This window comes from Phasianus colchicus, chromosome 1, assembly GCF_987193195.1.
Source record: "Phasianus colchicus chromosome 1, bPhaCol1.hap1.1, whole genome shotgun sequence".
In the NCBI taxonomy this organism is placed as follows: Eukaryota; Metazoa; Chordata; class Aves; order Galliformes; family Phasianidae; genus Phasianus; species Phasianus colchicus.
In genome coordinates, this window is record NC_143436.1 from 56135970 (window position 1) to 56280148 (window position 144179).

Here is a 144179-nt window from a genome sequence, read left to right on the forward strand (position 1 = left end):
ACTTCCAGCTGAAGCTGTAATCTATGCCAGTTCTATTCTTTGTGCCTCATGTATAGCATAAAGAGCATGGAACCCTTTCTCCCTTCAGTGTCACTTACAATTTAGTGTCCATGGCAGGCAGTGCCAGCAAAAAAATAAAAGAAAACAGAGTAAGCTGTAGGGTGCACACTGATAACATCTCAGAGAATCAAATGTAACACGAGCAAGTAATTATTTGAATGTGAAACAATGCAGATTCAAGTACGAATGGCTGACCGCATCTCCCAAAATAGTGAAACAGGGTAGTTTCAGCTGCAAACCATACTTTTATCCAAAATTCAGGATCCAGTTGAAATGGTAATGTTTAGCAAAGGTAATTGCAACAGTATATTTCCCTAAGACAGCTGATGCTGCTTGCCTTTGGACAAAATGACCTTCAGAGTTCAAACAAACACTTAAAGCAGAGATGTATGAAGATAACCATATTTATTTCTTACAGGAAAATTAACCAAGTCTTATAAAATATAACTCTAGCTGAGGAAAAATCTTCCACAGTTCTTTATCAGTATTTTTATATTTCAATGACAGCCTTTCTAAATTCCATGAAAATAACCCTTGATTAAAACAGCAGTAGTTCATAACTAGAAGAATATAATTTAAAAGTAGTTTGGTTTCACTTTTGTTTAACTAAAGTTTTGTGCAATTTCTCATCTTGTGGCAGGGATCTTTGCAGGCCTTGATGATAACCTGTCCCGTTAATGGAATGATGCTGCACTTAACAATCCAGCACTAGTGTTTATAGACTTGTCCATAGCTTGCTGATAGCACTGGATAACATCAATCCACTCACCTGTATTGTCAATATTAAGGAAGCAGACATCTGCCAGAGTAATTTGGCTGACTACAAAAGGCCCACATTTATGGGAATTACAAGGCATGCTGGCATGGAGGCATCTAATATGTCCAGAAACTTATGTGATTTCTCCTGGACTGATTCCACTGGAATCTCCAGTGTGACTGCCTGCAGTCTGTGCAGTAACTCCTGGAAACTTTTATTGGGCTCTACTTTTGAGCATCAGTTTTAGTACAGTCTCATCTGCAGACAAAGGTAATAAGATGTAGAAACTATGTGACTGAGAGACTGTGAGACATGTTTCAATCAATGTTCACGTTTGGGATGAAAAGGGCCTGACTGTAATTGAGATAACAGAAACTGGCACAATTTAATTCAGTCTGGAGCAATTCCTAGATCATAATGTGGATCTTAGATCTTGGATAGTAGTCATTAACAATGGAATAATAACTACTGCAGTAATGAGGACATTACAAGTATTGTAAGGTTTTGGTTACAATAAAGCTAGTAGCACATGAATGGATAAGGAATAAACATTTCAATCATTAGTATACAGGACTGGAATGGAAAACAGCAGACAGAATACCAAGTGGGACCTTTGCAGGTTTTGAATTTCACTTCACAATAACAACACGAAAAGATATCTGACTCTTAATATCAGGACCCATCAGGAGACTCCCAAAAGCATGCCTTAAGTATGTGACTCAGCCTAATACATGAAAATTTTGAGTTCATTTCCGTGATCTTTTTAGGCATCACAACTTCTTGTAAACACCTCTGACCTTTGTCAGGAATTACTTACAAAATAGCACATCTCAAGAATGTACCTCGGATCCAAAGCACTGTAAAAATACTTTGTGGACTTGTAATGTTATTGCTTCACAAGCACCAAGATTCTTAAAACCTCTGCTGTTAGAAAAAAAAGTATTATTCGAAAAAACATTCAGACAAAAATGCAATTCTCTTTTACAGGGGAATAAAATTAATAAACTTACCAAAAAAATATTTTGTCAGTAATTATCACAATTGTTAAAATTTTCAGGTAACTAACAGCCAAGTGTTTGGATTTATTTATTTTTTTTAAATAAAGTGCTGATTTACTATATGCCTGGTCAGTGAAAAGGGATTGTGGCAGAACTGGTCTCACACATGTTATAGCACCCACGTGAGCAGTATGTCATCTCTCATCATGCAAACAGACTCAGAGGATTCAGCTCTCTGAAAGCATTTGTACTCACACGCATGGAACATAAATACGCCTTTAGTAAAATTTATGGATAAGTAAAAGACCTGTGAAGATATAGGTAATAAAATTCTTTTACCTTAACTGGATTGCTTTCATACAAATTTGGAAATAGAGGAACTGCTGCTGCTCTCAAATCCAAGCCATGGTCAGTCCTAGGATCACTGTATATCAATAGTACTCACCACCCTGTATAGGACCTGATCCACTAATGGTGGATCAGCATTTTCATGAGGAAAAACTTCTAAAGAAATTCTCCTGCCTCAGCGATAGTTATACAAAACAAATGACTCATCTCAGCACTGTCAATATTCCATCAATGGCGAAGAGTAGAAATTGCAGGAGTTCTAGCAGAATTAAATAGGATTGCCAGCCTCATGGCATCTCCAAGACACCATGTATTCAAAGGTAGTTCAGAATCTCACCTCTCTGTAAACATAAGGGGCCCCAGTCTTCTTTAGACTTTTTATTATGCTTATAAGGAAGCTTCTTCTGTTGGTTGATTTCAGAGAGATTAACTGTGGCTCATCCGCAATAACTTTGTGCACTAGGGACTTCTATCAGAAATATGGATACTTACCATCAAAAAAACCACTATTGATCCTTGGTGTACCCCAGTCACTACTGGCCTCCTACTGGGAGACTTTGCACCACCCCTAACCCTAACCTTCTCATTTTCTTGATCAATTTCCTATTAGTCTGCTTTACTTAGGATGATATTTGGTTCTATGCCCTACCCTAAAGGTTAAAATAAGCATGAATTTATGGGATGGCACACAGTCATTGAACAGACCTTTACTGTCATTGACATTAAGATCCACATTTGCTTTCAAGATGAAGTAAAAAATATTATACACAAATTCCTGCCTTTTTTTCCACAGAATAGCAGGCAGACCTCAAATATATATATATTTTAATTTAAAAATGAAATTTCACTGTCTTTCTACTTTTCTAGCAAGTGTATCTGATTATTTTGTATTTGTTTGGGAAATGTTCATATTCAAAAAGAAAATGCAGAAAATCACTTAAGTATTAAAAAATATTTCTTACCTGAGCTCTTTAAATGATTAAAGATAATGGACAAATTAGTTACTTCAACCTGAACACAGTAGGATTCTAAGATATTGTTAAATGCCAAGTTTTTTCAACTCTTTTGTAAGTCACTCTTGATTAAAGACTATGATAAGTCACACCTTTACAAAAGCCCTACTTACGTAAATTAGTTCCTTTTCTTAAGTTGCCTTAAATGAATGTGAAGCTTATTAAACATCACAAATGGACATCACTGTTTTATTTGAGCTTTGCTATAATGATGCTTCAAAGGAGCTATCTTGCTGTTCTAAAAAGATCGAAAGAAAAAAATTATCCATGCTAAAGAAATGTTTAAGTAGTTCTAAACAATAGATGGGATTAGAAGGCTTATACAAAGCTTTATCCTTAATGTGACTCATTTAAAAGACTGAACTCATCACTCACTGAAGTAGTTTCCATTCAGTCTGTAAAATATATAAAGTGGGCACAGATGGAGAACATGTTAATTTACACCTGAAAAGCTTAGAGTTTGAAAACTGCTTACCTTATATGAAAGCGTTAAGTAAGTAAGAATGTGTATTTCATCATATATGTTAATACTCTCTCTTTTTTCTCAAGGTTTTCTAATCTCAGTTTCAAAATCTCTGCAAAAAGCAGAAGATGAAGATATGTTGCTAACTGCATTCAATCTAGGAAAAACCCTTCGAAATGGAGATAGAACTGAAAAGAGAGGAGCAATGCCTTTGCTGAAACGTTATAAGATTGAGGAAAGCTTCTTGGATGAAGACAATGACAGAAAATTAAAGTTTTTTGTGAGTTTTCAGTTTTGCATTTTTTTAATCGCTTAAGTGTTAAATTGAAATTCTTTTTTATAGCCCTTTAGAAGACAAGTAATTTAAAGTAATGACTTGTTGGGTACAGGAAAAAAATCAGTTTAGGATTGAATGAAATTTTCTACCGTAATTCTCTCTTTGAATTTTCTAATTTTCAGTTTTTAAATGTTTAATCTGGGCAGTTAAATTAAATAATAATAATAATAATAATAATAATAATAATAATAATAATAATAATAATTTAAATAGAAGCTAAAATTTGGGGGAAAGAGCCTATGTTTCAGCATGTCATTTTGGTTTTTTTTTGTTTTTTTTTTTAAATAAACTGATAGTCCTGTTTTTCTTCTTAAAACAGGACACTGATTCCAGACATGATTTCTTAAATCATGGTGTACCAATCAGTGCAGGCAGAAAGCAACTACCTTATCTTGCACTGAAGGGAGCCATTGCTTTTCCAGCTGACACTGAAATTCAGAATATTGAATCACTACAGGAAAGAGAGACAGAGGAAGAAGAAAATTCAGCCAAATTCCCCATAGGAAGGAGAGATTTTCACAGTAAGTACATTTTATTTTTTTCTCTCTTCTTTTTTTCAGATTAATTATGGTACAGTATACTTCAGTGTCTCTGAAACCATTTCTTAAAAGCACAGTTAGAAACTCCATTTAATATCTGGGATTTGTTAGTGCTATTTAAATCCTGCATTTCCAACTTGCCTCTATTGTAAATAGTCTGGGTGATGGGGATGTAAGCATTTGTAGGCCATACAGAATTCTAGTTCTTTGCTTTTTTTAAACTTTTTCTTTATATTCCTGTAGTGCTCAGATGCATGCTGGGAAGAGTCTATCGACCTTGTTGGCAAGTCTGAAAACTACTGACTCAAAGCACCTTCTTTGAAAAAGATTAAACATTTTATTATGAGTTTAACATGATTGGAAGATATTTATGTCTTAATATTGCTATACATATGCATCTAACATTATTTTCACATTGCAATGTTGAGAGAAGCATAATTCATTACCAAAACAGAGCATAGTTGTAAATACTGATGTATTCTTATCAAAAATAAAAGATATCTGCATAATCAGACTTGTAAGTATTTGTCTAATTATACACACAAGCTATTTTCACTGATTTGAGTATGAAGAAAAGCAAATCATGAATTTCACCTTTTTCTCACAAAATCTTACATCTGAAGTGCTCAACAGACAATGCAGGTAAAAATAAAAAGTTACAGTCTAAAAAATTGAGTTAATTTTGCCTGCCCAACAATCAATTTATTCTTGCTTGCAGTTCTGTTGTTCTTTCTTTTTCCATCAATTTTGCTGTCCAATTCCTTCTGAGGGTTGTTTGAAGTCTTACGTTTCTTAGCATTTTTTGGCAAAGATGTTTCACTTTCCTCATCATAGATAACTTTGTCATTATTCAAATCCATCTGTTCATTCTTGGAGTTCTTGTTTCTTGGCTGACAACTCAATTTCCCCATTTCTCTATAATTTCTAGTCTGATGATCATTTTCAGAAATAGTTCCAGGCACTGGTATGTCAAGACATGAATTCATACCTTCTGTCATGTGAGAATATCAAAAACATATGTGAAGAAATAGAAGTTACCTGAGTTTATTCATCTGTTTTCTATCAGGACTATCATGTGATTTTTAATCAAAACAATTGCTTTATAAAGCAGAACAAAACTATTCTGGTCATAGCACTTACATTTGCTACGTGTTAAGTACGCTGATGCTTCAAAATTGCTCAAAAATAAGCTAAGAAAACTAAATTAGGAAAATGAATTTAAAGCTTTGAAATATTAGGAAATATGCATAAAGGATTTAGAATATATAGATATAGATATAGATATAGATATAGATATAGATGATATGGCTTATAAAGGAATAACCGAAATGATTATTTTCTTAATAATAAAGATATAAATTTCAGTTAGCTTGCTTATTTCAAATAAGAAGTAACATTACACAAAATACATCACTTTTTTTTACCTTAAGATAGCATCAATACATGTGTTTCAAACAAATTTGAATTTTTAAAATATTAGCATTAAAATTTCAATGCAAAGGCATATAACTCGTCACAGTATATATAAAGTAATGAGACATCTATTTTTTTCTTGAAAACATATTTATACATGAATTTTACTGAAACTTTCTTTGATAACACTTGAAATATTAGATATCACATTCACATATCCAGTTCTATTATGGCTTACCTGTGAAATATTTACCTTGTAAACATTGCTTTGGTGCAGGATGTATGCAGGCTGGCATTTTGCTACTGCTGAGGAAGTGCTGATCCCTTATTTTACTCAGCTCATTTTTGTATGTACATGCAAACTGAGATTTGATTGAAGATTGCTCCATCTACCAATAATAATTTGTGTTAACTTTACTTACAGAAGTAAAATACAACACCTGCAAGACTAGTAAAATACTGTTTCCATTCTGTCGTCTCAAAAGTTTTACTAAAAATGAGAATACTCACATAAAAAAAAAAAATAATAATTATATGAAGTATTCAAAATATACAAAAGTATACAAAATATAGAAGTTTTCAAGAATACTTACAGCAATAATGGCGAAACACTGAAAAAGTAATATAAATTAGCCTTCAACATATTTATGTCTAAAACTTCTATATAAGATATTATTTCAGATCAATGTTAACCTTCAGATTTTGCAATTAATCTCAAAATAAAGGCATACTGAACAATGATGTCAAATGCCACATTTGTCAAAACATGCATAGCCTACAATTGCAAAAAAGCTACAGTGGTGAAGAACACTACTGTATCTGGTTCTCTATGTTCATCACCCTCTCCTAATTTTGGAAAGAGACAATCTAGTCTTACAGCACAGGCAAATCAAAATATGTAGTTCAACTACAAAAATTATGTGAAAATTTTAATATAGTCAATATAATTATATTTACTGGAGTTGGTGATTCCAGGTCAAGATTCCTCAGTTTACACTTAGGCTACAGTTTCTTTGACTATCTCTTATTCTAATTCCAGGGCTGAACTTCATATTTGCTGGCCAATTCATCAGAAATGTCTGCAAGACAATAACAGTGCCCTCGCTTCCTTTTGAAAGTCTATTAAATTATTTAAAATACATTGAAAGATATAGCAAGGATTAGGATTTCTAGCTAATAAATCTGTTAAAATGTCACAGGTGAATTCTAATAAATATGAGCTGAATGAGAAATGCTGCTCAAACATCAGCAAAAAGAAAATACAATAAGCATTGTCACAAAATAAATACTGTTTTGATTTTTTTTTTTCAGTTGGTTTTGTTGAGTAGGAGGTTTGCAGACACTTTTAGGATTGAAAAGTTTGCATTATACTTTCCTTCTATGCACAAGCATGTTTAAATACTCTATTTCCAGGGTTTCACTTCTATAGATTATTTTGTTCCAATTCAAACTTTCAAATTCAAACAGAATAACAGAAAAGAATACATGGCTGGAAACCTCATCTCACAGGGGTCGCAAAATTCAGTCACAGCTTATGCCACTTTCATCACACACTGCTTTTATCCACATAAACTAATATACTCTAGCTTTTAGACGTAGCCTAAGTATCTGCATGATATTGCAGTTAATCAGGTGAATATATTTGCTATCTTTTACTTACATAAACATGGATAAGTCTTACCCATATCCATATAGTCTCACTTAGAGATTCATTATAGTCTTCTCCATGTGCTACAGGGGAATTTCTGCTCCTGCATCCAGAGCACCTCATACCCCTCTTCACTGACTTTGGTGTTTGCAGAGATGGTGGGTCTCTTTTAGAACTGACTCTGCCCAGCACATGGGCAGCTCCTGATCTCTTCTCATAGAGGTTACCTGTAGCCCTGCTACTACACAAAACTTGCCATACAAACCCAGTAGAGAAGGATGAAACTATACCCAAAGACTCAGAATAAGTATTTGAAACTGCACAAAATGCATGACTAATCTTGTTTAACTAAATATAACATCCTATTTTTTATAATGTTCAGAACATACATGGCTTATTTTTTTTTAGTTTAGTATCACTGTATTATTATGCTTCCTGGTTTTGCTGTTTCTCCAATGCTTCATCATAATCATTTAAAATTCACTCGATCCTCAACTTTTTATTAAATGATGCACATTATGCAACAATAATCTGCACACAAAATACTATCACATTCATATTGCAAGAGGCGTATAAGATGGATTTTGTACTGAGCTAATGAAGATATAATAAACACAGCACCAAAAAAGCCCATCAAGCAGTCAAGAAAGCTTGATAGTTAACATTCTGTAAACAATGAATTATTTTTTGGACATTAGAGTTTGTTTGTTTTTTTACCACACCCACAAGACATTTAACAAACTAATTTTCAGGGAACAGAATATGTGAAATCAAAGGACCAAATACTGAAAAAAGTTCACAAACTCATCTGTCTGTATTTCAACTGCACTGAAGCCTAAAATATGCCTCAAAATTTTGTGCCACATCGCATGCTACTTAGCCATTTAAAAGCAGTACATAAAACTCTACCAAATAGAACTGTTTCAGTTGATCCTAGTACTAAGCTAGAAGGTATATATGAATCAAGATTGCAAAACTAGACTTCTTGAAGCAAACTTCCCAGCTGGTGTAGGAATATAAACTTGCTAGTACAACAACTGTATTACATTGAGTTAGCAAGAAGGAAGTTTTAATAGCCCGAAGGCAGAACAAAACAGTGTGAGTCTACAGCTAAATCAAAAAGAAAAGGTCTTCCGGAATGTTCCTTAAAAAAAAAAAAAAAAAAAGACTAAATTCAAATTTGATTCAGTAACACATAATCAAGGCTTTCAACAACTTGGAATACTCTTAGAAATGAGTGGTTTTGTACATTAAATTCCCCAAACTCCACTGCTTCAAGGGAATCCACATCACCAATCCAATAACCAACCGCTCTGTGAAAATGAAAAGATGTTGGGAATTCAACTTCCTAAGCAAGTAGCTGCACGTAAGTAGTGTGAAATGAACTGAGGCTTGTTGTCTCTGTTCCTCTTCACAAGCAAGAGAGATATTACACCTATACATAGGAAGAAATTCTGCTGAATTCCAGATATAGGGTTTACTGTTACTATTGTTTAGCTGGAAGAAACTACAACAGAATATAAGACATCCTATGTTTAGCACATGTAGGTCAGATAGTAGTCCTAACAAACAGAATATATAGAATATTCTCCCACCTTAACTTCTGTACCTAAAGATTTTCAGTTCATTGAGATGCCAATAGAAAACATTCACAGTTATGCAAAAAATTAATGGTGCATGGTCTATTTATTTCTAAAAGTTAGTTGATAATCTATTCCAGACCTCCTTCCACCATCTGCATACAGTCAGAACTGCCAATACTTAGTCAGTAAGAATGTTGAGATTTGGGTTTTATATGCTGGAATAGCATAATAGAATTTGAAAACCTACATCAGTAACAACAAACACATGTTTTTATTTTCCAGCCAAACAATTAGAATACTATTTGGAAGAGAAAGAGAGAGATAAAAAGTAGAGAAAAATGTATTCTCTCATCTTTACTTGTTTTCTTTCAGAAAATATAGTAAAGGTAAGTTGAAAGAAGGAAAGGAAGTGCTAGGGAAAGAGAAAAAAAAATAATACAACAGTAAACACCATCATCAAAATAAGGCATCATGTTATTCAACCACAAAAAAAAATCATCTTCACTAATAGCTCAGGTAATAGCAAGCTTTTATTTTACCAAATCTGACCATTTTTTTTTAGCATGACATTGTACCAATCTTTGCTATACTAAATTAACTTACTACTATTTTGAAAGTATTCAGCCACAAATTGTCACAGAACAATTTCAAGAGTGCCCATAATTCACAGCTAGGGATCCTTAGAAAGTTTTTCAGGGGTCTTGTAGTAATAATAATGGTATTTCCCCCAGAAGTATAGTTTATCAAGTACCTGATTAAGAAAAATAACCTGTCTTTAAATCCTTTATTGAACCTAATCTATACCTCCCCTTCCTCTTCCTCCTTCAGATATTCATTTTTTAGCACATTTCATAACCATGAAAACTCCTAATCAATTTACATTCCATAATTACATTCCAGTCAGAAATTGTATCTTTACAATAGACAATATATCTGCCTCAGGTGGATTATTTTCTTTATTGCTATGCCTTTTCTACCCATAGTTACAATGGGCATGCAGAAAACTCTTGATAACTTCCTGTTGACAGTTTTCCAAGTTACAATTTATAAGTACTCGAATCACAAACAGGCAAAACAATTTTCTCAAGTAACAGCATTTAGGGAATTAAGCAATGAAAAATAACATCAGTGCTTGAATCTAGAAATTAAATCACTTTGCATAGGCATGAACAAGTCACATGAGAAAGGCAGACTGGAATTGTTTGCTTTGTGGATTTTTTTTTCCTTGGGAGGATTTCTATACACAGTAAAATTACAATGAATATCAAACATGCCAACATTTGTTAGACTTTTCTTCAGCCACAGATTGCTTTAAAACTCAACTACAGTTCCGTTCCCAATTGGAGGAAAACAGTGTTTCAGATAGGAAAGGTTGTCTCCTGCTGCATTAAGAAAAAAAATTAACATGCCAAACTACTGAAAGTTCTTGCAGCTGTCATGCAGTTAATGTATTAACAATGTAGCAGGATTTTTAACAAAATGCATTAAAGGCTGAAATAATCTTTACCTTCCAAAATCATACAAAAATATGCTACTCTTTCACATGTTGCATGCTTATGGCCTAATAGCTTTTGTTTCTTCCTTTGTAGTTGCTAATGTTCACACCCAAAGTCATTAGTTCCATCCAGCACAATGTTTTACCTACAACTTGAAAAATCAGTTTGACGTGCATAGGAAAGATTAAATCTTCATTTTTCAATCAGTTTTTTGCCCTAAGTTGATCTTTAACCTAACCAAAGGAGGTGATTATTACAATCATTCCATTCCTCTCACACACAAGTAATTACTACTTAAATAATCCTATTGCATTCAACAAAATAAATTGTTAAATAGTGGGGTTTAAAATTAATATAAGTATAATTCAAAGTACCAGACCAACCATAAGGTTGGAATAACTAATTTTAGATAAAGTAGCTCTCTCTTGTCTAGTTAAATGGTCTGTTTTCTTTTATGAAGCAGAAACTGAATGCAAGAAAAACTAGCTGCAAGAGACGTAAGTGAATACATTCTGTGAGCCTTTCTGAATTAAAAATTTTTTCCATAAAATACCACTCGCCATTAAGACACTTCCATTTAACAGTGGATAGAAAATTTGAAACACAACTCATTTCTTAATCACCTCTCACTGGAAGATGAAATTGAATTTCTCATTATTATTCTGACTTGTTTCTGCTGGAGGGAATGAAAAGGTGCAACATACTAGTTCTCCAAACTTCTTTCTCTTCAAGGAACTGAGCACTAGCATTGCCTTCTAACAAATGCCTTTATAGTTAGGGAATATTTTTGCATCTATTCCAGTATCTAATGAGGATTGCAAGAGGAAATATTTCTTCTTCACTGTTGCCAGGAACTGGTTTTGGGAAAATGGAAATATTCATAGAGTTACCTTATTTTTAAACGTATTGCAATTCATAGCTACCAGCTTACTTTTCCCACTTTCTATATTCTTAGATACAAAACACGTGTGCACTACGTTGTGCTCCAGGTTTAAATACTGATCTGTCGTTCTTTGCAATTCTGCAGATGTGAAAAGTCAGTTCCTATTATGGAAGGAGGGGATATCATTTTTATTTTTATTATTGCTACATTTAATTTAGTGAAGTGTCCCTTTTTCCCATCGCTTACTGGATTTTCCCATTTTCCCTTATTCAACATACAATTCATGATGTGGCTCAGCATATAACTAAGCTAATTGTCACTTTCCCTCTCAAATATTACATTAAAGAAAACTTTTCTTGCAAATTATTACAAATCCAAATGGCTGATGGTGAGTTAGCACTGCAGGTTAACAATCTAACCATGTCAAAAGAGGCAGCGTGAAGAAGAGCCCTCATGACAATTTTATGGAACTAATGCTATCATCACATAAGAAATTTCTCAGAAGAATCAGTGACATTGAAAAGGAACATCATATTTCTACTGTATAATTCAGAATACATTTATATTATCTCTTGTGAGTCAATTTTGAAATCTGTGCATTAAGCACAGTAAAATTTACAAGTGCAAATTTTAGAGGCAACCTGTAAATTATTATTTTGTACAACAATTTTGGAATTTGAAAACTGATACTCAGCATAAGGTGATAAACACTAATACAGTTCTTGAGATCTATGGTCAGGGACAAGGAATTCATTGTACTATGTGCTGCACAGTCAAGACAGAACAAAAAATATTTCTATCAAGGGACATTACAATCTAAGACAAGAAATATATGGATTCATAGGGAAAGGAACCAAAATTAGTCATTGTAATGGGCATCCACTTCAATACATAAAACTGCTAAATTTTGAGGAGAGGTTGATTTAAAGGTACTGAAAAAGCTTTTAAAAGAGGATAATGAGTTCTGCAGATACCCATAGGAAATCTCTTCAGCTATAAGAAATAGTATAAAGCAAAAAAATTGAAAGAACCAGACTGAAAATTAACAAAACAACAATGAAAACTGGTGTTGTAGGCTGAACGTAAGTAAGAACATGTATCTCAGAGCAGCAAATTAGAAATAATCAATTTGGCTAAAGATAGGTTAAAACAAGTAGTTTGTATCTACTACAACTTAGAGGAGTAGATTGATATGCAAACAGAAGAATGTATTTACCTTCTAAATGCTTTGCTGTTCAATAGCTGTCAGTCTCGGTGAAGATATGCTAAATCTGCATATATCATCTACCAAGTCCAAGAAAAATATACCGCTGTGATCAAAAAGCAAGCTGAATCTTTAATGATTTATAGTCAAGTTGACATATGGATAAAGGAGAATATAGTCTACAGTTGCTATGATGCAAAAAAGTAGCAGATAGGGTACTATCCTCAAAGTTAAATGTATTAAGACAGACAGGCATATATTTAAAAGAAGTTTCTTATAGAAGAAGTTACAAAAATTGCTAGTTTTGACAAAAGAGATACCTAGGTTACATATAGATTTATGAATTATTCATACATGGCTGATAGCTGAACTTGTTTGTAGATGTATTTCTCCACAAAGAAGGTACAGAAAAAGAAGGACAGGTATAATCCCAATGTCTTCTAAGTAAGAAAAGAAAGGGGGAAAAATATGCAAAAGAAACCCTGCAGAAACTGTGAGAATGGCTACCAGGAATAGACAAAAGAAGAATAAAAATCTAGATCTTCTGTAAGAGAATGGAGATCAAAGATGAAAGTTGGAGAATTATCTCTGAGTTTCAGCTGGAAAAGTCATTAGCTGTTTTGGTAACAGCAATTTCGGTTAACTGAAGGAAAAGCAAGACTAAAGTGAGCATAGGAATATCAAAAGAACAATCTCAGACTTTACAAGTATATAATATAGTTCGGATGGTAAATGTTTAAATGTTTGGCTAATACACAGAAAACAGAATTGCAAGCAATGTGAAACATTCAGGCAATGTAAAATAATCTGAGTAAGAAGATTCTGATACATATTTGCAGCTCATTTACATTTTGAACACTATTATTTTTTGTTTATGCTTTGTCAATATGGAAAAACATCTTGAGATAGTTGGCCTCAGTTCCATGCAGTGCTTTTTTATTGCTGATATGATAGGATACACTGGAAGAAAACCATGAAGAAGACTGTTTTTGATTACAAAAGACAGTTTAGCAGCCCCAGTGTTCCTTTAAGACATGAGTTGCATAGTTCCAAGTGGCCTTTTAGTTAAAAATTAATCACATTCACCTTAGCATCCATTCTGCTGAAGTAGAAGTGAGTCAAATTTTACAGGTTTAATTTACAAAACACTATAAGTAATCTTTACAATTGAATGTTGTACTAAGGAACATGGTGGGTAACTATTGATGGTTGATGGATGGTTGGACCTGATGATCTCGGAGATCTTTTCTAACCTTGGTGATTCTGTGATTGTTCTATGATTGTTCTAGGGATAAAGCACAGACTTTATACCTGTTGCTTGTTCCCCTTGTATTTTGATTTTCTTAAGATAAAAGGTAATTTACATTTCAACATAGTCATCCTCATTTATAATGAGGGCACATTGTGAGTGTCAATACCACTTTTAGAAGTAGACTGAAAGACATCAACAAAGACTGGCTAAAAATAATAGATATTTCATTCTACTTTGCTACAGACACATTTTGTGTCATCAATCACAGTGAAAACAAGGCTGAGACAAAAGTCACGGAGAAAAAGTCACTCCTTGTACTGCATTAACAAGGGATATAGGAATCACAATATCCTTCTTAGGCAATAAAGAATCAACTCAGGAGGCTGTCATGATCAGATACCTTTGGTGATAACTACAATTGACATAAAAATTCTCTATAGTAGCTAATCTCATGTTTTTGATTAGCAAAAAAACTATTTAAAAAAAAAAAAAAAAGAATGATTTCATAACAGGAATCAATCTCAGGTTTCATATTTTTGATAGTTTCTGTGAGGAACTTTGCATGTTCCTGGTAAAGATCCAAAATTTGACAGGCAATTAATTTTAGAATTTCTTTTGTACTTTAACACTGAACATAATTTCATGAACCCAATTACAAAACATCGGTTTAGACAGAAAAAACTGTCTATTTCAATGTATTAGATAAACTGTATATTACATTTTTGCTATTTGATTAATAAAGCTGCGATTTAAATACATTATTTATAGTAAAATTATCATGAAGACAATTTATCAGCTCCAATCTTTTCAAATGTTTTCCCATAAGTTTCAAGGTAGATTTCACCTTAATTAGTGCATGCATCTAAAACAACACCCTCACTCCTCTAGTTCTCTAAAGAGCATACTCTGTGTGGAATCAAAGTATATTTAAAACACTTGTTGGAAATACTGACAGTAATTTTCATTCTAATTCCTTTCAATCACTTTCTATTTCTCATACATGTAATATGTGAAAATTCCCTTCATCTTCACTGGCAGAGATATATTTTCCATTGTGGTCTACTAAAACTAATTCTGATGGCCTATAAAACTTCTGTTTCCTTTTTTACATACTAATTATATTTATGTTTTCATCTGTTGTCATAACTAAGTTTGTAAAAAATAGTCAGTACTTTCATTTAATTCTCTGTTGAAATGCCATGGAGTATACATAGTCTGTGTCTGTCCATAGTCCCAGCATTAAAATTTGATAATTTTGAGAAAAAGAGATGATGTAAAATACAATTTTACAAAGGCTGTAATTTTCAGAAACACTGAAGTTGTTCTATTAAATAGAGCTGCTTACAATACCAGTATATCGTAATGTTTGATTTCCTCTACAAAATAGCAAGTATTACTGCACTTTATTGTATACATTTTAGTGTACACAATAAGGGAAATGTCAATGAAATGTTACAAATAAAAAGCACTCTGAAAAAAAAAAACAACAACTAATCATTATTATTTTAGAAATGAAATCTGGTCCTTCTCTTCAATGTTATTTTTGCTTTCACACAACTTCAAATTTAATCCTATAGTCCTGAAATGCACAGAGAGCTAAATTAGGAGACACAGATTTATGCAATACATTGTCATTATGAGATCTTCACTAGTATTCAAATGTACTTTTAGTAAGCTTCAAGACTTTTCTGGAGTGTTGCATGTTCTCATTCAACACGGTTTGAGTTAGGCCATTAAACACAAGGTAACTGATTATTTAACTATCCAATACCTTTCAGACAAATATTTGAAAATTTTATCACTATTATTTTCATATTAGCATTACTATTTCAATGCATCCATATGTGTATAGAACATCCTGTACAGTACCTTACTTATTTTTGCATCCACAGATTTCTGAATACGCTGTCTAAGAGGTTTTGGAGAAGATTCTTTGGACTGTGCTGGAGATCTATGTTCAAAAGAGATATGAACAAATAAATTCAATCAGTTAAGAAAAATAATTATCATATACCTCGAAACAGGAAACCAAACATTTTCTCTTTCCAAATCTTACTTTGTTTCTTCCCTTCTTAAGTATCTACATATCTACTGATATGTATATCTTATGTATCTACTGTGACTACTGAAGGTGCCATAATGAAATCAGATTTAAAGTTTCAATTTCTACTCTTCTTTTGCAGTGTATTTACAGTATTGTAGTTCTGTATTTCTACCTCTTTGAATATGTGATTGACATCCAGAAAAATTTTTCTCCTCCTTATATACTTTTCATTAGAAGAACTCAGACAAATGCTTCCACTATATGAATAGTTACATAAATGAATGACAAATTTAGATCTTTAAAATGCATAAATAAATAAATAAACAAATTCTCTGTATCAAAGAGAGGTATTTTTGCTCTATTTTACCCTATAACAGGATGCATAGGTAGGCATCCTAACACGTCTTGAATATCTCTGTAGAAGGAGACTCCTCAACCTCTTTGGGCAACCAGTGCTCTGTCACACATACTTTAAAGAAAGACTTGTGTTAGCAGTAATGTGATAGGAAGATGACAGGCATTATATGAAAAACAACAGCAAATATAAAATTGCCTTTAACACTACAGACTTGGTGAACCAGCAGAACCAGAAAAAAACAAACAAAAAAAAAAACCCACAAACCTTTATTGTGAAGAGTTATGAAAATACTAAATTCATATTTACGCAAAATTCAATTTTAAATGTAAACAATATATTAAATTGCATCAGAATCACCTCATTTCGATTTCAATATGATCACTACATACTTGTTTAATTACAAATTTTAGTAATAATGAGAGGAAATCAGCACGCTTGCATTGTATAAAGGTTCAAAATAAAATTTAAAAGTGAAGAAAATTAAAAAGAAGTACGGGAACTTTATTCACGTTTCTATAATGCATATTCAAAAGAAAACTAAGATGAGGTTCTTACGGATGGAAAATATTTGAGGTGTATACTGAAGGTTCCATTAAACTGCAAAAAACTTCAGCTTGTTTTGGATGTTCAAAAATAATGAGGCTATATCATCACTGTTTACATTCTCCATTTGAAAATATGTAGGCATTTTACAAATTACAGAAATATAATTTTAAATTAAAGAAAACTGATGAAAATTTGAACAACACACAATAACTGCTTTTCAGCAGCAGCTTTCTTACAGGATTTCAAAGGTGACAGATAAATATATCCAATTAATTTTATCTCAAAGTTTATTAAAACACGAGTAAATCAAAGAAAGTAAAATTCCAAGAATGCTGAAATTATGGAAAGGGGATGCTTTCATTTATCTTCAGCATTCAACTGAACAGTAACAGTGCTCTTTCAACTTTTGTAGACAAATACACCCAAAAACTTTAAAAATATTTTGGGATTCTTCAGTAGTAAAATCACTAGAGATAACAAAAAAATATTGTGAAAATCCTCAAAATAAAAACTACCTTTTGATCTAAAACCATAAAGCTACCATATGAGGTGACAACCTGTTACACAGAATCAGATTAGCAAAAATAATTTTCGCTACAGTGAAGTTTACTGTCAAACCTACTGCCATTTATCCTGTAAATTATTTCAGACTTACTTTAAACTATATGGACCAGCAAAAGACTGTAGACACTGTTGATCAAATGTTTGAGAAGTATTAACAAAAAAGGGTTGTATTGTAGGTGCCTGTATGTTGATGAAATACAGATACCTTAGTTACTATCCTAGGTGATATTAAAATGTTTAGCATTTGCAGAGCAATTGGAGGATTACAGTATAAACTGTTACAGAAAGGTGGAACACAAAGATTTAAATAAAAATTGAGAACAGGTGCTGTTTGTAAGTTCACGTATTTCTTCTTAGGCTTTGCAAAGTTTTGTACTCCTGAAACAACAATTTAATATTAATTCAATAAATTCAATATTTTGTGTGCTTCCACAATTATTTCTACTTAGATGTTATGTAAACAAATAGCATTTAAAATTTGATATAATGAAAAATAAAATCTAAAACAAGAGCATCAACAGAAAATATTAAAGAAAACAAGAATTTTGTGTAGATTACCATATACATTTCTACATAGCAGCACCTCCTTGCACCTACAAGGAGAAGATTTCAAGTCAAATGAATGCTTTGCATCTTTACTCGGTGGACACTCTTATTCAGAAATAAGAGGTTTTTATTCCATTTTAAAGAGTTGCTTAAGAAAGCAAATTTCTAGCTGTGAATAACAGCAATGTTTAATTCAGAAAACTTCAGTTGAGCTTTGATGTTCCTATTCATTTTGATAAAACACATCGTGACTGAGGTTTATTAATTTAACAAAAACAATTTTAAAAGCAACATGTATTAATTTTCCTAAATCAAAAATAATGGAAAAATATTTTTTTTCTGAACTTTATTGGAATGTGATAGTTTGGTTGATTTCATAAAAGAGGTTGAACTATAAATCTGGAAGAACCACCAAATTCTCCTTAATTTAGGATCCTCTGTCTTTCAGTTTAGGACTCAAAGAAGGTGACAAAGTTCTTACATTAAAAATCAATAAATAAAATCAGTAACCAACAGCTTCACGGTATTATAGATGCCTTTGTCTCCTGTATTGCTATGGAACACGTATCCGGAACTGAGATTTCTACTCACATCCCTGCATCCTTTTGCCCAGATTTTTATCTTGTTCTTTTCCTATTCTATTAATCTTGCACTGACACACTCTGACAGTGTTGTACTGGTGGGTTCTCACGTAAAGCAACTGCCAACAGCATAAGAAACATCTCTAATTACCCACTTTTCACAGTCTTTCATTGTAGTTCTCCTTTTGTATTTGGGAACCCAAAAATGGGCATGCAAAAACCTTAAGAAACAACTAGCCATGCAGTCCAGGCCTTAATGAACAGATGTTGAAATCACCTGTATTGGCATAAAAAAGCAGGGATAATCAGCAGTGGGTTTTAGCAGGTCCTTATGAAAACAGTATAGTTATCATGGGTAATATTATTGTGGAACTGACTGCTGTACCGCAGACAGTGCTTGTCTGGAAACCCAGGCTGCTTTACTTCCCAGCTGATCACTGAGAAATTTTTCTATTTCCTTTCCTCTCCTTCTTTCTCTCAATTTGACCATCAGTCAATGTATGCCATGAACTACACTACCAATAAATATTCATGCACATGAATTTGTTTCAACATCCTTTGTATAATACTGATTGGTGTATCACAATATGAAAATCTATTTAACCATTTAGAAAAGTCTCTACCAAATAATTACTATGTAGGAAGAAAACAGATTGTCATCCCAAAATATCTTGTACTAAAGTTAGATGAAGGAGGAATTTTCAATCTGAATATAAATACAGTCAGCTACTGAACACGCGTTATCTGAACTAAGAATATAGATGAGTATTTGGAAGACTAGTTGCAAAGAATACTCCATTCACAGGTCTTGTGCAGCCCAGAAACATACTAGCCCAGAAAATCTGCCTTCCAAAAGCATGTTGAAAATAACAGTAAATGAAGATGAGGAGGTAGAATACTTTTGAGATCTTGACGCTGTCCTAAGAATGCTTTCCTTTTACATCTATGCTCCCAACAGGCTGCAAATTTAGTGTACGAAATATCAGTGCTTTAAATCAGTTAGTAAAAATCTTTATAAACGAACAAAAAGTTTTCTAGTACTCACCTGAAGAGTGTCAAAATAGAGGTGCTTCCAAACATAATTAAGTTTACATCATCATATAATAATTCCGCTTTGTTCTGGGTAGGAGTGCTGACTGCTTCTTCATCAAGAAGAACTAGTAAGATTTTTATGGTGTCTCTACCACAGTATGCAGTGCCATGGTTTATGGAATGCAATTTTGGCTGAAAGTAAATAAAATTAAAGAGAACATACTTCAGGAAAGGTCAAAAAGTGAAATCAGTAGCTCAATTCCAAAGGCAACTAATAACAGCAGAGGATGCAAGAACCCTCTCCTCCCCTTTCCCAGTAAGAATCTATCAAATAACATGACTACACGGAAGATTCTTTTTCATCCCAAGGAATGAGTAGAATTTAGATCATTGCCAACTAGAGGCATACACTGAAAAGCAAATCAAACAAATATTCAAATCTGTGATGAAACCATGCTGCTGAAACTAACATATTATTTCCTTACAACCAGCTTGAGTGCCACACAAACATTCTAATGAAGTCCAACTCCTGTAACCGAATCTGCAAAAGCATCTTGTTAAGAGTGATTTTTCCACCAAGATATGGCAAGAAGTACAATCCCCTCTTGTTTGTAACACGATAAATTCCTCAGTTTTCCACAAGAATTAAAAAGTACTTAAAGAAAATAACAATTCACATCTGGAAGAGTTCAATGCTATAGCCAGCAGATGCAGAATTTCATAGGATTGCTAGAGTTGCAAGTTTATAACATTTCTCTGTAAAGTTCTAGGGGTTTTCTAAACAAATGTAGTGCTAAATACACAGTATTAAGGTTTAAAAACCACAGTCTTTCTTATTTACCAATTCAGAGAAACATACAGTAGCCTAACTTTGTTTAGAACAGGACAGGCAACAAACTGCATTTCTTTAATCAGTTAACTGCTTTCAACACAGCCTTGAAAAGATCAAAAATTCTATTTCTCTCCCTATTTGATTATATCAATTACTGTATGTAGCTTTCAAGAAGCTTTAGCAACACGTCAGTCAGTTACTATAAATTATAATCAATAGCTAGAAATAGCAATTACAGAAATGGTCGTTATACTTGATTTTACAAAATTGGTCTATTTCAGTAACATCTAATTTCCTCAAAATTTATTCTGGACCTCTTCAGTCATTACATCACCACATCATCCACATCATGGAATTTTATAAAACGCCATGTGGGTCACGTTAAATTTATCTTAATGAAAAAAGTACGAGTTTGACAACAGCTTGACTGATTATATACAAAGAAAATGTAATAATAATAATGTGTAGAATATAGCATAACTTCCTAACTGCCAAAAGATGACCTTCAGAAATCTCACGTACTGCTACAACAGTAGCTTGGTGTACTAAATACTATTGTCCAAAAAACAATAGGAACTTCAGGCAAGATAAAAATCCCTGCCACAAAAATCTTGTTCATTATTAAGATAATGACTCTAAATATTTTTTCAAGTAAACTATTTATTAATCTTTCAAGGGAAGTAACCATTAACTACTCCAGACTATTCGAGCCAGTTCCAGAAATGCCAACTGTATTCAATTTACAGCAGTAAATTTCTAAGGAAGAAATTAATCACAATTGCTATTAGTCACTCATGAAGTCTTCAGTGAAAAGTAATGCTTCCTTCTGCACAAAATACTGATTTTTTTATACAGCTTTAGCCTTTAATAAAACAGATATTTACAGAAAAACTGAGCAACGAAGTAAGAAAACTAATAGGAGAAAAAGCAAATATTTTTTCAACAAAATGTCTCTTTTCAGGTATATTTTATACGACCTGAAGAGAAACCAAAGTATATTTTATGTAGTGCCAGTCTTTCTAAGAGCTGCTGGAGGCATCCTTTTCAGATCTACAGTTAAGTTCAGATTTACAAGTACAATTTCTGTACTTAAAGTAACAAGTCAATTACTTCCATATGAAAAACCATACCATCCCATCAAAGGCAGAACTTACTCTGAATACAGATATTTTTTTTTCTGAAAAATTACAGCATTATTAAAAAAAAAATACAACATTCTTTTTAAAGAAAACAAAACAAAATGAGATATATATGACACTCAGCAGAGATTTAACCTTTGCTGTCCTAAAATCTTAATGGAGCAATACAGACACTCCAATTTTTCTTCACGGTTCAAATTCATTTGGAAAATGCATGGAAATCTTTTATTATCAAAATCCATAATCAAAACCTGCCTGTCTATGCGTGTTTAGTATAATGTCTTTCTACTGAAAGCTCCACCGAAACCTGCAGTTTGATATCACTGCTTAACATTTGCCCATGCTTTCTTAGTGAGCACTAAATTTCTCAAGCCAACCAGCATATCAGCCACATTCAGACCACAGTCATCCCTCACAGTCATCCCTATAGCTGTTAGCTATATTGTTAGCTATATCTGTACGTACATACTATGCATATGGATGTACTGTGGTGCATATGGTGAAAAGGATTAGCTTAAAGCCCATCATTCTCTGGATATGTACTCAAGTTTTCTCACAAAGAACTATAATAGAATCTTCCCACTCAAAAGCAGATTGGTACTTCCAACAGAGAGATTAAATTCAAAAACGTAATTGGGAAAACCTTCAACATAGGACCACTGACTCATAGTAATATAGTTAAGTAGATAAGCTGCCCACAGATGCCCATTTTAACAAAACTTCATGCTGTTCTTAACAGAATTAAGTACTTCCATGTTTCTTGACAACCATCCCACTATCTTCTGCCTCAACAAGGAAACTAGGAAACATTTCTACAGACTGTTAGACTACAGTCTCAACCTATAGAAAACAATAAGAAACATAAGCTATGTTGGAAAAGCATTGAATCTTACCTAGCTGATAAAAAATCTAAGGCTTTAAATTTTTTTTTTTAGGAATCCAGGAAGCCAGATAAAGAGAAAGACAGAAATAATAGGGCTGCTAACTTTTCAGATGGAGCAGAGAAAGAAAAAGACAAAGACAAGAAAGGGAAACGGAAATACAAAGTAATGGAAGCTTCAGGTGATGAAGTAAAATGAGGATGCTAATCCATGAAAACACATATTTAGATCAGTTTAACTGACCACTAAGATCTAGAGGCTCCTACTTCTTATTGAAAAGCGAAAGGATATTGGCAGTTCTATAAAAATCTGATGGAAGTCTTGTTACTATGGGGTAATTCCAGTGATTTGGCAATACTAAGCACTCTAAGAATAGACACAAAAAGTGTTCAGCAGTTTTTAAAAGTTTCCTAAACAAAAACACACGATATGAGACATTGTATTATATATATTAACAATGTAAAATAAAGTTTGTTGATGTTTTCATTAGAAAAACATCATAATAGAAAACTGTGTAGATTCAAAGTATCTATAGTATATTCAAAGAAATCACAAATAAAAACATGTATTCGGGTGTACTCTCCACACCTATCTTTTAAAATGTTAAATGTTTTGATTCCCTCCAAGAAAAAAAACACACAAACACACAAACACACACACACACACACACACACACAAAAAAAAAAAAAAAAAAAGAAAAAAAAAACCCATTAGTAACTGTGTTAGTGTCTTGAAATACTGAAAGAGAAAAACATACACAGAGTATTTGGGTTTTTTCATTCGTCATCCCTGCCAAGGTTTCACCATATTCTGGATTTCTTTCCTATTCAACCATATTTTGAGCTTCTTACCCTTAATAATGCTTGATTCAGAGCTAATTAAAATTTGTGTTCTTTAATCCAAATGCAGATACATGTTCTCAAATCTTAACTGCACTTCCAAGAAGACTTTTTTCTGCTTGGAAATGTTATAGGTCTACTGCTTTGAAATTACTGGCAAATCTAACAGTTACAAGTATTTACATTTAGAACTGCTGCAAGAACAAAATAAATTTTGAAGAGCATTTAATTTACTTTTTCAATGTAAGAAGTTTAAATAAAACATCTTTTTGAAATCCACACTGTAATCCTAACGTATAAGTCTTTCAGCAAGTTTAAAACCACAGTGTAGAGGAAATGACACTGCTCTATTAGTAGGAAATGATAATACTCTATATAAAAGTCTTTAAAAAAACCAAAACCACAGAACAACAAAACCAGGAGGACATTTGCTTTCTTGTAAAGCTAAATAGTAAAAAGAACAAAAGAAGTCCCATTACCCGTGTTGGACTGACTCCAGTGGTGCTAGCAGTCAAGACTTCATGTTGTGAATCGATAATATTTTTAATCCTCAAATCCAAATCTTGTACAACTTCCTCTACTGCCTGATAGAAAGGATCCCCATTGCTTCGGCCTTTCATCAAATGCATCTTCACTGTTGACAGAATTTGCCCCCCTGCGACTCTGAAAATAGGCAGAGGGTCATCTCCACATTAATCTTGGCAGCACTTTAGTATACCTATTAGTGTTGAACATAGCTAGTCTTCACAGTTAATCAAAACTCTTCAGAGAACAGCTTTGATCTTTCAAATCAAAGAGCAGTGTGGAAGCATTGTCCAACATAATAGCCTGCTTAAGAAAAACAGAGATTATAAGAAAAGGTAATGAATTCAGCATTTAGTACTACTCTGACCTGCAACACAAAACTAACTTTTCCATAAAGTTCAAAGAAAAGCACTTTCTTTAAACCAATAGTTACTGTTTTGCTCATAAGCTGTCAAGTGAACAAATATGGATCCTATTTTAACATCCGATTCAGATTTTGAGCATTATGTGTTTCATGAAGGTTCTTTAAAATATCAGTCTGCTTTCAATTTTGTTTCAGTAGTTAGTAATTAGACTAAATGAACGTTATTTTTTTTACATAAAGGTACACAGTACCAATCTTCTTTATCATCAAGAGAAAACATAGAGTATATTTATGCTAAGTCCAGAAACATCCATGAAGTCAGACATAAAAAATATAATAATTGAATGCCAAAATATTTGTTTTGCCATAGCCAAGAGCAAGGCCAACTTTTCAACTTCCTCCACACTTAGTAGGTCCTACCTAATTTTCCTAAAAGGATACCTTGCAAATACAGAGACAGTCATATTTTGCACACATTAAACCCTAAAGAGAAATCTCAGAATTCCTGCTAGGACCACCTCCATCAAGTAAAATTCTACCTGTCTAGATTCATAATCCAAAATATAAAATAACTGTGTGGGGCTAAGGATGAACAAGGACTGAGCCAGAGAAAAACAAGTTTGTTTATATTGTTTTCTGTTAAAATACATGGAAGGAATGGGGCCAGGCATCTTGCTGTTTTGGATTATTCTGGCTGAACAAAACTCCTGGTAAATAACTTAGAAGCCCTGAAGTTAATATGAAACATTTTTGGCTTTTTTCCAGGTCAGAAACAACTATTTCCATGCAGTTCTCAGCTTTAACTTTTACAGATTAAAGATTATTCAATTCACATTAGAATTCGCAGGCTTGTTTAAACAGATAAACGTTAGCTTTCCAGAAGCTTAAGCACAATGCATGAACTCAGCCAAAAGGAAAGTCACCAGGTGAAGTCCCTCAGCACAAAGCTCAAGAACCATACCAGATCTTAAAGAGAGGAAAAAACCGATGCTTGAGTACCTCTGCTCCAAAAAACACAGTTCAATCTAACCACAAGAGAATGAAAAGTTCAAGGGGAGAAAAAAATAAAAATCATTCAGTGCAAGTTGTCAAGAGGTAAGAGAGTACTGTTGAAGAAAATTCTGTCTCAGAGATACGTATAGGAACTCTAGCCAAGCCTCCTGATACTTCTTGCCAAACTGTTTTATTTCCTCAGGACTAAAGTGCTATTTTCCAAAACAATACCCTCAAATGAGAAAAGCACTGTATTAACTGAGTAGTATCTGCTCCATAAATACCGTATGGAATCTACAACTCTAGAACAAACAAGCAGGTGAAGTGATTGGCTGAAGCTGTGTTTCAAAGTATAGACCTTCTCTATATGCCTAGGGATATATATATTCATAATGTGTGTACATGCTGGAAGAAGAATGATTACTCTCTATATAACACTGGACACACAGTAAAAAGATAATTGTGTCCTTAATTAAGATGCTATGTGCTGTCTGTAATTCTTGATTACCTTACAGTTTTTCTCCAAGGAAGAAAAAATATGATACAAATATTTTCTATTTATTCATTTGGTTGTTTTTTTTTTTGCTTCTACTACTCAATGCCAACTAAGGATCTTAGCTGTTATAAGTTAATTTAATCTATTTTTCTCCCCATATTCCCTCTTCTTTTCCAGGAAAGAGTTCCAGTTCCCAATCTGATATATGCAGTACTAATTGGAGCAAAGAAAAGTTTATTCATACTTTAATCAGATATTATATAAACAAGACATAAAATATTCATCTAATGTGTGTGGATTAGTTACTTAAACACTGTGCCACAGCTTATGCATTTTACAACAGGAAATGATATTGAATAAAGTTATGCTGTGAATTTTATTTTACTGAAGTATTGAATAAATTTATGAAATGCTGTATACACCTCTTCTTGGTGCTATTCATAAACTTACTTACAACAAAAGGCCCTAACTGACCAAGTCTTATAGTTTCATAATGTACAATCAGACTAGTGTGAGTTGGAAAAGCAAGTAAGGCATTCTTTCGGCAATCAATTATGTTATCTATAGCATCAATTGAGATGGTTAGGCCACTGTTCAAATTTAAGCAGTCCATTTTGTAGTAGAAGATCATCATCTGTCCATCAGAAAAGACAACTCACTGGATCAAAAATGTTTCAAAAAGCAATAACCTTGAAGGTGGATTTACAAATTAAATAGCAAATGTAATACTTCAAATTCAAGAAATAAAATAAGTGACCTGAGAATCTCTAGATCCTCTAGGAAGATTTCACTGCTACTGACATTCAAGCAAAGTTTACCTAAAAGCATGAAAATAGAAGGAAAATGCTGTAAAAATGCAGCTTTTGGGGGTTGTGCTGGTGGTTTTTGTTTTGTTTATTGGAAAAGGAGTCTGAATGCCAGATTACTCTCATTCATATTTCCTAGAAAAACCATTTGAATGTAAATGGAGTGTAAAATATCTGGCATAGTACTTGATAGTAAATGTTTATATGAATTAAATGAGGTAGAAAACTGCTACCCACCTTGCAATTCCTAACAGCTAGAGTGCCAGTAAAAGTTTGTTTTCAATATGGAATTATATCAACCAAGTTATCTGTCTTAAAATCATTTTTTGCATCAGCAGATGTTAAGAATTTTAATTCTTCTTAATGCTGAAAGAGAAGGGCAAAATCCAAGTGAATTCAAGAATAAACATTAAACCAAGTAATACCATTTGTCTAAGGTAATACTGAACTTGGGAAACCTTGTCCTTTCCAGTCAGGGTGCCTGCTAACAATTCTCAGATCTCAGGCTGCTGACATGAAATATTCTAAAACAAGTTGCGTAAGTCTCACAACCTTGGTCTTTTAAGTCATATTATGTGAGGACTCTGTTCAAATCCAATTAACAGCAAGTATCTCTCAGTTACCACTGTGATTGATATTCTCAGATAGCAATTTCTTTTAAAATCTCTAATAATATGATTTTCTCATCAGAGTCACATGCAACAAGATTTCTTTATTCTATATAGAGAGAACAGACCTGGTGGTTTTGGTTGATGCTCGGCTGAACATGAGCCAGCAGAATGCCCAGGTGGCCAAGAAGACCAATGGCATTCTAGCTTGTATCAGAAATAGTGCTGCCAGCAGAAGCAGAGAAGTGATTACCCCTCTGTACTCAGCACTGGTGAGGCTACACCTCTAGTGCCACATTCAGTTTCTGGCCCCTCACTACAAGAAAGACACTGAGGCACTGGAGCGTGTTCAGAGAAGGGCAACGAAGCCGTGAAGGATCTGGAGCATAAGTCTTAGGAGGACCAGCTGAGAAAACTGGGATTACTTAGTCTGGAGGAGGCTCAGGGGAGATGTTATCACTCTCTACAACAACATGAAAGGAGGTAGTGGTGAGGTGGTGGTCGGCCTCTTCTCCCATGTAGCTAGCAATAGGACAAGAGGGAATGGACTCAAGTTGTGCCAGCGAAGATTCCTTGATGGGCTGCATCATCCTAACTGCTGAAACATGAAGTAAGGTCTCACAAATACCGCCATCTTTCATACCACAGTCCCAATTAATTCTTTTATTTTCTGCCCAAAACAGTTTAGACTGCTGTGCAAGTGAGTGAGGAAAAGCATGCAATCACACAACTCAGGGCTATGTTAATAAGAGGGAATCCTGAAAGTAACATCTCCTATTTTATTACGTTGGTCCGTAACATCAGAGGCAGATCGTGTTGGTATGGCAGTAGAGTTTGAACCTTCCCACCAATATTTCATTACATTTTTCTGTTGTGTGTCATATGGCAGCAGAGGAGCAGTCTGATAAAATGGCATCTGATATGGAATTGCATATAAAGAAAAGGCATGAAATTAAATTCTTTCATGTGGAAGAAATGGCATCCATTGACATTCATTGATGCTTGCTGAATGTTCATGAAGATCAAGCAGTGGATATGAGTACAGTGAGGTGCTGGGTGATGCATTTCAGCAATGGTGACAGCAACATAAAAGACAGGCCACATTCCAGATGGCCACACACAGCTATCACACCACAAAGTGAAGGGTATCTCCATCAGCTCATCTGTGCAAATTGGTGGATTGTGACCAGTGAACTGTGTACAGAGCTGAATATTGGCTTCATGCATTGGAAACAGTTGCGGCAACATTGGACTGTAGCAAAATGTGTGCCACAAGGGATAAACAAATGCTCACATAGGAACAGAAAGAACACTGTAAGCAAGTTTGTCAGGACCCATTGAACAAATACAAGGCTGAAGGTGACTGTTTGCATCATCACTGGAGACAAGCCATGGTGTCACCACTATGAGACAGAGTCAAAACAGCAGTCCATGGAGGGGCAACATGTGACTTTTCCACAGAAGAAAGAGTTCAAAGAAAGAGTTCAGGACACAGCCTTCAACAGGTAAAGTGCACTGTTTTTTTGGGGATAGGTAAGGGATGATCCTTCTGGATTTTATGAACATGGGCAAACCATCAACTCTGATTGCTACATCAAGACACCAACTAAGCAGACGGATTAAACTTCTGTGGTCAGGCCCAAGAAGAAGATAATCTTTATTTTGCAACACAGTAATGCCAGGTGCCATACCAGTTTGAAGACCATGAAACACATTACCAATTTTGGCTGGACTGTCCTACCACACCCCCTGTATTGCCCAGATTTGGCACCTTCTGAAACCTTCTGAATTCCATCCATTTGCACCACTGAAAGATGGACTGCGTGGGTAACATTTTCTAGCAATGATGCCATCATAGCAGCTGTGAAGCACTGGGTCACCTTCGCTGGTGCAGATTTTCATGCACATGGCCTGCAGACTCTTGTTTATCACCAACAAAAATGCATAGCTAATGGAGGAGCCTATGTTGAAAAATACTGTTTTGTAGCTGAGAATTGGCTCTATGAAACCGTGTTATTGTGCTCTTTCAGTCTGTTGTAATGTCCATGGAAATAAATAGGAGGTATTACTTTTAGAGAGATCCATATGCATCTCAGGTGACTGAACTTAAGACTTCACAGGCAGACTCTGTTTAATTTTAGAATTAGTGCCTTGTTAATGCTTTTTTTAAATGAACAAGTCCCAGATATTTTAGATCAGTTGATCACTGTCACCTATTGGCCACTTTTCACCTTTGATTATCCATACCATCAAATGTCTAACAAGAAAGACAATCTAAGAAATAAATTTGGTATGTTATCACGAACAGCTCAAGATCATAATTTCAGAAATAATAAATTAACACCCTTCTATAATTTCTGACAGCAGTGAGTAAAACATAGACCAGAAACATAGTATTCCCTAGTCTTCCTTCTTAGAGTGGTTCTCTATGAGTTCCCTCAGTCTAGGAGACAGCCATCCCACTACAATTCTATCATGCCGAGATGAGTATTTGGTAAATCTGCTTAGGAAAAACTACCCAAGAAGTGAACAAGGCTCTGAAATAACACCATTCTTACCTTCTAAATTCTATCTTCTAGAAGATTTCAGGTTGGAACTCTGGAGAAGGCTGAGAGGGGATCTCATCACTGTTAACAAACATCTAAATGTTGATGAGGGTGGACTCTTTCTAGTGGTGAGCAACAGTAGAACAAGGGGCAATGGGCAGAAACTGGCACAAGGATGTTCCATACTAAGACAAGGAATAACTTCTTCACTGTCAGAGTGATGGAGCACTGAAACAAGCTGCCCGGAGAGGCTGTGGAGTCTCCTTCTCTGGTAATATTTAAGACCTGCCTGGACGCTTTCCTGTGCAATATACTGTACAGAACCAGGGGGGTTGGGCTCAATGATCCCTAGAAGTCCCCTCCAAGACCCTACAATTCTGTGGTTCTGTGTGATCTTTATTCAGTATCCTGCTTTTCAGCTAAGTTTAATACAAAAGACGTATGACATTTAAGATTTGATAAGAATTGACAGAAGAAACAGCTTACTATCGTCAGCATGAACCAGCACTAAAAGAAGAGTATACTATTCACGTAGGATTTCTCTCATTTGCCCTAGCCATAAAGAAAAAAACAGATGTCTAAATTCAGATAAGAATGCCTGACTGAGGAAAAAAGAGATGACAAACGTAATTTATGTACTCAGACAAAACATACTTCAATAGGTTACAAAGACACAGTCATGCATCAAGAGCTAGAAATCACAACCTTATTGACTGCTACAAATTTAGGAATATATTTCAGAATTTAAGAAATGAACAGATATCCATTCTTAAAATTTGAAAATAGGCAAAGAGGGTAGCAATTTAGTTCTATTCTCAAATGCAAAAAACAAACAAACAAAAAAACAGGAGTTCAAGTAGTTTCATCCTATGAGAGGAGAAAAACTAGAGAAAATAGAAGAAACAATACAAAGTAAAATTGCTCCTAACAGAGTAGTAACTGTAAACCTACTTTTGGTAGCCAAGTTATTTGCATAAAAATGAAAAAAACAGCTGTTCATATTCAATTAAATTTCAACAATAAAATTCTATAAGTGGATTTATCCATATTTTAAAAAAATCTGGGAAAGAAATAATTATATCAAAAACTTCACCCCAAACAATGAACTTAAGCATTTGTCCCTTATCGCCAACTTTTTTAAAATCACACAGAACAAGATATATGGTGAAGACACTACTTTGAACCCTTTGGCGTTCTGCAGTTCAGTAGATCCACAACAGAAGCACAGCAAAAAATAATCATAATAATCCCATTTTAAAGTATTTTTCCACATTCCTACCAACACTTATGCTGAACTGTCAAAAATGTTTACCTCTGCTTTCTTCCACTAAGCTAAAAATGACCCTCCCTCAGGAGATGCCACCATCTAAAACATCTGAAATCTTCTCAAGAACTCACTACCAGAAACATAGTTGGTGTTCTGTTAGTGTGTTCATGCACCAACATTAATATGTGTTATTCTCCATACCAAACAACACTCCTCAAATCCTGCAATGAAGCTATAAGACTAAATAAAGATTCTAGAAGAGCATGCATGCTTTTCCAGGGAAGGCAACTGATGTTATTTACCTGGACTTGTGCAAGGCCTTTGACGTGGTCTCCCACCACATCCTTATCTCCAAATTGGAGAGATGTGGATTTGATGTGTGAACCACCCCATGGATAAGGAATTGGTTGAAAGGCCATGGACAAAGAGTGATGATTAACGACTCTATGTTTAGGTGGAGGCCAAGCGGTGCTCCCCAAGAGTCTGCCTTGGGACTGGTGCTCTTTAACATTTTTATCAACGACATTGACGACAGAATCGAGTGCACCCTCAGCAAGTTTGCTGATGACACCAAGCTGAGTGGTGCAGATGACACAGTGGTAGGAAGGGATGCCATTCAGAGGGACTTCAACAGGCTTGAAAGGTGGGCCTGGGAAAATCTAATGAGGTTCAACACAGCAAAGTGCAAGGTTTTGCACTTGGACTGAAGTAATCCCCAGCACATATACAGACTAGAAGGAGCAGCACTTGAGAGCAGCCCTGCAGAGAAGGACCTGGGGGTCCTGGTGGATGAAAAACTTAACATGAACCAGCAGTGTGCTCTTGCAGCTTAGAAAGCAAATGGTATCCTGAGCTTCATCAGAAGAGAGGTGGCCAGCAGGGACAGGGAGGTGATTGCCCCCCCCCTACTCTGCTCTTATGAGGCCCCATCTGGAGTACTGCATCCAGGTCTGGGGCCCCCAGTACAAGAAAGACAGGGAGCTGTTAGAAAGGGTCCAGAGGAGAGCCACAAAGATTATTAGAGGGGTGGAGCACCTCACCTATGGAGACAGGCTGAGGGAACTAGGCTTGTTCAGCCTGGAAAAGAGAAGGCTGAGAGGTGACCTCATTGCAGCCTTTCAGTACCTATAAACAGCCTATAAACAGGAGGGGAGTCAACTCTTTACAAGGATAAGTAACAGCAGGACAAGAGGAAATGGTTTTCAGTTAAAGGAGGGAAGATTTAGGTAGGATATCAGGGGGAAGTTCTTTACCAAGGGAGTGATGAAGTGCTGGAACAGGATGTCCAGAGAGGTTGTGGATGTCCCATCGTTGGAGGTGTTCAAGGCCATGTTGGATGGGGCCCTGGGAAGCCTCGTCTAGTATCCAAGGCGGAGGTTGGTGGCCCTGCCTGTGGCAGAGGGGGTGGAGCTTGATGATCCTTGAGGTTCCTTCCAATCCAAGCCATTCTATGATTCTATGTGTATGTATGTATACCTTTGTTGGTGAACTAGAAGCAGTGACAAAATATATGCTTATCACATTTGCAGATGACACAAAACTGGGTAGAACAGTCAATACATTGTAGGGAAGTGCTGCCATGCAGTATGGTACCTAGACAGACCAGAGAAAAGGGCTGAGAGGGACCATAAAAAATTCAACAGGAAATGCTAATTCTTGGAAAGAGACATGCCCTTGCAATGTTACTGACTGGGCAGAAACTCTGTGGAAAAAAAACTTGGGAGTCTTGGTGCATGTTCAGCAAGCTAAACAAGCCAGGAGTGTGCCTTGGCAACAAAGAAGGTCAACAGTATCTTTGGCTGCATCTACAGTAGCGTAGCCAGTAGTCTAAGGAATGTGATTATCCTTTTCTAATCAGCACTTGTTGGACTGAATTTAGAATGCTGCATCCAGCTTTCGGCCCCCCAGTCCAGAATGGACACTGATAAGTTGAAGCAAGTTTAGTAAAGGAATGGCAAGATGACCAGGGAGACACGTCATCTGAGAAGTTAAAGGAACAGATTGTTCAAACTGGAGAAGAGAAGGCTTCTGGGGGATCCACTAGCAGCCTTCTGATACCCACAAGGAAGTGATCAAGAAGAGGAAGACAGGCTGTTGGCATTTAGTGGACAGAAGAGAGAAAAGAGGCATAAACTGAAATAAGATAGGTCCTAACTGGATAAGAAAAAAGCTTATTGTCACGAGGAGACTCAAGCAGTGGAACAAATTGCCAAAAAAGATGCTGCAGTCTCCATTCTTGAAGGTTTTCAAAACTTCACTGGACAAAGCCCTAACTATCCTAGGCTGACCTCATAATTGACCTGCTTTGAGTAGGACGTTAAATCAAATGCTTCCTGAAGCTACTTTCACAGAATTATTTCATGATCTTAAGTTCAATGTGCCCAAAAACAAGCAACAAAGCTGAGAAAGGGTCTGGAGAACAAGACTCATGAGAAGCGACTGAGGGAACTGATTCTTCAGTCTGGAGAAGAGGAGGGCCAGGAAAGACTTTATCACTCTTTAAAGTGACCTGAAAGGAGATTGCAGCAAGGTAGGGGTCAGCCTTTTCTCCCAGGTAACTATTGGGAGAACAAGTAGTAATGTCCTTAAGCTGCACCAGGGAAGGTTCAGGTTGGACATTAGGAAAAAATTCTTAGAGTGGTACTGCATTGGCACAGGCTGCCCAAGATGATGTTTGAATCACTGTCCCCAGAGGTGTTCAAGAAATGTGTGGATGTGGCACTGAAGGACATGGTTAGTAGAGACAGGTTGACCATTGGACTAGATGATCTTAGAGCTCTTTCCCAACCATAATGATTCTACAATTCCTAAGACAGTGCTTTGCACATGCTTGCACAACTTTCCCACAAGTTTAGAACACAAAACTCCAGAGCTGTGTGAAAGCTATCCAAACATTCAGGACAAGATCAAATAAAGCTTCATATGCATTCTATCCTAAATACTACTGTATTTTAAGATGCAATCACAGCTTTACAATGGCAACATGAGAAGCAGTATTTTCCCTACCCTCTGAAAGCTCAATACACTAATACACATGCGTGATCAAGTCAAATTGTAAATCAAATGTAGAAGACTGCTCATGGACTTGATATGAAGATCCAGTCCAAAGCATCACACTGGCTCAAAGGTGATGAACAGAACACCTACTACAGCTATTCGGTTTAAACTGTGAGCTGTGCAATAGTGTCACCTAGTGGACAGTAGTTACAACAAAGTGAGGGCCAATTCAAGAAGAAAAATCTGCCATCTACCAACTTTGCTACCTTATCAAACCAGTTGGGACTTTAAATTTTATATATACGTATACATATGCACGAAGCAAAAATTGCAGCAATGAATAATACAAATACTTTTCCATCACTCAATTTTGAGTCATACAAAGCTTTCATAAAGTTGAAAAATGTCATTGGAGAAATAGAAGAACTGTTCTATCTGGATGCAAGAAGTATTTTACAGTTTGGTCTAAATGAGGAGGATTTCAAAAATAATAGATGAGTACTGCAGGCTTTAATTTATATCATAAAAGAGCCTCCAGTTCACCAGGTCTATAATAATCATCCACTTCACTCGCAAATGCAACACTAACATTTTTCTGTCACTTGACAAGAAACAAGTAGATAATGCAAGTTCTCCATTTACTTCATAAGCACTGTCCAAGACGTACAGAATTCGTAAATAGTTTGAGGGTTATAAGCTTTACAGCATCCCCAAATTTTAAGGAACGTTCATGCTACTACTGATTCTTGAAAGTTCAGCGATATCTTCTACTGTTGCACAGCTAGAGAATGAGAAGAAAATTTCAGAGATTTGTAAGAATGTTTATTCTGCTCAGCGAACTCTCCTTGAAAATACTGTTTTGGGGTTTTGTTTGTTTGTTTTACTATCTCCTGCTATCAAATCTCCTTAAAGTTTGTGTCTCACTTGAATCAAACCATCATACATCCATTAAGATTTTGCTGTTCTACTCATCTCATCTACTTGTTCAGTTTCTTCCTTAACAGAAAGGCTTGAGGATGAGAAAAACATCTTGTGCGCCTTGTAGCACAGAAAATACTGAGAGCTTTACAGCAGTGAAAGAGCAATGCCACAGATAGATTGCTAATTATCCTCCCAGATTTCTGAGAAGGTTCTTAAGGAGTAAGCAACTAAAAACTTTTGCTGCACTGTTGCTCAGTTCTTCATTTTGTTTATTTTTTTCCTGTTCTTCATTCTGCAGTAGTAACAGAATTAGGGAAATTTCTTTTGTTAAACTGCTTCTTTTGGAATTCATAATAAATGTAAAATCATTTTGCATGTCCGCATATTTTACATGCAGACTGTTCCCACTCACATGGCTTACTAAACACTTGCAAAAGGAAAATGGAATAGTTTTCTTTTTGTTCACAAATCTTGCAATCCTTAAGTTTGAGAACTTCAGCATTCCTTTGAAGACAGTCAACAAATTGGTATATAATTGTATAAGTTGTCCTACAAATATTTAGCTACTAGATATAGAAACATAAACACAATGCAAGATATATAAAAAAATACTGCTAGTTATAAAACCCGTTCAGAGTGCAAGAGATAACAGGAAAAAAAAAATACAGCACAGATATATTTTGTTCTTGACAAGTGATACAAACAATGACAACTACATACATACTTGTAATCTACTGAACATGCCAGAATCTGATATTAATGAGATTTATATCCTAAAATAGTATAAATTCTCATACCATCTATACAGAATTATAATAGGAAGTAGAATGCTGAAAAGGGCAACAGCTACAGCAACAGGAAAAAAGAGAAAGCAGTAAAATAAACAGATGAATGTTGAAAATGATTTCCAGGCTCAAGATAATTCTCCCAATTAGAAATTCCAATTTCCAAAGCAATTACTGATTTTTCTCACATTTTAAACAGAAAGGTAATTAACAAGACACAGCATTTTATGTTACAATTTGCTGAATCACACAATCAGAAAGTAGTCTTTCCACCCTAAAAGATGTTGGTACACAAGTGTTTTTTTTCTTTCCTCATTTTTACGAATGTATAATGCCAGACATAACTTAAATAAGGAAAAAAGCATATGTTAGAAGTTGAGTCAGAAGTTTTCTTTAACGATTACAGATATAGACAGATTGTCTCTGGTATCTAGAATGTTCAAATGAAAGAACCAAGAAGCAGCATTAAGAAATAAAACAAAAACCGCATGTAAAAAAAAAACTTCAGAAATACTTCCAACTTCAATGAAATATGAATGGAATTTAAATAAGGCTTATTGTTGTCCTATAACATTTTCTTTTCACAACAACATAAATTAGATTATTTAAACTAAAACAGATTTTAGAGCATAGAACTATGATAGGCAACTGGCTAAAATTCTGTACAAAAAAATTGCTGATTATAAATGAAAAATGTTGCTAACTTATATTATTTAAAAAGAATGCTCCACCCTAATGCCAGTACTTGTCCTAATACTAGCACCTACTAATATGAATAACTGTTATACTGATGCTTGTCTGTAATTCATCTTACATTTATAACCCTCCCCAAAAATTAACTTCAAGTCTTCAGAAACATCCAAACCCAAAAACTTCACAAGAGCCTTCCCAAGAAATAACTAATACAACTAGCTTCTCTTGTTAAAAATAAGAGAGCAGAAAGGCTAAATAACCTGTCATTATTTATCAGTTTTTAATACGAAAGAAATGAGTGACAATGGTGTCCTTTATAGAAAAGTAAATAAAGTGCTACAACGTAATAGGAGTAATAAATGAGGAAGAAAAAGTAAAAGATCTTTATGTCTCCATCAGACCCATGTGATTTGGAAATCCATTTACAATTAAGGAACTAACCAAATATACATACATGCACAAATCTAGTAAAAATTTAATACAAATATTAGCCTCTCAAAACCAAAAAGCTGTTTTCCAAACATTTGTATTCTTCTAGCTAAAACTTAAAGATTTAGACATTTACTACGAAATAAGTGATTAGAACTTCTTTTGTTCCCCCCTCCTGAAGCCAGACAAACAAGAAAAATAAGAAGTTGCTCAAAAGACACAGAAATACAATAAAAATTCTATTACCTTGGATCTGGGATTTCACCAACAATTTCTCCCAGCTTGTCAATAAAATCAATGAAGTTAGAAAGCCCCTTTACGTGGACTCTTAGTGGATCAAATAATGAAGCTGCACAGCCTTTTCCTCCATGTTCTACTGTTCGGATCAAAGATGTTGCCATCTATTAGGAGAAATATTTAGAAAATGAACATATTTTGAAGTGACTTCGTACAGATATGTAAAACGCATAGCAGCTGGATAATAATAGAAATCTAATGGAAATCAACAGAATACCTTTTAATTGCAAGCTGTTTACATCTCTCTGTATATATTTGCAAGCCCAATACTTAAAGTTGGGCTTTAAAGTACTTACAAATTAAATGAAAATGACCCAACTGATTTGATATTTACATTGATACCTCGGAAAAAAACTTCTACTTTATTAAAATTGCATAGTTTTGTTGTTGTTGTTGCTGCTCTTTAAATGCTTGTACTTACATAACAAAAACAAATCTTGCATTTAGAGGGTTATTTATAACCTAGGAACATTTAATACAAGCACATGAAGATTGACTTGAGAATTGTATTTATTTTTAGGGGCAGAAATAAATACTATGAATATTCAAAGTTTCTAAAAAAAAATATATATATATATATATATCATATATATATATATATGATAGCTAAAGGTTCTAGCATCACAGATACTCCATTCTGAAAGTTTCCCTATATTTTATATACAGTAAAGACACTGAAACAAGAGATGTTCCATCAGCAGTTGTCCTGGTTTCAGTTGGGATGGAGCTGATTTTCTTTGTAGCATCTAGTAGATGCATGCAACATCAAACCACCCTCTTGTCCTGAAGGATTGTTATAATAGATGGAGCCCAAAGTCACATATTATGTGAACTCCACAGAAAATATAGTGAAATGGCCTAAAGACTATGGGAACAATATCTGCGTGTATATATCAGAAGGCACCAAAGGTGGTGGTAATTAATTGGGATGTATTGGAAAGTGTGGGACTTGAGTATTATGTAAACAATACAGAATAAGAAGTGGATATTGACCTATTTTCAACTGAGACAGAATAGATTTTCTTCATATTGTCTGCTATGATTCTATGTTTTAGCTTTAGCAGAAAAACAACATTGATAACATATTGATGTTTAAGTTCCTGCTCAGCAGTGCTGCAAAGCATCAAGGACATTTCAGTTTCTCATGCTGTCCTGCCAGTGAGAGGGTGGGGGTGCACAAGAAGCTGGGAAGGGACAGAACCACAACAGCTGACTTAAACTGGCCAAAGGGATATTCCATACCATGTGACATCATGCAAATATAAAACTGGGGGAATCTGGGGTGGGAGAGCTGCTGCTGCTCAGGGTCTGGCTGAGCATTAGTCAGTGGGTAGTAAACAATTCCACTGTGCATCACTTGCATACATAAATGTTTCTATCATTACTATTATTTCTCTCATCCTTTTCCATCTTAGTAATATTTATAATCTCAACCTATGAGATCTTTTTTTTTTTTTTTTTTTTTTAATTCTCTCCTCCATCCTACCGGAATGCAAAGAGAGTGAGCAAACAGCTGTGTGGTGCTGAGCTGTCTGCCAGGTTAAACCACAACACTTCAGAGTGTAACCCCTCACATTTTAAGCCAATAGGTAAATAAAATAAATTTCTCCATAAAAGTTAAAGATAAGAACCTAAAACACTTGACAGATACAGTAATATTAATTCTACCTATACAATTTAATTTCATACTACACAGTTTAAATCATAAAGCTCTTGGGACTGTAAAGAACACAACTGGAATTACTCTAGCAAAGAGAATAAACCTGTCAGTATTCCTGCTTTTGCACTAAAGATTTCTTCTGGATAAATATGGTTCATAGGACCTTGCCTTCCAATGGAAAGTATTCTGGCTTTGCAGGACTTCTACAAGACACAGATGCCAGAAAAGACAACTTCTTTACACAGTAGAGAAGTTTCCCCTCTGGCAGCTGGGAGGAAGAAGCAATAAACCAGTCCAAACACAACTTTTTTTTTCATATACAATTTTAACAGAGCGTTAGAAGCTCAAATAATTAATCCTGGAACTGAGATTTCACAAATTTTCCATATTTTTGAACCATAAAATCTGAAGCAATAGTGTAGCTGCTTCAGTGACTTTTATATACCCATACTATTTTTTCTTGGTCTACTGTTGACTGCACAGATCCCAAATGCAAAATTTGATTATTTGAATATGAGGGACCACAGTGATTCTCTGGAGAAAGAAATCTTACTCATCTATTTTTGAGATGGCTCTGTGCTGACTATAACTGCTCTAATTATAAATATAAATTCACCTCACATACAAAACTAGATTCTTTAGCTCCAAGCCTTTCTGAGTACTATATACTGATACTGTAATTTTTTCTTGTTCCTGTATAAGAGAGGACACCATCCTTTGTTGTTTTTTTTTTTTTTCTCTCCAGCTCTGTGCCTTTGAGAATAACATGATCAAGAATATCCCATATCAATCACATCTTGAAGAATGTTTCAAGACTGATCAAGCTGTAAATGAATGGCAAGTATTACATTCCAAAAATTCTGAGTCAGAACCGAAAAAACAGCAATACCATTCCTCCAGATTTTGGTCTTTTATCTACATATCAAGCACTGGATTTTTTTCTTCAGATTGCTCTACAAAAGGCATTTTGTGAAAAGATATGTTAGGTTACAGTTTAACAAATGCACAGAAAAAATGTGTTTTTCCCATTTAACCAAAGTATGTACTTGCAACACTCTAAATATATTATTAATAGATTCGTTTTGTCAAGAGATTCCTGTTTTTACCAGATCATATTTTAGCATTCTAGAGGTTCACAGGCAGAAATCATTTTTTTGGGTATCTTTAGATCTCATGACCAATCACCTATTTTATCAGATGAAATCTGTTGTGCTGGTTTTCTTTGTTTTGAAGCCTTGAAACTCTCTTTATGATGGTGTTTGACTTGGCTTGCAAATGTTAGTCTTTAATGCTTTAGTTAGAGACTAAAGCAACATTTCATGTTTATAAATCTATTTCATTATCTCTGATCTACAGCAAGTTTCATTGGATTCACATACCAGGAAAATTGACATTTTTCTCTCCTGCGAAGCATGTTTTAGTTTAGTGAAGGCTTCTCTACCAAGTCCTCTGTCAGGAACATTTAGAATACGAGCCAATGCCAGATCATCCTTAGAATTCACCAACAGGCTTAAATATGAATAAAAACACTTCTTGGCAAAGAGCATCACCTGCATAAGAAAGCATCAACATTAATTGGTCACCCTGTTGCTAAATTACATGTGTGCTAGCAATAAGACTTCTGCAAAGTGAGACACTTTTTTAAAATTTCAAATTATTACTTCATGTATGAGAATTCTGGAAGTTTTGACAAAAGCAAGCATGATTAATATGCGTTAAAATTATGTGTATTATACTTGAATAATCACACTGAGACAGGATGCCCAGAAAAGCTGTGGATGCTCCATCACTGAAGGCATTCAAGGTCAGGTTGGATGGGGTCCTGGGCAGTCTGATGTGGTGGGTGGTAGCCCTGCCCATGGAAGGGGTTGGAACTAGATGATCTCTAATGTTCTTTCCAAATTAAGACATTCTATGATTCTATGACATCTAGCTATTACAATTGGGTATCTATTTCTGCTTAGAGATCTCCTAACAGATATTCCTTTTATATCCCAAAGTAAAATTCTAATACCGTGAAACCACATAAAGGATTTACATTAATTTCAAGTAGGCTAAAATTTTCATCACTTTACCAGCTCCACCTCAGATTCACTAATTTTCCCCTTGACTCCCAGGGATATCAATCATAGAAGTTTCACTGATTGAAGAATTAAAATTTTATATCCAACTCCACCCACATAACCAAATTATATCAATGTAATTACTTCTATTGCAGCACTGTTCAGGATCCTGTAAGAACAACAGTTCCAGAACTGAAAAATTTGCCTTTATCATAAGAAAAAAAAAAAGACCAAAAAAGACCACTGATGAAAAGAAAGCTAATGAGAAAAGCTTTATTTGCTACATATTTTTTTCTTATTCAATAGGAATTCAAAAATTATATTATTATTATATCCTCTTAAGCAGCTTAAGAGGAAAGATTCAAGAGAAAGAAAAAAAGGCAAGAAATCTTTTTTTCTACACATGCCAATGTCAAGCATGCCATTAGCTTAGTGGTAGAAGTGCTATCTAGGGAAGAACTGTAGTGAAAAAACAGAAAAGCACCAAACTGCATTTCACTGAAGCATTTTTTCAGCCTGATATCATATTTCTGGGACAATGTTTGCTCACATGTTGAGAATTATTTTTTAAGTTGTATCTACACACTGCATTGAAATTGCTACTTCTGATGAGGAAAGTAAGCCTGGGAATGGCAAAAACTCTAGCATTTCAAGTACTGCAATACAGTATTCTCAGATTCTTATTTGAGGGGGTTGAATCAAGTGTTCCCAAAAAGTCTCCAGTCATCTACTGGGATAAACAAGACTTGCTTGCTTTGCTACAGCTACCGCTACAGTTGCTATCCAGATTTCTTCCACAAGGAAGTAAATATGAGCTAATGAAAACAAGGTGATGAAACCTAATAAGTCTACACCACTTAGCACTTCACTTGGCAACATCAAGCAAATAATTTAACCCTCAGTTGATAAGACTATGTTTCAATTATAATATATTTGAAGAACAATGTTTAAAGGCACTTAAAAGCAGATTATATCTACATATCAAGTGCCTGTCATAAGAGGACTGTCTTTCAGAGTATAAATTCATGTATTTACCCCATACACACACACTGATGAGATGCAGTTTGAAAACACTTGTTTATTATTTTCAGACTAGCAATATTTTAATAACAATAATTGCAAAAAGGAAACAATGTAACATATCATGTTGAGTTAAATTTCCCGTGTCTGCAGAACATCACAAAAAAATATAGAAATAAGTTTTACCTTCACACTGTTCTGATCCTGTTTGTAGACTGGTGTAGAAGGAAGAACAGAACCATTACTTCCTGATACATTCATTCCACCAGAAATAAATTGTAATAGTTGATCCTTCAATAAAAAGAATTGAATCAGTTAAAATATAAAGGTGACTAAAAAGCAGAAATACTATTAAAACCAAGTGAAACCATGATTTCTTACAGTTTGCTAGTTTTCTGAGACTCAAAACTTACTTTTTCTTCAGTCTTCAGAAGTACAAATGTTAAGGGAAAAATCAGGTGTAAAGATTCAAATTAACTTACAGATCTTGTACATTTCTATAAGACACTTGCACTAAAAGCAGCTTCTCGTCTTTCAGAAAAAAAGATAACATTGTGCCATGGATATGAAAAGCGCCTTAATCTTCTCAAGTTTTTTACATTGAAAAAATAAATTAGAAAATGAAAGCTTCCTGAACTTCAATCCTCCTTGTAACTTCTTTTGTATCCGGTAATTGGAATATTTGAGCGGAGGTTCTCTCAGTTTAAGGAAGCAGGTGAACTTGTTACAAGCATACCTGTCACTGAATCTTATAACAGTATTTCTATATTTCAATAATTCTGAAGATGAGATTCCCATCTTCTCTCAGGAGCCTGTTCTGGTATTTGACTACTTTTTCCACAGACACAGCTTTATTCCTGACTCAATAGGAAGAGTTCCCAAAGCAACTGAATATTTTATTTTTTATTTTCTAGTTTTTATCTAATAATTCAGTTTACTTTCCTGCAAGCAGACAGTTGGCTTTTCTCTGTAACTTTTCTTACAAGCCAGAAATAGTTGAATCTAAATCCAAAGTTTATTTTATTTTATTTTTATTTTTTATCAAAATCCTTTGTCTTTGATTTTTCCATGCTCTAGAGAGCACAAAAATCAAACTCATATGGCATGCTTATATTTCAAAGTTTTTTAGTTGCTACTAACACAACCCAATCATCAGCCCAGCACACAAGGGCTCAAGAGAAGGAAGCCTTATCTCACTAATGTGATATCCTTCTATGATAAGATCTCCCTGTGGACAAAAGGAAGACAATAGAAGTAGTTTTCCTGTATTTTAGCAATGCTTTTGATACTGTTCCTCACAGTCTTTCTGGATAAACTGTCCAGGTTTCAGACAAAGAGGCACATCGTATGCTGGGTGAAAAACTGGCTGAACAGTAGGGCTTGAAGTGTTGTAGTAAAGACAAGACTACATCTGGTTGGTGACCTGTCACTAGCAGCATCTTCCAAGGCTCAATCTTGACACCAGTTCTATTTAACATTTTCATCAATGCTTTCTCTGGAGTTAAATGAATCTTTCCAAAACTTACTGCTGATACTAAACTGGTAGGTGTTGTTGACTCTCTGAAGATACAAAAGGCTTTTAGAAAAGGGACCTACATTGATCAGAACCATTAGGCCATTAGCAACAGTATGAAATTTATCAAGAACAAATGTTGGATTCTGCTTTTGGAATTGAGTAATGTCAGACATACATACAGCCTGGGACAAAAGTGGCTGGAGAGGAGTCCTCCAGAAAGGGATCTGGGGACTCTGGTTGACAGCTGGCTCAACATGAGTCAGCAACATACCCTGGCAGCCAGGAAGGAAAGCAGCATTTTGGAGTACATTAAACACAGCACAGCCAAACAATCAGAAGAGGTCATTCTCCAACTATATTTAGCATTGGTGCTGTCTGAACTCAAATATTCTGTTCTGGACTCCACGTTCTAAAAAGGACATTAAGATACTTGACTGTGTGCAGATAAGGCAACAAAATTGGTTAAAAGAGCTGCAAGGCATATCCTATGAGGAACAATTGTGAACATTGTGTTCGTTAAACTTGGTGGAAAGGAGGTTGAGGAATGATGTGATTACTCCTTCCTGAGGAGGGGAAGTGGAGAGGGAGTTGCTCATCTTTTCTCTCTGGTATCTAGTGACAGGACACACGAGAGCAGTTCAAAGCTGTATCAGTCAGAAACTGACTAGACACTGTGAAAAATTTAATTACTGAGAGATTAGTTAGACATTGGAACAGGAATCCTAAAGAGGTGGCTGACATTACATGCCTGTTTGTGTTTAGGAGGCATTTAGATAACGTTCATAATGACATGTTTTAACTTTGGATCAGTCCTAAAATAGACTAACAGTTGGACTCAATTTTTTTTTTTTTTGTACCTTCCAGCAGCTAATATATTATTCAATATATTTTGATCTGGTAAAGATTAATCAAATTTGTGCTATTTTCATAGTCAGATTGGACTACACACTGCAACTTCTCTAGCTTACAGCATGGTCTTATGTGCAGAGTTACAATAACTGAATTGCAATAAACCGCAACAGATGCTTGACGGAGTAGCTGAGGAATCTGTTCTGGTTTCCCAAAAAACATCAAATGAAGCTACGTGTAGAATACGGAGGATTTTGTGTTTAAAAATGTGTTATTTTTATAACAACAACAAAAAATATTTGGACTGCATAGCAACATATATCCAAAATTCTGTAGCACGTTAATCATTAAAATTCGATCCAGTCATATCAAATCTCTACAGTTCGACTTTTCTTTTTCTGGCAGAAAAACTTCTGGAGAAGAGATCTACACATCCAGCAGGATGACAGAAAGAAGTAATTTTTGAATAGTCTTATGAGTCTTTAAAAGATTTAATAATTTAAACACATCTGTTTCCCACACAGAAAAAGCAAGTAATTTGTGAATAAGTCAGGATTTCTGCACATACTTTAGAAGCACTGTGAACCCATAATCATTATCAGAAGTGTCAAAATAATATCAGAGATTAATCAAACAAAATACTTACGGGGGCAATGCTTTCATCTTCAGAGACAAGTGCAAGAGCACAGCACTTTTGATATATGTCTATTATATCTAACATATTGCTGCTTGCTAAGAAGGCATGATAGGCCTTTTTAAAGTCAGCATAATTTTCAGGTTCTTCCATGTTCTCATATGATAATCCTAGTTTGTCATGTAACAAATATTTCCAAGTTTCCATCACATCACTGAGCGATACTGAGAAATCTCCATGGTGCTAACAGAACAACAATAAAAAAAAAATTAATATTTTATATTTAGTAGTTTTAAAAATTACTTTAAAACAAGTTGCATATATGTCTTCAAAGAAAAACTATTATAATCTAAATATTTGCATTTGTAATGAATGAAGTGTTACTTATAACTGAAGTTCTTTCAATGCTTTTGCCTTACAGTTGACTTTCTGGAATCTGCAGTTCTTGTTCCTGATCTTTAAAATACCAGACATATATTTTGAACTTTGCTGACAGAAACAGACATTGACTTTCACAGGACTATTACATGCAAAATCAATTCCCCCCTCCCCCCCAATGCTAATACACTTCTACTCTTAAATAATGTTGATAATGTTGCCACAGACCTAATGAATGCATGAAAGCAAGACACACCTAAGCACACAGGCAGGTCCAAAAGTAATGCCTCCTATTTTATTTTGTTGGCCCACAACATCATAGGCAGATGTCAGTGGTATGGCAGTAGAGGCTGAACCTTCCTGCCTGTATCCCATTACATTTTGTTGCTGTGTGACATGGCAGCAGAGGGACAGTCTGAGAAATTTGCATCTGACATGGAAGTGCAGATGAAGCAGAGGTCTGTAATTGAATTATTCCATGTGGAGAAAATTGCACTCTTTGACTTTCAATGGATGTGAGCACAGTGAGGCAATAGGAGACGTGTTTCAGTATTGGCAACAGTCGGTCACCTCAGCTTGTGAAGATTTTTACCAGCACAGCATGCAGGCCCTTGTACTTGCTGCATGTAAGTGAAATTACACAGCAGCAGAGACATTTGCTACTAGTTAGACTGAGCTATGGTAACAGAAACAAAAGATAAGGGTTGGGATGTGGGACTATGTATACACTTCTAACAGTTCAGAAATTGGCCCTATAGCCATCTTTAAATTTGCACGTGGTTTTTAGCATAATTCAGTATTATGAACATGCCTGCTATTTCAGAGATTACAAGAAAATTAATGTCATTCATTTTCTACAGAGCATGTTTTCCACTCCAACTTCTCCAAAAACTAAATTTCTAACCATATTGTAATCACCTTCAAGAAAATGAAAACAATAGTAGGTTGGAAGAAAAAAAAAAAAGTTGTCTCACTATTTTGTTACTTCTGAAAGAATTTTCCAAGCTAAATGACAGTACAGTTTAAATATGGTACCTAGTAAATCAAAACCTTTCCTTGCAAGACCAAGGACCTGCAGAGATTAGCAAAGTTTATATTAGCACTGGAAGAATATTTGAAATTCAAGTAGAATTTCACTCCAGGTGCTAACTTACACCATCAGGCACTCACTGTGACAGTGCACTCTATTTCTTACACAGTCAGCTGTCAAGAATATCTGGTTTTAAAGGGAATGTTAATAAAAATATGATGTTCTGCAATAAGCATATGCCAGCTGACTAATACCCAAAGGAAGTTCAAAAAGTTCTGGACCATCACTGCATGATAGACATTGCAGTGTTATGTTTCATCGTGTCTTAGTTTCAGCTGGGACATAGTTGTTTTCTTCAGAATGTCTGCTATGAGACTATTTTTTGGTTCTAAGAGAAAAACAATGTTGATAACACATCAATGTTGCTGCTAATCAGTGCTGTTCAGAGCCAAAGACATTCTCAGCAAAGGGCAGGGTGGGTGGCTCAAGTAGCTGGGAAAGAACAAATCAGGACAGCTCTTTGCAATCTATCAATTTCTTAACACAAAGGGCAACACCCACTACCCTCATTTCCTGCTTATCTCTTCTACAAAGTTTGCACTCCCTGACTACAGTATTCCAATTGCATAGTACTTCCCACCATGTTTCTGTGATAACAATTAAGTCATAGTTTTTTAATTGCTCCATCGTTTCTAATTCCTCTTATTTATTTCCCACGCTATGTGCATTGGTATAGAGGCATTTCAGCTGGGCTATCAAAAGTGTTATCTTTTTAGAAAAGCCTTCCTCAGTTCCTTTAGAGCAATTCTGAGGTTTTTTCCTGCTGCTTCATAAAGTGACAGCGTCTCCTGGCTTTTCTGCTCAGGGAGATGGTGGAGTCATCGATCCTGGAGGTGTTCAAGAAATGTTTCTATATTGTACTGAGGGATATAGTTTAGTGGGAAATATTGGTGATAGGTGGATGGTTGTACTGGATAATCTTAGATGTCTTTTCCACCCTTGGTAATTCTATGATTCTCTGTCATTCAAAACACCTCTCCTTCCTCCATCAAATCTAGCTTAAAGCTCTGCTAATCAGTCCAGCTAGCATGCTGGACAAAACAGTCTTGCTCCATCTGATCAACTGTGTTCCATCTAGCATCAGTATACTCATTCTCTTGAAGGTGCAACTGAGACCACAACACAAAACCCTGAAAGTGGCACCATGCAAAAGCCAATGATTCACCTGATCCCTTCACCCCTTTCTTCCTGTGTCCCACCCTCCAACTGGGAGGATAAAGGAGAACATTATCTGCAGTCCTAGACCCTGCAACATCTTTCTGAGCGATAAAGTCACTGTTGAGATTTTGTTGTTTTCTTATTTCAGCCTCATGCAACCAGTCTCAAAAGAGCAGGACAATAGCACTCCAGCTTTACTGTGCACAGTAAAGTTTCTTCTTGGTATCACAAATGAAGACCCCTAGGCAGGTGGGAAACCTCCCTAGAGATGTTATCCAAATAGCAAATGGGTAATTCCTCATCAAGGAATCCCCACTCACTAACACCCTTCTCCTTGCTTTGGTGGCACTTGTTCTAATAGAGGTGGTTGGTTCGACCAACTTTATGGGGTAGTCCCTTCCTGAGTCTGAATCATTACCCACACCCTCTCCTTTTTCCAGACCATAAAGCTAGCTTAGCTTCCTCACCTTGCAGGGATTTAGGTCAGGGCAGTCTTTCAGCCTGTGTCAGAACAAAACACCATACATAACTCTCCAATTCCAGGATTCAGTGCTGCCTGGCAATTTCCTATTTCAACCTGGCCATTTGCTGGAAAAGTATGTTGAGATGGGCGCACTTGTATCTATGACATCCACTTCTGCCCTCAGCCCCTGTGTGGACTTGCAGATTCTGGAGAACCCCGCAATAAAAGGTCAGGGCAGCAATTTCACTCCTCAGGCAGCCTGTTTAGGTGCATGCATCTGCATGTGAAGATTGTGGCTACCCTGCCTAGGTTACAACCTCAGCTCAGCCATTGCAGCATACTGTCACCAAGCTTCTTTCAATAGAGGACTGCTCCCAGAAGAGAGAGAGCAGGCACCCTCCAGCCTCAAACCAGCTTTTCTGTTTGCTCTCACTCCCTGTGGTTGCATCTGTGCATAAATGGGTGGCTGCTGCTGCTCCTGGCCCACCTATGTCTCTTCAGCCACTCCCACAAGGGCTGGAGATTCCTAGCAGCTTTCCCCTCACCCTGGGGACTCCTTGACTGTAGGACAACCCCTCACCCCAAACATCTCAACCCCAACTCTGCAGCAGAATTGAAGTTATGCAATCAGACAAAATACTCTAGTGTTTACTATTACAGATGAGGATTTACATTAAAAAAACTTAAAACACTTCTCCCATCTTTCTGTAAAAAATCTTTCTCTGATTTGACAAAGTACTTAATCATTATTTTACAACATCTTGCTGCATCTAACCCTCAGATCAAAAACAACACTGAAATGACCAAAACAACTGTTTTAAATAGATAAACTGAAAGTTTAGTAAGCAAACCAAGTTTAAGTCACACTAAGCCCCAAGAGTGTACAGAAAGAATGCTAACCTGCTTATTGACTTCAGCCATGGACAGTTGTAATGCTGTCAGCATGCAGTCGGCTCCACATACTGTAGTCCTTTCAGAGTTTGAAAATAAGGGCCATTGTCTTCTGAAATATTTGATTAAGTTTAAAATCTTTTCCTGGAAAGAAATCATTGCCTAGAGCAGAACACAGAATTAAGAGAAATAATTGTAAATAAAAATACATGAGAGGCCTATGCACATCTTCACCTTAAACTGTGTGTATGCTATCATTTCTTCTCCCATATCAAGTCCACAAAATAAACTCATCCCACAAATCCATAGCCTTGCAAGACTTACCTCACTAACAATGAGATAACTACCAGGAGAAGGGGTAGAAAGTGCTTATGAATGACATGTTCATGAAGACCTCTTGTCCTCCTTGCATATTTACTAACTTGAAAGAATATCACAGGGCTGGAGCACCTCTGCTATGAAGAAAGGTTGAGGGAACTGGACTTGTTTAGCTTGGAGAAAAGAAGGCTCTGGGGAGACCTCACTGTGATCTTCCAATATCTGATAGGAGTATTGAACAGGAGGGGGTACAACTTTTTATGAGGGTTGATAGTGATAGGACAAGGAAGAATGGCCTTAAACTGAGACAAGAGAGCTTTAGGCTAGATACTAGGAGGAAGTTTTTCACTCAGAGGGTGGTGACACACTGGAACAGGTTGCCCAAGGAGGCTGTGGATGCCCCATCCCTGCAGGCATTCAAGGCCACGCTGGATGTGGCTCTGGGCAGCCTGGTCTGGTGGTTGGCAACCCTGCACATAGCAGGGGGGTTGAAACTTGATGCTCATTCTGGTCTTTTTCAACCAAGGCCATTCTATGATAATATCAGTAATTTGATAAGACAGTTTTTTGCCTCTACAGAGACAGCCTGAATGCCCCCAGAAAGCATCTTTCATATGCACCACATCATATTCAGACCAGCATCTATCAGTACAGAATCTCTTAAACAAGTGATTCACTATTGCTTCCACAACTTATTATCGAAGACACCTCTGAATGTTTTTGTTGCCTACACACAAAGCCTTTTTAATGCTCCTTTCCTTAAGTCATCATATTTGCTATTCCCTTTGGCAGTGAGTTTCTGTACCAGTTTCAGTTGCCACCCAGCGGCTCAGGCTGCCCAGAGCCCCATTCAATCCAGCCTTGAGCACCTGAAGGTCTGGGGCACCCACAGCTTCTCTGGGCTGTGTCTCAGCACCCTCTGAGTGAAAAATTTCCCTCTACCATCTAACCCAAACCTCCCCTCTCTCGGTTTAAAATCACTCCATTGCTACACTTCGCTAGTAGTCCCTCCCCTTTTAAGTAAGTTAAGCTGTTTACTCCCCACCCAAGCCCCTCTCAGCCAGCTGAGGCGCTCCCGCTCGCCTATAGCCACTACCTGCACAACCAGGAGAACGAGAGCAAGCACTCCACCAGCCGCTCAGAAGACCCAGCAGCCTCTATCGGCGGTTTATCATTTAAACCTTCGGCAGATGCCCAATAGAAAGCGTGAGCCCTAACCCGGAAGCACACGGCGGTTTGTGGGCGGGAGGCGCTGGCGGGCGGGAGTCGCGCGTGTACGGCCGGCTGGGGCTGCGGAGGTGTGTGTGGGGCGGCGCGGGCTGGGGGAAAGGGGCGGTTTGCTGCGGGAGTTGGGGGAAAAGCGCAATGCCCTGACCGGCCCTGAGGATGAGCGGGTCGTGGGGTGGAGATTGGGCCGTCTCCTGAGCACGTGTGGAGTTGTGAGGCCACGCGTTCTCAGTGAGACATGCTGAGCCCTGAAGGGAAAAGCAGGGAGATGCGAGTGCGCGTGTGTGTGTGTGTGTGTGTGTGAGTGAGGGGGTGGTTAACGAGCACCTGCGCGGCGCAGTTGTCCGTGTGGTGATTCCTTAAACAATGCAGCTAGCAGTATTTTTTTTACCAATTTTTTTTTTTTTTAGTTAAAGTTAGCCTAAAGTTGGTTTTCACTGAGGCTGAGGGAGCTGGAGCTGTGCAGCCTGCAGAATACGAGGCTCTGGGGAGACCTGGCAGTGGTCTCTCTCTGTCTGGAGGGGGCTGTAGGAAAAGGGGACAGACTCATTAGCAGGGTCTGTTGTGACAGGATAAGGGGAAATGGTTTCAGCCTAAAAGAGAGGAGACCAAGGTTGGATGTAAGGGAAGTTTTTTTCTCAGCAAGGGCAATGAGGCAGTGGCACAGGTTGCCCAGGGAGGCTGTGGATGCCCCATCCCTGAAGATGCTCCAGATCAGGCTGGAGTGGCTCTGAGCACCCTGGTGTAGCTGTGAGTGTCCCTGTTCATTGCAGGAGAGTTCATCTAGATGGCCTTTAAATGCCCCTTCAACTCACACCATTCTATTATTTTATGCTGTTGGGAAGGCTTTAAGGAAGACTATTACAGATTGGGTTAAAAGTTGTGTCTGGCCTTAGGAGCATATCTCTGCAAGTTGTGACCTAATCTAGGTGTTCCTGCTCAGGCAGGAGAATTAGACTAGATTATCTCTTGAGATCCTTTCCAATCCCTGACATTCTGTGATTCTGTGGCTGAAGTATGTATATTAATAGGGTAGCATATAATGCTAATTAATAAACAAATATTGCAGATAAAGGGGGCCATTTTGTGTCTCTGTGATGTCCACATCAAACCGTGGTAGCACCTAAGCAAAATGTTCTGACTTGGATTCTGAGACCATCAGGTCATTAACACAGCAAAATACATTGAGAAATTTAAAGCTATTTTTCCATGTTGCATGCAGAAAAAAAATGTGTTTTTCCAAAAGGCATAAGCTAGTATAAAATCTGCACTGGGATTAAGGGAGATGGTTCCAGAATCAATTGTGTATCTAAGCTGCTTTGGTGCCAGCACAGGAGCCTGATTGCCTTGCAAGGCACTTGAATACAGTAAAGCACTAGTTCTGAGGTATACTTTAGTTCCAGATGAAAGCTAACTACTTTTGTTCAAATACAGAGGCATAGGGGCTCTGCTCTGTATGCAGATGGGTTGACTTCAGTCATGAAACCACGCTTAAGTATTCTACAGACAATGTTCTCATTTGCAGTTTTTCAGCCTTAATTCTGCTTTTAATTGGATACCTACTGTCCTTTAAAAGTGGTACAACAGAGTAGAGAATTTGAAGGTAACAATACATCATTTTTTTGTCATTTGGTTGAAAACTTAAGCATTCTGAATAACTTTTCTGGTGTGTATAGTTAATCTTGGTTTTAGGTTGCCAGCATTAGCACAAAATCTGTAGTTATTAAGTCTCTAGAAACAGTTTTGAATGTATGCTAGTTATTTAGGTTAATTGGTTTAGTTAATTCCTTGATAGTTGCAATTATGTGCTAAATCTATAAATAGTGAGCTTAATTTGACCTTTTGTGTCCATTAATACAGCATTATAGGAGATTTTGATTTGTTGTGCCACAAATGCCTTTTTTCTTAAGTGAATGTGTAATGCATGTTCTTTAATACTTTCTATATAGGAATGTAGACCTTCATACTGGAAAAGACATCACTTCTGTGATACCTTGATATAGTTCCCTGAAAATGAAGCAAGATTCTCTTAGAAATGCTGCTTACACTGTGGACTGTGAAGATTATGTGCATGTGATAAAATTCAATCCATTTGATAGTGGAGATGCATGCTCTCTCATTGCATATGGTGGCAACAATTATGTGGTTGTTGGAACATGCAGATTCCAGGTTGGTTTGTGTTAGTTTGTTGGTTTTATTAATTTTCTTTGTGAAACTCTACCAGCATTTCTGCTGGTAAAGTCCAAGGCTGACTAAAGTTGCTTTCCTGTCTTTTCTTTTTTTTTTTTTTTTTACCAGGCAGCACTGTATTTGTTTACTAGATTAATTAATTACTATATTAATGAATCTGGGATATTTCCCAAGAAATACAAATTAGTATAAAATACTGTCCTGCTGGTATGCTTTCTAAATTGACTGCAATGAAAGCAGGAGTGCTCTTCTGGAAGAAAACCTAGTTTTAGCAGTGCTGACATTTGCAAGTGATACTACCTGGGAACTTAAGCAGTAACTTCGTATTTGTAGCACAAATCTCTGGTTTTTGTGCTCAGTATTGGTCTCTGACTTGAGACTGCAATTACTTCATGGATTTTTTCATGTATTTCTAGTAAATTCCTTATTGCAGCAGGGTACATCAAACTTTGAAAGCCTTTCTGTTTCATATAAATCCAAATTGTTTGAAGATGTTATTCTGCATTAGCTAACTGTTGTATTTCTGTAGGAAGAAGATGCAGAAGTGGAGGGCATTCAGTATAAAACGCTAAGAACATTTCATCATGGAATCCGAGTTGATGCCATAGCATGGAGTCCAGAAACTAGACTTGATGCTTTACCTCCCCAGATAAGGTATGTAGAATAATTAAGTACAGCAAATCTTTGTCACTTTTCTGTTTTCCCTAAGTACTTAATGTTGAACCAAGTTAAAAGTGTGTAAGTAAAATCTAACTCTGAAGAAATTGCTAGTAAAGTTTCTGAACATCGTTAAAACAGTAGTTTCATTCTTACTTATCCTTGATTTGTTCTGCTTTGGAAGCTCCTTTCCTAAGCAACTTGCCCTTCTCTCCCTGCAGTGGATCATTGGTAAATAGTACAATTTTTCCCTTATTCATCAACCTAATGGACCTAAAATGTAGTTTGTCCTTTTGTTGTATGTCTTTGAAGAAAGAATTTTAAGAATACCTTGTAAGAATGAGATTATTATGATGGCCTACATTATAAAATTACGTGTAGTATTCCCTATGGAACTGTGTTTAGGCATAAGTCAGATGCTGTTTGTGAGACTTGGCATGCCATAAGTCTAGGAAGATGGCTGATTAAATACATGCTCAACAAGAGCTAAAAAGTTCCCAGTAGATTGTAAGTCGTTGTGAAACTATGATGATTGCCTGGTGCTGCATGTATTTACAGTCTTTTGTTTAAAATAAGTTGGAAACTGGTTAATAATTGAATGCCTATATATTTAAAACACTGGTAATAAGTTTTATTTTTTTTTACCATCAGCCCCTTAATTGACCTTGGAGGAAATAATAAGAGAGATTTCAGGTAATTCACAGTTGATTTAGATTTAGATTTGTAAAATATCTTGTATTTCTTTGCAATAAAAAAATATTCTTTGTACTTGATATGCTTTTTTTTTTTTACAGGTAATTTCCAATTATATCTCTCCGGATTTCCTTTTGCATGTTGTTTTACAGGTTTAAACTGGAGTGAAACATTCATTTGTTTGAAGTCAACTATTGGGGATGTGTTGATTGACCTAAGGGCTTTTTTTTTGTCTGTTGGGTGTAGGTTTTGTACAGCAGCTTCTGATAGGAAGCTAAGACTATTTACGTCAGACCTGCAGGACAAGAATGAATATAAGGTAAGGGCAACACAGTTCATTTTAAATATTTCTTTATTCTCTAGTGGAGTCTAAGCTTTAATTATCCTTCTGTCTCACTTTGTTTTATGTCCTGTATGAAGTAGAGCACTAAACTGTGGCAGATCTATTATCTTTAAGGGGCTTATGTGTAGTCCAAAATATACTTGTGATCACAGTATTGTACAGGTGAATTTCAAGTACTGTGTTAGAAAAGATTCTTTTAGATAGAGACCTGTAAAATATTACATTGTTTTGGTTATTGTACTCCTCTATTACAGAAAGTGACTTTACTGATCTCTCTCTTTTATTGGGAACTGGAAAATTGTAATGATACTATTTAATACAATAGAAAACTTGAAGAATACTGAATGAAGTACATTACTGCAGATACTTCACAAAACATGCTTGTGGACCATCATTTGCTTTAACTAAAATAAAGGAAATGTCTACTTCACATATATTTTCACTTCCTGTTCTTAAATCAGTTTTGTAAGAGATGTCAGATCTAGATACTGAGATTTCTCTTATTTGTAAGGCATCTATAGACATAAATGACTGAGTGACTCCTACATCACTTGGATGTCTACTTTAAAATTTTGCACTTGAAAAATGAGTAAAGAATTTCACCTTAACATCTACGCTAAATCTTCCCTCTTTCAGTTTAAAACCTTTGTCCCTTGTCCTATCACTGTCAGAGTGTGTAAAGAGTCATTCTGCATCTTGTTTATAAATTCCCTTTAAATGCTGGAAGGCTGCAATGAAAGCTCCCTGAAACCTAAACTTCTTCACGCTGAACAAACCCAACTCCTGCAGCCTTTCTTGGTAGGAGCAGTGCTCCAGCCCTATCATCTTTGTGGCCCTTCTCTGGACCCTCTCCAACAGCTCCATGTCTTTCACATGCTGGGGATGTCATGTGGGGCCTCATGAGGACAGAGTAAAGGGAGACATCCACCTCGCTTGCCCTGCTGGCCACCCCTCTTGATGCAACGGAGGACACAGTTCTGGCCTTTCAGGCTGCAAACACACACTGCTGGCTCATGTCCAGCTTTTCATTCACCAGAACCTTTGAGTCCTTCTCTGCAGGGCTGCTCTGAATGTTGAATATCATTCATCTCAGCCGTTATGTATTATCTGGTCTTTAGCAAAAGGATCTTCCAGACCAGACTTCATGACTCTACTAGCTTTCAGTTTGCAACAGTCTAACCCAAGCCAACACTAGGAATTCTTAGTCAGATACGCTGTTTTGCTGAGTAGGAGCACATTGCTTCCAGAGAAATAATCAGAAATGTATCTTCACATAAACACACCTTTGGCAATTCATTAGTTTAAGCTTCTAAACTACAAGTTCAAAGAAGCAAGTTTATTCTAAAGAAGAATTCTATTAAGCTATTCATTATTGATTAGAATGAGATTATAAACAGCCCGCTTCTAAAATAATTATTTTGAATATGCTTGACACAATTACTTTCTAGCTTACTATCAATATTGAAACCAGAGAAGCAAAGAGTACAACTCAGTAGCACAGTCTGATGAATGCTGGGTGGTTTTTTTCAGAATAGAATTTCTGTGATGGGTTACAGTTTTCCTAATTCTGACAAGACTTTTTCTGGTGGCTGACCAACACAAATGAAACTTTAAAACATGCTCTTCTGATTTAGGGAAATTTGTTACACAGTAGCTTTGACTAGGTGCCTACAAATAAATCAAATTGCCATGCTTATGTTTCTATTAAGGCAACAATTATTTTTTTATACAAAAAGATTATTTCAGAATCTCTCATCCTTAGGACTACTTTCTAATACAAACTGCACAAATTGCAGTTACAAGCTTTTGCTGCAAAAATATGTCCATTCCTTCACACAGAATATTTTTTATGGCATAGTGAGTGTTGAGAACACAGAGAATGTATTATACAACGGGAGTTTGGTATAAAATATAGTATAAAGACCAAAAGACCCACCTATAAATTTTAGAATTATAGAGCTTATTTTTACCCAAAAAAACCCAGTCATAGTAATTTAACTAAACTCCAGTTGATATAAATAAGCTCCTCCAGTGTCCAGTGCAGACAGAGTAATCATAAAGTTTGATATATTTTTTTTATTCTTATTTTTTTGACCCAACATAATACTTGAGACCTTTTGGAGCTTACGCAATACAAATAAATTCTGTTGACTAGAATTTAGCAATAAAGCTATTCGTTCTGTTTATGACAATTTCATCACTTGAACTTAGTACTTCCTTAGTGAAGCTTTTAGTCTAAGGCTGAAGAAGTAAAAATCTGTGCTGTTACTGAATCGGGCTTGATTTAATGTTTAAAGAAATTAGCAAACAGTTAAAGGTTCTTACCTAGACAGTTAGGATCTCATTAGTGAAAAAGAAAAATTCACTGTATTGTGTTTGTACAGGTAAAAATGAGAGTATGTTCTGGTTTTTTTGTTTGTTGGTTTGATTGGTTAAAAAGTGGGGAAAATACTTTCTCTGCATAATCATCTTAATTTGTTTAACCTGGATGACCACTGAACTGTATACTTTATGTTAAGAAGTAACCCTTAAATCCCTATGTACAGTATTCTCAAATTTCAGATGTTCACAAATATTCTGTGAGCTGTGCTGAGTTAATTCTAAATGGTTTGATTCAATTATTTCTTTGTATTAGTCAATTGAAACTTCAGAAAAGCTAGTTCATAAGCCTGAGGTTGAGTGCTTTATGAACACCTGCAAGACTTTGATCTATTGTACGATGCACACTTTACTCAAGAGATTTTCAAGACAGGTACAGAATGTGCACAAAAGCTGAAGGAATTAACAGTTGCAGTCAAAATGTAATCTCTGAACATTTTGTCTTCTATAGTAAACAATTAGTATGTGTTGCTTCTGGAGGGATAGACAGGGTAATCTTACTCTTTTTGCCCAGTGGAAAAACTGTCTTGATGTAATTATCAACAAAGAACTTCAAGCATACTGAGTTTTCCATTACTTTGTCAACACTACTAATCCAAAATCTGTGGGTTGGGTCAGTCCCAGAACAACAAACAAAAGGTAAAATACGACTGATGGATCTTTGTGAAATCTTTTCTTGTTCTGAGGTTTTCATTTGGAAATGAATTGTGGCTTCCTTCTGCTTCAAATTTTGTTTAATAAAAAGCATATTTCATCAGAACTGTGGATGTAAAATGAGGTAGGAATATTTGAATTTGGAATGCTGAAATTTTTAGAAGACTTGCATATCTGTCTAAATAGTTTAGCATCATCTAAGGATATATTCTTCTAAAATTCACAAGGTTTTATTAAAATTATGGCCTATTGGGGAATAAGAAAAGTTGACTGCTGAAAATGGATTATGCATTCATAAATTTTTAGAGGGGGAGCTCAGTTACTGTGCATGGTTTACAGATGTTTATTTTCTTTTTTTATTGATCAGTTGTGTAGCTCATTCTGAATAACAAACACATATAAGAGACTGTATTTTTTCCCTTTAGAAAACTGTGGAGATGATTGTTTTCATTTGACATTGTTTTTCTTTGGAACCTCTTCATGACATGCCATTATGTAGTGGATATTTGTCTCTTTTTATGATACTTTTCTGGGTAAAACAAAAGCAGCCATGCCTAGTGATATGTACTCATTGAGAGTGAAGAGGATGGAACAGGCTCACATGTAAGCAAGACCATAATGAGAGAAAGTATATATAAGTCCTCACGCTGACCAAACTGATCTTTATTAGCTACAGGTTTTTTTTAGTCAGACCAGAGATGAATTGTTATACCGAGCAATGATGTGAATGAATTTAAAAGTACTTCAAATTTTGACTAATCCCTGGGTGTGATGAGTTTTGTATGTTTACTGCTACATGTTCTTTAATATATGTTTTAAAGATACTGTAAAACTTAAAAGATTTCTGATGTCTATAGATAAATACAAAATGATTAATAAAATGGATTAGGAAAAGGCATCTTGGTATTATGGGAAAACACTGGAAAGCTGAAAACCCTTTGAAGTATATTTAAAAAAAAAATATTAGCAACTTTTACTAGAAACTGACATTCTGCTTTTCATTCAGAGAAGTTATATTGCTATGCTGGTTTTCATTTAAGCTAAACAATTCTTGGTACTTTGAAATAAATACATCGTGATTAAGAATTTCATCTGAGAACAATTACACAGCAGTAGTTCCCTTTGAAATGGCTTTGTTTTTTTTTGATATAACTATAAATGTTTGGTTTTGAGTGACGGTTTACCTTTACATTCACATCATGGATACTTATATCCCATTAATTTGAGAATGGCTGATCTATTAGTTTTACAGTAAGACTGCACTATACCTGGTTTTCCTTATCAGCACAAGAGTAGAAAGCAAAGAGCACCAGGCACTATGTCTGTTCCTCTCAAATGTTTAAAAGAAACTGTGATTAATTACTGCAGTGTTGCGTGGCTTGCTTATTTTTCATGTGTTGTTCCTCATTTTGGTTTTATTAAAGCCTTCAGCATGCTTTATCCTCTGTTATATGTTCTTTTATTGAGACTTTTTCATGTTGTTATTCCTTTACCTTTCATCCTTTGATCCTTTGCCATCTGCTCTTTTTGTGCTAACTGCTTGGGAAATGGAATATACTGAACAAATGATTGGTTTATTGCTCCCTCAGGATAAAGAAACCTCTCGTTACTTGCAGGACTTTGTATTAAGAACCCTTATTCAGAGATGAGAGTTATCTACAAGTAGAGTTCTTCAAGATACACGTTCATGTGTATGTTTACTTCTTGCATATTTTCCTCTTTCTATCTGAGATTATCTTCTGCCTTCAAAATTCAGTGGTTGAAAGAGGAAAAACAGTTCTGGTGCAGTACACTTACCTCTGTCAAACAAGAGCATCAAGCTGACCTTTGTAATAACTTAATGATTAAGTAGTAGTAGTCTGCCCACCTACAGTGTGATTGCACAAGAGTTAGAGCTTTTAAAAATCTCCAGTTCTTCTAATGAGTATTTTTGTTCCTTCCATGTACAGTGATATCTGTATTTTACACTCACGCATTTTCCTTTTGGAACTGTGTGTCTATTTAATGCATGGTTGATAGATGGAACAGTCAGCTCTAAAGTAAAAATTTATTTATTTTTTCTGATTGACAGACATTTGATGGCCACTCAGATTATGTTAATGACCTGGTGTTTGCTCCGAAAGAAGGTCAAGAAGTTGCAAGTGTAAGTGATGATCACACCTGCAGGTATGTATTTTGTTCAAGATATCACTGAAATAGTAGCATTGGCTTTTTATGTGTGTATTTACATGCTTGCTTGATTTTTTTTTTTTTTTATTACATGCTTTTTACACTCATTTAATTTTTATTGAGCCTTCATTTCGAAGGGGAAAATTAGTCTTGTTAATTAGTCTTGTAAAAACTGCATTATGGGGGTTTTTGTTTGATTTTTATGTTTTGGTTTCTTTTTTACTTGTTTCTTTTCAAAGCAGTATTTTGAACTTAATGGATGAATGAGGAGAAAACTGTTCTGTTTTGGAATTACGGAGCAAATTATTTTGAGGGTTATTGAAAAACACCTGAAAGACAATGCAGTCATTGATCACAGCCAGCATGGGTTCATGAGGGGAAAAGTTTTGTTTAACTCACTTAATTTCGTGACAAAGTTATCCACCTAACTTACCAGGGGAAGCTGATTGCCCTAATCATTTTGGATTCCTGCAAAGTGTTGGCAACTGTTTCTCACAGTATCCTTCTGAACAAAATATCCAGTGTGCAGCTACACAAGAATGTAATGCAGTTGATGAAAAATTGGCTGAGGGATTAAACTCAAAGGTTTAAGGTAAATGGGGTTACATTTTGTGGGTTACAGTAAGTGGCCGGTTTTGCATGGCTCCGCTTTTTAATGTTCTTTTTAATGTTATCATAAGTGATATGAATGCAAGACTTAGCGTACATGATATTTGGAAATAATACTAAATTGGAAGGAGCTGTTGACTCAGTAGTAGAGAGGCATTGCAGAGAAATGTTGATGAATTGCAGGGCTGGGCAATCACCAACCACAGACAGTTTAACAAGAGCAAGTGCTGAACTCATTAGCTGGGATAGGGAAATCCTAGGTATGGGGATGAGAGACTGGAGAGCAGCCCCATGAAGATGAATCTGGGGTTTCTGATTGACAACAAGTTGAACGTGAGCCAGCAGTGTGTCCTGGCAGCCAAGAAGTCCAAGCTGGGTGCCCCAGGCCCAGCACTGCCAGCTGTGTGAGGGAAGGGCTTGCTATGCACTGTGCAGCCTCACCTCGAGCACTGGATGAAGTTTGGGCACCACAATATGAGAATGTCACATAACTATTAGAAAGGGCTATTTGGAGGAGCGCTTCATAGATGGAAAGAGATCTAGAGGGCGAGATAAATGAGGAGCAGCTGAGGTCTCTTGGATTGTTTAGGCTGGAGAAAAGGAGGTGGAGGGGAGACCTCATGGTGGCCTGCAGCTCCTCATAGGGAGCACAGGGGCAGGCTGAGCTCTACTCTCTGGTGACAGCGACAGGGCCTGAGGAATGGCGTGGAGCTGTGTCAGGGGAGGGGCAGGTTTGGTAGCTGGGAAAAGATTCTTCACCAGAAGATGGTGGTCCCACAACAGGCTCCCAAAGGTGGTGGTCACAGCACCACACTGCCAGAGTTCAAGAAACATTTGGACACCACTCTCAGGCGTACTGTTTAATTTTGAAGTTGTCCTGTGTGGAGCCAGGAGTTGGGCTTGATGATCTATGTGGGTGTCTTCCAGTGTGTGTTATTCTGTGATTATGTGTGCTGTCAAATTTCAACTGTTGGGACAGGAACAAAGAAGTCTGAACAGAAGAAGTAAGGTATGTGTAGCTCAGCAGTGACTATGCAGACTCTATCCATCCATTCTGTCATCTGCTAAGTCAAATTTAAAACCAGTATACCCGTGTGAACTTGTCCACATACACAAACCTATTAGCCTTACTGGGAGTTGCAAATAAGTGACCTAAGGGCAGTGTCCTACTAGTACAGTGATACAAGCAGCTTACAGTACAGTGATTATAGTTATTCCAAACCCACTGATTTCCAATTGCAAATAATGAAAGGCAAGGGAAACCTGATTAAATACTCTGAAAAATACTGGTTAAGGTTTTGTAGTAGAAGTTTTTCCTGGTTGAAAAATCCCTCGTCCTGCATTTCTGGTGGTGCTCATGAATCTATAATGCTGCTACTCTACAACCATACAATTCAGCTCAGATTTCAAGAGAGTAGGTTGGCAGCTGTGCAGGCTTAACAAGTCATTGCAGTAGTGGAAGAGGCTTAAGCATCATCATCTTTGACTTTTCTTGATATAGCTGTGAGAATATGAAAGTTGTCTCAATTAAGGAACTGTTTTAGTTTTTCTCTGATTATGTGAAGTTATCGCCATATTGATTGCTATGGAAATAACCATTTAAGACTTGGGGGGGGGAACAAAAGGCCATTTATTAGTTGAACTTTTTAAAAAAAAAAAAAAAAAGAAAAAAAAAAGGAAGGAAAGGTCTTGTATCTGAAGCAACCTGCTACCTGCTAAGAGAAAAGGCCATAGCTGCTGGGATTATTCTGTGTACAAGATTTGGTAAGGGGCAAATCATCAGCTGGTATAAATCACGGTCTATTAGCTTTAGTTGAGTTACTCTGTTCTCAAATTTAAAATCTAAAAGGCTTGTGAGTTTTAGATGCCCCTAGAGAATTCAGAAATAGTAGTCAAACCAGTGAGTGGATTTTTAAGAGCTTTTCTGTCCATATTTCCAAGAAAATCATTAGGAATGAATAGTAGAAATGTGTATGACTTTATATTCTTAGCTTGTTTTGATTTATTCTCTATTCTTCATTTCTTTGCTGAATCAAAACTAGTGTTGGGTTTATTCAGCGAAGAGCTATTTGAAAATGTGGCATGTTTTGTTTGTTTTATGAAATGATCAGTGTTCCTGGTATGACAGAGAATTGTTTTAAAACCAACAGGCTAATTGATACTAAGTATAAAAGGAAATAGACTGATTTAATTAACATATACTGTCAGGAGTTGAGCTTGGTAACCTTGAAAGACAGTTATGCAGTAAGTCAAAGTCTATGGTTAAAAGCCATGGGAAGTATGTAAGATTTTTGTTTTTTTTTCTGGATACTTGAGTTCTTATTTTTTTTCCATTCATACATGTGGAGCATGAAGACATTTTTTATTGAATTTAAAGGTTACACTTTCAAAACTAATGGAAAATGCATTCCCTCAGACTTACCAAAATCATTCCTTACTTACTGTGTAATCTGCTTCAGCAGTAGTGTAAGATGACAAATAGTTTTTTCTGTCTGTGTTTAGTTTCTACCCTGAAATTTTTCTCAGGATACATCATCTGTTAATACCTTTGGAATGAAGTACTAGAACAATTAGCACAAGAACATGGAGTTTCAAGTATTTCAGTATTACTGTGTCAGAGTTCCCCTTGAAATAATAAGACTTGTGTCTTGAAATAATTAACACTACATTTCAGTATGAACATTATGTAGAGGGACTCGTTTAGATTTTCCCTCATTTTTACTCAGTAGTAAGTTTAACAATTTGTAGTGGATATGAGTTTTCATGTGTTAAACCATCTTGCCACAAGCTACTGCAACCGTGTTGTCTTGCAGCTGGGTTTGATTTTATTTTCTTTTTTTCTTTCTTGTAGTTGGAGAACAATAAGTCAGATGCCTGTTGAAAAGAGGGTGTGGTATTATATTCAGGGTTTTTACCTTTTCATTGATAACACACCATTCAGGGATTCTTTTTGCTTCTTTTATGTCATTTTGTTGGTCTTGTAACACAAGACCAGCTGCAATGTAGAACTAATTATGAAAGAGTACTGAAAATACTGTTGCATACAAATAATTGCAGTAGCCATCTGTGCTACCAGATTGTGAATAGAAGTGCATTCAGACAAAAGAAGAGGGATCAGTTTGTAAACTCAAGGTTAAAAAAAATAATAATAACTATCTCATTTCTCTACACTGGCAATCTCAAAACTAATACAGAGTTAGAAAATATTTCTTTTCTGAAAACAGACACTATGAAAGATTCATAAACCCCCACCATGTTGTGGGTACTCACAACTGTATTTGTATTAGAGATCAAAATTTCGTAGCTGCAAAAATTGCACATGCAACATTGCTTGAACAATTAAGACTCCAAGTTCTATATGTTGTTACCTTCTTGATTGTGTCCCGAGGGTGGCTGTATTCCAGTAAATATGAAGCTGTACACAAGGGTATACTTACGATATATTTTTGGCAAAATAGTGTAATTTCAAATTTTGCTTGTATTGAATGTAAACTAACATTGAAGAATTTGCAGGATACTTTCCTCTCTTTCACTTTTTTAAGCATTTCATAATTGTTTTTCCCTTCCATTAAGAATAGAAAAAAAATATTTTTGAAGTGTGACTGCAAAGTTTTAATTTGAATACCACTGGTAGAGAAAATATCTAAAATAACTATTGTTAAATTATCAATTTAGTATTAAGCAAAATTATAAGTCAAATTTGGAAGTCACATGTTTTAACATTGAGCACAGTTAAAGTAAAATTAAGTAAATATGTGTAAATAAATGTCTTACATTTGCATTTTTTTATACATTTCTTTTGAAAGCCATGTGCCTGGTAATCTCATTATTTTTCTTTAAATCTTGTTGATTTCTTGGTGTCATAAGAGCTTGGGAATAAGAAAAGAAATCTTTTATGGTAGCTTTAGGGAATTTAATGCCTTAGAATTTGAAAGCATTATACAGTGCTATACACTGAATATTTGCGTTAAGCATGGGAGCACCTGCATCCCCCCTTTGCTAGTAAGGACTAGGTGAGCAGAGCTCTCTGTTCACCATTTAAAAAAAAAAAAAATCTATCTATCTGTAGGAACTCGAATATTTTCACAGTTATAGTTCTGCATAGATTCATATGTGCAAATCATTTTTTTCTGATAATTAATAAAGCTCCTGTAACATGTACACAGGATATGTTTGGGAAACACAAAGAGCTTGACACCACTTAGCTGTTGGTTAGTAGTTCATGACCCTATCTAATATTTCTTGAATTATTTCATGTCAAATGTCATCCTGTTAAAAATCACTAGTCTGATCTGCATCCTGACAATGAACACAAATGTTAAGCTGCCAGGCCAGACTGCAGAGGTAGGTCTTGAATCTAATTGGTAACTACCTCACACTCCTTCCTCACTGAGCGGGAAGATTTACTGTTGGTATCAGGACTTCAATAATGACAGCATGGCAATTTCTCATGGTCACTTTGCATGGAAAGGATCATAGCCCCATGCCTGCTGGAGTTCAAAAACAGTGCTCTCAGAAATATGGTTTGAATTTTGGCTGCTCCTGTGTGGAGCCCGGAATTGGACTCAATGATCCATGTGGGTCCCTTCTAAAGGGATGTTCTGTGGTTGGGAAGTTAGACTTAGGTCCTATGTAGACATTCATGGGGGAAGGTTTGGTACCACTGAAAAGTAAATTAACTATAGAATCACAAAACATATTGTGGTTCTTTATGTGTTGGGTTTTGGTTGTTCTTTGGTGGGTTTTTTTGGACCTGTAGTGTGTTTGCTTATACCGTACTCTTATGTCTTAGTTATATTGCGTGGGTAATTCACTAGACAGTAGTCAGAAAAAACAGTGATAACTCTTCTTTGTTTTTTGTTGTGTGATGGTTTTTTTCAATATGTTGTCAGTGCTTGTTGCACCTATCTTACCTTATTTCAGTCAGTTGCCATTCTCACTTAATTCTTTCACCAAATTGTTATTTGTATCTCCCTATTCTTAGTGAACTCAGTTAGGGGTTACAAAAAAACAAGAGTATTTTATTCCATGTTATTCTATCTTAATGTATTTGTTGTGGCAGAGTTCCCCAGTGTCCCTTCATATTATAAATGTCATACCAAAACATTAATCTTTTTTGATGTATGCTGATGATGTTTATCAAGCTAGTTATGCATTATAATGGATGAAAATAAGTGAAGGTCTTGGATTATTTTTAGTCTTTTGCTTTGCATGCTTTTCGTATGTATCCCTGTATGTTCCCTATTTGAAGTCTTTCATGATTTCTTTTATACTTTACAGTCCTGACCCAACTACTAACCAACAATTTTGGTTGTACTTACCAACCAGTCTCCTACTATTGTATCCAGTCAGCATAAAAAAAGAAAAGAAAAAGAATTCACTTTCCAAATCAAATGTTTGGAATGTTATTTCAGTCTGATCTTAAGTATGGATGAATAAGTCTTTAGTTACAAAGTCTTAAAAATATTCAGAGAAATTTTATGACATGGTAGCAATTTCCTTTGTGACATGTTTTGACTTATGTTAAGAGTCACACAGTTCTAGAATGTAATATAGCATATAAATTGTTTTAAATATAAATCATTGCATTTGATTTGTTTGGCAGTTACTTTATGTTCTAGAAACTCACTGGCAAAATTATAGTTGAATTTCCAGTAATGGTCAGCCCTCAGAAGCATTTAGTTTTAGGTGGTCTACATTTACAACTCAGTAAACGTAGATCAGAACAGCTAGTTTTTTTAGTTGAAAAAATACACCTGAAGTTTTATATTAATGCAAAGATAGTGCTTAGTCTCTGTGCTTTTGCTTTAGGTAAATGTAAGGGTATTCCAGGAGTAATGCTGGTGTGTTTTAGTTTCTCTTAATCTGAGCATGCATATTAGTGAAGAACAGTAGGCCAAGATGGCTGAGATGGTGCACGTGCAGTTCCCATAGCTCTCACACTTCTCACAGCACTGCAGAGTGTAATCAAGATTCCATCCCACAGTTAGCAGTGGAAAAACTGATCAATGCTTGCATAACCAAGTAAATACTACAAGAAGCTAGAGAAACCATAGGTTGTAATGCTGAATTTGAATCTAAAAGATTCAGATATCTACTTCTTTAATAACACTGATGGTTCCTTTGGCCATTGAAAGAAAACCACGAACATGAGTTGGCTTTCTCATAAACTGTTTACACATTTATTTCATAGATCAAAAATAATTGAAATGCCCTACTAGGACCTTGCGTGCTGAGTCAGGAGATGGTTCGGACAGTTCTGCCTAGAAGACTAGTGTTAAGCAGATGAATTCCCTGTTAACTCAGATGCATTTCCTCTTCTCCCAGTGCAACCATTTTTGTGGCATATTTGGCACTATTTCCTAAGTAGGTTGTTCTGCTACCTAATTCTCTACAGATCCTCTTAGTTGGGCAGTGCATTATTTCATCGATAGAAACTTTATCAGTAAGACAAAATGAATTTGTCTTACTTGAAGCTACCTATTACACCTTTGTCTTACGAACAGCGAGTGGGATTTTTTATGGTTCCTCTTGAGCCTTCTCTTCTTTCATGTCCTACCCAGAATTTTCTTTCAATCATTGGTAACCACCTTCCATACAGAGTTGACAAGAGACCTGAGGCAAGGCCATCGTTGGCTGTATTCCCCACAGTGTTAGCCAATTTCTGCACTTCCATTTTCCTTTGCCGAGGTCTTCTCACTCCTGCTGCACAATGAGGAATGACTTGGCTCTCTTTACCTTTTCTGTGTGATCTCTGGAAGAGGAATCTTCCCTCTTCCTCGTTCTCTAGGCTGTTCAGTAGTGACAAGACTTGGCTCACACATGGAATATGTCTGCTGGAGATGCAAAGAAACTTCAGCAAAGGATTTCTAAGATAGAGGTTATAAAACAAAAAAGTTAAAACTTCTTGTTAGTCATTTTTAAGAGTAGGTTAGGAAGTAATCACTGAGTTCAAGGACAGCTGATGCAGCTTGGAGGCAAGGAGTCACTGAATGATACTAGATATTCTATGGCTCCTCCTTGTTCACTGAGATTGTAGGAAACTTTATGTTGAAAGAAATTGGGTGGGTGTTTTTTCTTATCTTTAACTTCCATCTTCTGTGGATTTTTGAAATGCCTTAAAGTTACAAAGTTACAGTATGTTTTTGCTCTTATGCTATTCCTTATGATGACTTTTATCCACTTAGAACTTGGTTTTGCTCTCTAATTAGAATTATTCTGTATTTGGAAATTAAAATATGGAATAAGGGGAATATTCAGTGCCATGAAGCAGGTTTTCAGATCAGATGCTCTGATGAATACCTTCCTAACTTTAAAAAAAAAAAAACTTTTGTGGTAAAATTGCCACACATATGCAGCTTGTCTATTATCTACATTCATTCATACTACATCAAATAGTGTCATTTCAAAGTAGTTTGAATAGCTCCATGCTTTGAGATAACTGCAGTTATCATCTGTTTACCCATAGAATGTAAGTGATAAGAGAAATATGGCAGTGTTCCAAGAGTTCTCTTGAATGGTATCAGTAGCTATCTCTAATTTTGTATTAGTTTAAAACTCCATACGCTACAGAATATAATTTCTCAATTCTTACTTGTTTAAAAATAAATGAATTTACTGTACAGATGTATAGGTAATTTTTGAGGCTTTCCATTATTTTAGCTTTGGCCTTTATTTAAACTGTGGTTATTCAGATTTTTCTTCTTTAAGATATCGTGTCTTTTTTTTTTTTTTAACTATTAAGTTAAACCAATAAGTCTGTTCAGTAATACTGAATGGAGGGAGTAGGATCAATACAAGGATGATGTAATGCAGAGGTACAAAAAATAAAAATATTTGGGGGAAAAGTAGACAGTAGTTTGTTTTAGTATAAAACAAGGTAATATTAGTAATGTAAACCAAGAGGTTCAGTCTTTACAGATTGGTTTATGTGATAGGAATGTGGAGAAAACTGGAGGGTTTTTATAGCATCTGTAGCTGATTTGGTTATTACCAAGCAACCAAAATCACAGTTTGGCTAACATTTTGATCTTTGCACATTTGTAACTTGTGTTAGTCACTAGGAAATATTTTGAGGTGTTAATTAAATGTATTTGTAATTGTAATTTTCCGTAACAACATGGACTTGATGCATTCAGTCAAGGATCTATTTGGATGTGTACTGTCTGTTTCTTTCCAAAACTAAATGATATCATATTTTTTTAGCAATAAATAAAGAAGGAAATGTATGTGGGGCATTTATCCTGTTCTCCTTTCTTTCTCTAGTGTTTGTTACTAACAATCTCAACATTCTGACAAAAAGAGATACTAGTTTAATGTTTTGTAAATAACAAAGTTACAGAGGTAGAAAGCATAAATTTCTGTCTTAGCACCTAATAACCTCAATCACTTCAGGGAAGGAAACATGATGGCATTCTCCTTTGGCCAAAATGATTCACCATCTTCTGTTATATCATAATTTTCTCCCTGCACAGTAAATACACACACAAAGTGTTGATTTGACTTGGACAAATCTACTAGGCAAAATTTCTGGCAATAGAAGAAAGTATTGTATGTTTCTAAATTACCTAATCAAGTAGATATTTCATTTTTTTAAACAGTTGTCAGGTTTTTGTTTTGACTTTTTTTAGTAAGGATACTGATCCTTCAAGATTACAGACTGTATTTTCTACAGAGAAAACAAATATTTGATCTGTTGTGGTTTGGCATAAAAAAACAACATCATTCACTAAACATACTTACTTTGTTCCCATATATTTTGTCTAGACTTATGATGTATTATGTAAGTTTTGGTTTTTTTTTGTAATCTCTAAAATATAGTGCTCTGAGCACCCTGGTGAGATATAAACTGAAAAAGTCTGGAGGAAGTCAGCAAAAATCCCCTAGAATCAACAATCATAGTGCACAGCCACTCATCTTACTGTGAAGACTGAGCAGGACACTGTGCTTAAAAATCAGATGGTTTCTATGGTCTGTGTGTTAGTGAGGAAGGATAGATGTATGTATTTGCGTGTGAAAATGCATTTAATGGTGTACAGCCCTGTGCTTGAAATTGATTTATGCTACTGTATGCTGATTTAATAGGAAAAGAGGCAGTTGAACAGTAGCTGTGAGTCTGTTTTGTTACATTTTATAAACTCAGTAGCTTCATGGCTCAGTGACGCTCATATGGAATGTATCCAAAGAAAATCCAATCATCTTCTAACTTAGCTTTGGTGTTTCAACATACACTTTCCTGTCAATCCATATTACTGCTGTCTGTTTTTATTTCTCTTAATATTTTATATTTCTGCCTGACACATACTGTAGGTACTTCTGAAGAAAAAGGCTAAACTGACTTGCACAATTTATTTTTTGAAAGCTTGCCAAGAAACTTGGTAGGCTACTGTACGTCTGCCACAAATCCTTTTGCTTGCCTTAGCTTCATTTTTAGTTTCTTGTATTTCCATTAGTCAGTCTTGTCCTACCAGGAAAGAAATGAAAATATAATATATGAATATATCTATGTATAATATATATATAACATATGAAAATATCTATATAAGCAAAATACTTCAGTGAATCATCTTATGTTTTTCATGATAACGTGGATGATTCAAGTTGCTTGGTACTTAATTCTAGATTATTTGTATCAGTTAGACCAACATTGATCTTCCCACTTTGTGGTGCTGTCTGTTAATTGTGCCATAGTACAAAAGCTGCAATATTGAATTATGAATAAAGAAAGAAAGTACATCTGGATTACATGCCTAGACAACTAAGCTTATCAAATTATTTGAATGTTGCCTTTTCATGTGGAGTGTGTGTGTCCTGTTCAACATTTTCAGAATACATTATCTTCAGCACTGGCAGCTTTTACTGACTTCTATGCACAATTATTAAGCATCTGCACTTTTCATTCTACATTTCTATCTGTTTTCTTCTTGAAACGATTAAGCACGAACTGTTTTTCTTTTGGTCGCTTCTTTTGTTGAATGTTTTGAAGCACGAATTTTAATGTATTAGCAGTCTAATACGTAGTTTCATTCTTTTTTTTTTTTTTTCTTTAGGGTCTGGGATTTGGAAGGAAATGAGAAGGCCCGTTTTGTTTTACGTTCTCCTGGAATGAGCGTTTGCTGGCATCCTGAAGAGGCTTTTAAGGTTGTGCTTTGCGGTTCTTCATCACTGACACCTTTAAAATAGCAGGAAGATGTACTCCTCTAAACTATGGATTTTGATGCTATGCTAAGGCTTAAGTTTGCAGAGCCTGTGCACGTTATAACTGGGTATTGGTAGAATCCGCTACAGTGAAGTCGCTGTAAATAACTGTCATGCTTATTCTTCTCTTCTTACTCTGAGTCCCTTATTCTTCCTATCAGAAATGCTCTTTCTTGATTATGTACATCATTTGTTATTGATCATTATTCTGCTGTTTACATGTTAATGTACAGTTATAAGAGAAAAGTTTCCATTAATCATGGTAACAAGACTCACCAATAACAGACTCCTGTAAGGCAAGCCAAATATCTGTTTGAAATTACCAAGAGATTTTTGGATTTGTTTTTCTTGCTTGGAATATATGAAACATACTGAAAAATCAAATAAAAAATTATGATTTTGTACTTATGCATTTATTGTACCAGATAAGCATTAGTCTGTTGATATATACCAAATTATTCATCTTCATTAATGTTCTAGTCCTTGCAATTTAGGATTTATTATTTCTTTTGTGTTAATAACTGCCTTAAGTAGCTACACACGGTTTTTGAGACTATCACAAAAATGCACACTTCTAACAAAAAAAGCAGTCAAATCGGGTATCAAAATAGTTAAATAGCAGCAGGGAACAAGTTGGTCTCTTCTCACTGTTGACAGGATGAGGGGAAGTGGCCTCAAGTTGTGCCAGGGTAAGTTTAGGTTGGATATCAGGAAACACTTCTTTACAGAAAGGGTTGTTAAGTGCTGGAATAGGCTCCCCAGGGAGGTGGTTGACTCACCATCCCTGGATGTGTTTAAAAACCATTTGGATGTGGTGCTCAGGGACATGATTTAGTGGAGCGTTGTTAAAGTTAGGGTAGTATGGTTAGGTTGTGGTTGGACTCAATGATCTTCAAGATCTTTTCCAACCTGAGCAATTCTATCATTCTATGATTCTATGATCTGAATTCTCCTTATGCTTCTCACCAATATATGGTCCTTACTAAGAAAACCAGGAGATCTGTTGATTCAGGTGGCATCAAAATTGAATGTCTGCTGTTGTTTGCTACTAGCCAGTTTTGGTATACAAAATCAGTAAGTGTGAATGCAGATATTACGGTTACATTGATCAATATCATTGTTTCCTGAACAGCTCAGTTAGTCAGTTCCTTGTGCTCAAAACAATAAGTTGTTGAGAACTCGTGCTGCTAAGTACCAAAACATACATGCATATATGTATGTATGCATATGTATATATAGATGAAATATATAATCACTATGTACAGCGTGATTGGAGTATAATTAAAAGTCCAAATATTACTGTATTCTTGAAAGGACTCTAGGTTTACTTTAGAGTAGAAAAGCTTTAAAAGATTCTCTACATGCTAAGTTTACAAGGTTTTATTATTTCCTCTTCCAGCTGATGGTAGCAGAGAAAAATGGAACAATACGATTCTATGATCTAATTACACACCAGGCCATTCTCTCCCTGGAGTGTGAACAAACACCGCTGATGTCAGCAGACTGGTGTTTAAAGAATACTCTCAGAATTGGAGCAGTTGCTGGAAGTGATTGGCTAATCTGGGATATCACTCGTTCCAGGTATGTTTTATGTGTAGGAGAGTATTTGCTCCTTAAACAGCACATGAAGTCACGTGGCTACTTTGCTAATACAGCATTTAATTGCAGTGTGTATTGCATCACCTATTCAGTTAATAGTAAATATTCATCAGAAATTATAAAATAAGTACAGGTCATTTCCCACCATACTTTTTCATGCCTACTTCTATCTGTTAAAATAACATGATGTTTCTTTTTGTCCATTTGAGAGAAAGCATCTCTCCTGTTCGTGAAGCTTGTTTATTATCATGTCATTCTATGTCAAAAATACGTAACTGTTGAAACATGATAAAGTCACTAATTACTTCATTTTTCCTATTCTAAAATGAGATGTAGGCTGCAGGGAAGCTCATGCTTTCTGTCAGCTGCTTCACAAAAAGTAGACAATATTTCCCATTTGGTGTTTAAAATAATTGTTTTGATACTTACAGTATGATCTGTAGTTGTTTGCAGAAAGGTTTTTTACATGGAATGTCTGTTTTAGTTATCCACAGGATAAGAGACCCGTCCACGTTGATCGAGCCAGATTATTCAGGTATAAGTGTTGTCTCTATTGTGTGATTTTCTTTCTAATATAAATCTATGTACTATCAAGTTGTTTCCTAAATCATTTTTTATGGGGATCTGGTCTATAAGCTTTGTGAAATTTGTGAATGACCATGATTTTTCTCTGTTACACAATAACGTGCACAGGGGCTTTGACAGTAAATAATTTACAAGCCATTTATCTGAATTTGGTGGCAGTGGAATATCTGCTGGCTTCACACAATTATTCGCAAGTGAGAAATCTCCAGTTTGTGTGTGCTTCTGATAGCCTGATAGGGATATTTGAAAGGTACATTCATTTTATTCATAGGTGGTCCCGAGTGAATGAAAATCTGTTTGCAACCATTGGATATCCAGGAAAGGCAACTACTCAATTGCTTGTTCATCACTTAGGACATCCCCAGGTAAACTTTTGAATTCAGCTTTTGGATGGGATTGCATCTATCCCTTTCAAATCAAACTCATAAGCAGCTAAAAGCTAGAACTGAAAAATAGCCAAAGCCATCCAGAAATGCTGCTTGGCTTATTTGTTTTATTTATTGTTTAATCCTTGCTATAGAAAAATCACACACAATACTTAGCCTGTTACTTAAAAGACTGCTTGATCTACCCATTTGCTATGTCTCATTTATGCAAAAAGGAGGAAAAAAGCTATGGTTTAGTGGCTTGTGGTAGCAAGGGTAGTGGGAGGACGGTTGGAATAGATGATCTTGTAGGTCCTTTCCAAACTTGTGATTCTATGAGTCTATGAAAAAAACATTTAGCCTGATATTTAATAAATTTTTCAGTATTTTTATTTCTAAAGATACAAAAATCAGATCGTTGTGTATTTTTTCAGCTTTGAATTAACTATATTATGAACAGGAATGTATCAAGACAGTGCATGCCAAGTACAAGGAGTATTTTTGGTTTTGCTCAAGTTAATATACATTTGCAGAGCTTACAGTAACAGGTATCTCCAAACATACTAGTTAGTTGTGATTATGCTTAAATAGCAGGAAGTAATTTCATTTAAAAGATTTCATCATGAAAGATGTTGCTGCATCTTACTTAAATACAGTAAGCTGTTGCTGGAACACATGAAAAGATAATCAGTTTTTTCAGTTTCATTTCTGATGTATTTTAACTGTGCTTTTTTTTTTTTTTTAAGGAGTATTACATAAGTGAGAATTTGTTCATGCAACTTGGTATATGTGGTGTACATGGTAAGCTGTACTAATATTTCTCTTTTTTTTCTCTCTCTTTTAAGCCCATTCTTACTGGTACTGCAGCTGTAGGATCTGGATTGACATGGCACAGAACCCTTCCATTATGTGCAGTTGGAGGAGACCATAAAATTTTCTTTTGGGTAACAGAAATGTAAAAATTGCCATTTGTCTTCAGTATTGAACTTCACAATATGACATCTTTTTCATAGCAAAGCAAAGAATTTACTCTTTGATTGGTATTTATTCATTTGCAGGACATAACAAAAAGTAAAATAAGAAACCTTTTGTGTTTCATTTTCAGCTTGCAAATGCAATAACTGTGATAAAATCAGATACCATAAATCTGACCCTGTGCTATTTCCCTTAAAATATATACATTTTTCAACATGTTGTTTGGTGTGGCATTTGTTTTTTTAATGGTAACTTTGATTTGCTTATTTGAAGAGGTTATGTATCTAGCAATCTCAGTTGTCTTTCAGTTAACACAGCACAAATACTTTGAAATTCTCACAGAGTGCCTACAGCATGAACACCTGTCTTTGTCTTAACTTTCCTGATTCATTTCTATCTTTTAAGAAAGAAATACAGTAACGTACTGTCATAAAATGTTGTCTGAGTGTGTTTGCTGATTGAAGTTACCACAGTGAAAAAGCCGATGGTGTAATCACAATAATTTTAATACCTGTAGATAAAAAATCAAATTGAACAAAAAATGTGTGTGTTTGTACATTTATTTGGATTGCCAGCAAACTGAGAGCTATCTACTACCTATTCCAAGATACTCTAATTATTGATTTATATTAATCAGTGTAAAATGTTTTTTTAGAAAAAATATTCAGTAACTAAATTGATACTGTTGTAATTTGTAAGGTCTTTTTAACATTTTAGGGTTGTCATATGTACTCTAAATGAATTTGTTTGCCATCTTCTAAACAAGATAGATATGTTATCACCATTCTCTTCTGTATGCTACAAAACAAGCAAAAACCAATAATTAACATACACCAAGAACTTCATTTGTGTAGTTGGCTCTGTCTCCACATGCTGTTATATAATTGGACAATTCCAAATGATCTGGAAGACCTTTAATTTTTTTATTTTTTTTTAATCCTTACTAACGAAACAAAACCTGCAATTCTAACAGACTTAACGTCAGCTGATTTTGGTGGAACTTTACTCCAGGTCTCAAATTTAAGCAGCTTCTGTAGATAGAAGGATAGAGGAGTCCAAAATAGTGAAATCTGAAAGACTTCACTTTTCTAGGCTTTCTATGAAAGAGGTGGTTATTAAAACAATATTTATGATTCTTAAACAGAAGGCAAGAAAATTCTAAAATCCAACATTTGGATGCCACCAATGAAGGGCTGATAAAATTAGTGAGAGGGTATCTGACAGATTTAAATATGGGTAAATATTTTGGTGTTACTGTGGTATCCAGTTAGAATCAGCTGCATGCAACATTTTGGCCCCTTTCTTTTGTTCCAAGTCATTCACTCAACTACATGCAATACAACCAAAACAGATTCATTAATAAAAATAAATATTCAGATAAACTTATAAAGCCATTTTGGGTATCTTAGTTCTTTGTGAGAAAACACTAAAAGTTTAGAACAAGCAAAGTAGCATTAAGAAGTGGAAATGGATCTGAGAAGCATTTAGCTATTTAGCATGCAACCAAGAAAATCTTATAGCAGTGTTCTCAAAGAATTTGACCTCTACTCTTTGGACAGCCTTTGATCATACAGGATCAGACTGAGTGGTTTACGTTTGTTTATTCCATTTCACTGAGCATCTCACTGCTTGTCTTTATGTTGGAGTTGGCCAGATCCTGTTGGCTTTGAGTTGTGGTAGTTTATGAGAGATAAGGTAGGTAATGGAGCTAAACCTAAGAGCTGCATATTCACGAGTAGCATCATCATGCCTTTGGCATTACCTTCTCAAGTCCCCTTGAGCCATGTTCCAACATACAGCATTTCTCCCTCTTTATCTTCTGTTTTTCCTTCTATCTGTATCTAGTTGTTCTTTTAATTTCTAACCACGCTGCAGTTTATCTGGGTTCTTCAAATGATGCATCAGAATATAGATGGAATTTTTAGAGATACGAGGACTTTCACCATTTTCCCTTGTAATGTAGCAAATGGACTTAATGCATCTAATATACTTCCTGCAGTGAGTAGCACTCTGATTCATCCCCTCCTTTGTCGTGATCCAGATGATCTTTTCTAGGAAAGTGCAAGTAGCTGATGCTACTATAAGACTTGAGTCCCTGGAGTCCATAGAATATAGAGCTCTTTTGTGTTCATTTTGCCAGAGACACACAGTTTTCCATTTGGGCTCCACTGACTAACAGCCATAAAAAAAATTATCCTTTTTTATTTTGGAGCAAAAATTTTATTTTTTTCAGCAACTGGCTGAAAAAGAAAAAAAAAAAAAGTAATCAAAAGAAAATCTCCATGCATAAGAAACTAGAAAATGCTGGACTAGAATTTACACAATTTGTTACCATTAGCCTAGTTTTGGAAGACTGTCCAATCTTGACTGGTGCTTGCTTAATTTGCAAAGTAAGCAGAGGATGTTTCAAGATACGGCACTTAATCTACCTCTTAGCCCCAGCTTTTGATCAGAGATTGAAAGGTAAGGTAAAGTAAAAACAGGAGATGTAGTTGGCTCATAAGCAGCTAAAATTTTTGTGGGTCTTAAAGAAAATTTGGAATTTAGCCGTATCTCTACTATAGTGAAAGTGAAACAGCTTTTTTTTTTTTTTTTTTTTTGTCCTTCAGAGCAAAATTTAATATAGCATCTTGGTATGCCAGATATACAGTGTACACAGTACATATTAACAAAGGCAGTTTGCATTAGATATATACAAGTACACTTTGAGTCAGCTGTTTTGTTTGTTTATTATTTGGAACTGCTCAAACTGCGAGGAGACAAGAGGCAGAAATTCTTTTATTGTGTAATTAAGAAGCCAAGATCCATGGTTTTCAGTACTCTTGTTTTTAAGGACTACTTATTTACCAAGAACTAGAATGATGTTGCCAAGCTCAGGGCTTTTCTTATCATTTCTTACCTGTGTAAGAGAGTATTAAAAAACAACAACAAAAAAACCCAATCAGTTAATGTTTTTAGCATGCTCCCCAAGTTCTTCCCTGCAGAACAAATAAATTAGTTAAGTCTCTGCTGTTGCCTTAGCATTGTACCAGGAAAACTGAAAATCAAAGAGTTGCTTTCAGAGAATTGTAACCCATATATCACTTCATTTTCATTTTGTTTTTTAAACTGAACCTACAGAACCTGACCTTTACATTACTCAGTCTGCCTAACAATCATGTGGTTGGTAATTCTCTGACCCTTCTTTTGGCTTGCTGCATACGTATTCTGACATACCTAAAATGTTATTGAGATAGATATTTTTTTTTCCTATTGCTTCAGTTGGGGGAAAATCACTGAGGCTATACAAGTTTTGTATGGAAAGTTTTGCCAGAATTCCATTTGTAAGCATGGATTTAGAAGACTCCATGGGAAATCAAAAAAATGTTAATCTACACTTCGACCTTTTCAGCTGTTCATTGGACCACCTTAGTAAAAACAACTATTGCCCCTATGGAGGATCAGGTGACACCATGTCTGGAAATTTTTTTGGACCAACTTTTTGTATCTGTTTAACTTACCTCTCAATTGTATAGCTATTAGAGTTCGATGCTGATTCTAAGAGAATTTTATGTCCTGGGACCTGTAACAGTATATAAGCATATAAAATGCATATGAACATTATAAGGTATAGTAGCACTTGCCAGTTTTTTCAGCCTGTGCAGTTCTGTTTTGCAATTGACTAAAGGCTCTGATTTGGGGTAATATAAAAATATACGTAGCAAATCACTTTCAGTGCTTTGAAGCTTGTGCTGTTCTCCTTACTTTCAAGTGCATGCTATATGTCAAAATATTTTAGTAGCTGTTAATCAGTCTTTAATCTTTCCTTCATGACTCCACCTTTAAGCACGTATATGCATGTACATATATGCAAATAGGGTATGAACTGCCAGCAGTTACGCACTGTGCAGTATGTATTCCTTAATGTGGTATTTATCATCCAGTATAGGTACTGATACAGAATAAGTGTTTGAGTAATATCCATAAATTAGAGTATTATTGCACAATTATATATATGTGGTCAATGCCCCACCTCTGAAGACTTTCAAGGTGAGGCTGGATCAGGCCCTGGGCAACCTGATCTAGCTGTGGTGTCCCTGTTTATTGCAAGAGAGTTGGACTAGATGGCCTTTAAAGGTCCCTTCCAACTCTAAGAATTCTAAGATTCTATGATATTTCTTTTTATAAATACTCCCACTGTGGGTTCAAGTATTAATAGTTCTGGTTTAACAGATCAATTAAAACATTTCCAGGAGGTTCTGGAAAAAAAAAAAAAAAAAAAGAAGAAGAAAAAAAGATCATTTTCCTGTACTCTGTTTTTCACTTTTCATATCCTGCACTTCCTAATTCCAGCTGGGAAAAAAAAGTGCTGTGTTGCAGTTTTTTCTATGCAGTATTTTTTTGCCAAATTAAAAGCAGGAAGTACCAGAAAGTTCACAGAAGATCATATTCTTGTGAGATTTTTTTTGTCCAACTTATCTGAATCTCTTTGTCTGTAAAAATTTAACTAAGCATTTACATTATTAAATTGCTCTAACATTCCCTGGAAAACATTACAGACATTTTATGGTAAATGAGATTAATACTTCTTGCATATAACTAAGGGATTTTTTGAGGTAATTAAAGTAGAAGCAGTCACTTGGATCATTTAGGAGCTCCTTTCCCCAAAAATAATTCACACAATTCCTATAAGTAGATTAAACCTATTGAATTTTACAGACTAACCCCTGCCCTGCCTTTGGGAGATTAAGAAGTTGCCAACTACATGCCCTTACCCCACAACGTAATAGGAAATACAGTTTGTTCAATTCAAACAGGGTGAGCGGACTCTGTTATGTAATGTTTTACTAAAAGGTAACAAGGCTGTGAGTGTGACAGCAGGTTACTTAAAGAAAGTGATGAAATAAAAAACAAAATAAAAGCTGTTTCCTACATGAATTAGGGTTTTATGTAAGCTTGGAGTAACAGATCTAGGTGCTCTATCTGCAGCTTTCTAGCTTTCACAGATTCTGAATGTGGGGTTTGTAAAATGCTTGGCAAAATGAAATCATTTGGAAGTAAACTGATTTTTCTTTTTAATATTTTAAAATTAGCAGGGCAGTTATGGGTTATAATCTTCAGAGTATTAAATAGTGTAATTTTGTTTCTTCATCACATGAAAAGCTTCCTACTGACAGCTTCCAACTATGGTACATTCTTAACTGCTCTAAATTTAGATAGCTTTTTATTAGATTTAGCAGTATTCAGATGTAGCCAGGAAGAATTTTCACCAAGAATTTCCTCTTCTACATGCTAGTTGAATTAACTGCTATAAACAAGGGCTCCATATCACCCTGATTTTTTTTTTTTTTTTTTTGCCTTCCTATAGTACACAATCTTAGAATTGAAATGAAGCTTTACTTAGTGAGTTGGGCTGCTGCTTGTTCCACTGGAAGAAAGATTACCAACGTAGCACATACCATCACTCTAGGACCTTTAGTTGCTTAGTCTAGATTCTCCAAAACAGACCCCTGATATGAAGACTAGGAATTCAGTGTTCCCATCCCTTTTCCAAAGGATAGATTATTTTCTGAACTGATTATTCCTGGCTAACATAAGTTCTAAGTCTCGTAGGGTTTTCATAGAATTTGCCAGTGGATGCAGTTTGCATATAGTGTTCAAGCTGAGGTTTACTTACAAATGCAAGTGTGCCTAATGTTCTGTCTGGAGCCATGTCTTTGGGGATTTAAAACTAATTTCTCATCTGTCATTTGTAGTTAATCAGCCTAGGGATTAGGTACATGATGTATTGGCAGTTGATGACTTTTAATAGAGACAACATGTTCTCTTGTTTCATGACTTGTTCTTTTACGACTTTGGTCTCAAACAGTTGTCTGGCAGATGAGTTCCAGAGAACAGATGGCTTAAACCAGAAAGAACCTGGTAAGATGCAGAAATTAGTTATTTAGTATTGAACAACACAGAGCCAAATATACTTTCAGTTTAGCTTTCATTTATAACTCTCTAACTGTAGGTAGCATATTCAAAATGTTATTAGCATGAATAGCAGATAAGGGTGGCAGTGCCAGGAGATCAGATCCCTTTTTGAAGCTTTTACAGGGACCATCATTTTGAGTCAGGCATGACATAGCTGTGCTGCAAAGTAACAATCTTGGTCTTTGTTCACAGTTCATAATATGTCATCTGCAACAGCTGACTGACCTACAGGAGTCTGTCAAAAGACTGTGTACTATCAGGGAGGCAGAAATAGCTAGATTCACATGCAGCCTGTATTGAATCAACAGTTTGGGGCCAAGCAGTCCCAAATTCCACTTGCACACACATTTGGAGAGAAAGACAACAGTGATGAGAAATGGCAAATAGCCATGAGAAGGACTAACAAGAAGAAAAAGCCTGCCCCAAAGCCTGATGTGTTTCTGTGGAACCACTTCGAGTTTCTGCAGACTGAGAAGGATAGAGAAACACTAAGAGGTAAGTTGTCTGAACTGAATAAGGCAGCCAGACCTGTTGCAGAACAACTACAGCAACTAAGAAAAATTGACAGGTGATTGTGGTAGGTGATTCTTTTCTGAGGGGTACAGAGGCATCCATTTGTCATTCTGACCTGCTATCTCAAGAGGTCTGCTGCTTGCCAGGAGCCCACATCAGGTACATGACTCAGAGGTGGCCAGACCTTGTACATCCCATAGACTACAACCTGCTGCCACTGTTTCACACGGGCCCCAACAACACAGGTGTTAGCAACCTGAAGAATATCAAGAGAGTCTACAAGGAGCTGGGAGCATAGGTAGTCTTCTCATCAATCCTCCAGCTTAGGGAAATGGGGAGGGAAAGGGCTGATAGAATTAAGAAAATCAATAATTAAGGGAGCAGTGTCATGAACAGGGTTTTGGCTACTTATGTGATGGAACTTGTTTTGAGAAATCTGGTCTTCTGAGGGAGGATGGGGTTCATCTGTCAGAGAAGGGAAAGACCATCTTTGGCAGCAAGCTTTCCAATTTAATTTTTAAACTAGGGTTGCTGAGGTAGGTGATCCACAAAGCATCCCATTTAGAGGCTGATGATGGTAATGGATACTCTGGGCCTGGAGTTGGATCACAAGCAAGTAAGACAGCACTTAAGGTGCAGGATAAGAGAACTCCAACTGGCCTCAATGAGAGCCCAACTCAAATGCCTGTGCACCAATGCACGGAGCATGGGGAACAAGGAGCACCTTCATGTCTTCATGGAGGACTTCAACGGCTTTAAACTGGAAGAGGGCAGATTTAGACTAGATAACAGGAATAGATTCTTTACTGTGAGGATGGTGAGACACTGGAACAGGTTTCTCAGAAAGGTTGTGGATGCTCCATCTATGGAAGCATTCAAGGCCAGGCTGGATCGGGGTTTGAGCAGCCCGGTCTAGAGGGAGGAGACACCTATAGCTGGGGGGTTGGACCTACATCATCTTAAAGGTCCCTTCCAACCCAACCCATTCTATAATTGTCGTATTTCATTCCGTGATCTCAGTGGCCTTTTCCGTCCTTAATGATTCTCTGGTTAAGCCGCTGAAACGCGAGCAGCGTAATGTTAACCCTCCAGCAGCGCCTGGCCGCGGTGCTGCAGAGCAGCGGGAAGGGCCGCGCCGACACTCCCTTCCCCCTCCTGCACTACACTTCCTATGGTGCACCGCGAGGGCAGCGCACAAGCGCAGACCGGTCAGCCCAGTCCTGGAGGGCGGGCAGGGGGGTTTTGTTTCCGGGCCGAGGACGCTTGAGAACGCGGGGGGTTTCCGGGGTGCGGGCAGTCTACCGGCCCGCGGGTATGGATGAGGACGGGCTGCCCATCGTGGGCTCCGGCATCGACCTCACTAAGGTACGGCCGCGCCTCGCCTCACCTGGCGCCTCATCCCTCGGCCCCAGCGGAGCTGCTTCACGTGCAGCGCTTTTGGTTGTGAAAGTTTCTCTCTAGCAAACATAATATTCAGCCTTTTGGTTTGAAAAAGCATGCGCGGGTCAGTTCTGACGTGGAGGATTTGTTTTCCTTCTTCTGCGTCAGAAGGAACAGCTCTGCTTTGCCCTCTTTATGTTTTATTTCTTAATGCTAACTTTGGGGAGAGTTCGCTATTCCATCTAAAAGCTTCTGAAATAAGATAACATTCCTTCATTTGGATACTATTCTTTTTTTCCGTGCATCCTGCCACTTTTCAAGTACGTTTGCAGTACGCTGGTGGCGAAAAAGGATTTTTACTTAGGTTGCTTTGAAAGTAGTGCCTCCTATTTATTTCCATGGAAACTACAGCAAAGAGCAGAATAACGCTGTTTGGTAAATTCTCAGCTACAGAGCACGATTTTTCAACAGGCGCCGCCGTTAGCTGAGTCTTTTCACCAGCAGCGAGCAACAGCCTGCATGCTGTGCTCATAACAATCTGCACCAGCAGAGGTGACCCACCATTGCTGTCAGCGCTGCTGAAACGCACCACCACAGCCTCGCTGTGCTCACATCCACTGTTTGGTCTCCAGAAACATTCAGCAAGCCTCCATGAATATCAACAGGTGGTATTTTTTCCTCGTGGAAACAACATCGCACACAGTGTGACAGAATATCAGTGGGAAGGTTCAGCCTCTGCTGCCGTACCGCCGACATCCGCCTCTGATGTCATGGGTCAACATCATAACATGGGAGGCATTACTTCTGGAACAATCCTCATATATGTTATAGTAAATTTGGTTCTTATGCATCCATAGCAAACACACCTAAGGCTGATCTCTTTTTCCTGCATTTTTGCATTCTGTAATACATATTTCAGTCCAAACGTGAGGATTAACACCTACAAATTGTCTCATTTTCTGCAGGTTCCTGCTATTCAGCAGAAAAGAACTGTAGCATTTCTAAACCAATTTGTGGTTCACACAGTGCAGTTTCTGAACCGCTTTTCTACTGTTTGTGAAGAGGTATGTTTGCTATTTTCCATCCCTCGCTTTATTCCATGAGAAAGATTCCTAGAAATGAGAACCATTCACATCACTATTTTTGCTGCATTTGTATCAGTAGCTTTAGAATTTAGTCTGCTTTCTGCTCATCTTGAATGCATTGCTAAGACAGATTTTTTTTCCTCCAATATATCTCTCTGATTATGCCTCGCTTAACCTTGTTTTGTTGAACTTGCGTATTTGGCATAGCTTTTGAACTTTGATTCTTTTTCTGAGAGCCTCCTACTGTGAATATTGTCTTGTTCTGGAAAGAGGCTGCACTGTTGGTGCTGACACCATTTTGTCAGTCCCTGTCCCCCTCGTCTGTGTCAGAGGGCACTGCATCAAGACTTGCTTTCACATTTCTCTGCCTTTACTTTAAAAGGGTGATATACAAATATCTGGAGGCAAACAATTTTTGATGTGAAAAAGGGATATTTTTGGCAAGTGATTACTCTGGAACATGAAGCAATTAATGTTTATGATTTGTGAAGGAAAAAAAAAATTCTTAAAAATCAGTGGTAAGTTTTTTTGTCTTGAATTTAATGTCATTGGAAGTTTACTAGGACTAAAATTCTCCACAGGACAGGGAAAGAATGCTTATTCCCTTGTAGAAGTGATGTTTTCTGATGTGGCTCTAAGCTTTACCTTTCTGTCATTAGTGGAGTTTTTCTGTAGCTGTGTACTAGGTTATTCAGCTAAAGCCACTGGCTAACAGCGATTGTCAGATCCAGTTAGAGTAAGCAATGTAACCTGAGAAATTCTTGTATTAGTAAAGGTTAGAGCCAGACTCTTGGCAAGTATAAATTTTGACTGCTATATCAACATATAGGTTTCAAAATTAAAAAAAAATCAAAAATTCTGGATTTTCTTGACTTGGTATATGGGATACTGTCACTGCCCAGTGTTGTTATCAGTTGTCCAGAACTGGATTTTCATCTGATCTCAATATTACTTATTATATAAGGCACTACAGAAATCAAGGTGTATATACATAAAGCCGTCTTGAGCACAGACCAACACTATGAAGTCTAATTAATAAAAGTTATTAATTAATCTAAATGTGTTGTTGCTGAACAGACTTAGTAGTTACTGTACAAACTTGAAAAGCTTTTGCATTTATGAAGTACAGGTGTGTTTTTAATGTAAATGGTCCCAGTGTAAATCAGTGGAAGCCAGGAAATTCAAAATTAAGGCTGCCACCAGCCTACCTCTAAATTCTTGTCAAGCTGATATGTCTTTAGAACTGTCTTTTGTGCATCTTTCTTCCCCTTTCATCCACTGCTTGCAGAGTGGGTAGTTCCTTTCAAGAGAGCTGACTTCTCTTTGTGAACAAAGAGTCATCTGTAAACAAGTCAGCGTACTATCCAGAAAGACTAACTTTTGTCACTCTCTTTTTACTTTTTCAGCATATTGGCAGAACTGCCATTTTCTTAGGGTGTTAAAGCTCTGCTTAAGAGCCAGGCAGAATCTTGCCCATGTGCCAGAGAGCTGTCAGAGTGGTACATATCTGCCAGCCTGCGTGCTAAGCCAACTTCACTTGGACAGGTCTGGTGGAGTATGGTAATGATTAGTTAACAGAGCAACTGTGCTTATAGAGTAATTTAGAAAAACTTAAGTTGTTTGTAAGAAAAATATATCAAAATCTTATTGAGGTACACTTGGAAAATACAAACCTTATGGTTAGTTCAGATTTGCTGTGACTATCTAAGACTTTCATTCACCTGCTGTAGTCTTTATCAAATATTTCTATTTCTACGTGCTTAGTTATATGTGCACACATCACATCTTTTCTCCCTTCACATTTGGAAAAAGCTTTGAAGAAAGTTATTTTGGTCAACTGTGAGAGTACGGTGTGTCTGCCATTAGTCTGTCATTTGTTTGCCCAAAGTAATACCCTATTTACTTTGGCTGCCATTTGTGCATAATCTGTCTTCATTTCTGTCTGTCAAATAATGCATAGTAAAATTAGTTACAATCTGAACCACTCTAGCTACTGTACTAAAAAGGGGTGATGGCATTGCTTCGTTTATTTCATGTACGTTCATCTCATTTATATTCTACTGTCTTTTGCAGATTGAAACCAAAAGAGATTTTGTTTAACTAGATGTGAATGCTTTTGTGTAAACTAGTGGCCCAGGAGAGTGTTTTCACATCTTAATTGTTTTCTATTCTAGAAATTGTCAGCACTCTCTCTCCGTATCCAGCAAATTGAAACAACACTCAATATATTGGATGCAAAGGTTTGTATGTGTACAGACTGTAACTTTGAGCAGTGACAGATGTGTCTGATGTATGTTCTTTAGGTAAGGTGACGTAAGGATATAACCAGGAGTCATGAATTATCATTTAATTAGCTGCAAAAAAAAAAAATAGCCAAAACTTTAAACAGTTCTTTTGTTAATGACAGAAGCAATTTCTCTTGGCATTAGCAAAATGCCAGGAAGGTGTTGAAACCTTTCCTGCCCTGCAGCTCGGTGTAACCAGTAAAGGCTTCAACTGAGCATTTTGGGATTTGGGATTTTCGTATAGAAACCACCTGAACAGGGAAGTCCCCCTTTTTTTTTTTTGGGGGGGGGGGAAGGAGAGGGGAAGGAGAGTGAAGGAGTGTGGGATGAGAGGCAATTGGAATACCAAAACTAGTGATAAAATATTACAGTTTCGTTAATGTGAAACTCACCTGTGAAATATTTAGCAAGTGACATCCCACAGACTTTCTTCTATGTATAGACTTAGAATATGCTCACTGCTAATTTGGTCATGTTTTGTCCGATCAGTTATCCTCTATTCCTGGCTTAGAGGATGTCAAATTTGAAGTGTCCAGTGCAAATCTGAATAATGTTACAAGCAGTCCCATGGCACCAGCTACTACGGATCAACAGGCAGCTGTGTCACCTCAGTCTGGAGTAAGTAATAAAGATAAATAGTGTACTGAAGGAATATAGTTCTCCATATCAAATTTCTAATCTCAATTAAAGCAAATGGAAGAAGTAAGTTTACTTAAACAGGGCAGTCACACCAGCTGTAAAGATCTAAAGTTACATTTTTCATTAATGAAACTAAACAACTGACTTCTAAAACAAGGCGATACCCTTTCATAAATATGTGGATTAAGTAACTAGAACTAACTCAAATCAAATAGTAAATGATTTCATCCTCTTTGGTCAGTCACACTAAAATATAAACATGAATTACGTCAGAGATTGGAAAGGTCATGAATGAAAGGAGCAGCTCAACTCACATAATTCCAGTTCTTTTCTTGTGTTTTAGAATGTGAGCTTCTAGGTCAACTTGAAGTTTCTAGCATACTTTTTTAATAGAGGTTATTACAGTGAGTCCAAAATGCATTGGACCACCTGGGGAGAGAGCTATACATATAAACATATTAAACATAAATAAACATAATAAATATGATCTTAACAAAATCGTTCATATAAAGAACGCATTTAAATTGGTTCTGTTTTATTTATTAAATACAGTTGATGGCTGCTCTTGGCTACATGGATGTGTTGTGGTATTGACTGTTGAATTTTTTTTCCATGTGTTGTACAATAAATTGTTGCTAAAAGTATTTGGGGGTTGGATTCAAGGATCTCTTATGGACCCTTCCAATCCCTGTGATTCTATGATTCTGTGAGTATAGATCAGAATAATCATGATGTAAGAAGAGTTGTACTTTACTCTTCAGGTTCAAACTTCATAGATTGAAGTCTCTGAATGCTTCTCATCTGTGTACCTAACCTAACCTCTGAAGTCTTATCTTCTTTGTATACAGCAGAACAATAAACATGAAGAAGCACTACAGAAGACGGAGATAGTAACAGAGAATATGAGAACTGTGGCCAAAGACCCAAGATATGCCAGATATCTCAAAATGGTACAAGTGGTAAGTCAGTTGTCATATCATTCTTTCGGTAGTCAGTTATTCCTAGATGAAACTTCACACACAACTGTGAGTGAACGTGGAAGGCATACACTGTGTTAGTAATCTTTTAGCTAGAGTAACGTTAGCATGCAAGGATTGCTCTGAAAGTAATGCCTCCTATTTTATAGTGTTGTCGGACAGCATCACAAGCAGATATTGGTGGTATGGCAATAGAGTTTGAACCTTCCCACCAATATTCTGTTACATTTTATTGTGCAACAGATGGCAGCAGAGGGGCAGTCTGACAAAATGGTGTCTGATACAAGAGTGTGTATGAAGCAAAGGTGTGTAACTGAATTCCTCTGTGTGGAAAAATGGTACCCATTTATATTTATCAACACTAGCTAAACGTTTATGAAGACCAAACAGTGGATGTGAGCACAGTGAGGCAGTGAGTGGAGCATTTCAACAGAGGTAACAGTGATGTGAAGGACAAGTCATGTTCTGGACAGCCTTGTGAATTTTTATGAGCACAGCATGCAGACTCTTGTTCATTGCTGGTAAAAAAAAAAAAAAAAAAAAAGAAAAAGAAAAATGCACAGCTAATGGTGTTGAAAAGTAGTGTTTTGTAGCCGAGAATTTGCTCAATAAAATTAGTGTTATTGTGTTCTTTGTACTTATTGATTTCATGGAAATAAATAGGAGGCATTACTTTTGGAGCCAATTGCATACTTGTAGCATGCAAGCTACAAGTCTTCTCTAAGAAATGGTTAGATGTAATGTATTACTGCAGACAGCCTCAGGTGAGTTCTTTCTACAAAATTCTGCCAATATAGTTGTGAACTGAGGGTATGAAGATGTGTAAAACGAGAGTGATATTAGTTGGAGTTATAGAAGATTACACTGGAAGTGTAGTTACTCGGGCAGAATTGGTGTCATTCCCTGCATACAGACATGCTTGCAGCTTTTATTTGCTGCAGAGTACAAAACAAAGCTTTGCCAATATACTCCAGAGCAGGAGAGTTTATTATTCCCATAGGGCTCAAAGTAGAGGTAGAAGAATTGTTTAACTAATTACTTCCACTTCAGTTCCCTGCTATTCATGATGCACATTTAGTTTCCCTCTTCATCTTTCTTCTTTTCTATACGTAAATAGAAAATGAGTATAATCTCAATACTTACATTTGTGAAAATGAAGGAGTGAAAACATTGGTAGGAGATTCTTCGTGACCTTTTTTTTTTTCCTAAGAGCTCTTTTTTTCACATCCACAAAACTAAAAACAGCATTGGAAACAAAGAAAAAAGATCTGTCTTTATTTTCCAGCAATCATTGGAAATTTTTCTCTAAAATATATATGATAATCCTGGAAAACATTACTAACTCACAGTATAGTAAAATGTTGCTTATGTGAAAACTGACTGCATGGGGTTTTTTTCCCTCTTCAGAGCAATTATTACAGTTGGTGAGCTTAGTGCTTTGGATGATGTTCCAGAGCTTAGTTTTCATTTGAATCACAAATTGGCTTATTACAAATCATGTGGAAAGCCAAGCGGTGGGATAGTGGCAAAGGGCGGAATACTTTGTTAGTGTATTGATTTGATGCCAGATTTCAAAGTGGATGTGAAAGTGCTGGATGGTCTAATTACTTTGAATATATTTTTTTTTTGGTGGCTGCTGGAGGAGTAAGATCTCACTTTCCACATTTATCCTTTGTACTGGCAGTTCCTGATGACTCTTTTGCCAGTTGTAAACAGTGTGGTAGGAAAGTCAAGCTAACATACTACATATTAATGTGTGTTTTTCTATTTGCCAACCTAGTCTTCTCGCCCAGTCAAGTAGTTCAGTTAGTGTCATTAATTTGCTGAAATTAAGTTTCTAGGTGAAGATTTATTGGAACTGATCACTTATTTATGGCCCACAATATTTCTAGTATTGGAGAATTAGCGCTGGAAGTGATATTTCTTTTACGCTGAGGATAGCTGTTCTGTGGAACTGTAACAAACTCATTTTGATGGAGTGCCGTTGAACAAAAATTCTTTTTTTTTCTTAAATGCACAGCAGTAGTATTCAAGCAAACATTACAAAAGCAGTATCATGTTTGCTACAGTAAATGTTCAGAATTCTTGTAATTGACAGAGTGAGAGGAGTACTGCAGGGCTTCAGATACACGGTATGTGTAAAGCAAATGTACTTCTGGTGGATTCTAAACACCAGATGTGACTGTGTAGAGGCCAAGATACTGATTGGCCTAACATAGATTGATTCTTGCTTTAAAGAACTCAAATAAAAGTGAAATTTGATTGCTCCAGTGATCTCCTAAGTAGTTGCCAGCAGTAATGATATTTAACCTCTTTCTGAACTGAGGAGGACCAAAACCTCTTTTACAGTGAGACTGCCTTTTGCAGTGTAGGTTCTCTAGGATCTGCGTACTTCTTAAGCCACAGGACCAGCCTGGATATAGACTGGGGTACAGTGTGTTGAATTTAGACTATGTCAAACTTCAATTGGACAGACACAGGGATGGGGCTTCAGTGTTGGCTCGTGTTAAAAAAACTACACATGCCGTTTACGTTGACCTGTATGCTCAGTGTAATTATAGCTTATAGTTAATATTTAGATTTAAAATAATTGTTTTATTTCAGCATGCAGCACTATTAGACTCTTGATTTTCCAGTTTAAACTTAAGAAAATATGAAGGATAAAGTATTTGTAGTACCCTAATTGTATTATAAACAGTTATAGACATAAACTTATTTGTTCTCCCTTGATGGAAAAGGTGTACAGCGTTCAGGGGAATTTTGATTAAACTTATATTAAATTTGGTAAATCTGATACATGAAGGTACTGAAATCTTTTTTCCAGTCTTCAGATGTATTGTCTTTCAGATTAAATTTAATTTTTATTTGGACTGGGACTACACATGTTAAAATAACTTAAGAGGGCAGAATTTATCGGTAGGGAAAAATGTTATTTGAGGAACATACAGTTTCTGTTTATAAGCAGAAGATACCTAAAAGGTGTCTTAAAAGAAGTTAGCTTGTGCTTGCGTATGAATGATCACAGTGTTTCTGATGCTACAACAGTGAGAAGGTTAGTTAATATTGCATGAATTCCTCTATTTTATAATTGGTACAAAATCTATTTCTGCTAACAACTGTTGAAGAGAATGTGTTCCACAAAGTCTCTGAGTTACGAGTCTGCAAGTATTGAAGAGACTTCTCCGGTAGCTGTGACCTTAAATGTCTTCCACTAGCTATAAAGCAAACTTGTTAGTTTATGAATCTAGTGGTTGGCATACTGATTTAAAAAGAAAAATCTTTATTAGATAATAGATTCTGTCTTTTAAAATGATTCTTGCATATGTTGATGCATACAGTTTTGGAATAAAACGTTCTCCAAGTGAGAACATAACGATATAACAGTCTCAGCTCCACTGTTACTAGTTCATATACTAAGCTCCCTTTCATTGAAAGCAAATAAGAGTATCTTGTTTTCAGTTGGCTTGAACTGATGTGTAAACAATTCAATGCCGATGGAGGACCCTATGGGTGTCCAATCTTGGGAAAAAAGCATTTACTAATACAGTATTTTGTGTGGTGTCCAAATCCCTGGTGTCCAAGAATAAATGAATGCATTAAACAGTCATAAAATACTCAACTGTTTCCCCTTTGTGATGTGCATGAAATGTTATTTACTGAGAAATTCTGTTTCGTAGTCTAATACCTCACAACTGTTTGAGTCAGATTTTTGTCTAGTCCTAGTAGACTGCTAACTGTATGCAACTGGTTTAGCTCTCAATTTGCAGTTAGCTACTGCAGTTGTCACTAGTACTGTGTGCTTCTCTGGAACATTAGTCATCACTGTTCATTATTTTATCACTATTTTACTTTCTTTAGACAAAAGTTATTTGCCCTGTGCCAAAAGAATCCTGTAGTACTGTTCATTTAGTTTTCTAGGTTTCTCCTGCCTTTCCTAGACCGCTAGTACCTTTGTCCCTTGGGATCAGAGACTTAAAGTAAAAAGAATTATTTCTTAACTGACTGAAATCTGTCTGCACATCATTGAAGATTCAACCCTGACTTTACAAGCACTTGTATTCGGAGGATTCACTTTTAAATTGTCATTCTGTTCTCAAGTCTAGTTTGCCTTTTTCCTGCATGCTTTACATAGACTTTTCCAGTTTTTAGCAGTACCATGAGATACCTCTTCAGAGCAAAGGAGATGCATTTCCCTCTGAAGCTGCACTTTGAGTGTCTTGAGTTCTTTTGTCTTTCCAGCGCAGCTGCTCTCTGCTGTCTTGGTGCTACTTTGTGCTTTCTTCGTATTCTCATCCAGAGATATAACTTCATCATACTGGGTTTATCTGCATGAATTGCAAATAAATCTGTCCGTTGCTGATTCCCTTCCCTCAAGTTTTTTGAGACATTTTGCCATAAAGATAAGAAGGATTAAAAAGGGCTTTCATCTCAGACATTACTTTCTTCTAGGTTCATACTGATGGCAAGTGAGATTATCAATCTATGTTCTTGTACATTGTGTGATTATGTGTATTTTTTTCTGAAAATGAGTTCAAAAGAACTGGTATAGTTCCCTAATTTGTGTCCAGCAGTTTTATATTATACTTCTCCTCCTACACAGGGTGTTCCTGTTATGGCCATACGAAACAAAATGATTTCGGAGGGGCTAAATCCAGATCTTCTTGAGTAAGTAATGTTTCCTTTCCAAATTGTAACTTTCAGTAGGGCTGGAATGCAACCATTTGTTGAAAAAAGATGGTCTGAGAAGGGCATCATAGGATGAAGGATGCAATCTCAAGTATGGGATGCCTTTTCAATGTTGTTGAGGCATAGTCCAAGAAATGCTGAGCTTGGAATGTAGGGGAACATATATTGCACCCTCCCAAACAGAAAGCTGCAGAACATTACCTACCAAACTTGAGAGGAAGTGGAATCACTTCTTCCAAGCCTAGCACGGGTTCAGTTAAGAGGATATAGCAGTGACAAGGTGACATCTGTCAATGTGCATCTAGCAATAGGGAAACAAATAATAATCAGTTGCCATCTTGACTGTACTGTTTTCAATATGAGATATGTCCCAGAAATTTTCTTCCAATGCTTTGGTAGCCAGATGTCATTGTTGTAGAGTAATAAAAACAAGCTCTATTTTATTTTGCTTTATGTATGAGGAGTAACAGGCTTATTATCAGATTCCCTCAGTAGAGTGTTCTGATGCAGTATACCTGCTCAACATAGATGGAGTAAGCTGAAGTCAACATTTCAATGTTGTAATTGGATTGAGCCAACCTAATGTAAGGACTACTAAGAACAGATAATCGTTTTCAGTACTGACTTATCTAAAGCACAGATCTTAGAATCTTACATTTTGAGGTGTAGTTTAGTTTTATTGCACTGTTTTACAAAATGTATTAACCTGAGAATGATGAAATAATGAACAGTAAGTTTCGTTCTTATGCTGTTTATCACCAAACCATTTGAAATACTTGTATCCTCTGCAGAAACTGCTGATGTATGATGATAGAAAGTCCTCTTTTCCTTTTGGTGAAGCCTTTTTACAGTATGTTTACTAAAATGAAAATACTGGGAAACTGAGTTACTGTCATATGTTGAGTCATTTTATCTCCCAGCTGCTTCCTGGTATCTGAATAAGCCTGAAGTAGTTATTCCTCATTTGATATTTTTACTGATCAAACAAGAAATAAGAATGCAAGTAAGAATCTATAGGTAAGGTCTGAGAAAGGATTATCAAACATGCGTTTACTATATGTTTGTTAAATCTGTTCTGTTTCTTACTCTATATTCCTGGTACACACTTTTGTGTAAATGCTATTCGCTCACATTTTGATGGATTTTTTATTGCAAATTAAAAAAAAAAAAAAAAAGGAAAAAGAAAAAAATAATGATCTGTGTTTTTAAGTATCTGCTTTTGGATTTCCTGATTTGAGTTAAGATGGAGTTAAGAAATGTTATTACTGTTACTTGAGGCTCACGGAATATGACTGGGGTTTGGTCTCAGTCCATCTTCAAGGATTCTTTGAAACACTGAAGTTCAGGCAGATTGTCTTTAAGTTGTTACCAATTTGAAAATTTTACTGCCTATCTGCCTAGTTAAAGAAAGCTAATTATTTTTGGCAAGGTGACTTACACTTCCTCTGTGTGTGTGTGTGTGTGTAAACAAGCAGTATTACTGAGGTTTGTTTTTTTTTTTCAAGTATATCTTAAAAAACTAAGGCAAACTTTATTTTTTTTTTAATCTACTTGCTTTCTTGTCCCACTATCATACAGACTTTTTTTATATGCATCTTGCCATTTGCACAACATTTTGTGGGCCTTCAGGTGGCTCAGGCCTGTTAGCTCAGTCCCAGTGAAATTTAGGAACATTTACATATTGCTGTATGCTGAGTCACTTGCTACAGACTGTCCCAGCTGCCTGTTGGTGACTGTGTGTTTTTTCTGTGGCCTCAGGGAGACTGACTAATAATGAGATGTTTATGGTCTCTTCCTTTGGCTGTTTTACCTCTACTTCTGTTATCACTGCTTTCTCAGCTTTCTACAAGGTTTCTTTGGAAAACTGCCTATTTTATTAAGCTAGTTTATCTAATTTTTAACTTTTGTTTCTTATCCTTTTTTCTCTTGCCTGTCTATAATTCCAGGAGATTTTGTCCTGCTCTCCTGAAGTAAGGGAATTCATTGCCATCTTCTCCTTACTAAAGGAGTTTTTGCACTGCTCTCTCCAGATCACATGTCTTTGCACAGCTTTTCTGTTTTGTCATTACCGTGGCAACAAGGAATAATATTGTGAAGTGGTATTTGCATGAGAAAGAAAACCCTTTCTTAATTTATTTTGGAGGTGTGCAGGGGGGGTGGGAGAAGGCTCTCTTACAGTTCTTTAATGCACTTCTTACTTTTGTCCCAGAATGCTTATAAACACTTTAAATGTACCTTAGGGATTTCCAGCAGAGACATTATAATAAACAATTGAAGTTGGGTAAGAAATACTCTGGCATGACACAGAGTGGTAACCCAAAGACAAATAACAACAGGAAAAAAAAAGGACAATTATCACCTTACTTTAAATTTGATGTTTTATCAAAAAGGGCATTTAACTATAAGAAGCTGTTTTCATTCTTTCCCTTTTGCCAACTGTAATTGCATGTATACTTTGTACCCTGGTTTCAGAATTTAGCAGGAGCAATCTTGCTTGTATTGTCAAACTCATTACATAGAAGGGAGTCTCAAAGGAGAACCAGCATCTGTGGTCAGTAGTGCTGGTTGTTCTGTAGATGACTTGCTTCTCTGTCCTCCATTCCCAGTAGATTTCTCCAAGCAAATGTTTTGACACGATGTTGAGGTCCATCTTAAATATTCTTCTCAAAACTAAATACTAGAAGTCTGATCATTTATAGTCAATAAAAATCCCATGGCTGCTCTTGCATGTCAAATTTAACCCAGTGTTCTAGCCAAATTCCACTCTGAGTAATTCTTCTTTGCTTCTCTAAATTATCCCTGCAGTTTTAGTTGGATACAATATTGTTCATTTCCTGTCTTATTTTTTTTTCATGTACTATTTACACTGCTTAATGGTGTACAGCATGTTCCTTTCAGCCCTATAACCTCTGATTAAAAAAAAAAATGAATTAATCAGTATTGCCTGCTTTCAACTCTCTTCAAGTGTTTGCTGCTTCTTAGTGAACTATCATAATTTCCAATAGTCTTGAAGGTGTGCATTCAAACTGATGTCTACAGAATTTTGATGTCAAATGAGTTACAGTTTCTAGTATTGATCTTTCAGTTCTACATGAAGCAACACCGATAAGGTGTGCATTTCTAAAGCTAACAATTAATGTGTTAAGTGCTGTGGATATAAATTGCATGTAAATATAGTAAAAGGCATGGCCTGCTGAGTTACTCAACCACCTTCTAGGATTTACAATATAAACACTTCTTCTTGCCTGCAGGACTCCAGATGCCCCTGTGCCTGCTTGGGGAGATGATGGGAATGCAGAAGACAGTTCTGATAGTGAATCTTCCTTTAGTGACTAAAGAGACCGATTTCAGCCTTTGGAAACCTCCATTAAGTGCTAATGTGTTTGGAGCTTTTGCAAATAATGATTTTGTGTGCATCACATGGGTGACATGATTTATCTGACAGCTTTTCTTAGTACTGAGATCTGTGTTCTCTCCCAAAAAGTCTGGGCAGGCAATGTGTTTGACCTGAACCTTTCCATCATGAAAATTGATTGCAATATCCTTGTGATGTTTATCCTTTGTTAGTTCAGATTCTTTCTGATTCTTCTGGAGTTACCTAAAAAAACCTCATTTGTTCCTTTAAACTTCCAGATCTGTAAGACTGCATTTTGTTCATTCCTGGGTTTCTGTGTGAGACTTCTAAGTTGCCTTCTGTCCCACAACATTCAGCTAAAGTAACTTATCAAAATTTATTTGTAAACTTATAAACTGCCTTTTTTTTTTTCTCAAATATAGTATATTTTTGAAGTGCTATAACAAGACTTACACTGAAGCCACCTATCTTAACAGTGTTTACATATCAGTGACACTGTTTTGAAAGAACCTAGACTACATATTTAAAATACCTATTTTTAAAGTATATACTGCTATTTGATTTCATGCTGACGTTATACAAAGCTGTTAAATTCTTGCTCTTCAGTGTAATTATTTATCAAATTCAGGCTACAGTGGTGAAGGAAACTACAGATACTGCAAGGTGTTTTTTTAAAGTACACTGAGAGAAGCAGGTGACTGGGACATTGTTCACAGAATACCAGATTCTCACTTTTTACTCTCACATGGGTCAATAGAAACCATTTTATAAGCGCTTTTGGCTTGTTGGAAAGGAGTTGTTGCTGTGCAGTTCACATAGGATAAAAAAATCACCTCCACATTGGTGCCCTGGCTGATATTTTCAGCAAAGTAGTTAAAATTCAGTTTATGTAATGGTGAAACTACCTTGCTACCTTTTAAAGATGCATTGGGTAACAATATGAAGAAATCAACTTGGAGCCAGGCTGGCCCTGAAGACTTCCCTCCAAAGTAGTTAATCTGCTGCGTGAGTCAAAAGTGACATTTCATTAAAGAATCTTCTTTAATATAATTTGTTCCACATTAAATTCTTCAAAATCTATTTGAATTCCCCAGACTATTGTGATTATACCAGAATAGAGTGGCCAGGCAATCAATCACTTTTTGGTATTTCACATTCTTCCCAAGACCAAGAAAATACTAAAACTGAATCTCTGAGTGTGTAAATTTGTTAGCCTTTATGGCTGAGTCACTATCTCCTCTCTTAGTTATTTATGTCACTTCAATAGGCTAGCTGATCTTTTTTTCCTGTTACTTAAGCATGGCTCCCATTTGAGTCAAGTGATGCATTCAAGCTCTTCATAAATCAGAATATAATCTGAATCCCTTGGAGGAAGGTATATAGGCACCAGAAAATGTCTGGTGGTGGCATTTCAATGATGAGTTAATTGTTACTGAACACAGACAAAAACACTCAAGAGCTAACACTTGGCAAAACTTGAGAAATATTAACATATTAGCAATAAATATTTCAGAAGTAAATGTTATAATGTTATTTCAGAAACATATTAAAACTTCTTGAAATCTATATTTGAAAGCTTATTTAAGTGATCTGTATAATAAAAGCGATGTTTTGTAAACCAGTGTGGCAGTGCCATTTTAATCCTTTGTGTTTTAAACAAAATTGGGAAAGTTCTTCTGAAGTCTCTTTCATTCATGTTTCTTTATAATCAGCTATACTGAAGTTGTGACAGTCTGCTAGCTGAAGGAGGGAGTTTTGAGAGTAGCATTTTGGAGTACCACCTAAGCTATGTTAGAACTAGATTAGAGCAAAACTGAACCTGACTTAACATTTTGTTTATCATTTTGAAGAAGCTTTTTCTGTGAAGTAATTTCAGTCTGAAGAAAATAAAATATGTTGTCTTTTACAACTCTGTTACGTTTTAAATGGAGTGTAAGATGCCCCTAACCTACAGTCTATTTTTATGTGAGAGAGAATTAATCAGTTGCATATGCGTAATATGCATATATTTGGCATTATTGCATATGCATAAATATGCATATATTTGTCATTAAACAGTAATTTAATTGCTTAAGATATTTTTTGCAGGATAACTGTATTGTTTGGCACAATTTGATCATGTTAGGCTTTTGGGAACCTAAAGAAAAATGTTGCCACTTTGTTTTCTCTGCTGTGTAGGTGATGGTACGCATTACAGTAAAAATCCAAATGATTGAACTATGGGAAACAAAGAGAAGAAGATAGAACCTTCCCTTTTACCCTCAGTTCATCAGCAGCCATGCTTCTTCCACTGCCTTTGGACCCTCTGAACACATTGAACTCCTCTCTTTCCATTAGCCTCATCTGCTAAACTCATCCCTGTGCTCTTAGGTTGGAGCCAAGTTCAGTCTGAGATGTTTCAGCATAGGACGCATGCTGACACGAGAATCTGTTCAGTATGGGAAGGTTGGTTTGAGACTGTATTATGTCAGCTGTGTTAGTCCCTCTTGATCTACAGCAGTTTTCTAGTGAGCTGGTACTAACCCAGAAAGTTGGAAAATCCTTAACCACAAGCTAAATACTATAAGCAGGGAATATTCCAATTTGCTCATTATTTGCCGTCTATTTTGGAATAGGAGGTGGATGGAGTATTTCAGCTTGGCTGCGTAGTGATCAGATATACATAGTATGTTCAAGGGAAGAAGTCTTTTTAAGTTATTTTAATTGTCAGAAACCTTTCAACAGCAATGATCTGTTAAAAATACTGTGTACAACAAAATGTAGCAGTCATATACATCTCATGTACCCAAAATTTACATGGATTTACAGTCATCATGAAGGGCAATACTGCAATTTGCAGGCATGAGAACTGCTTCAGCTTGTAGCTGGAATAATTGTTGAACGCACCTGTTAAGTACAGACCGTGTACTGCAATTGCACTGCTAGTAAATTATGTAATTCGTTGTTAAACAAATTATCACATTGCTGTCTTTCTCAGTTTGCAGGTAATGCAGAGTATGCAGAGGTTAGTTTTTAAAGACAGGCTTTTAAATGCACATAGATGCTTAAAGGCTTGATACATACCTGCATTTATGTTATGGTTAAACCTCAAACAAATGTCAAAGGCAAAAGCAGCATTTGGGCATGATAATTTTATCCTGAAGCCCCAGTTTAGCAACTTAATTGTTGATCTGTTTCATCTCAGTTGTCCTGCTGCATTTGAAAAGAAAGTAGATTGTCTTCTTTGAAAGTGGGTCTTGTCCTCCTGCTTGTTTTTCTTTCTGGTGCATCTTGTTTACACCAGTGATAAAGTCTAGAGTTTGATGTTTTGTGAAAAAAATACCATAAGAAGCTATGGGCTGTATTTTGATAAAGAGAACATCACCAAGATCATCAGTTTGAGTCACATGTGCTTGCCATGATGATATTTAGCAAGAAACTGAAGTTCATCATTGTCTTAATTTTGGAAGAAATACAGCTTTATCCCTGAATAACCGATAAGAGGATTGTAGAATATCCCATGTTGGAAGAGACTCATAAGGGTCATCAAGTCCAGTGTTGCAGTGCATTTGCCTGCAAAACAGAACATGTATTTTTATGCTCCCCAGAAAATTTGGCAACTTCTTGTCTGACAATTGCAAATCAAATGTTGGCACTACTGCCTGAAATGTTATCCTCACAATACTTCATGTTATGTTGTCTCCTTTTGGACGCTTTGTAGGTGAGATAGGAGCTACCACACAGCTCAGGCCTGTGACTCACTTTGCCTTGCAGTTCTGTCTCTTGTAAAAGTCAATACTGAGTGCTTTAACGGAAGATGTGAGAAGTACCACAGTGCTCCTGTAGTCCTGTTGTCTGCCACCAGCTGTGAGCAGAGATTGATGCTTGGTGCTAGATTACAAGTTTGTTAGTGCTTCCAAAAACATTTGCATTAGTGCTGGAAGCTCTGGATATTCCTGCCTTGTGTTCGGCTGTCTAGCTTTGCTAATGTTTTAAGGCAGTATCAAGGATTGGTTCATTATGAAGGAAACGAAACAGAATGTTAGAATTGTGTACTCCTTGCCATACTGAAAATGAGTGACAGAAACAAGCTTAGCATTGGATAACCCCCATACTCTTATTTTGGGGTAAGTTGAGTTGAGGACAGATATACCATGACACACTTACCTATCTCTCTTTGGTACAAACAGATTATTTTGGGGGAAGAAGAGGCTGAGGGAAGATGCTATTGCTCAAATACCTGAAAGGTGATTGCAGTGAGAGTAGGGCTGATCTCTTCTCACTAGTGACAGGTGACAGGACAAGAGGAAATGGCCTCAAGTTGCACCTGGGGAGGTTTGGGTTGGATATCAGGAAAAACTTATTTACAGAAAGGGTTGTTAAGCACTGGAATAGGCTCCCCAGGGAGGTGGTTGAGTCAACATCCCTGGATGTGTTTAAAAACCGTTTGGATGTGGTGCTCAGGGACATGATTTAGTGGTAGTTGTTAGAGTTAGGGTAGTACTGTTAGGTCATTGTTGGACGTCATGATCTTTAAGGTCTTTTCCAACCTGAGCAATTCTATGATTCTATGATTCCTTTTCAGTGTATTTCTCATTTTCAGGAAGTTTTGCTAATCAAGCTCTTGTATGATCCATTGTCTGAGATTGCATTTGAATGCTGGCTGCTGTGTCTAAGGATATGTTGTTCTCTGTGAACTAGAAATCCCTTTCTGTACTTCATTATCATTTTCTGTCCCAATCTGTGGGATCAGAAGCTGTAGTAAAGTGGATGCTAGGCTTGGGACCAAAATATACTGGAAAGAGCATGTATCTGAGTGCTGAAAAGGGTTTATCAAAAAAGAAAGGGATGTGGGAGTAGTTTTTACATGTACTGTGCTTTATGTGCCATCAACTGTTTAACAAACCTTACCCTTTATGTTACTTGTAGATGTGAAAATTATTTCAGTTACCCTGCTGTTATGAGTTCAATATCAGAAAAGGCCTGTTATGATTGATAAATCTACCAATTGGGGTTTATTATTTTTGCTTTCAAGTTATCTCTAATATTCAGTTGATTTTACTCTCCCAGCAGAGTTCATAACCTGTGTTTGATTTCTTGTATCACAGTTTACATAATTTTTCAGGGACATAGAGAATCTTCCCCAGTGAGGGCTAAACTGTTCACAATTAATGTGTTGAAGTGTTGATTTCTCCATATTGATTTCCAACAGCCCTTTGAAAACAAATAGTTTTGCGTGCTCAGATGATCCTTTGATTTTCTGGGCCAGTTTTAGGGTAGAGTAGAAGTAGGAAGGAGGATGGGCAGTGAAAATGGGTGTCTGTTTGTCTGAGTGTTATCATTTGCTGTTTTCCGCAGTACAGTGTTATTAGTGACTGCCAAATAGTAACAATGGAGACTTTTTCCGAGAAACCTTGAACAACGTTGTATCGTTTACCCAGCATGGTGCCTGGCATCATCGAATGCAAAAAGAGAAATAGGCGGCAGCCAATGTTTTTGTAATAATTGATTAAGTGAAAAATGGTTCATAGTGCTTTATGATGTGTTTGGTGAATTTTAGAGAGCTGGTGTTAAAAGCTTGCCTATCCGCACAAAAGCATCTGGTATATCACAAAGTTCATAGCAACTGAATGCAGTTAAAATGTCTTCCTTGGGGGCTGATTATTAACACTTTTCTTACGGTGACTTCTCTTGGCCTCTGACTTGGCTTTCACGTCTACTTCCTTTTCTGTTGTAAATGTTAAGGTTTGTTATTATTCTTCCAGCCTCCTGCCATCCTTGCTCTTCAAATGTTGAGTTGGCTTGTTGTCGTAGGGGAGAGAGCAAGAATTCTCAAAATTGATGCGTCTGAGGACTTGATGTAATAAGTAACTGAGTAGGAGAGAGTGAAAGTGTATTGGCGTTTGAGCTGAGGAAGTCTGCATCCCTAGCTGAAGTCTTCTTAGACCCCATGGAATCACAGAATTATAGAATGAATCATAGAATGGCTGGAGTTGAAAGGGACCTCAAAGATAATCTAGTTCCAGCCCCCCTGCCATGGGCAGGCTTGCCAACCACTAGACCAAGCCTAGCCTTGAATACCACCAGGGAGGAGCATTCACAACCTCTTCGGGCAGCCTGTGCCAGTGCCTCACTACCCTCAGAGTGAAGAATTTCTTCATAACATCTAACCTCTTTCCTCCTCTCTTTCACTTTAAATCCTTTCCTCTTGTTTTGTCACAATATGTGTGTGTAAAAATTTGGTCCCCGTCCTGCTTGTAAACTCCTCTCAAGCATTAGAAGTTCGCAGTGAGGTCTCATCTGAGTCTTCCCTTCCCTAAGCTAAACAATCCCAACTCTCTCAGGCTGTCTTCATAGGTGAGTTGCGCCAACCCTCTGATCATCTTTGTGGCCATCCTCTGGACTCGCTTCAACAACTCATCCTTCTTGTGCTGGGGGCCCCAGGCCTGAATGCAGTACTCCCAATGGAGCCTCACAAGGGCAGAGTGGAGAGAGACAATCTCCCTATCCCTGCTGGCCACCCTTCTGCTGATGCAGCCCAGGATACCATTGACATTGCACACTGCTGGCTCATGTCCAGCTTTTCATCCATCAGGACCCCCAAGTCCTTCCCAGCAGGGCTGCTCTCTACGAGTTCATCTCTCGGTCAGTACTCCTATCTAGGATTGCTACAGTCCAAGTGCAACACACTTGACTTGGCCTTATTGAATCTGGTTAGGTTTTTGTGGGCTCACTTTTCATGCCTTTTCCAGATTTCTCTGGATGGCATCCCTTCTTTCTATTGTATTGACTGCACCACTCAGCTTAATGTCATCAGCAGACTTGCTGTGAGGGTACACCAAATCCCACATTCTAAGTTATTGATAAAGATGTTGAAGAGCATCAGTCCCAAAACAGACCCCCAGAGAGCACCACTCATGACTGACCTCCACCTGGATGTAGAGCCATTGCCAAAAACCATCTGGCCATGACCATCCAGCCAATTCTTTATCCACTGAACAGCCCAGTTTTCAAATCCATCTCTCTCCAATTTAGAGATGAGGCTGTGGTGTGAGACCATGTCAAAAACCTTGCACAAGTCCAGGTAGATGACATCACTTGCCCTTCCTTGATCACCGATGCAGTCACTCTATCCCAGAAGGCCTCACTTCATTTTAGAAGGCCAGTCAATGTCAGAAAGAGGTGTTACAAAGTACCATGTATGCTCTTCCTCTAAGGCCAGACTCTCTTATCAGCCAGAAGCCTTTAGGTCTCTTTAGGTATATAGCAGTAATTCAATTCTAGGGTTGCCTTATGCATTTGCTTTATTCTGTCCATATCGATTAGCAGAACCTCAGAGCACTGAACCATCTCAAGGGAGATTATGACCAGTGGCAGCCAATCTATCTCACTGCTAGAATCTGAGGTTTTCTAAGCTGGGTTTCCATGAGTGTAGGACCATGATTTGTTACTCTGCTATAAGAAATATACCCTTAAAGAGTTTGCATCTTAGAAATCAAAACCAGTTGGGCATGTATTAGAGTTCCCTAGGAAGTCAAACTGTGTTAATTTCCCTTAGTGCTCACTGTTAGTGTTCAGTTACCAGAAAACATTTCAAAATGTGACCAGTTTGGATGAGGAGATATTGCCATGGTTTTGTGGAGACTGAAGCTTTGGCAGAGAGGTCAGAAACAATAGGACGGTTCTCTTTGGGAATTATTTATACTGCAGGCCACAGTGTGCTAGTATTGTGTAAGGCAGTCCTCAGTAAATCAGGTGGGAGTAAAAACTTATTTTGCCATGTAAACAGAGTGGGTTGCATAACACAACTTGTCTCTCTCCTATTCTGGATGTTTTTTTTTTCCATCTGAATAATGTGTCTATATCATCATACATACCAGCACACATTGCTCTAGCTGTTTTTTCCAGGACCTGCCCTCCTGGGCATCTGTCTCTTTGCTCCATGACGTGCTGTTGCCCTCCACAGGATTTTCAGGCATTACAAGGAACATCAGCACCAACAACAGAAAGTACAGCTACCCATTGTCAGGCCCCAGCTGGCAACTGCACACTGTGTTTCTAATCTCACCTCTCCCAGGGACTGAATTGCTCAATCTTGCCCAAGTGTTTGTCTCTGGATTCTTTCATCAGATGCCTTCACAAGGACAGTGTGATAAGTAATGGATGCACTGTCAGTCTAGTGGGATTTCCTGTGTTATATATAATGGGGTTCTGCTGACCCAATAACCTAACTCCAGGATCCTCAAGCCCCACCTTCCCTCAGAGGACTTCCCTTTTCCTTTCTTTAAATACGTTCTGACACATTCTTGGCCATTATCTTCTAGTATGTCTCTATTGGGCATCTTAACTACCATTTTATTTACATACTGAGCACACAATCAGGCTGTATCAATTAATATCACACAATCAGCCATACAGTTTTGAATGCCACGTTTCCATTTCTCGATATGCATCGTCACTGTGTAAGATTCCTTATCACAGAGAAGTCACCTGCCAGGATTATCATGTTTAGCACTGGCCATCACTTTGTTCATCCCTGTCAGGTTCCACATCTACTGCTTGCAAGCAATTGTTTCCCCGTGTAGTCTGTGTCCTTTCCCTGATAACACATGTGCTTTTTACGGCTAGGAGACAGATAGGATTTCGCATTTTAAGTCTACATAGCAGATTCACTTCAGTGTCAGTCTTCATTTAATAGCCTGGCTTGATCTTTTTCTCTAGCCTGTATGTGAAAACACAGTGAGAGAAAAGAGCACTCATGGATAATTTATTTGATTATGGACAGTCTTTTTCCTTAGGTTTCAGTAGTTTTTTATTATATAAATTCTTTCACTTCACAAAAATGCATCTCAATGTACACTCTTCTCACATGCACACTTCTGCCTTCCCAACATGTTTACATACTTTATTCCCATTTGCAACACTTCATCTGTTCCTGAGCAGTGTGTGCTTTTTTTATGTCCAAGATCCAAGCAAACAAAAATCCTTCAAACATCTTTCTGAATTAGTGGAGAGATGACAGTGAAAAAAAAAAAAAAAAAAAAAAAAAAAAAGGCAAAACAATTAAATTATCTCCCACTTAAATGAGAATTTTACTGAGGCTTGTTTTGTTACATCGTGTTATAGTGAAAACAGATGATATTTGAAACTTGGCTTTGAAGCAGTCCTCCCTTCGGCCTCCACAGGCAGCCCGACGTATCCCCTCTGCACATCACTTCCAACAGCTCTTCAATGCAGCGTATTTCCATGTTTATCCTCCAGACAAATTATAATTGCTGATCTTAAGTCAGTTGTATACAGAGAAAATGATGCGCTGTCAACCCCAAATCCCATTACTCTCTATAAATTCCTTCTTTCATAAAGAATTAAATGAAATGAAGGGAGAATTTGTTGCATTTCTCCCTTTCCTTTTAAAATACAAGGATGACTTTGGTGGAATCAGCTCCTCAGTGCATCAGTGAGCAGCATACCTAGTCAGCCCAGTTGGGTTCACCCCAGAGGGCTGAGCAGTGCTGCTGACACTGAGAGAGCAGATGTGGGATATACTTCCCCTAATCTGCGTTCTGTACGAAACGACTGTGAAACATTCATCAAAATGTTTAGCTTGTTTTGATAGCTGGACTAAATTGTAAACAAATGGTAACCACATGTTATTTACGGCAGAATAAGTTTGATTTGTTTGGTTTTATGACAGCATTTACACAGTATTTTGTGCAACCCTAGTGACCTACATAAGGTTTTGGCCTACAAGTTATACTCTTTTTCTGAAAAATGAAAGAATTAGTAAAATAGATTATGGCAGGGCTTGTTTTTAACCATAGCAGCTGGTAACGGTGGGAAAAAAAGAACTTAAAAGATTTCCTCGGTGTTTTCAGAGATCATAAATTCTCTTTTCTGCTGTCTCAATCACCTTTAAAAATAACCAAGCTTCTCGTTGAAGTTCATTAAGTCATGAGCTGATAGTATTATGCATTACAGTTCCTAACATCAAGTAAGTGCCCCTACTTCCCACCATCACAAACCACTTCCTGGCTTCAATGCACCTAGGTCTGAAATGGTTTTTCTTTCTTTTTTGTTTGTTTGTTTCTCAAGATTTGGGAAGGAGGGGGAATCTTGTGATGAAACCTCCTTCTGCAGAATCTTTGAAACTGTTACACCATGGTTATTACACCATGGTCTATTGGTCTTCAGCTGCAAGCCAAGATCAGACGGGTCTAGATCAGAAAAAAAACAGGGAAGGGAAAAGCCACAAAAGTTTTTCTCTTCCCTCACACTTCCATTCAAAGGTCCTGGAGGGAATTCACAAATATATTGACTCACCCTTCCAAAAATTCTTCCATAACAAAACAAATGTGGAAGAAAAAACAAAAATCTCAAAGTGAAACAGTAGGACATGTAATACCTGAATTATTTCATAGTCATGTTGGAAAAGTTGTAGCTGAATAGATTTGTGGCTCAGTGATTATTTTCAAGACTGTTCCGTGAAGTTGCATGAGACAGAACAGAAACCTCTTGAATGGGATTTGTAAATGGAAGACATACTGAGGCTTCTGCCTCTCTGCTCTTCTGGATGATGGCACTCAGGAAGCCACTTGTAATTCCCTATGTAAATGATGAGTGCTGCATATGAAAGAAGGAAAAAGAAAGGGAAAAAAAAAAAAACAATAATAACAAACCCAATAACAGCAGAACGGAGCACAAAAGATAAGTTTTTTAAGTGTTTAATTTTTCAGGGAGGAGGGCTCCAGGTTTTGGTTCTCTGGTATATGAGAAGGGACAGTTACTGCTGCTTTGAGCTCTGTCAGCTCCATTTTTTCTTACCAGGATGACGTACTTATACATGAACTGGAAATAAAATCACTCTGTGATTTTTCTGTGTTGTATGCACAGGGGTTTTCAATGAAAGGCAAATGATTAAATCTCTGAAAAAAGCCTTTTCCCCATCGTTAAATCTCTCACTCAGCTTAAACAAGGACTGAGCTTTGGAGCCCATCATAGAAGTGTCCTTTTCATTCCAGCTGCCTAGTTTATTTTCTTGATTCACAAGCTGTCACAGTCTTCCTTTCTTCCAAGCCTCTTCTGTTTGTGATTCATTTACACAAACAGTCCCATGGTGATTGTAGTAATGATGTTCAGCTCTTTCAGCTGAGGCATACAGCTCTATTTCTCAGATGTACATCAGCTTTGTAATTAACCACATGCCACTTGAAGCTTCTGCCTCTTCTGTTACTCTGTGATGGTGAACCTGTGTTTGTTGCAGCAACTTGAGTCAGTTTTCAGCTCATGTTTCTCTGACAGGAATGTCTGGATCTCCCAGGGAAGGAAAGCCTGATCAGCTGACTTCTTTTGCTTCTTCACTTTCTTTTGCTTCATCACTTTGCGATGCCTCGCTGCCTTTCCCAGTTGCCTCTTTTCTTCTTCTCTTTGTTCTGTGGTTCCATTTCCTGCAAAATGGCACTAAAGCATTTATAAAAATTTCAGAGCTGCTCAACCTAATCTGGTGCCAGATGGTGAGGTAGTGAAATGGTGATGCACTGATGATGGTGAGCACTGGAATGGGCTGCCCAGGCTGGTGGTGGAGTCACCGACCCTGGAGGTATTCAAGGAACGTTTGGATTTTGTGTTGAGGGACATGGTCTAGTGAGTACTATTGGTGATAGGTGGATGGTTAGACTGGATGATCTGAAGGTCTTTTCCAACCTCTGTGATTCTGTGATTCTGTGAGGTATTGGAACAGACTGCCCAGGGAGGTGGTGGAGTCACCATCCCTGGAGGAGTTGAAGAACTGTGTGGATGTGGCACTGAGGGATGTGGTCACTGGGCATGGGGAAGATGGGCTGGAGGTTGGACTGGATGTAGACTAGTCTTTTCCAACATGAATGATCCTGTGATCTAGAGGGAGGCAAACCTGACCAATGCAAGGGGTTGGAACAAGATGAACTTTGAGGTCCCGTCCAACCCAAACCATTCTATGATTCTATGATTAAAGCAGAGTTTTAGAGCTATCACATTTCAGCTGCTGGGGTGAAATATTCTTGGGATCATTTTTTTCTGACAACCTTTATTCAAAATGGATTCTTTGGAAAGATAGAGAGAAAAGATCAGTTGGTTTGGACTGTATTTTTAAAAAATATATGTTTTGGAGAAGATTGAGTCTTCACTTTTAGGTCAGGGAAGAAACCTCTGTCAGGGAGCAGCAGAATGTTTCCTTCCCAAGAGGGAATGATGGGGAGCAGAGGCGGGGGGCAAAACAGGAGCAAAGCATGGAGCTGATCACACAGTAGCAGCAACTGATATTGACCGAGAATCTAAAACAGCCAACAAGTCCATGGAGACAAGACAGGTCTGAAGCCAAACTGAACCTGCAGGTCAGGACCACCTCTCCTCAGCTGAAAAGCATCATAGTGCCAAGTACAAAAACCACAAAGCAGTGGCTGCCCATGCTAGTGTCCACGATGGAGAATGAATTTCTATGGAGTGCAGGCTTCCAGTGGAAATACAGGGTGTAAGTATAAAATTCAGACCCAAATCTCAGTGTCTTTGCAGAGGAGTTTCAGACTGTATTCTCATACAGGTAGCTTTAAAACTGGCAAATTGCAACTTGACGTTTATGGGAAAAAATGCACGATGGTTGCAAAGCCCAGTTTTGGCATGAAATTTTAATACGTATGAGCAGTGGAGACCAAGAGAAAAGGATTGACTAATTCTTCTTGTGTGGGGAAGGATAGTGTGGAAAAGATACCAAATAACACCTAATAAAAAATAGGCAGCAGTGCATATAAATTAGATGTTGGGAAGAGGGCTGGTAAAGTTTTATTTTTTGGCAGTGATAGCTTACATCGAAAGGCTCTCTGAATACTGGAGGGGTTTCTTAAAAGAAAACTGAAAACTTCAATTGAAATAAATAGTTTTCTGACAGAGCCATAAAAAGGGTGCAACAACAAATGCCCTGATAAACATACTTAGTTGCCACAGGCACCTATAATGCATCCTCTAAACACATTTGGGCTGACGAAGTGGAAAAAAAAGCAAATCTAGGATTGAAGAATATTGCATCCCACTTTGCGTGTCTGGAGGATCCCTGAACGGTATAAATTGTGTATCTTGGCCATCCCCAAGTGTATAGGCAGGCACTTGAGGAAATGAGTTAGAGCTGCATTTCCTCATCGTCAAAACTCAGTTGTAGTCTTCAGTAAACTTGTATTTTTCCATCTAGCACAGTTAGTGACTTGCATTCCTAATGAAAAAAAAAAAAAGATATTAGCAAGTAATGGAAGACAGAAGTGGTGACGTCCAACCCATACGGCTGCAGTTTTTCTGTAATTACTTAGGTAGAACCACAGATATATTAAAGTTAGTTTTTCCCTAAAAACACTGCATAAAAACAAACAAACAAGCAACCTAGTAAAACAGCAGCCAGCACAATACTGTGTCATTCATTTGAGCTTGATGGAGACAGTGGCTTAAGTTCCACAAATGTGAAACTCTTAGCCTTTGTGTGGAAGTTTTGTGTTCATCAAGTGAGTTCAGTTTATCTGACAAAGTGGATGTTTTAAAGATTTAATGGAAAGATCTGCAAATAACATTTTTGTAACCAATTTTCTAGTTTTGAGAGGCTTTGAAATACTTGGGAGGAGGTGTAATTGATTCGTATGAAACATTACAAGAGTAATTATTGACACATTTCCTTTGGAATATAATGGATTTTTATGGTCAGTAAGAAATAGTTGTGTAAAGATTGTTTTAATGAGGATATGATTATTTTATTCTTTTTATATTTACACTGTGAGATCTTTTGGCTTTCTTCTTCACCCCACCTGTCTTAAATTAAAAATAGGAGTCCAGAGACCTGTATTTATTTTACATATGTCACATTTTAGATGAATTCATACTTAATCCAGAAGCAGTTTATTACTGAAGCGGATTGAATGGTGGAGAGCCTACACTGTATTTAAAACATGCAAAAAGAAAATACCGTGTTACATAGTTTGGCCTATTCAAAAAACAGTAATTCTTTCTAGTCTTTGTTATCATCAACACAACATTTGCAACATCTGCTTATTAACTTCCCTAGCATCCATGCAGTGAAAGAACTACTACTTGCGAAAGGATGGATTGGTTTGCACCAGAGAAACCATTTCTGACATATATAGTGGTACAGGTTCATCTCATTCTTTCCTTTTCTCGTAGAGGATGATTTGCACATCTCTGAGAAAGATTCAAGGGAAAAGCATGACTGTGTAACAGTGTGGTGCAAGTATGAGTCCTTTGGTTTTTTGACATCTCTTGCTCTGCCCATACATTCACCATGTCCAGACAGAGAGAGAGGGAGCAATGTAGGCCAGCATGGTAAATGTTTTTCAGGGAAGTGTGGGGCTCCTGCTTAGAAAACCTTTGTCCCACATCAGCACATGTGTACATGTGGCTAGAGGTTGACTCCTCCAGAAACGTGCTTGGCATCGCTTGGTTTAAATCAGCGAGCATTGTAAAAGCACAGTCGTGCTACCTAAATGGAAATGGTCACATCCAACTGCTTCAATACAGCAAGGTACACAAATGACAAAATGTGAAATTCCAAATGTCTGGAGAGATGGGAGCTTTTCTGCTGTCGGATCGCTGTAAGGATCTCTAAAAAGATTTAATGTTAAATTTTCAGTTGTGTTTTTATTACATGTCCTGACTTGGCGGCGTTTGGTTCCAAAAGTGCCTGGTTTTGGTACAAATGACTCATAAATAAAATCTTACTGTAGAAGCTTAAGAGTTGGCACATAGTTTTCCACAAAGCAAAATCATAAGGAACTTATTCTCAAAATGGTAATACAAACACTGGAGTAAAAGCACAGGGTGGTTGGGGGTGGGACAGAGGAGAGCTAACTGCCTTTACTGCAGAAATCTAAAATTCCTTTTTGCTTCTTTACTGCCTCTTTTGATGGCAATCAGCCCCAAAGTGCTCAAAAGTCACATTCAAACAAAACTAATTCAGTATTTTAAATTTTTGTTTTCCTTTGTTACGAATTACTGACACAGACCTCAGGTCAAGGACTCCTGTGGTAAAAGGTGCCAGACCAGTTGTATAGCAGACCAGTCAGTGGGAAAGGATTGATGGGATTGGAATCATTTTTTGTTGCTTTGTGACAATAAATGAGGACTAAAACCAAACTTTTATAGAAGTTCTGATTTTCCATATCTCGGATCTTTCCAGCCAGTTTACGGTTCCTGCACTCAAAACAGCATTGATTGCCTTCCACTTGTGTAGGTCCACCAGGGGCAGAAGGAGTTCTCATGGACAGAAGGCCTCAGGGCTGCCAGAGCTTTAGCTGCCATCTGCTCCCATGTATGTAAGCACAGGTCTGCAGCTGCAATTTGTCAAAGAGTTGTGCTGCTCAGACACACCTCAGGTTGTCACAGAATCACAGAATTGTAGGTGCTGGAAGGGACCTGTGGAGATTGCCTAGGCCAACCCTGTGTCAAAGCACAATTCCCACAGTAGGGTCCATAGGAAAGCATCCAGACAGGTTTTGTTGTCCACCTAAGCAAGGAGGAACAGGAATGGGAGATAACGGAGAAATACTCTCTTGAGTATCACGTCTATAAGCAGTGAAAAATGCAAGTTAGGATGAGGACATGGTGAAGACTGGCTTTTCTTCACAGTCTACCACAATGACACCTACTCTGGATTTTGTCCTGATCTCACCAATGGCACAGATCCTTCTGCCTGACGGGAGCCCCGGCAGCACCAAACAGGAGCACGGAGCAGATAGACACACGCAGTTTCCAGCTCCCACACTGGGTTGCCCTCTCCTCCAGGCACTGCTGGCTCCAAGCTGTGCTCTTTCTTCAGAACTACAGCCCAAGCCGCGTTTGGAAGAATTAAGATGAACTAAATGTAGCGTGGTTCCATCCTTCCTGCTACTTACACTGGGCAGATGTGGGAACACCTCTTCTCGTTCATGTGCCTGCTCAACTTTGAAAAACAGCCCCATCAGCCTCAGAGCTAAAAAGGTGACTATTCAATGTAAATTCTTTTTCTAGTAAAATGGAGACCATTACTCAAACTGTATTTTGAGTTCAGTTTTCTTTATTTACTGTAGTTTTATTTACAGCATAGTGACACTTTGGAAATACATTATGTAAATTTTCACCTATTATTTTAAAGAAATTATACAGACGGTAAAAAATAAAGGCTGTATTCTCCAGGTAATGCATTCTTCTCCCTGGAAGAACACATTTCCTGTAGCTGATTACATAGCAGAGAGAAAAATACGCTTCCTGAACTACATGCTGCAAACCAGAGCATGATCCTGAAAGCACTGCAAAACGAACTTAGCTTCTCTGAAAAACAATTGAAAGAAAAAATATTCCAAATCAGTGATAATCTAAAAAGTTAAAGCACTGAACTACTGTCAAGTTCCCAATTACGTTCTTGCCTGCCAAGAGCTTGGAGTATCGGTCCTTTCGAGGATGGTTGCAGAAGACTACTGACCTGCAAATTCTGCTTGGGAATCACTTTTCCAAACTGCAACTGAAATTTTAGCAACTAATAACTCAATTTTGGTGTCCATATGAGTGGCAGAAATACAATATTAGGAGAAATTTCTTCTCAGAAAGAGTGACAGTGTGCTGGCACAGGCTGCCCAGGAAGGTGGTGAAGTCACCATCCGTGGAGGTGTTCCAGAACCGTGCGGATGTGGCACTGAGGGACGTGGTCAGTAATGGATTGTCAGTTGGACAAGATGATCTCAGTGGTCTTTTCCAACTGTAATGACTGTGATTCTATGATATCGCCATGCAGCTATTCATGTGTTATTGTTTGCACAAGGACGACTGCCATTCTGATGACTTCGCTGATGAACAGCTGTGAATGAATGCAGCGTCTGCAGGTACAACCGGTGATCGATTTACATGGACGTGGAAACACTGATGCGACTTGAGTTTCCTTTGAAACATGAAGAATGCAAAGTCAGCATTGTGACAGCTGTGCCACTGCTCACATTTTGAATAAACTTTGTCTTGGATTCCTTGGGCCTGACTGCTTCTTAGCTATGTATTTGTTTTACACTTCAAAGTTCATGTTACAAGATAGGTGCTCCTGCCTCTTTTTTCCTCCAGTTTGTTATAAATAAACAAATCTCAGCATCATACAAAGTTCATGGAGTTTACAGTTTGATTTTCTTCATTTGTTTGGCCTGCCTACGGAAAAGGACTAAATACTTTCTTTGAAGTTTGTGATTTTAGGTGTATTCTTTCAGAATGAATGGGCTTTGCTGCCCACAGTGTTGCCATTTGTTCCTGAATAAAACAGTAATTCCTGGAATTTTTCATCTGCTGGGGTGTAACCTGTCATACAGTTAGTTAAGGATAGAAGGTTAGTACCCCAAATTCCTTCATTCTCAGGGAAGACTTTTCTTGGCTTGAGTAAGCTTAGTGGGCATGGTGGTCATTGGACTTGATTTTAGAGGTAATTTCCAACCTTAATGATTCTATCATTGTGTGATTGTAAACTTGTCTAACACTTTTCTGATCTAATCTAATTGAATTCTGTTGACCAGGAGTATAGATTTTCATGAGGAGAAATTTTCATCTGTCTCTGCTTGTTACTTTGTAAACTGGAAGAACAACAGGTTGAGTATTCAACAGTATTGGATTACAGATAACATAACCAGAGGGGATTTCTTCACTGTTACCTCCACCTCCATGCATTTGTAGTAAGACTGGAAGATCTGTCATCTGAATGACAGTGTTGCTTAGTCCATTCACAGGTGACACCCTGATCCCTATTATCCTGCACAGCAAATGCACTCTATTCTAAGAGTGAGTGCCATCACGAAGCACATCCAGGTGATCTGACCCAGTCAGCACAGGTTTGTGAAAGGCAGGATCTGCCTGACTAACCCTACCACACTGCATGGGTAACAGAGAGAGGGTGCATGTTGTTTACTTGGAGTCCAGCAGAGCATTGGATGCTGCTTCCCACAGCCTTCTGGATAAACTGGCTGCTCATGGATCAGATGGATGTGCTGTTTGCTGGGTGAAAACTGCCTGGATGGCTGTGCCCAAAGTGCCAGTGTGAATGGAGCTAAATCTGATCAGTGGTCAGTCATGAGAGGCGTTTCCCAGGGCTCCATTGTGTTTTTGTTTAATGCTTGTATCAACAATATGGATGAAGGAATTAAGTGCATCCTCAGGAGGCTGGCAAATAACACCAAGTGGGTCAGGAGTGTTGTCTGTGTGACTGAGGAGGCTCTGCAGGGGGTGTAACTGGGTTGATGGGCCTGGGACCTGGGGGAGACTGGCTGGAAAGCACCTAGCAGAAAAGGACCTGGATGTGCTGACAGCCAGCTGAACATGGGCCAGCAGAGTCCAGATGACCAAAAAAGCCAATGATATCCCGGCCTACATCAGAAATAATGTGGCCAGTAGGACCAAGGAAGTGATTGCCCCTTTTTACACAGTAGTGGTGTGACAACACCTCAAGTATGTGTTCAGTTTGAGGCTCCTTGCTGGAAGAAAGGCATTAAGTTGCTTGAATATGTACAGAGAAGACAGATAAAATTGCTGAAGGGACAAGAAAAGCGTTATGAGGTGTGGCTGAGGGAACTGGGGCTGCTTAGTCTGGAGAAAAGGAGGCTGAGAGGAGACCTCATTGCTCTTTACAGGTATCTGAAAGGGGGCTGCAGCAAGATAGGGATTGGTCTCTTTTCTCAGGTGACGAGCCATAGGACATGAAGAAACAGCCTCAGGTTGTACCAGTGAAGGTTTAGAATTTACATCTGGAAGAATTTCTTCATGAAAAGGGTGGTGCTGCAGTGGCACAGGCTGCCCAGGGAGGTGATAGAGTCACCATCCCTGGAGGTGATCCAGAGCCGTGCGGATGTGGCACTGAGGGATGTGGTCAGCAGGCAGTATTGGTGCTAACTGGACAGTTGAACTAGTGGTCTTTTCCAACCTTAATGATTCTGTGGTTCTATGATTGTGTCAAAAAAGACATCTGTAACCACTGCTGTTTACCTGCCTCATAAGTAAGTAACTATCAACCAGAAATAATGAGCGGGGTTTTTTTTTCTGCAGATGGCTCTCTTGAAGGTCTTTTCAAGGTAATTAACATTGAGCAGATAAGCGTGACAGGAACAGAATGTGATTTAAATCTGAGTGGAGTGGAAAGATTCCACAGGATTTCAGTGTTTTTGAGTAAGTTCTCAAGTAAACATCCTTCTTAACACCGTCATTACCAGTCAGTGGTTATGAGATCTCCTTGTTCTCCCAGCACCAGAGGTAAGGACCCTCATCTCTTAATGAATCTGAACAGGGTGGCTACTGGGCTCGGTCTGATTCTGTGTCGTAATTGCACCATTATCACCCGTAAGGAACCCATTAATGTGGACAAGGCTTTGAAACCAAAGTCTCCCTTTTCAGACCCCTGATCTAGGAATGTTTTAAGGGTATATGCCAGCTCAGGAATCAGATTCATTTTGGTTCTGGGAATCAAACCACAGCCTCTGAAAAACAATGGAATTCATGGCTTGTTCCAGCAAGTTAAGCAACAACCTCAGCTTTTTGCTAAAAGAGGGCTAATAAGGTTTGATGTAACATCAGAGGAGCTAATTCAGATCTAATAACAATAGTTGTTTTTTGAACAATTTAGCCTTTACACAAACAATTTCTCACTCCATTATTTTTCTTCCTAGGGCCTTCTTTTGGAATATTGTGCACGCAGATGTCCTACTTAACAGGAGACCCCTTGTCTTCTGCCAGTTTCCAGATATGTTGAAGTATTTACTGATTGAGAACATTTAAACCATTAGGCAGAGAAGCCCTATCCAACTGTGTGGGATGCCAGATGTCAGCTGCTGTACTGTCTGCAGAGAGAGAAGCTATCTCAAGTCTACCTGGATAGTAGTATGGTGGGATTTGTCATTTCTGCCCTATTTGAAACAGCACTGTTCCTATCTAGGAGTAGATGTTAGGAAGTAACGAGTTATGAGTGACAAACTACAGTTTGCACTGCATCTGCAGAAGTGTTGCTATGAACAATATGGAGAATAGAATGCAGCAGCAAGCATGAAATGATAGCAAGGGAATGGGTGTTTCAGAAAGCAATTGGATCTGTGTCTCAGTTAGAGGACTTACTACAGAAATGTTTGCTGCCCTCTTTGTAACTGCAGGTGCAAGCAATAGCCAGCTCTTATGAACTTTATAAGCAGCCAGGAAATAATGTAAGTTTATTTCATCTCAGTATGTTCTAAAATTGCATTTCTGATAAGGAGTGGAAGGAAAGTCAGTTGGAGGAAGATAAGAGTAATTTGTATGCTTTAAAATGAGGTGGGTTAGAGACAAAATTTTAAAAAAATACTGGGAAGAAAATAAGTGAAAAAGATGGCTAGGCTTCCTGAAAGGAAGTTTCACTGGAATTTGTGTCCTGTTTACAATATCTGCTGTAAACTTCAGCCTCTGTATCTTCTTGTTTGCGTTCTGCACAGTTCTGATGTAGCTGTATGGAACTGAACAAAGAAAGCTCTGTGCGCGTGTTTATGCACAGCACTGAAAGGAGGATCACAAGCTGCAAATGAAGTGGGTTTCAGAGCAGGCTTTATGATTATGCTTTAGTTACCAGTGAACCAGCTGACCGCTGTTCAAATCTGTGCAAAGCTGAGATAAGCTGGTTAAAAAATGTGTGAAAATACGAGGAAGTTTTAGGCACTAAAGTGGCCATAAATAAAAGCTAAAGAAAACTAAAACTAGATGCTGAAATACAGACTCCCCAGATATGTTGGACAGGAGCCTACAAAAGCCTTCAGAAGAATTTTCTTCAAAACACTGTGAAAGTTAACAGGAAACTCTATAGGAGACTTCATGATAATTATGAAGATGTTGTCTGCTGCTTTCTGAATAATATGTTCCCTTGTTTAAAGAAAACAATACCAACAATTCACAATATCCCAAAAATAAACAACTGAGACAAAAGACAAATACAAACGAAGGAGTGAGCTCAGATTAGCAATATTTTGTGTTAAATAGTGGAGTAGCAGCAGGCTGACAGAGCTCCTGCCTGTGCAGAGTATGCAGGAGATGAGAATTCCGTAGGCTTGCTTGGATGAAGTATGGCAGCACATTTGATGGATGGAAACAGATCACCCCAGACACCTCTATGTAACTGAATTTTCTGTTTTTCATTTCAAAAGCTCCTCCTCTTCTACTTTTGCCATTTTGCGGGCCAAAAAATATCTTTCATTTTCCCTACAGAACTGCCAGACTAGTTGGTGTCTTCCCACCAGAAGAAAGGGGAGCCTACAAACAGGAGTGGAATCAACTCTTTGAAAGGGTAGATAACTGCAGGATGAGGGGAAATGGTTTTAAGTTGAGGGAGGTGAGATTTAGGTTGGACGTCAGGGGGAAATTCATTACAGAGAGAGTGGTGAGGTGCTGGAACAGGCTGCCGACAGAGGTTGTGGATGCCCCGTCCCTGGAGGTGTTCAAGGCCAGGCTGGATGGGGCCCTGGGCAGCCTGGTCTAGCATTAATGAGGAGGTTGGGGGCCCTGCATGTGGCAGGGGGGTTGGAGATTCATGATCCTTGAGGTCCCTTCCAACCGTGGCCATTCTGTGATACAAAGGGACCTTTACAAGTATGCATAATCTACCATTGTCCCACATTCTTTACTGAAACCCACAGGCAGATGAAATCTTCCTGGCTCTGACCTATCACACTGTGAGTGGGCACCTCTTCTCGAGGTCCTGTGACTGCAGTTGTAGGATGACTTAACTCCTATGAACCTACTAAGCTGTTAATCTAGGCAAACTGAAGAACAAGTGCTTCCTGCATCCTATGTGTAATTTGCTGCCATTTAATACCATTGATTGTATATTCTTTATGAGATAATATGGAGTTCTCTATTTTTCTACTTATTTCCAGTGAGGTCAGTCCCCTTCCCCTCCTCTTTATCTAGTGAGGATGTGTCAAGCTGTAGCCCAATATGTAGTATGAATTTCCAACAGCTCTGAGTCAAACTCTACTAGTCCTTTTCTTTCCTTCATTTTCTTATGTGAGGACTCTATCTTAGCTGTTCTCTTAGCTTCTAAACTATGGATCTGTTCTTAGTCTGCATGTTCTAAGAGCAAGTGACAAAAATGCATGAGAACTGCTGGTTCTGTCATAAAGTGACATCACTTATAAGAGATAGTGACCCACCTCCAGCTCCCTTTGAGGAAAATCAAAAGATCACTAATTCTCATTTTGCCAGACCATTTAACTGTACAGTAATCTATGGCATACTTTCAATTCAATAACCCAACCATAGTTGGGTATTTGTATTTTTCTAGTATAGCTAGAATTTTGGTTTCTGAGACTTCTGCTCTTCCAGAACCCAAAGGCACACTTAGAGACAGTGTGTCTATTTTTTCTAGAAAGCAGGGAGAGACATATCTTTCACCAGTCCCGGTGAAACGCTTTCTGCACAATGCTTTCTGCTCACCAAGTTTAATGGGGTGGTTTGAGAGTCATTCCTTTTTCATCTTCTCCCCATACTCAGGAAGACTCAGCACTCTGCAGGGCTGCATTTTTATTCCACAAATTGTTCTCCATGTTGAATTTTATCTGACAATGCAATGAACAATTTCCAATCCTGCCTTTGTTTCCTTTCCTCTCACTCCTCTTTTGGCCTAACATTGTTAAATATTTTTGCAACCAGAAGGTATTTTTGGAGTGCATATACTGCCATGACTCTCTGTTTTCAATGGCAACGCTCAGTTCTGGCTGCCATGAGCAAACACAAAATGCCATGTAAAACTGCAAGTTGATTTTTAAAAAATCTGATTATATAATATGTCATACCATTCCTTTTGGTTGAAATTCCAGGAAAGTAGCAAAGGGGGTTTTGTATTGCCTACCCTAAATGGTAAGCATGTTTAAAATTCAGTTCAAGAATAAAAAGTTACACTAATACAATAGCAGTGTTCACATTTTAAAGCTCTTTGGCAAGGAGAGATACTGAAAAAATGTCAGCTTCACCCTTTGACAGCACTGGCAATCACCCTCTCAACTCTGCTGTAATACTATAATTGCCCCAAATATTTGGTTAAACACTTTTAACCTAAGTAACTATGCCAGCTCTAGGTAATATCTTGGTTCAAAGTTGATCTTGGTGGAGAGTCAGCTCAGAGAGCACCCATGACTTACTACCTGCATAGGTTCAAATTCCCCAGGCATTGCATGGAGACCACAAAATGGAGGAAAGTAAGGCTAATTTGTTGACTGTCACGAAGAAAGATGAGTTCTGGAGCAGAATCATAGAAACCACATCCTAATACTAACATACTCAGAGAACTGTTTGCCAATACAATTTGTGTGAATTGAGTATTATGTAACACAGAATGACAGAGGACAAAGGGAGAAATAAGAAATGGCGCCATCTCTGTGCCCCCAAAACCAACAAGAACCCGTGCCAATGGAAAGCTTCCACACTCCTGAGAAAATGATTGCTTTCTGAACCCATTTCCTCAGTTGCTTCAAAGACTGTTACAGCTACTTGGGGACTTCTCAGATCTTGCCACACTGTGATCATCTCTACACACAATAGCTTTTGCACTTGAATTAAATTTTATTAGAAATTAGTCAAAACAGCATCCTTTTGCAATCTGTGGGATTGGTATACTTCAGGTTTAAACACTTGACTTTGAACACTCCGTTTCCATTTTTTCAATAGGAAAACTAGTCGGGCCTAAGGATCAAGAGCAGGGCAAGCAGAGAGTCTTAGAGTTTGACATCTCCTTCAAATTCCTCACAGATAGATAGTTATTTTCCAGATCCATTCCAGAGGTTCTTCTACAGACTCAAGAAGCTATCCAGAAAAAAAACCCAGGTCCTATGAACAGTGTATGCACTTGCAGAGCAGTAGATGCATTAAAGCCAGTAAAAGACTTGAAATCTGATTTTGGCTGATTAAAAACACAATTGCTTTTCCTTGACATGAAGGCTAGACTCTTCTCTCTTGCTGAATTTTAATCTGCAAAGAATGCCTATCTCTCTGTAGAAAACAGTGATGTTTCATCAGAAGGAATATTTGAACTTGAGAGCTATGGTAAGCAGTGAAGACTATGAGATTTTACATGTAAGCATAATGCAAGTCCAGATCTGTATAATATTCCACTTACAACATATACTATGAAAAACAGTCCTGGGTAAAAGAACAACAAATTTTTGAAGCAATAACAAGCTTTCTCAGGTTTTTAAATTAAGCCCAGCACAGATTACTAGAAAAAGCACAGGCAGCCTGGAAATGTTGGGATGACAAATCCTGGCAGTGTAAGACCTTGTTTCAGATCATTTGATTGGAGCATTGACAAGGTTTTTGAAATGTCTATACTTTGGAAGTTTAGGGGGAAATCAGTTTGGTTTGAACAAAAATGATACCTCTAAATTGTATTACTTGAGAACTGCTTTACACAGTCACCCGTAGACAAATAGAAAATAAATATTTCCAGATTCCAGCTTCTATCTAACATGAACAAATATCTAAAAGAGCTTCTATGCACAAAGACGAAAGCTAAGGAATGCTACATCTCATTACCAGTATTATTTCCTTTTTTCCTGGTTAGAATTTCCTTTGCCTTCTACAAGACCTTTGAAGTCGTCTCTACAGACATTGATGTGGTTTCTGCCTTTACCAAGTGAAACAACACAAACCAAAACCCTTGTTGCAGAGATGTTCTTCTCATACCTACCCAACCCACTGTGCATTTGAGTGACTGTGGCCATTTTATCCATGCTACCACCATCCTCATACTTCCCATTGCCACAACAAACTTGAAAATCATCTAATTTGTGTAAACTATTTGATGTACTGTAAGAGGAAGGGAAGCGATCTCTTCACATGGAGATCTGCCAACTGCTAATATCTCTACTAAAAGTAGGCTGATGGAGATACTATTCCCTTGACTAGAACTCATGATGGAAAACGAGACATTCATCAGAGAAGCCTTGTTAAATGTAGCTTCCACTTAGCAGAGAATTTTATGAGCGTGTCTATGGAGAGAACATGTTGTGAAGTAAGAAGGTCCCACTGTGTTAAAGATGTCTAGCAACAATAAAGTACCCATCCTCTGTTAAAGCATTTTCTATATTTGTTTAAAACAAACAAACAAAACAAAAGAAACAACAACAACAAAAAAAAACAGGCAACACTGTTGATGATTGTCTTTAGAAGTATATCTATGCTCAGTATTTGGGACTGAGAACACTGAATTTGTGTAATTCCATGTAAAATGGTTGGTGCTTGGAGGCCTCGGTTACTGCTACACCCCACAGAAAACATGCAAAAAATGCCATTCAGCTGTTTAGTCAGGCAATGAAATAACTGAAAACAGACTTACTATGCATAAACAAAAGTAGTTTTTAAGTAAATACAGCAGCTGTCTTCAATTTGTTTTTTTTTTGCTCATTTTTTTTTACAATCAACCTGGTATGTTACTGCTTCTGGGTACAGGTAACTTTAATTTTGAAATGTTGAAAGCTTCTCTTTTCCATATTGCTGACACATGAATATAAAGTCTATCTTATGTTCCAGTGCTCCAGTTAGAAACTGATAGATAAACTATTGAGTAAAATGTACCTACTATGCAATGAGATAGGAAAAAATTCCGAAGGCAGGTGGCTTAAAAACAAAAGCTGAATTGCAACTCATGCCATTGAGTTGAGAGCTCATGCCATGGCTCTTTTGATTCAGGTAAATTACTTTGATTATTGAAGTTGCTGTGAAACTCAATGCTGCAGTTACTAAATATATTTACTTAGATTATGGTAGAAAGAGAGAGGAAGAAAATTACACCTGATTTTTTATTTTTTCCACAAAGGGATAATAAAATATCAATTAAGCATCTCCGCACTGACCATTAAAACCAGCTAGAGCTACCTATAAAACTACTGTACTTGTTAGCAGGAGTCATAATTTCTCCCTGAACATGGAAACTAGACTTCGATCATGTGGTCTCCTACCGCCATCTACTGTGTACAAGGAGCCGTACAGGTGCCAATGGTGAAAGCTGCCTATTTTCCCCTATTTTCCCTTTTAATGCGACATGCCCTTTCTGCATCACAGTACTTGTTGGAAAACATAGTGGTTTGTATTTTTTTTTTTTTTTTTTTTACAAAATATAGAAATTGCATTCATTTATGTACACTGCAGCAGCACTTTAATGATTGCCAGGCTTCATCAAGCCATTGCTATCTCAGTAGGCATTTATGTACCACATGGGCACATACACGCACACACACTCATACACACACACAGAGAGTGTAAGGCAGGCCCAGCTGTGTTAGTCTTAGTCTCAACCGTAGAAACCTTATAAATGAAAACCCATTACTGATGGCTTACTCTATGTCCAAGAAGCTGCTGAGTGTTTTTCCCTCCTGGCATGACTGTAGAATCACAGAATCATCTACGCTTGAAAAGACCTTCAGAATCAGCAAGTCCAACCATAAACCTAACTTACCAAGTCCAACCACTAAATCATATCCCTTAGTACCAGATCCACTCAACTCTTAGATACCTTCAGGGATGGGGATTTTACCACTTCCCTGGGCAGCTTATGCCAATGCTTGACCACCCACTACATGTAGAAATTCTCCCTAATATCTAATTTTATCCTCCTCTGATCTACTTTGAGACCATTTCTTCATATCCTATCATTTGTTAGCATGATGTGTCTGCAAAACAAAGGCCAGTAAATTCTGATGCTACAAAGCGATAGTGAGCACAGTAATTTGCTTCTGCAAGCCAGGTGAGAAAGCACTACTCAAGGAAAGTCCCCATCTTCCTTTTCCAATGCTAAGATCTGGATTCCACCTTTCTTTTGTGGGGCTAAGTTTCTTAGCTAAACTGCACTCAATTCATCATTGAGTGGTGGCATAATTTTGACTACTCCTTCCTCCTGCTGTATTTGCCCTTCATACAGATTTATTGCACCTAGGTAACACGTGCTGTATAACATAGAGTATTCAAGAGAGCAAATACTTAATCTTTCTGATCATTCTGTACATAGAACAAGTGTTCCTTCCACTGACCTTGCTATCTGCCTCTATGGCTCAAATTTCACTATCTGAGCTCTGGGTATGAGATTGTCTCTGTTCACTCTCTGCTTTTCTGTGTTTTCTGGGAGAGCTCAGGTAATCAATTCTGCAGTCAGAACTTTCACATACTAGCATAAGTTCTCTTCATCAGCTCTTTTAGGTCAATTAATGCTTTTTCCAAGTGAGCTTCAGGTTGGGTGTTAGGAGAGATTCTTCAGCAGTGGGTGATGGGCACCAAACAGGCTCCCCAGTGCAATGATCATTGTCCTGAGCTGCTGGAGTTCAAGGAGTGTTTTGGCAATGCTCTCAGACGTATAGCTTACAGTTTAGGTGGTCCTCTGTGGAGCAGCAAGTTGGACTAAATGATCTGTGTGGGTCCTTTCCAACTTGGAATATTCTGTTTCTTCTTCCTCCATATGCCTTCTCACATTCAAAATCTCTCTTTTTGCCTGTGGCAGGACTCTGGAGTTTGCCTCACAGATTCCTGTTGGCCAGATCCCAGCACAGTGATTCAATCTTCCAAATGAATTTTTTGCTCTTCCCTGCTATGATCTTGGGTGCTGGATCATTTCTTACAGTTTTCAACTGAGAGCCAGTCTGAAGTCCATATTGGAGGTTGCTTTTCTTTAGTCCTCTTGCTCCTGCATTCCTTAAAATAGTGCAATATACTGTGATCTCTGGCTCAGCACACATGGGAGACGAGCAGAAAGTAAAGGTGTCCTATGATGAAGTGTTATTTAAGTAGTTTAAGTTGATTGGGTTTCATTTCCTTGTGATTTCTGACTGTGATAGAGAGTGGTAGTGTTTCATCATTAAAGCCAGCTGCACAGCCTAGAAAAATGAGCCTGTGCACTTTAGGAAGGGGTGGAGACAGGATTTAGTGTAACCATTAAAAAGAACAACTCTCATATGATTTACTATAGTTTATACAAAAGTTTCTCATTGACTCATAATGAACTGACAGGTAGAAAACATCATGCAAATGGAGTAGATTAGAAAAATGTTTTTAGCATAGTTCCTAAGAAAAGAAGATCTCTATTTCTTGTTGCTAGGAAATATGAAGGCAACAGAAATAAAGTAACAGAAGTATGCTATGACATTATCTGTATGAACCTCTAGAGATCATTTGTAACAAATTAAACAGCATTACTCAACAAGAGTCATGATGCAACTTGATAGAAGAAAATTCTTTGAATTGCTTGTAACATGTGAACTCACACTGCAACTAAAACATACATGGGATCTGGGATAAAAACATGCCTGGACTCAGAGAATAATCAAAGTATTTTCAGTAGTTGTGCACTGTGCAGATGAAAAGGTAATTATCCATTGTCTGCACCTGCATGTTGACACCTCTGGCCTAAGGAATTAAATAAAGAGCAAATTCTTGTTGATGTATTCTTTTGGGCATGGCTGTAACTCATGTAAGGTAGCATGATAAGGCTCAGAAAAACTGGAAGGATTTTATTAAACTACATTAGTACATTTGGTTTTTGGTGATTTTTTTGTTTGTTTTTGTTTGTTTGTTTGTTTGTTTTGTTTTTTTTTCCTTCTCAGGAGACTGTAAGCACTGTAAAAGTTGACAGATTGGTTAAAATTACTTTGAGGAGGATGGGGTATAAGAGATTAAGTAAGCATGAACTCATTTCACAAGCCTTGTATTGGGAATTATTGAAAGTTTTCAGTTTTCTTCAATGTTTGCTGCCTCTGTGCCTTAAAACTTGTATAACACTGTAGTGATTCTTACTTGAGTCAATGAAGTCCAAAGAATTATTTTCTTGTATAAGTGAATTCACTGTAAAAACACATTAAACTTTACTAAAGGCTGAACTTCAAGTTAGCATGATTTCTTTTGTCCACTTAAATAGTTTTGTAAACTAATAAGTTTACATCAGGTCTCATTTGAAATAATATTTTCAAGCTTATTATACCTTAGTTTGAGAGAACTGGGAATAAAAGGCCAAAGAACAAATCACAGTACAATATCATGGAATCATAGAATCACCAAGGTTGGAAAAGATCAACAAGATCATCCAGTCCAACCATCCACCTATCATCATTAGTTCTCACTGAAATATATGAAATATATGAAATACAGCCTTAACTTGGCCTTTGACAATAACAGGATGTCATTTCATGGTTGGTATACAGTTTCTGATGAGTATTTCAGATCTTTAGTCTGAGGAATATGTGCCCCTTGCAGGACACTTAACCAGCAAAACATTAAGTCTTGCATCTGATCTACACTAGATTTTATTTTCAACATGATCATAACTATAAACCACTGTGGGCTAACCTGAAAATTGTAGAAAACAAATCTGTCAGAGAAAAACATTTGTGAAACAGATGAATTTATTACAATTTAAAATACCCATTAAAGGAAATGCCAACAGAAGACTAGTCTTAAGGCATCACTCTCCAAAATTAACATTTCTTTTATCTCATGGAAAATTAACAACTGAAAATCATCCATATTTCTGGGAAAAAAAAAGAAAAATTTTCATAGAATTTGATTGGTAGCCAAGTGGTTAATGCGTTAAGTGGAGGTAGTGAATCAGCCCATGAAAGAACATTTTGTCTTCAGATATTCAGATATTCAGTAACATGTGACTTCTCAGTTATGTCCTTTCCGAGTACTTCATTACAGGAGTGCATTATTAGCAGTAAATATGCCGTATCTTAACCACAGGAGCTCTCCAGGATTATTTTTTCATTTCTTTACATATGTCACACTCATATGCTTATTACTGAATACATGAAAACTATTGGTGCCTCTTCTTGTTTTCCATTCATTCTCAATAACTTTTTGGAGACTATCATTATAGATTAAAACAAAGACTGGAAAACTTCTGCTCTGTATTAACCAAACAGCAGTATAATTTCTTTTGAGTACATCTTACATAAATGTAAATTTCCTTCCCATTCCACTTAAGTTTTGAGCTTTCTATGGCCAGCAATGCATAAAAGGGGGAAAAAAGGAAGTAGACTTCTACAATGTATATTGTGCAGAGATGATTAGAAAACATTTTTCAAGCAATATAGTTTAAACTCCTACAATTTGTGTCCACCATCAAAAACTTGTAGTATAGTGTTCCAGTCAACTAACTGCAAATATCAAATCTTGAAACAAAGATGCCAGCTTTTGCTTCCTCCACAGTCCTTGCAACTTAAGAGTAGGAGTTCAGATTTAGTGTTGTCCGTTGTCTTTAAACTTTTCAAACTATTTCCAGGTTGTATTTTCTCAAGTTTAAAACCAATGCAACTTATCAGACTATAACAAATGAAAAAACTACAGCTTTCCCCAGAAGGGAAGAGCTGAGGAGGTCCACATCTTTTAAATGTTTCTATAGATTACTTCTACTGCAGTATATTGAATATAGAAAACAATATAAAAATTATAAAATGATGCAAAAAGGGAGCAGGAACATTGCTGCTAGTATTTAAAATGTCTTGTTGGATGCTTTTAAAGATGTTGCAGAATTAATGGTGTGGGTTCTTCATAGAACTTAAAATCCCTGCTCCTCTGCAATGTTTTCCATAATAAAAAGAAACATAAAACATCATCAACACAAAATACAGTGTTCTCTGCTATCAGGAGTCTTCATGTATTTCTGTTGATATCCTTAAAGTAACTCTCTAAAAGAAAAATAAAAAAAGATCACCTTAAGATAAATTAATTTTACAGTTCTGTGATATACAAGAAATACAAGGAATTATAACAACAAAAAACATACTATAATGTAACATGTACTGTGAGAAAAATTTAAAAATAAAGAAGGATTATTTTTCTTATAGTCTGGTGTTTCGTTTCCTGGATTAATGGTTTGTCTTTCTGTAACACTGATAAAGACAAAAAAAGAGAATGCAATAAAAAAAAATCTTCGTCTTTGTCAAACACTGACACTGTATGCCATGCTATTTTATAGCCTGTAAATTAAAATATATACATTTTATTTAGTTTAATTCTATTGCTTTCTTTTACTTATTGAGATTATAATGTTATATATGGTTAAACTTTCAGTGTTTGAGTTCTGTGATCTGAAGGAGAGCTATTGACTAAGTTATTCTCTGAGCACTACGATACTGACTGCAAATGTCTATCTCCAAGGTATGACTTCAGTAAAATCAATGCTGTCAGAAATGTAATCATCAAACCATGGTGGACTGGCAGTAAATATAAGAGAAGACAAGTGGTAAATTTGATGATGGTACTTGAATATTTTCATCAGTTTTGGAAGGCAATTACAGGCCTTTAATATAATTCATTCTGCAAGTATGATCAATTACATTTTTTTCAATACATTTATTTCAACTTAAGCTAGCCTTCATTTTAATATGGGAAAACCCTACAGCCATAGTCTATTCAGTATTATTAGTCACAGAATCACAGAATCACAGAATGGCTTGGGTTGAAAGGGACCTCAAGGATCGTGAAGCTCCAACACCCTGCCACAAGCAGGGCCGCCATGTTTAATGCTAGACCAGGCTGCCCGGGGTCTCATCCAAACTGGTCTTGAACACCTCCAGGGATGGGGCATCCACAACCTCTCTGGGTAGACAGTTCCAGCACTTCACCACTCTCATCCTTAGCTGAAAATTGATTTTTGCATATGCTCATGAACATTATGTGCAGATTATATATGGATAAACACATATGTGTTAACTATTCCCATGCTTAGCAAGCATGTGAGTGAAAAAGCAAGTTATCTAATTACAAAATTTTATGTGATCTCATGTCAAGCTTCAGTTTTATGACTTAGAGGGCTATTTTCCTTACCTCCCCATCTCCAAAAGTTCTGGTTACAGTTTCCAGCAATTTATAGCAGCACCAGTTGGCTCACATATGTGATCCCAAATAGTTCTTCAGTTATGCAAGTATTTGGATCTATAGTTTTTAACTTTCTGGGAATTGTGTGAGAGAATGGTATTTGTGAAAGACCTACATATGAGATATGGTATCCACAGTGGTTCAGTTCTTAGTTATGGTGCAAAACAGCATTTCTCTATCTTTTCTATCTTTAAATGATGCAGCTATGTTATGGAGAAATCAAATATCCAGAACTCTGAGATGGGCAAGGAAACAATGATCTTCCTAACACATACAGTGGCATCTTCAGTCAGCACTTACCATGAGCAGTGTTTTGTTATGGTTTTTTTTACAAGTTCTTTTGCATTTTAAGCCTCACATTTTCATATGTTTAGCACTTTATATCCCTGCATTGAATCAAAAATCCATGAAACTGCAGCTAAAACATGATGGGTAAGCAACAAAATGTGGGAAGAGTAAGCTGAAGAAACTAAGCTCAAGGTTTTTTTTAAGTGTTTTCTTTTTAACTCATCTAATATTTTCTCTTCTTGTAGTCATGTTTGATGAATCACCAGAAACTGAAGTCACTCCAGCTACCCAAAACAAAATGTTTTCATGTTAGTGCTATTCAAAACGTACTTTATATTCTTCACATTATGAGGGAACAGGTATCAAAATATGTAATTTATGGAAAGAAATGAAACAGCTACATTCAAAATAAAGTGCATTATTATATAAAATACCTCAGGTAGTAAGAAATGCAGTTTGAGTTGCAGCATTTGTTTTGGTATTATATTCTCTTTTAAGGGCCTCTTTCTACAAAGTCATTATTAAATACAGATACTCATTTATTGAGACATTTTCAAGACCAAACACCTATTAAACTGATTTATAACACTATTTTTTGTTTTAAAAAACAGAAGAAAAGGGGTAGGCAGAAATGGTTTCTCTGAGAAAATTTGTTTGTGTATGGCTTTGGTATTTCTAGCTCAGATAAAGAGTAGTAATTTTCTATTCCATTTGTTACTCAATTCATAATTTTCAGTCACTGCTAAAAGATTCAGATACCAACCTGAAACTCTTTAATGAATGTTAAGAAGAAGAAGACGAAACCAAAGGCCACTGTCCATTCACAGATTGCACTCATGAAATGATAAGTATAATCCTGATGGAATGAGAATAAATTTTCAGAAAAAAAAAACATCTAAAAAAAATAACTATGGAATGTTATAAAAATAAGCTTGAGAATAGAAATTCTCATTGATGTACATGGCAGAAATATAGAATATTTTGAAGTAAGAGGGACTGCTTAAATTTTGCCATTAAACTTTTCTTATTATTTTGCATAAGAAAAGGAGATTCACAATAATATGAAACTTTATAAAGTACGTGTAAACAAATCCTGATCAGTTACAAACACCTTTCTATTCCTACTTTTTGTCTGCGGCATGAAAACTCTTTTTATTATTTTTTTTTGCATCTTCTAAATCCGTAAACTCTGATGATGAATGTTGAAAAGGTTTTATTCCAGGCCACAGATTAGACAGTCTTACAGTGCCACCAGGTAGGATGGTGCTGGGAGTTCACAAGTCTGTCAGAAGCTAAGTGCTCTGAGGCTTTGAAAAGAGTAATCCCTAAAAGACAGTGTATGAGTTGAGAAAGGAATCCATGTGCTTCAAATGATAAATCACTTGGAGAGATGTGTTCCAAGCTTATGTAATAGGACCCTGGACTCTTGTTTAGGAGCTCCAACTTCACAGTAATTAAACAGAACAGTACCATTCAAATACATAAAGATACATTCAAATACATACTATGTGAGCCTACATCACTGTAACATAAAAGAAAAAATAAAAGCAATAACAAACCTAACAATCTTTTAAGCAACTTACACTCAGTACACTTAAGTGTTTCTTTTCCATCAAAGAATCCACTGTGCTTGTTTTATGAATAGCTAGCATTGTCACAAAATTTTATGCTATTTTATTTCAAAGGGAAATGAAATCTGATTTCGTATGTAAAATCACATGTAGTTCAAGTCTTTGTAAAGTTAGATACTGTTAAATGAGAAACATTCATAAATTCAATAAATATTCTAGGACTTACAGCTCATCATCCTAATGACTTACTGTATAAAAGTTAATACAGATTTCATTTGTAGCAAATAGTAAGTATATTTATCAAGACTGTATACATCCAATTAAGCAGTATGTCTGGTGCACAACTATGGAAATGCATAATGTATCTATAATGTATAAATATATAAGAAAATTACACTTAGCACAAGATCAACACATAATTTTCACCTGAAAAATATGTATATGTTCATATGTAAAGAATATCAAAGTGCTCATGTTCAAAACTTTTACTCAGAGTCACTGAGTTCAGTAATACTATCCCTTACAGGAAATTCTCACAATGTTTTAAAATGGATGGCAACCGTTGTGTGACTGCTCCTTATCATGGAAAGTCCTATATGATATGACACAAACAGAAAGAGACGTGTTTCTTTATGTGCCGTCGACAAGCATGCCATCTTTCCATAAAAACATCTTTTCATTTCAATTAAAAAAAAATAAAAACAACAAAACAAACCTCAAGAGGTAGTTATTACTAAGACTATCTAACTTTTGAAATGCATTTACTAAATGTTTACTGTTGAAATACATTTACCAAATTTGCTTTTATTAAACACTTGAAGCTGGATAAACTCTCTGTATTATTTAACTTGATTTTGGAATATCTCCATGTGGGAAAGTTTGTCCAAAAATAAAACTTGCCCTTCATAATAATCATTCTGATAACACCAAAAACCACTCAAATACCTGATACTTACCTGAGTATGTCTTACCCTTACCCCCCAGTGTTTACCATGCTAGTAAAGATTAACTAATAAGGAATGATAGCAGAAACTGAAAAGAGAGAAAAGAAATACAGCAAAAAAACTTGAAAATGCCAGAATCAAATTGGTTTGCTTTTGTTCCATGTGTGAGATTCATTTTCAAGAACTGTGACCATAGAAGGAAGTAGAACAAGTTCATTACCAGAACATTTGTTTTTTATGCTTTGTTCTACTGGTAAGTTTCTAGCGTCTAGTTAAAACGAAAGTCTACTGTCTTCAGTTTTACCCATCCGTGATTTTAACTAGCCACAATTTGCTAATGAAGAAATAACAGTAAATAACAAAAATTAAAAAAAAAAGTGACCTTTTGTTCGTGAGAATGTGCTCTTCAAAGTCTCTGAGGAGTGTGTAATGCTATATACTTTTAGACAAATACAACAGAATTCTGCAAATAGTATGAAACTGAGTAAGTTGGCTTTCTAATGGAATTTTACCTTTTCACTTGGAGTCCAATCAATTTTTGTCATGGAAATTCTTGAAGCAAACACAATCACTGGGGAAAAAACAGCGTAAAGGAAACTATAAAAGTTAATGAGTGATAGCAAGAATGTCTGCTTATAAAAATAGATTCCATTTCCCCCTTTTATTTCCCCGTTCTCTAATGCAAGAGATCCTGAACAACCAGAATATCACATCAAAATTTTAAGACAGTAAATAAAGTGTGTTATTAAAAGGGAACGAATGCTAGCAATCACAACATATTTCTAAATAAATGAAGGTCTCGTGGAGTTCTTCCAAAGTACTGAGAGTATGGGGAGACATTCCAAAGCATAGCTCAAATTGATGACTGAAGACTATGGCAACAGAGCCTGGCAATGTTGGAAGGGAAATGAGCTCATTTTCCATAGGTCCACAATAAGAACCTTGATACATTTGTATAATTTTCTCTCAGGATTGGCTCCCTCTTTAAAAACACTTCACAGCTGCTGAAAACAAAAGCAGACTATAGCTGGATGACAATCTGCTGCAACCAGTTTTAACACTGGAAGATCACTTAAAATCTAATAAAACCAATGAAATTACTCTAATTTCAGCGAGCTGTGGCTAAATCCAATAAGTGCATTGAATGTGTCTTTAGGAGGCATATAGTTAAGCCAAATGCCAGCAAACATGAACTAAAGCATCTGCTTAGGCTTGAAGGAAATCTTACATATGCCAACAGTGTTTAGAGTGTCTGAATTAGATTTTCTGTATAAGTGGTGCCCTATCTTTTGCAGGTCTTCTACAACCCTCTATAAATGAAGGAGGTGGGAAAGCTGGTCTAGCTGACTTCCTTCCTATCTGAATTATTGTGTAATCCCATGAAAAGCATCAGGGCATTGGTACGTTTTTTTTAAATGACCCTGAAGCTAAACTTTAAGCTATTAATAGTGTTCTGATGAGCTATCTGCGTTATCATAGCAAAAATATTTGAGAGTCCTAAGCAAAGACTGTAACCTCATTTTCATCCTGTATTAGCAATGGTGTAACTTCAAAAAAAGATCATGAAGGCATAAAGGGAAAGTAATGGGATACACTATAAAGGATACTGGGAACGAAAGAAATGCATGATATTACAGATATGAGCATCCTTATGTGACACACAAAATAACTGTTCCATTGTGGGCAGGACTTGTAAGAGATTATAGATTGAAGTGTTATGTATACAACACCACAGCCAAATGCCACCAAAGCTCCTATGTCATGGACGCTGGGAACAGACAACTCCTGGAAAGAGAATCAACACAGTGGTTAGCTGTTTATTTGTACCATGGTAGGAGCCAGTGAGCCTTGAGAAGATGATAGCTACATTATGCTGAGCATGTAGAAGCTGCAGGAAACTCTCTCTTCTCCAAGTAGTCTGCATAGAGAAGATGAAAGTAAAAGAAGAAAGAGTAAAAGCACAGATAATTTTAAGTGCTATTCAGCAGTTGATTATTGACAATTACTGTTTTCACAGGCAGGAACTTGCTTGTGTTTTTCTTAAGAGATTCTTATACCTCCTTTTCCCCTTTACTTTGCTGAAGGTTTTCTTTCTTAGTGCTGAAAGTTGAATCTGCAATTTTATGGCCATACTAACGGTGAGGTTTCATGGCAGCTGATATGAACCCTGACTGCTACGGCTTTGTCCCCTATGCTTCAGTGCCCACTCACAAGATCTTGGGAAATGAATCAGCAGAAAACTGGTTATATATTAAAAAAAAACCAACAACAACAAAACAGTGTTACCTAAAATAAGTTATTGAGACAAAGAGATCTTCCACTGTCAATCTCTTGAATTATTCAGCCCTCTTACTCTTACTGTTTAGCACATCAACAGTAACTTTTATTAACTTTCCACAAGTGAAAATATCACTACATGTGGCCTGTATTTTTGTAAAAATCTAAAATAGAATATTCTCTCATTTCAAACACAAACAAGTGAAAAATCTTAAAATGAAACAGTTTGAGATTCCAAAGAAATTGTTCTATTCTAAAGGGTAAAAAAAAAAAATAGGAATACTAAATTACGCTACTCTGGAATCCAGCATCAGACAGAGAAATTAGCTTGAAATTTATATTTTAATATCTTTTCTGTCTGGTGGCCACTGTTTTCTTTTTTTTTTAATGGGGGATTATGTTCAAATGTTCTGCTTGAATCTTTTTCTCTATGCCTTTTTTTCCCCTTATCTCCCTTCTATCTCCCTGTGATGTATTGAGTTCTGACAAATTTTAAAGCATGTTTCTCACAGAGGCATTGCAATGGTCTCTCGTCTATACTTGGGTTTTCTTCTCCTCTGTCCCACTTTTTACCTTCCATGCAGAAATGACAGTATTTGGTATAAAAAGCATAAAGCATAACTGCGGGCTTTTACATTCAGCCCTATATACAATATGCAGAGCTTTTCTTGTACAGCTCTCAGTCTTGCTCCTTTCAAACTGGCACAGCTTCCCTAAGAAACACATTACAAGTAACTCCTACAGAATTGTAGGAGATCTTGCTACATCTGGTATGGTAAGCCTCCTAAGTCTTCTAGTCCAAGACAGTGAGATGTCTCTTTAATCGTGTTTAATGTCCAAAAGGCAAAAACAAACCTACTGAGACCTGACTTTCTGCTTTGCCTTATTCATTAAGAGCTACAAGGCTTTTCCATCTATATCCAATTGTATTCTTAAAGCTATCCCTTCACTGTCTTTCATTTCCACGTCAGGCATTTCATTATTTAAAATAGAGAACAAAGGCTTTATTCATGACCATAACTTATTTTTCCAGAATGTCTTTTGCTTTTAGAGAATTCATTGCTAGGGTTTTCTACCACTCTTATTCTCGTTTTTGTTAAGTGTTCTGAGAGCAATACCATTAAAATCCCATTCTATCTAGCATACTTTATCTTGCAGCAAAGGCATGAAAATTTTTCCTTGCAGATAATTATACTGCTTAAAACTCATCATAAGTAGCATTAGATTTGTGTAAGTGTACATCTTACATATTTCCAGCAGTATTTCTGAAGTCTTTTCAATAAACCAGGTATTTTGCTTAGGGAAGAGTGAAAATGAAGTGATGCTCAGAAATGTCAATCAGTTCTACTACAAAATTTGAGTATGGAGGAAATATATGAACAGGCAAGGACAGCCAATAAAGGTTAGATAAGAACTAATGTTATTACTGTCAATGGACCCCTTTTGAAACATTTAGAGCAAAATTTCTACTTCCCTTACTCTCCAAATTACTTTGTATGCCTTATATAGCTTTTTTTTTACTAAAGCTGAGTTTGTTTTATATTTTAGACCAGCAACACTGCTACCTATCATCTGACTTTTTTGTGCCACTTATGAATAAATAAAAATAGAATAATATGCATTGTCTGGAACGTTTGCTTTCTACATGCACTGCTTGGGGGTAAAAATAAAAGCAGCAAGATAGCAGTCTAAGACAGAGAGATTACAGTTTGAAAATAGCATGTCAATTACATTCAAAAATTTTATTGGCTGCTGATGCCCTCACAATCTTTATTTTCCATTTCTCTGTACTTCGTCAGGTTATTATATGAGTGTAACAGTCTCTACCAAAACATTTCTAAAAGTAGACCATCCTTTGAAGGAAATATTTTAGCTGTTCCCAAAGATTTAAAGGCAATATCTCAAGCTATCTGCCAATTAAACTTGATTTGACTCCGAGATGAAGAATGTATATGTAGAAATATATATATATATATAGTAAGTATATATATATATATAAACTATATGTAACATGCTAGTGTAGATATATATGTATATTTACTATATATCTAGTAATATATATGTAAGTTCAGAGGGTTAAACCAAATCTGTAGTTTTAAAGCTGTTAAAAAGCCAGGAGCAAAAAAGACATTCTTGGTCCACTTGTCAAATATCCATATTGGGATAACATTAACCATTCAGATCAATTACATTTTTAACTGCTAAAAAAAACTTTAATTTTATTTATAATATGAAAATATGATCATACCTGAAAAGTTGCAACTATGCCCATTCCAGTACAACCTATCAATCCAATACACAATGAAAACATGTTGCATGAAGACCTAACAAAGCGCAATGATTCATTTTGCTTCTCTATTATTAAATATCTGATATACATCGTAATTGCACCTGAAAAAAAAAAAACATTTTTTAATGTTCATATATCTCTTATATTTCAATTTCTTGCCCTATAACAAATTTGCATACAGAATTAAATTATAAGCATTATGCGATAAATAATACTGCCTTCAGTTTTGCAACTATTCTTACACATCTTAAACTCAACATTGTGTATCAGTGTCATCTAGAAAGAACTGCAAATTGGTTGAAGAAAATTATGAATTTGAATACCATACGAAATACCAGAACACTGGCTTTCCACATTTGGAATAGCTGTTATTTACAGTGAGAAGATCCGTAACATGAAAGTGGGAGAATTCTTTCTGCTTTGATATATAATTTTGCACTAAAACTACATCTTTTAATAATGGACAAGCTGAAGAATTAATACATTTTCATAGTCTGTAAACAGGAAAAAAAAAAAAAAGTAACTAGCTCTGATTCAGAAAATATTCACAAAATTTTGAAGCAGTTTTGGCTAATCTTTCATACAACAGGGTCTCCTTTACACACAGATTTTATTGCAGCCTACATGACCCCTATCTGCAGGTCACTCCTGACAAAAACCTCTGCTGATTTAGAAGATCATGGTTCATTAGCATATAATAAGTAATAGACAGGATTCCATGAAAAAAAGCAATACTGTATTTCAGTTTGATAACGCAGAACATTTTATCTACAGCTAGAAAATTAAAGCACCTAATGCTGTTCATGTACTAAGATGTTAATGAAATTCAACTAGACAGTAAGATTGAATGAGTCTCTTTGAAAAGGTAAAATGTGGGATTTTACTCTGCATGAAATCCATCACAGACTCCATGCACACAGTTACATAGCTATTGACCCCCCATCCCCTAGAAGTAAACAGGAATTGCCAAACTTTCTCATTCAAAATAAGCAGATACAGTAGAGGAGTAGGCATCTTCACAGAAGCCAAGTGTTGCCTTTACACCATTTTTCAACACCATCTTTCCTCCACTTCTTCTTTCCAGTTACACCGACTACTTTGCACCGATTAAATGCTTTTAAAAGACAGAAGGGCCACTATGGTGACACAACTGGCAAGCACCTGGCCCTCTGTATGGGAATTCCTTATCACTGATATACCACTAAATGGTTATTTAATTGTAGATTATTTTTTCTGCTGAACATTGTATGGACTCCAATACAAGCAAAGAACATTTGCAAGTTTACGTTTCTTTACTGTGTTCAGATCAGATAGTTTATACATACCTAAAAGTGCTGAAATATTAATCATAAAGCCAAAGATACCACTCTCAGGAGGTTTAGTTCCAGTATCACTAAAGCAAGAAGAGAGAGAAGAAATTTGTTTAATTGAGATCTTTAAAACGCAAATGAGATGCACAAATGAAACCCCAAGAGGGGTGTATCTTGTGTGAACTGCTGTTGTGTATGTATCACATTTGAACATAAAAACTGTAATATCACCTGCTGCATGCTTAAACTCTATCTGTAGTACTGAATCTTTGCTTTCAGAAAGAAATCACATATTTTGAGCATAATGTTTGAACTGTATTTCTTCCTCTTCTCTATGCAATATGCATAGATGTGTCACATTGCAGTAGTTCAATCATAAATTAAATAAATTATTATATAAATGATATTTTATCCACTGAACTAACACTGTGATAAACTAATCTAATGGCATTCAGTATCCTAAAATGTTAGAGAATTGAGCTTAATTTCCTAACTTGTTTCAAAGGACCATACCCCAGAAGAGTAGCTGTGCTCCAATGCCTGGGAATGTTGCTAGGCATTGTTTAATTTTGTAATGTAGATACAGCTTAAGAGTACTCTCAGTCCAAGATGTTGCAAGTTTCTTTTGCTGAAGCAAATTGTTCTTATAATGGATAATTAGAAGTTCCCTGGGCCAGAGAAATGGAGCATGAATATCCATGTAAATACAAAAAATATGAAAATATGAGAATATGAAAAATGTCATCTTTAAGAAACATATATTGCCTAGAAAGTGGAATACCTCATCACAGAATCTTTTTCCCTCTTTTCCCTACACAGGAGTTAACACCCATACCAGAGAATGCCTTTGCCTTACAGGGCGGGCATACTCCTGGGAGGATAAGGGTTCAAGTCCCCTCAAGTAGGATTCTTGAGATTATGTGAGTGCTCTATGTAAATAAGAATACAGCAATGCCATCACCTCTTTGCATTATTTTTACTTGTCTAAAACACAGCCAGCTGAAAATATCTATTAGATCAGACTATTGGTCAAGCCAATAGTAAGTAGGTAGCTCATAAACCCTTACATAATTTGGGTGTGAACTGAGTTTTCAATCACTTACCACTACTGAGAGGCTGTGGTGTAATTTACTCATGAGTACTAACATGGTTGTGTACTGTAAACAAAGGCACCCAAGGAACACTACTCACATAAACACAGGGAAGATTTTAGCTAATGCCAAAGTTCAGTGGAAACTGAACACAGGCTCTGAGAATGAAACTTTCTCTCAGGTATATGATGAGGCAAGCAGGTACTAGCTAGAGATTTTCAATATGTTTCACGAAGTTAAATCCTCTTCATTCCAGCAGAGAGGCTGGATTAGTTTTCATGCTGAACATCAAAACCTACCGCTGAATGCAGGCAAAATGACAGGTCTCTTCATCATGAGTGCCTGCTCTCTAGCAGCCAAAAGAGAAAGCTGTCTCTGCATACATAAACACTTTCAAATAAAGGTGTTGACAATTTTGTTAACTTCAAGACAGAAAATTATGGCCACACCAAAATATTTATTTGTATTATGAAACTACATTATAATAATCTCATTGCATGTTACAGAAGCATCTGAGTTATCAGCTGCTAATATGATTTATAAAGAATGGGAAGAAGCTTGGAATGCAGGGAGAACCCTTTTCTATTACAAGATGATGCAAAACAGAATAATCTTTTAATTCCATTTGATGTGACAGCTTCCAAATGTTCAGACAACAAAGACCTGGGACACTCCAGCTTTTAGACAAGTTTCTATTACTTCTCAAGCATTAAGAATCCTTACTCATACGTATTTTCTTGGTGTAACGCCTTCTGAAGACTTGTTGCAACTTGTATCCTGTATGAGTTGTTTCTCTTAGATATAGAATTGGTGAAAACAATACGGTGATTCTTATTATTTTGTTTGACACTTCTGAAAACCATCGTAATCCTTGCTTTGTTTGGCCAGTTTTTTTAACCTTGAACTTCACATCTTTTCCTCATCGTTCTGGAGTGTTTTCATAAATACATCTGAGGACTGCATTTAAACAGTGGGCCACTTGTGACAACTTTGAAGGACTTTTGCAAATCAGAGGCTGCTCTATGCTAAGTATGGGATTGTGATCACTTCAAAGCTTTGAAGGGTGTAGGTGAGAAGAGAATGGAATTGGAACATGTAAAGAAAGCAGCCATTTGAAGTTCTTGGAACACTTCACCATAAGAGCAATCCAAATAAGCTGAAACTGCACAGATCTCCAGTCATTTTTTTAATTAAAGCTTTTCTTAAGCAAAATCCTTATAGGTGGTGAATTTTGCTATTGTAGACTTTCAAACTCAATGATTTTAGAAGTATGCTTTCAAGCTACTTCATACTGAGAATATTATATCATATCTGCAATATATTTAGAACATATACAATCTTCCTAATGCCCTATTTTCAACTAAAAGTATCCCTAAAACTAAATGAATACTTAGATATATTTTTGTTTTATTTCTGGTCTGTCACTTTGGAAAAAAATGTAGAAGTATTCAGTGACAGTAACTGTCTTTTAAAGAAAAGGAAGAAAGAAAAAGGCACACGTGAAACAAAAACTTGTGCTCATTTATTTGCAATTGTGCACAGGTGAGCAAGTCATGGACAAATGAGAAAGGTAGTATGAAAATGACAGTATTTGAATCACCAGCTCATGCAGCAAAATTCTTCCAAGTCCAACAGTCTTCTAGAGACTTAAGAGAAAATGGAGCAGATGGGGAAGAAATATTTTGGGGCCAAAAGACTCATCATCATCATCAGATTCTCTGTATAGACATCATAAGCAATTTCACTTCAAACTGAAGACTTACATTTCAAGGTAGAAAGACTATATTCTGACACTGGCACAGTTTCAATGGCAAATGTAAATGTGGTCTTCCTCTCATTGAGGCAGCTGTCACATGATTAACAAATACAGTGAACAAGTTATCTGAAGGCATGCATAGGTTACTTAAGAATCTAAAGAATTTGAGAAATGTTGAACTGAAAATTGTCAATACTTGTCTCCTTTGTCCAACAGGAATTTCCCCATGCAAATTCAATTTCATTTAAGATATTGCACAACTGAAATCTTGCAACATTCTTCCTCTTTCTTTTTATCACACTAAGTTTCACTAAACCACTGAATCCCATGATTCAGATTTTCAGCCCAAAGCAATGATGTGCAAAATAAGTGTATGAACTATAAATATTGGCCTGAGTACATGGGAGGAATAATAGTATTCCCAAGTGTACCTTCTACAAAGATTTTACGCCTGGACCATACATTTTTAGAACTACTTAAAATTCACCAACAGTCAATGTAAAACCTGAGTAAAATGTTGTATTAAAAGCTATTAAAATAAAAAAACAGCTCTCTCTCAAAAAAAGACTTTTTTGCTAGATAATGCAGATGGCCTGAACTATTGCATTTTTTTGTTTGTTTGTTTGTTTGTTACTGAAAATGCCTTAACTGTCTTGTTTGCTTTTTTTTTTTAAAGGTATATGGATATTTATTGTTATTCCTTACCTAAAGGATAAGAATGTCTTAAGGTGTTTGTTTTGTACTGTTTTGTTTCATTTTTCTTTAGTTAGGTATTACCTGCACATGGCTTTTTTTTTAATTAACTATGGCAGTTAGTTGTGATACCTTCATCACAGTTTTACATCTGTGACTTCTTGGTTTGATCTGCAACTTTAAAAAGAATCACACAAGCAACATGTCTTTGCTGTCAAAAACTTAACTGTATGTACAATTATACATAAAATATGCCCTATTCACTCATGTTTTACTCAAGGACTTGGCATATTCTGCCACAATAGGAAACACTATTTGTCAAATTTCTTATTATAAAACCTCAAAGTCTTTCCAAGCACAAACCATGTACTGAGTGTAGACACAGTTACACCAAATGGTTTATTTTTCTTGGATAACATAGGATAAATTGCATTTTTTGTGCCAGTAAAACTGTATATAATCAGAGGAGAGTGGAACTGTGACTATGATTGTTGAGACTATAGATGATATTTGCATGTACAGGAACAAGGCTTTCTAAGAGCTTTATTTAAGTAGATGATCCTAAGAAGGATGACATAAGCATGAAGCTCAATTTTCTTTGCCTCAGTTTGAATGAAGCTCGACTTTCTTGTGGGTTGCAGTGTGTTGCACCATCTAACTTGCTTAGGTTCACAGACTTAACTTTCAAGCAAATTTAAATGTATGTACAACTCAGGTTAGGAGTCTTACAAAATTGCATGTGTTCATAGATTCTGTCAAAGAATTCGGCATAGATTTACTTTGAAACATGAAATTGAAAAGCTTCTTTAGATATCAAAAACCATTCTCAGATTTCTGTCTCACCATTACTCTGTTAAGAGACAAATGCTAGTAATTTCCCTATTTGAATTTAAGTGTTAACTATATATAAGCAATGATTTATATGAAACTGTGCTTCAATGACTAAGACAATGAGACGGAATGGAACTGAATAGAATGGAAAGGAATTGAATGAATCAGAATAATAGAATGGCTTGAGTTGGAAGGGACCTCAATGATCATCTAGTTCCAACTCTCTTCCATGGAGAGGGTTGCAAACCTCTCAATCAGGTTGCCCAATGCCCCAGCCAACCCAGTGTTGGGTGCCTACAGGAATGGAGCATCCACAACTTCTCTGGGCAGCCTGTGCCAGTGCCTCACCACCCTGTCAGTGAAAAATATAACCCTAACATCTATTCTAAATCTAGAATGAAATTGAATGGAATGAAGTAGAACAGAAAAGTGCAATTGAAGGGATTGACAACGATCATTGAGTCCAACAGTCTGATCACTTCAGGGCTAACCAAGCTAGCAGTATCCAAATACCTCTTGAATATTGGCAGGCATGGGACATCCACCACCTTGCTGCAAAGCCTGTTTCAGTGTTTGATCACCCTCATGGTAAAGAATTTTTTTTAGTATCTAGACTGACTAGGAGACAAGATATTAGAAAGAACATACTGGTCATAGAATAGAACCACAGAATCATAGAATAACTAAGGTTGGAAAAGACCATTAAGATTACCTAGTCCAACCAACAGCCCATCCCCATCCCCCCCCTCCCTCCCCAGTGTCCACTGCCCACGTCCCTCAGTGCCACATCCACACGGTTCTGGAACACCTCCAGGGATGGTGACTCCACCACCTCCCTGGGCAGCCTGTGCCACTGCAGCACCACTCTTTCTGAGAAGAAATATTTCCTAATATCCAATCTGAACCTCCTCTGGTGCAACTTAAGACCACTACCTCTGTCCTATCACTGTTATGTTGGAGACGAGGCCAACTCCCACCTCGCCACAAACTTTCAGGTCGTTGTAGAATAGTCTGCCCTGAGCTGCTCTTCTCCAGACAAAACAACCCCAGTTCCCTCAGCCACTCCCCATCAGACTTGTGCTCCAGACCCCGCACAGCTCCATTGCCCTTCTCTGGACAACCACTCATTTCCTGGTTAGTCTTCTACATACATTGCTCCTATGGTGCTATTTTTAAAATGCCTACTTTTGTTTCCTAAACAAGCCACTTGTGTCTCTACAAGTCACATCATCATCTGTTGCACTTTGGACCAGTTCTGGAGTTTTTCAAACGAAAAACCAAGCAAAACAAAACAAAACAAAATGCTGCATTTACACAACTTAGTACAGAGCATTCAGCATCAGTTTCCCCAGGATCAGGCCAGCACCACACCTCGGCTCAAGCCAGAACCTCTTCCAGACCCTTTTTTGCACATCTGCCAGCATGTAGATCCCGTGGCTCCGAGTGGTCAGGATGTGAGGGGGCAGCGCATGTGAAGCACTGTTCTGCCCGCTGAGCCCAGCGCCCCAGCAACCCCGACCTTCCTCACCTGATGTAGGGGACGAGCGGCTCGACGTGACCAGCCAGCACGGCGATCACGTAGGAGATAATGAAGGCGGCCGAGGACCAACCGACGAGCAGCGCGGGCACGACAGCCACCCCGGGCATAAAGCACAGCATCTCCCGCTGCCGCCCGGCCCCGGGCATCGGAGCCCACAGCCGCGGGGAGTCACCGAGGCCACCTCGGGCCGGCCCCACCCTCCCGTCTCAAGCGTGTTTTCCGCCTCCAGTTCGCTCGGGGGATCCCCTCCCCGCCGCTCGCAGCCTGCCCTTATCGCTTTCGTTTTCCTCAGCGCTCCACGCCGACGGTGCCGCCCCGCCCGGCTAACGGCCGACAGCGGCCAACGGGTGGCAGGAGGCCGTGGGTTTTGAGGTGTGGGTTTGGAGCGCTCCTCTCCCCCTCCCTCCCACTCCCACACGTTCAAAACTCCGTTTGCACACGTCTGGGGTTTCACTTTTTCACACGCTGAGAGGGGAGTGGAGTTTAATCCCAGCTCACGCTGTTCCATGTGCTCGCTTTGGTTGAAGCCAAAGCTGTGAACAACTATTCAAGTTTATTTCTGTTTGCTTTAATTTTTCCCTTTTTCTGCATTCAGGACTAACACCCGTACGCACGGTCACTGTTCCCAAAGGTGAGTGTGGGTGGTGCTGTGTGGAGCCAGCAGCTGGACTCAGTGGTCCCTGCGGGTCCCTTCCACCTCAGTGCACGCTGTGGTTCTGTAGCTTTATAACCCATCTCTTCCATCTCCTTTAAAATCTCATCTGAATTCCACTTTCAGCAGAAGTTGCCCAGAGAGGCTGTAGATGCCCCATCCCTGGAGGTGTTCAAGGCCAGGTTGGGTGGGGCCCTGGCCAGCCTGCTGAGTATTAAATGGAGAGGTTGGTGGCACTGCCTGTGGCAGGAGGGTTGGAGATTCATGATCCTTGAGGACCCTTCCAACCCGGGCCACTCTGTGATTCTCTGAAGTTCCCTATACTGAAAGCATCGTAACGCAGAAGCTCAGTACTCCCCCAACCTTCAGAGACACAAGGAACCAAGATGCTTAGGACAGCATATCTGGATGTAAGTACAAAGAAGTAATGGCACAAACTGCTTTACAGTTAAGACTGTGGATGTGTTGAAGGCGTGTCGAGTGCCTTTTGGAATAGCATTCTACTCATATTCTTAAAGGTGTAACTTGAGTCTAATAATTCATTCATACTCCATGATTATGCTGGAGCACTTTCACACACACAAAATAAAGCTCATCCATTTTCATGGTGGCTAGTTCCATACTGCTCTGCAGGAGGTGTTTTAGATGTAGGAAAAACAAGGGCTTAAGAAAATAAGGTAAAAAAAAAATTAATCTTTCCATAGCTCATCTATCTCAGTAATTGCAAGTAGCAGAAACTGTCTTATGATGTGTTTGTTTCCTTTTAAGTTACAAATGCAAATAATAATAATAATAATAATAATAATAATGGGCTGAAACTAATATTTGAGCTGCCTTAACATGCATTGCTATTAAGCTTTGTGTTACCCTCTATGACAGGTAACTTTGTTTTGTCCCTTGAAACAAAAGAATACTATTCAGGCACTATATCCAGACTCTGGTACAGTGAGTGTGTGTCAGACAACAGAAATGCATTGTCCATGTATTAGACAGCAGAAATGTATTGAGGTTTTCTTTAGTTACGGAAAAGAAACAAGATCTTTTTTTCATCAATAACTGTATATCATTTTGGTTCTTTATAGATCCATAGTCACATAAATGTCAGTGAATACTGTAGCGGACACTATTGGAAAAATGTCAAACATTTCATCCCCTGTTCTGCAAAACTATACTGGCTGCATTTCTGCAAGTAGCAAATAACTCACTCTCAAGTGAGAGTTGAGTACTTAAATTCTTCACATGACTTCTTGCAGTGCTCGGGCGTTGTTTGGTCTGAAAGCAGGTGGCAGCTTGCTATTTGATGATCACTAGCAAAGGCACTTTGCTATGTAAACATTTATTATTGCTCATGTGATACATTTATTGCAGGAAGTAGTAAGAGCACAATTTGTAAGTGATGATCTTTGAATTGCTTTTGTCAGTGGCATTTTTACATTGTTCTTTACAAGATATTAGCAGTTGCAAGGAGTAATAAAAACAGGTTACTTACAAAGTTGAGGAGGAGACATTTACTGTGTTTGAGAACATTAGTATGGTATTTCAGAGAATATATTTTAATTTATTGTGCTTGGGACAAATTTTGTTAAAGCATCACCAGCATGAAAACATGGTCTTTAATGTTACTGCTCTGGATTTAACAAAATGATTGAATTACTTCCTAAATATATGTAAAACATTGGCATAAATTTTCATTTGTCAGAGTAATACTGTATTAGAGTTATTAGAAAAATAAAGACAGGATGTGCAAATAACATTTGAGCTGAAAGCATGTAAGAGATCTAAAATAGACCACACTACTGGTAGTAGCATACCCACTTCTATTTCATTTGCAGTCTTTTTTCCATTGGTTTTATATTCATTGAATATTTACATCTATAATGAGTATTGATAAAAATAGAAGAATATTTTCTTTATCACATTACCTTCTGAGTAAAGTCAAGTAATTTCTAATAGCTAAGTTAGATAAGGGATATTCAGTGCAAAGTGTAAGAAGTTCATGTCTTTGTTCTATCACCTAAGTAGCACTCTTTGCTTTTTGAAATATTTTGTCCTAGAATAAATTTTACCTCAGCATCTCCAATTTGAGGCCTTTTTGTATGATGATTTTTAAACATCTTATTCTGCTACTTTTAAAGTCCATAACTGTATTTTGACCCCCAAAAATGTACTTGTTACTTGAATGCACACTTACTGCCTTGTGGGTAAGTGTGTAAACTATTTATTTGTCACTGGCAGGCAATCCCTTTCTGACAGAAACTTGCATAGCTAAAACTAACTTGTATGGAAGGGCTGGCTTGAAGGGGCAGGTACTGAAGCAACAGCTGGGCAGTCACATTTTCTACCTATATAAGCATCTCACTCAGACATTGATAAAAAAAGAATAAAAAAAGAGTACTGAATACTTGCATACTTCACTTCTCTGGTATTTGT

General features: G+C 36.9%; 5 protein-coding genes and 1 long non-coding RNA gene across 15 annotated transcripts in view; 4 read left to right on the forward strand and 2 right to left on the reverse strand.

Annotated features, from left to right (window-relative positions):
* The first annotated feature begins 3033 nt into the window (after positions 1 to 3033).
* On the forward strand, positions 3034 to 4829 carry PMCH (pro-melanin concentrating hormone). The gene is made up of 3 exons (XM_031589743.2): positions 3034 to 3919; positions 4296 to 4497; positions 4759 to 4829. The coding sequence occupies exons 1-3, from the start codon at positions 3680 to 3682 to the stop codon at positions 4806 to 4808; spliced, it is 492 nt and encodes a 163-aa protein (XP_031445603.2). The 5' UTR covers positions 3034 to 3679; the 3' UTR covers positions 4809 to 4829.
* A 33-nt stretch (positions 4830 to 4862) lies between these two features.
* PARPBP (PARP1 binding protein) lies at positions 4863 to 50307 on the reverse strand. Of its 2 annotated transcripts, none has more exons than XM_031589740.2 (11): positions 50220 to 50307; positions 48815 to 48967; positions 44838 to 45068; positions 42013 to 42117; positions 40123 to 40293; positions 37033 to 37187; positions 23836 to 24019; positions 19679 to 19857; positions 15864 to 15945; positions 6182 to 6317; positions 4863 to 5506 (listed from the first exon to the last, which is right to left on the reverse strand). In XM_031589740.2, the coding sequence occupies exons 2-11, from the start codon at positions 48962 to 48964 to the stop codon at positions 5172 to 5174; spliced, it is 1728 nt and encodes a 575-aa protein (XP_031445600.2). In that variant the 5' UTR covers positions 48965 to 48967; positions 50220 to 50307; the 3' UTR covers positions 4863 to 5171. The 2 variants fall into 2 exon arrangements, with proteins under 2 accessions (XP_031445600.2, XP_031445599.2); XM_031589739.2 differs by having other exon boundaries at positions 6167 to 6317.
* Positions 50248 to 74321, forward strand: NUP37 (nucleoporin 37). 3 transcript variants are annotated; one of them, XM_031589742.2, is made up of 11 exons: positions 50352 to 50421; positions 51876 to 51953; positions 52300 to 52519; positions 53070 to 53194; positions 54137 to 54209; positions 59338 to 59432; positions 70094 to 70184; positions 71641 to 71822; positions 72325 to 72375; positions 72697 to 72790; positions 73636 to 74321. In XM_031589742.2, the coding sequence occupies exons 3-11, from the start codon at positions 52364 to 52366 to the stop codon at positions 73747 to 73749; spliced, it is 981 nt and encodes a 326-aa protein (XP_031445602.1). In that variant the 5' UTR covers positions 50352 to 50421; positions 51876 to 51953; positions 52300 to 52363; the 3' UTR covers positions 73750 to 74321. The 3 variants fall into 3 exon arrangements, with proteins under 3 accessions (XP_089999897.1, XP_031445601.1, XP_031445602.1); XM_090143771.1 differs by lacking the exons at positions 50352 to 50421; positions 51876 to 51953 and adding an exon at positions 50248 to 50329; XM_031589741.2 differs by lacking the exon at positions 51876 to 51953 and having other exon boundaries at positions 50341 to 50421.
* A 7150-nt stretch (positions 74322 to 81471) lies between these two features.
* WASHC3 (WASH complex subunit 3) lies at positions 81472 to 96525 on the forward strand. 2 transcript variants are annotated; one of them, XM_031589745.2, is made up of 7 exons: positions 81472 to 81598; positions 82579 to 82677; positions 84873 to 84938; positions 85473 to 85601; positions 86474 to 86581; positions 91200 to 91264; positions 94537 to 96525. In XM_031589745.2, exons 1-7 carry the CDS (start codon positions 81548 to 81550, stop codon positions 94619 to 94621), a joined length of 603 nt encoding a protein of 200 aa, XP_031445605.1. In that variant the 5' UTR covers positions 81472 to 81547; the 3' UTR covers positions 94622 to 96525. The 2 variants fall into 2 exon arrangements, with proteins under 2 accessions (XP_031445605.1, XP_031445604.1); XM_031589744.2 differs by having other exon boundaries at positions 86471 to 86581; positions 94537 to 96522.
* Positions 96526 to 107281: 10756 nt separating this feature from the next.
* DRAM1 (DNA damage regulated autophagy modulator 1) lies at positions 107282 to 141402 on the reverse strand. 6 transcript variants are annotated; one of them, XM_090143792.1, is made up of 7 exons: positions 141086 to 141402; positions 135202 to 135269; positions 133835 to 133977; positions 130917 to 131094; positions 129822 to 129880; positions 127558 to 127650; positions 110697 to 111555 (listed from the first exon to the last, which is right to left on the reverse strand). In XM_090143792.1, exons 1-7 carry the CDS (start codon positions 141241 to 141243, stop codon positions 111412 to 111414), a joined length of 843 nt encoding a protein of 280 aa, XP_089999918.1. In that variant the 5' UTR covers positions 141244 to 141402; the 3' UTR covers positions 110697 to 111411. The 6 variants fall into 6 exon arrangements, with proteins under 6 accessions (XP_089999932.1, XP_089999918.1, XP_031445607.2 ...); XM_031589747.2 differs by lacking the exon at positions 110697 to 111555 and adding an exon at positions 120759 to 125314; XM_090143801.1 differs by lacking the exon at positions 110697 to 111555 and adding an exon at positions 125337 to 126268.
* A 95-nt stretch (positions 141403 to 141497) lies between these two features.
* LOC149919634 (uncharacterized) overlaps positions 141498 to 144179 on the forward strand; it is a 7305-nt gene continuing 4623 nt past the window's right edge. The window contains exon 1 of the long non-coding RNA XR_016468204.1: positions 141498 to 142159. This is a non-coding gene — a long non-coding RNA (uncharacterized LOC149919634). The remainder of the gene's footprint in view (positions 142160 to 144179) is intronic.

Bases quoted from the DNA above. Each gene is read 5' to 3' on its own strand.
- PARPBP (XM_031589739.2), bottom strand. From the start codon at position 48,964: ATGATTTCTTTCCAGGAAAAGATTTTAAACTTAATCAAATATTTCAGA. The intron at 40,294-42,012 runs GTAAAACTTATT...TTTCTTATGCAG, and splicing joins AGGATCAGAACAGTGTGAAG to GTGATGCTCTTTGCCAAGAA. The intron at 15,946-19,678 runs GTGAGTACTAGA...TTTTGAACATAG, and splicing joins TCTATTTTGACACTCTTCAG to ATCTCCAGCACAGTCCAAAG.
- DRAM1 (XM_090143792.1), bottom strand. From the start codon at position 141,243: ATGCCCGGGGCCGGGCGGCAGCGGGAGATGCTGTGCTTTATGCCCGGG. The intron at 133,978-135,201 runs GTATGTATAAAC...TTTTTTTTTCAG, and splicing joins TAATATTTCAGCACTTTTAG to GTGCAATTACGATGTATATC. The intron at 129,881-130,916 runs GTATCCTTTATA...TTTTTTCCCCAG, and splicing joins ATGCATTTCTTTCGTTCCCA to TGATTGTGTTTGCTTCAAGA.
- WASHC3 (XM_031589744.2), top strand. From the start codon at position 81,548: ATGGATGAGGACGGGCTGCCCATCGTGGGCTCCGGCATCGACCTCACT. The intron at 81,599-82,578 runs GTACGGCCGCGC...CATTTTCTGCAG, and splicing joins CCGGCATCGACCTCACTAAG to GTTCCTGCTATTCAGCAGAA. The intron at 84,939-85,472 runs GTTTGTATGTGT...TTGTCCGATCAG, and splicing joins TCAATATATTGGATGCAAAG to TTATCCTCTATTCCTGGCTT.
- NUP37 (XM_090143771.1), top strand. From the start codon at position 52,364: ATGAAGCAAGATTCTCTTAGAAATGCTGCTTACACTGTGGACTGTGAA. The intron at 54,210-59,337 runs GTAAGGGCAACA...TCTGATTGACAG, and splicing joins AGGACAAGAATGAATATAAG to ACATTTGATGGCCACTCAGA. The intron at 72,791-73,635 runs GTAAACTTTTGA...CTCTCTTTTAAG, and splicing joins ATCACTTAGGACATCCCCAG to CCCATTCTTACTGGTACTGC.
- PMCH (XM_031589743.2), top strand. From the start codon at position 3,680: ATGTGTATTTCATCATATATGTTAATACTCTCTCTTTTTTCTCAAGGT. The intron at 3,920-4,295 runs GTGAGTTTTCAG...TTCTTAAAACAG, and splicing joins ACAGAAAATTAAAGTTTTTT to GACACTGATTCCAGACATGA. The intron at 4,498-4,758 runs GTAAGTACATTT...ATATTCCTGTAG, and splicing joins AGGAAGGAGAGATTTTCACA to TGCTCAGATGCATGCTGGGA.